This window comes from Bactrocera neohumeralis, chromosome 6, assembly GCF_024586455.1.
Source record: "Bactrocera neohumeralis isolate Rockhampton chromosome 6, APGP_CSIRO_Bneo_wtdbg2-racon-allhic-juicebox.fasta_v2, whole genome shotgun sequence".
NCBI classification, from domain to species: Eukaryota; Metazoa; Arthropoda; class Insecta; order Diptera; family Tephritidae; genus Bactrocera; species Bactrocera neohumeralis.
The window spans coordinates 30,232,888-30,377,066 of NC_065923.1; the positions used below are offsets into that span (position 1 = coordinate 30,232,888).

General features: G+C 35.7%; 1 protein-coding gene across 4 annotated transcripts; it reads left to right on the top strand.

Annotated features, from left to right (window-relative positions):
- The first annotated feature begins 4,915 nt into the window (after positions 1-4,915).
- On the top strand, positions 4,916-87,352 carry LOC126761201 (proton-coupled amino acid transporter-like protein CG1139). 4 transcript variants are annotated; one of them, XM_050477179.1, is made up of 6 exons: positions 4,916-5,272; positions 76,808-76,890; positions 77,218-77,361; positions 83,949-84,761; positions 84,825-84,984; positions 86,073-87,352. In XM_050477179.1, the coding sequence occupies exons 1-6, from the start codon at positions 5,210-5,212 to the stop codon at positions 86,352-86,354; spliced, it is 1,545 nt and encodes a 514-aa protein (XP_050333136.1). In that variant the 5' UTR covers positions 4,916-5,209; the 3' UTR covers positions 86,355-87,352. The 4 variants fall into 4 exon arrangements, with proteins under 4 accessions (XP_050333136.1, XP_050333139.1, XP_050333137.1 ...); XM_050477182.1 differs by lacking the exon at positions 4,916-5,272 and adding an exon at positions 21,568-21,774; XM_050477180.1 differs by lacking the exon at positions 4,916-5,272 and adding an exon at positions 45,880-46,645.
- The last annotated feature ends 56,827 nt before the right edge of the window (positions 87,353-144,179 follow it).

The following is a 144,179-nucleotide window of genomic DNA, read 5'->3' on the forward strand; positions in this document are numbered from 1 at the left end:
AGATTCAATTCAGTGATAAAAACGCACACACATACACACATGCTGTATATGTGTAGATCGTTTGTATTGTGCGTCGCTGCTCTTCACATTTAATTCAATTTAGTAAAATTGCAAAAACACTTTTTTCTAAACAATTTAGTTCACATTTTCGTTTCGGAAACTGGCACAAATTCCGCATAATGCACTCACATGTACGTGTGTGTATGTGCCGGTGTGTGCGTGCAACTCATTTAGGATGTGGGTGACCATAACAAATTTATTTGTGCGTAGAACGAGTTATTCCAGTGTTATCGCTCTAATTCAAGGGCTCCACTTCCGGATGTTGATCTACATGTGGAGATGGTCTGATAGTTGGTTGTTATTGTAAACTAGCATGTATGGTATACATATGTATATGTATATGTAATATACATACATATGTAAGTGCGTAAGTAAGTGCTGGTTGTGAACTTTGACATAGTCAATCTGGTCTTTTAATTGACCTTGAATTTGTCTAGAATATTAACGTTTCTCTTATAATCTATTTTTTTATTTTTAATTCATTAAGAAAACATTGTTTCCCTTAAAGCCAGATTATAATAGTTTTGTTCACCTAACGTCATCACGTAAAAATGATTGAGATAGATATAGGGTTATATATATATATACTAGGTGATCCGGCCACGCATTGCATATAGTGAAAATTCTATTTACGAATAATGGCGAAAAAGTTTTTGTCGGTATAAGAATCCAAGGGATTGAGATTTAATTTTCAATATGTTCAATGAAATAAATTTCAATGGAAAAAGTTAAGAATTTAAAGCTGCTTTCTCAATGTCTGATTCCAGTTAATAGAGTTGTCCGCTTAAAAGGGCGTCCATTTAAGAGAGCTTTCACTAAATTCTTTAGGTATGAATTGTTTTAACTATCCTATCTTCTAAGTTGGTTCGAACTGGACACAGTGAGCTAAATTTTACTAAAATCGGTTCAGTAGTTTAGGAGTCCATCGCGGACAAACAACGTGACACGTACTTTTTATATATAAAGATATATATAAATGATCAGGATGACGAGAAAAGCTGAAATCCGGGTGACTGTCTGTCTGTCCGTCCGTCCGTCCATCCGTGCAAGTTGTAAAAACAAACTCGAGTTTTAAAATGGGCGTAATCGGACCACTGTCATGCTCATAAACCGCCATTAACCGGAAACGTGTAAAGCGCCATAACCAACTGGTTTAAGATATAGAACATTTATTTGGCACAGAGGATCGCAGTAGCAAGGGTTACCTGTGGTCTAAAAACTTTGAAAAAGTGGGCGTGGCCCCGCGCAATAAATCAATAACGAAATACGCCAAAGACATAAAATTTTCCCTCGAAATGGTATGAGGGTTTCAAGGGAGTTGGTGTGAAAATTGGACGATGGGCGTGGCACGCCTCATTTTTTGGTGAAATCACATATCTCACATCCGACCAACCGATTTCGACTAAATGTTGTACGTATCATTATGTCATTGTGCGAAAATGGGCGAAATCGGACTTCAACCAAGTCTACTTCCCATACACCACAGTTTTAAATTCCACTTGATTTTGCATTTCCCAGTACACAAATCAAGAAGTAATTAATATAATGGAATACACTTTTGTACTAATAAATCCCTTAAAGCGTGCAACCTTATGACCATAAATTGTCCAAATCCAAACAAACTGTGCAAATGCTCCTAAATACCGGAAAGGTGGACTCCAGATTCTATTGTCGACTTTTGATAAAAAATATCGATAAATGTATGAGACACACGATTGAAGTTCAGAGAGAATATTTTCTTGCCAATGGTATCTCTGTGTATAAAAAATGGGTTGAAACGGGTCAGTACTTCCTTGAGCCCCCATATTCCTAATATAAAGATTTTGGAATTTCCGGGTGACTTTATACCTCATGTATCGGCCAATATTTGAGTTATCTCAATTAAAATTACAAAACTCATATAACTTATATCAGGATCTTCAAATATCTGGCTGACTTTACTCCACGTGATTGGTGATTGTATGTGAGGTACCTTAATGAAACTCAGAGAATATTTCTTTAGTATGTGGCATGATAATAGTTAAAATCAGGTTGATACTACTCCAACTCCCATATACTATATATACAAATTTTCGGTGACTCTTTCGAACATTTCGACTGGTAACTGACGAATGACACCCGCGATGTTTTACTCCAAGGTCTGAATCGACACTTTACTTTAGACATTACATCTCCCCACAGGACAAAGTCTAACGGCGAGATATCATCTATAATGGTCGCTAATCGACCGGCTCAAAACGTGAAATTTTCTGCTCACCGAAGTGCTATCTCAAAAAATCCATTTATTGATGCGATATGTGGAAACCGATGATTCCCACAAACCACACCAAACCGTTGTTTTTAATGAATGCTAGGTCTCAAGAAGTGTCGTGGTGTTGCGAATAGTACGCTCAGTAGGTCGATTATGTTGACCGTAAGTGGAGCGTAGCGCGTGAAACATATTCCTTACAGAACGTGAATGTAATGTAAACGTTGTTCAGGCGTAAGTCTTCTCATGATGAAATGCCAAATAGTATTGAACAAAAAAACCATGATAGCTTGATTCAAGTTTTGCAGGAAATTTACTGCTCTATAAAAATGGTCTCATATGATTTTTCGATTAAGTTAAGCGTTTACGAGATATTCATCGTCAAACATCAGTGCATATTAAGGTGGATCAAAAAAAAATTTTTTTTTTTTCGTTTGGTACTCTGAAAAATAGGTTCCTAGACACCTCTAAGAAAGCCTATAAGTTTCATCATTCATAATAATTTTTTTTCATTGAGTTATAAAATTCATAAGAAATAAAAACAATAAACTTTAACTGTTAATATCTTTTACACGTTTGGGTTTACGAAAAAATCATTACAGACCTTTTTTGTAGAGCATTCAATTTCCTACAAAGTCTAAGGAACAAGATATTTTTTCAAGTAGTTGGAAGCGAGATATAAATTTTTCTATCTGATAATAAGAAAAACAAAGAAAATTGTATGTAGGAGGATTTTCCCGTTACAATTAAAAACTCATGTTTGGAGAGACTTTCTAAGAGGTGTCTAGGAACCTATTTTTCCGAGTATAGAACGAAAAAAAAAATTTTTTTTTTGAATCACCCTAAGCTTGATACTACTCACCCTTGAGCTGTCAGAAAACACTATTAAAAAAGTACCTCTTTTGGATCATCCGTTCTATTCTCTCTATTCGTTGTTGGTATATGGAAATTTTTGAGATAAAGGCTATCAGTTGTTAGCTAAGCTGCCTGCATTTGACTGATAGACGCTATCAAGTTGCAGGTGCGTTTAAAAAAAGTGTTAGTTCAATGAGCTGCCTCCAAATCGCTGAGCATCGTAATAAAAATCGCTTATCTTAGAAATTGTATCACGCTTAGAAAAAGGGTCTGGGAGAAGTATTGCATTTTTTTTCAAACCGGATCTTTTACTTTACAATATTTATTTATATATAAATAAAAATAAATAAATAATACTTTACAATATAAAAATCAAGTACCATTGAAGATATGGGAATAAATTTAAGTTAGTGTTTCTGATGTAGTTTCATATTAACTAAAAATGGAAATTGTATTATATGTCTTCGAGAGTCCAGATAACGAATATGAGAAGCTTTTCCAAGTCTTTAATTCTTTTGAACTTACCTTGCACAGGGTCTACATATTAAGTTTGCCATGAAGTTCTTAAATTTCGTATGAATGATCAGCGTGGCGAGCTGAGCAGATTCAGCCATTTCCATTTCCATATATGCGAACTAGTTCCTAAGCTTCTGATATATGGATCGGAAATTTTTTAGTGTTTTCCTATAAAGCTACTAATTTGTCGAAACCGAAAGGTCTTCAGATCAGATAACTATAGCATACAGCAGCCATACAAGCCGAACGATCTGAATCAAGTTCTTGGAACGAAGTTATCGTACTTGTGATGGGTGGTGAAACTTTGGTTCAGCTGAAGTTGAGGGTTCTTCTTGTTTCTATGATTCTTTGTGAAATTATCAATGAAGGCGTACGTAAAAGTGATGGTGACGCCTGCAGAAGAAAGCAGAAAAGTTTGTTGTTTGCTACGTTATCTTACGACATCAAATCTTGAACACTTTTTCGACATTATCGCCGTAAAAGCAGCTGCTATCGCGCCGAAACGATTTAACAGATACAAATACACACTCAAGCGCTAATCTAAACAGCTGCTGAATCTTATCAGATTCTGTGCACTCATGTGCATATTATGAAATTTGCTTATCATCAACGAAAAATACCTACACGCAATTGTGTTACCTGGAAGTCACAATTTTTCACTCCAACACACACACACACTCATTTACACACTCAGTTTTGAGTGAAGTACTAACACCTGAATGGCGAGTACTCGCTCTATATGATGATCGTTCGTAACATTGCGATTAAATTAAATGAGCTGAGAAACGCGGTGATAAGCGCAAATTAACTCCCAAGCCGCAAAAGCTTAATTGCCGCAATTACGGTTACATTTCAACGACCACTTAGCCAAGCACGAGCGTGTACTTGTCGACATGTGAGTGAAGTTGCAGTTGTGAGGCGACACTGGCAGCAGCAGCGCGCCTCTCAGCACAGGTGCTCAGGCCCAAGTGAAGTGAGTGACTGAGTGGGCCAGTGAGTGAGCGTTTGAGTGAGTGTTAATGCTTTGTTGTTGGCTTAAAGTTTTTGCTAACTGCTTTAGTTTACACGCGCTGACTTTATTGTTTTATAATTTTTCGTAATTATTATTTTGTGTGCTTGTTGTTCTTTTTTCGGTTGTTTTTTTTGTGTGTGCTCTGTTTCTTAGGAGTTTGAGTGGAATGCGCAGTGGGAAGGCGTGCTTGCAAAATCGGCTAGAAATTAAATTTATTCTACATTTGCAGTGCAAACAATAAGCAACACAAAATACTGCATAACTGCCAAGCGGTTACGACAAAAAGCAGTAACAGAAACAAAGAAAAAACAAAACGTTAGAACTGCAATAAAAACGACTGTGGACAAAAAAGAAACACGTTTGAGAATTGTTTCAAAAAGCCGCGCGGTTTCTAAATTCGCATTTGTTTATAAAAATTGTGCTAATTGCATTTGTTGCGCATTTTTTGTTGTTGTGTTTTTTTGTTTTGCATGAAATTTCAATTCGCGAGTTGAATAAACTTTTTGGTGACTTCCAAGATGACTGTGGTCGCAGCGAAGCCGCAAAATGGCTCAACTAATGGCAGTGCAGGTGCGGGGAATGTAAGTCAGACATTTTATATATTGTGTATAGAATATTTACTTTCAACTAAAAAGCTATATATGGAAAGAAAAGTAATGAAAAAAAGTAATATAAAAAAAATATGTTAATAATTTTAAAAACAAATCGATACAAATTTTAAATATTTAAATAAATACATAAAAATATATAATAAATAAAAAAAATTAAAAAAACAAACAAAAAGTAAAATAAAATAATAATAAAATTCAAAAAAAAAAACAATTATACATACATATGTATTTGACACCGCTCGGGCTTGTAGCTGCCTAAAACAAAACAACTAATAAAATAAAATGATAGAAAAAATTAAAAAAAATAATGAAAAAATTAAAACAAACAAATAAGTCAGAAATTATATATATGTATTATTTGTAGAATATTAATCTTCTACTACAGAATTGTATACATAAACAAAAATAAGAAAATAAAAAAATATAAAAAATTGATATTATAAAATTTAAAAATTTTCAAAAAAAATTTTAATATTAAAATAAAAATAAATTAAAACAAATAAAATAATGTTAAAATTCGAAAAAAATTAATACATGCATATAAAGCATTCAAACTTCCAGCTACAAAACTGTAGCAAAATAATTATTAACATAAAAAATAATAATTAATTAATAACAAAAAATAATAATTAAAATAAAAAAAATATATAATAAAAAAATTTAAAACGAATAATAATAAGCAACAATACAAAAAAAAAAGAAAAACTAAATAATCAAAAAATTTCGAAAAGTAAATATCGAATAATAATAAGCGTTTGCTTTTCTAATAAAGCGTTTAACCACCACCAAAGATATAAGACTGTGGTTAAAATAAAAAAATTTTACAAAAATTAAAAAACACACAATAAAAAATTTAATTAAAAAAAATTATAAAATTAAATAAAAAAGTAATAATAGAAATATTAAATATTAAACAAAAATTAAAAAAACAAAAAAAAAGTAATTAATGTTTCAATACAATTCGAAAAAAATATTATATACATATGTATTTAAAAATGTTCAGACTATCAGCTATAAAACTATAAGAAAATAATTAATTAATAAAAATATAATAAAAAAAATTAGTAAAAAAATAATAATAAATTAAAATTAAAAAAACAATAAAAAAATCAATAGCGAATAGTAAGCCATTATACAAAATATTTGTATATATATAAATAATACAAAAATTTAGAAAAGTGAATATTGAATAATAATAGGCATTTGCTTTTCCGATAAATTTAAAAGCGTTAAGCCACCCACAAAATTATAAGACCATAATTGTTAGAATAAAAAATGAATACAAAAATTAAAAAAAAAAAACAAAGTACAATAAAAAAATTAAATTAAAAAAATATATAAAAAAATTAAAAGGTTAATAGTAGAAATATTAAATAATAAAGTAAAAAAATTTAAAAATAATAACTTAAGTTCTATTAAAATTCGAAAAAAGTATATATGTATTTAAATACAATCCGAGCGTATCAGCTACAAAACTATAAAAAAAAACAATTATTAAATAATAAAAAAAATAAAAAATAATAATAAGCAATAATACAAAAAGATAATAATAATACAACTAAAATAAAACAATCCATAAAAAATAATAAAACAAAATAAATAAAATAATAATAATAAAAATATAATAATAATAAAAATAATCAGTTGCTTTTCTCATAAATTAAAAAGCACTCGGAATGCAACCGCTAATAATGAACACGTAATGTACATATATTTATATGAGCACATACATACATGTGTAATAGCTATGTATGTAAATATGTATATTTGGCACAGCTGACTGGAACAGATGTCAAATTTCCGATTTAGGCGTTGTGTGCATTGTTTTGACAGGCGAACGTTGGCCGCAGCGCTTTTGTATGGAATCGTTTACCTAAATGCATACATACACATACAAACACACACATTTATATATAAATATGTGTATATATGCATATTATATCGGGAAAAAGTGCATTAATTATTCCAATTAAGAGCTATTTAAATGCCAAGGCATTGATTTCAGTTGGAAATTACAGACGCGAGTTCATAAAAACAAAAAAAATATATTTAGAAAATAATAATTATTATTCTTATTACATAACAACAAAAACAATAGAACTAGCGTGTTCTACTGAACTTTCTTTCCATTTTTTGAGTGCACTGTGTTATATATGTATATACATTGGAATGTACATACATATGTACCCTCAGGCAATTGCTTTACAGTTTTGTGTCGATCATATGTTTCGCCAGAGAGAATTTTGAGCGTAAACTTTGTACTCAAAAGGATTACAGTACTTTTTTGCAACAAGATCTGTGTGTTTTTGTGGTTTTATGTTAAGAAAAGTCTATATGAATACCATGAATTTGTCGATCTTAGAGGTAGAGCTTAGCATGCCTGGAGATTATCGCGTTTCAATTTAGTAGGGGTTGAGGTTTCGATTTCGCAAAGAAATTTTTCGGTTCCCACTCATTAGAGATACTACAACTTCAGCTACTAAACTTTAGTTCTCATTATTTTATATTATTTAGGGCTGATTTCAGTCATACATACCTTTTTATAAAGATTTATTCTTGCGTGTAGAACAACGCTATTGAGGAGGAAAAAAATCTCAAACTTATCTCTGCGTAAATTACTTGGAGATAATTCTATTAATAATGTATTAATTATAATAAGTGTCTACTATATTAAATAGTAATTTAGTTACACAATCATTATCGTCAAAACCCTCAAATCCGGTTGTTAAATGTTTATATAACCTCTAAAATCGCGTCAGTAATAAGCTTTTTGCCTGCTTACATTATTCTTAACGTCAATTTTGAAAGCCACTCAGTCGAAAGATGAGAAAGTGTTTTATTGGTCCAATTATGTATGTCTAGTGTTTCTTGTTATCTGCGATAAGATCTCATATATTAGTGCTCTCTGTAGTTTTCCTCCATATCTGATATATAGCTGATGGTATGTCAAACATTTGCATAGAGAATTTAATTTATGCATTTATGAGCTGCTTAAGAAGCGAAGATTGCGTGATTTAATAAAGAGATGGGCATGCTTTTCAAATTAAAGTGCTTCAATAAAACATTTCTGACGTTTAAAAAATCGTAAATTGTCTAAAAATATATTTTTTGTGTTTTGCTCGGATTATTTATTTTTTTTTGTTTCGAAAAATAAGCCAATGCACGAGTTTATCAGCCACGAATCAAGTGTAAATGTTGTCAGGGGAGTGACGAGGGATTCAACCTGGTATAAGATTAATTTTCTACCTTTCCTGGATTGGTCTAACTGCTAACGTCACATGTATGCTTCAGGTTTTTTGATTTTTTTAAATTAATAAAGTCGCCTCTATTTGAAGAACAGATATATAGCTTGATTTAATAAAAATGTGCACTTGTTTCGAAATTTAGTGTTAAGCCATTTAATATTTTTTGGAATATTTGCAGTTTATGATCAAATTTGACCCGGACTGAAAAAAGGTTTCCATAATTTAATAGAAATCTTTATTATCGCCTTCGAGATAAATATTTTTAAAGTCATGCCAACGCCTATCCCAATTTTCCATAGATGGTAGTATGTTAAATCTCGGCTGGGATGGCCTTCAGTGTCTTTAGTGAATGACTTTTAATGACTTTAATGGACTCAAAACTGATTTTTCAGATTCGAAAACAGAAAAATATTACCTGGGTATATAATCTATTGTTGTTGTTGTAACGGAAGAAATCTGCCAAGTTGACAGTCCTTGGCCGGATAAAAATCCGGGACCGTTCTAGTTACCTATACCCGACTGTTTGAGGAATGGAGTGGCTAATTTAGCGAATACGGTGGTTCAGCGAGGACTCTCTGTTCGTGTTTAACCAAAAAGTTAGCCACAATCATGCTAGAATGTGAAAGCACGATATTGTATTGAAAAGTCCATGAGTTTTCTGTCCGCAAACCAGGTTGTTTTCGACGAATTGCTTTATAGACGCCTCAAAACAATCAAGTAGTATCCTTAATGACCATTTGACTGTAAATATTACCGATCCAAGCAGGGTAAGATTGCAGAAATAACAGCCCTTGGTGGAATAAAATCCGAGTCTATAACGGTGATGTAGAACCGGCTGTCGTGCGAATTGCCCAGCCTTGAGAATGTAGAGCCACCGTTGCACAACTTTCTTCTCGATACAACTTTCTTCTAGATACTATAGCAGATTTAACTCCTAATTATTCAAAACTGACCCTGACAGACTAAATATATAACCAGGGTGCGATGAGTCCCGACATAGCTCTGACCACCTGTTTGTATGTCCAGCGAACCCTCATCTAGCGCTCTACTGTGGTCCGACCCCGTCCAAAGAGCACGTTTCCTGGGACTTCCCGAGAGGGGACTACATAACCGCCTTTTTCAACAACAGCAACAAGCGTTTCACCTTGTGGAACCAATTAATGGCGGGCCATTCTACGGTAATCAAAGAAAACTATAAGCATCACTTTGCTTTTTGAACGACTTTGACGTGATTTTTTCGATATTAGCTAATTTCTGGAGCACCTATTCTTAGATTGCTGAACTGTTTCGACTATGATAGTGATAAATCCACGGGTCGTCACCAGTAATTATTTTGATGGACTTATCTTTTTTACTCGACGTCGTTTTGGTACTGTCTACTTTTATACCCAAAACATTAACCAAAATTTTTTCAGCCGATCTATGAGAGATGTGACTTTCAAATACTATTTCTCTAACTGTTTCGATATTTATTGCATTAAAAGCGGTGAACCAATTGACATATGGGGATCAAAGTTCACACGAATATAAAAAAAAGTATTACCCAGCTAGAAAAGGGGACTTTATCGTTTCATGGAGCAGTCCGGGCCAAATTTGGTTATTCATACATAACCAACTCATCAGCCAATAGAGCTTAGGTATTTTATCAGAACTGTGTCGCGCCTTAAGAATGGAACATACCCTTCTAGGTAAAAATATAATTTCTTCATTTCTAAAAGTTAAATTCCGAATCAGTTATATACCAAGTGCCTACGGAGTGAAAAATAGTTTAAACTCTAAATGAAAGCTATTAAAAACTCGCGTCCTCAAAAGTATCGAAGTTTCCTCTTATCTTTAAAAACTCGTTTGACCAATTTTTTGTACTTATAAGCAAACGAAAACCGCTTGCCTCACTGCCAAGACATGACCCGCATTCCACCAAACCCATCTTCGCTTAGATCTTTCTATTTCTCTGCGCATTCTTCACGCTTTAATTGATGCAAAACTGTTTAGCTTTAATTGTGTTTGTCTCTCTGTTAACATAAATGCAGTTAACCGCCACTTTGGTTCACACCAAACACGATTGACCTTTGAATTATTGCTGTGCATATTCATTCAGCGCTCCGAACGTTGGAAGATAAATCAGATTTGGCAAAACAGGTTTACAATTTTGGCCTCGTGCTGGTGCTTTATTTGATAGCGTTCAAACATAATACTTAGTATGCGAGTAACTTAAAATTATTGAAAGAACTGCGATAATGTATGTGGGAAAAAATCGTGCTATAATGCCCTGTAGGAAATTGTACTGGCAATGAGTACTATGCAATTACGAGAGACTGTTTAGTCGCAAGCGCACAGGAGAGCGAGTTTATGGACTTATGTGACGTTATATTAAGCACAGCGGAATAGCTATTAGGGAGATGTAAAAAAATATTTTATCGAATCAGATTCCGAAAAACCAAACCAAATATTTGTAATACCTTGCAAGTTATGAATTCATCGTACAAAAATATAAAATATCTTCATTAACTATCAACGAAAAATCTGTAAATATAATGCTGATTACCGCTATTCCAAAAAGTGCTCAACGCAACGTCTCTTTTCATGCCTTATAGCCTTGACAGACGGCAGCGTTAATCCGGATTAACTGCGCACTTAATCAGATCCAAATTTGTAGGCGACAGACGGCAGCTATGCGAGTTTGAAACTCTCATAAACAGCTCATTGTCCTTTTTATAATATTTTCAATGAAAATTGATAGAAGATAAACATTATAGTTGTTAGCCGACCAATTTTTACCAAACCATTTTTTATTACAAAAACATGTCAACACATTATTTTTAAAACTGCATCATAACATATAAGTTTTATTGATATTATATTAAGAATTTGATAAACAGCTGTCAGGGTTGCTTGTATTTCATTCACAATAGATGAAAATTGGCCATGTTGCCAATGAAAATCTCACAAACTCCCTAAAATTTTGAGAGTTATTTTTGGATTCAGCAACGGAGTTAGCTGTGGTAACTCCTGAATTAATCCCGAAAAATGCAATTAATCTGGTTTAACGCTGCCGTCTGTCAATGCTATTACGCTCTTGAGTCTATGTGATTTTCCACCTTAAGCACTACACTTTTACTTATTTTTTAATAATCTAAATTGCTTTAACATCACATTAATTCAGAAACAAGTGCGGCTCACCTTAACAACAAATATATTTTTAAAAGTCTGAATTAAGTAATGATAATGTCCACTGGACATTATCTTGACATGTGTTTCACGATAACATTACGCCAATTCGGTTTCTGAAGCTCTTCAATTATACCAGAAATAAGTATTTGTCATAAATTTGATTATCTTCACACTAAAGAATATGCTAACAAAATGAAAAATATATTTTTATAACTGGAAATAAAATCGCATAACAAATTACAGCAGCTTGGAATTCCGTAGATGTTTGTGAGCCTGTATAATTACAGTCCTGTATTTGCTCTAGATAATGAGCTCCAAAGAAATATTACAGAACTTTATATATGAAGTTATGTACATATATGACACATTATGACTCGATCTAGGTCTTAATATTTATTTAATGAATAAATTATGGTTAAATAATCAAACTCTAAAATATGAACAGGAACAGAATAGGCACAAATGAAAAATAACGTAACATCACTTTTCATAAGTTTACAGGTCAAGGAGAAACGTTATCATAAAAACCACACATATTAAAAAAACAAAAAAAATTTGGTTATAAAATGGTTCTATTTTGATTATTTTTTATAATGATAGGGAGCTGAGAGGCTCAATTTTTGTCTACTTTTTGCAGCAATTGGGGCCATATGTCAACAAGAGCGCAAAGAATATTTTCTTCCAAGGCAAGTTCACATAACCCCATAAAAATAGTTGAACTGTGTTGAAACGTACGATTTGGAAGGCAACAAAGACAGACCGAAAAAGCGAGATAATGTGCTCAACAAAAGATTCCTTCAATAAATTGATTATTTGTATGACATGTAGCGCCGTCTTGTTGGAAAAAAATGGTCGTCCACAACAACATTCTCCAACTCAAGCACGAAAAAGTTATAAACATATCTATAGCGTTTCTATTGTAACGACAAAAAACATTCCTGAACTAACTTCAAGGAATGTTGCCGAGTTAACAGTCCGGGTCCGTACCGGACTTAGATCCGACTGTCGTGGGAACCTGCTCTTTAGTGTTCTTCATTGACTGTAAAATTATGGTCGGCTTCATTTTTGAAGAAATATCGACCAAAGATTCCCTCTGCTCATATAACACACCTAACAGTGAATTTTTCCAGGATGTAACTTGGTCTTAACAATGGGTTGTCGATTATCGTCACTCCAAATGTGAAAGGTTTGTTTATTACACAGATTCAACAAAAATTGAGCTTCAGCGCTGAACTAAATTTTCTTGTGAAAATCAAAAGCTGGTCATCTCGTTTTTGGGCCTATTTACCGAACGAGAGACACGCTTGAGGGTCGTTCTATTTCAGTTCTTGCACGATTTGCATTTTCCAAGCCCGCAAAGCAAAATCCTTCCGCAAAATCCTTCTGAAAAAGCCTTCCGCAAAACCTTCCATTAAGACTTAATGATTAAGTGGATGAGCACAGCTTTAATTTTTGCGAGCGCTGTTTGATGGATTCATTTGGGTCCTTTTCGATACTCTGCTCCACGGTAGCAATAGCGTCTTTGGTGCGACAGTTCTAAGGCGTATTATCCAATATAATAAACGAGGTGCTAAACCGAGTAATGGCTGTCCGCATTACCGATTCTGCTAGATTCTGTCGACCGAATATTGGACACACGCGCGAGAACATTTTTCTTGTAGTAAATATGCACCATTTGTGAACGTTGTCCCGCAGTAAGCCTGTTTACATATTATGAAATGGTGAAGCACACTGAGTATATATAAATAAAGTAACAGTTGTCAAAAAGCTCCACTCTGAAAAAGTAATGCTACACGTCTAAAAACAGTCGTTATTATTATAGTTTATTTGATCGTGAAATATTTTAATTTTGAGCAAAATTAGTTAACTATGTTTTTTTTTTAAGAAGATGGTCTGCGGTCGAACCAATACCAGAAGGTCTTGTTTATAACAAAATTTAAGCATATGCTTGGCATATATTATGACCAAATAGCAACCGGAAATTGTATTTAAATTCCCCGGGTAAATTATATTCCCGGGTAAATGATATTTGCTTAGTTGGTAGGACTGTCCTCAATTACTACGCCAAATATGAGTGCGATCAGTCGACCAGTTTGTTTACAGCAGCTGCTGAAGTCGGTACACCCCAGTAGTGTGTTTTTACAATGGATATCGAGCAAAGAATTTGTCTCAAATTTTGTATTTTTAACCAAATTTGCAGTGCGGAATCTTTGCGAATGTCGGAAAAGGCTTACTGTGATTTAAAAACGCAAGACTATGAGTGGTACAATGCCTTCAAAGACGGTCGAAAGACTGTTGAAGAGATGCCTCTTTCTGGACGACATTTCTCGCGAGTCTGTTCGAATGATTTTGGTGGATATTTTGGGCATAAAACGCGTTCTTGCTCGACTCGTCTCCATAAGGCTGAATTTTTTTCAAAAAGAATACGACAGTGACTGAATTTAAAGCCAAAAACGCAATGAATACAATCGATCAACCATTGTATTCACCAGATTTGGCTCCGTGTGATGTTTTCTTGTTCCCAAAACTGAAATTACCGCTCCGTGGAATCCGTTTTCAGTCAATCGAAGAGATAAAATAAAATTCGCTTAAGGAGCTGGAGGCCAACTCAAAAAGTGCTTATGAAAAGTGTTTCGAGGACTGGAAAATCATTGGCATATTATATCTGGTCGGGATTACTTTGAAGGCGGCAAATTAAATATTGATGAATAATTAAGTATTTACCGTTTTATTTACAATTTGGGAGACTTTTTTGTCATAATGTATTTGGCTTCATTGTTGATGAATTCCATGCTTTTTTGATTACATAACTGTAATTCGGAATATTTCCTAAATTAATTAACAATGATTCAAAAATTTCTCAGTTGTCGAAGAACGCCTGAAAGAGAGAGCAATAAGCCAACACGATATTGAGACAAAAAGAAACCGTTCAGTCGGCTCTGTAGGAATTATTTCCTTGACCTAATTGTTAATTACATATTTCTTACTACTTTCAGCTGACTTCCTACTTCGGTGAGAACAGTGTGTTATAAGCTCAGTGCTCATTAATCACTGAGGATTTTGATAGTTTTTCGTAAATACTATATATCTTAAACTTGTGCTTATTCCACAAAGTGAATGTATATGAACTATAACCTTCATATTGAATATTGAGAAACCAAAACAAAATAAGCTAATATCTATAAAGAACAAAATCTGGTATTACAATATCTATGCCGATATTTGTTAGAGAACATCATGTCAAAAATAACTGTAATCCCAACAATTGCAAGTGATGTTATTTTCTGCTAAAGTTAATGCCTTTGACTCAAGCGTCTTCCAAGCGGCACTTTTACCTAATCACAGCAATCAAGCGTTAACAAACGTAAAGCAAATATAATAAATATGTAATACATTTGTGTATAGTTAAGCGTCAATTAGTGTATAATTTAATTTCATTTTCTATCGACAGCTGATTATCAAACATGGAGACCTAAACTACAATTAGCACAAACATACATAGAAACAGGCACATATCAGATTTTGAGTATTTGCTTAACAGTATCGTAAACTTTACCTTGACGTACAAAATTAAACAACAACACTAAATATATGTAACTATTTCCGTGCGTTTATGCCTAGCAGCCCATAAGCGTTTGGCGTAAACTTCTCATTTGGGCTTGTGAGCAAACAAAAAAATCATAAATGACTTTGTTTTAGTTCGTATCGGCAATGATTAGTTCAATAAACACAATCAATAAAGTTGAAATTTGCTTTTCTGATTGTGGATATTCCGTGCTGGCAAATTACGCGCAAGCACGCGGTGAGCTTTCAAGTATTTGTCGGTAATAAATCTTTTTGATCGGAATTGCTTGAATGAAGCTTATATTTTATTGGCTCTAAAATGCAACTGATAAGTCACGTGAGTTTCACAGAATTGTATGCTGAGTCGATTTAGCCATGTTCGTTTCTCTGTCCATCCGTATATACGCGAACTAGTCCCGAACTAGTCAGTGTTTGAGATATTGATCTGAAGTTTTGCACACGTCTTTTTCTGGGCTCTAGGGCGGCTGCGGAAGCGTTAAGATGCAGGCATTTGTTAGGTAGCTGTTCACAAGAAAGACGGTGTCAGCCGGGGCTTTGTCGTGTTGCAACTTCCAATCGGCTGCGATGTCTTGTCGGACCCGATGGCTCATTCTTCCCTTTTTTGTGCGAGGAGATGCCGGCCCTCCAAAAAGGCCTGGTACCACCGAAACACACCACTTCGTGCTAAAGAAACGGCTGGGTAAGCTTGCTTGATCATATAAAAAGTCTCTGTCGCCGGTTTACAGAGTTTCTGCTCTAACGAACGCTGCACTTTCGGCTTGCACCACTTACAGACTCTCCAGGTGCTCGGAGACAACTGACGTTAGCTAGGAAGGCCCTTTGCCGAATCGGTCGGTGCGCGCACGCTCCGAAGTACAGTCGCGGTGAAAGAAAAGCAGTCCTATTACTTTCCGGGCCAACCATGGTATGTCAATGTTGTCGTATATCTCATACAGCTCATCGTTCCATCGAATGCGGTATTCGCCTTGACCAACGAGCAAAGGATCATAAATCTTTCGCGGAAACTTTCTCTCGAAAACTCGTAACGTCGACTCATCAGATGTTGTCATCGTTCATGCCTCCATATTGCACTATGTAGCAGGAAGGGAATAATGAGTGACTTACAGAGTTTGGTTTTTATTCGTCGAGAGAGTTCTTTACTTATAAATTGTCTACTCAGTCCGAAGTAGCACCTATTGCCAAAAATTATTCTGCATTGGATTTCGAGGCTAACATTGTTGTTGCTGTTAACTCAGGTTCCAAGATAGACGAAATTATCTACTACTTCGAAGTTATGACTGACTGCCAACAATGACGTGGGAGCCTAGTCGCGAGTGCGATGACTGTTTGTTTGATGACATGAGATATTTCGTCTTGCCCTCATTAACTATCATTACCATTTGCTTCGTTTCCTTATCCTTTCTGGAGAAAGCAGCATTAACGACGCGGTTGTTGAAGCCAATTATATCAAAATTATCGGCTACAGCTACACACTCTTATAGAAGACGATACCTGATACCTTCTCTATTTAGTTCTGCAGCTCGAATTATTTTCTCCAAGAGTAGTTTAAAGAAGTCACACGAAAGAGAGTCGCTTTGTCTGAAATCTCGTTTGGTATCAAACGTTTTGGAGAGGTCCTTTCCCGATCCTGACGAAGCTTTTGGTATTGCTCAACGTCAGTTTACACAGCCGTATTAGTCTTGCGTGGATATCAAATTCAGACATCGCGGCATAAAGACAGCTGCTTTTCATGCTGTCAAAAGCAGCTTCCCGGGCCTTTTCCAAGATTTAACGCATGGTGAATATCTAGTAAGTTGTTGATTTTCAGTTCTTGACGGTGGGCTTATTTACTATGACAAATATGAGCGCGATCTGTCAATCAGTTTGTTTACAGCTCATCGTAGAGAATTCATTGATTTTACATGACGTTAATGCACCATCGCATCGAGCCACGATTGTGACCGAATTTAAAGCCAAAAACGCAATAAATACCATCGATCAACCACCGTATTCACCAGATTTGGCCCCGTGTGATTTTTTCTTATTCCCGAAACTGAAATTACCTCTCCGTATAACCCGTTTTCAGTCGATCGAAGATATATTTTGCGTTTTATTTACATTTTCCGGGTACTTTTTTGTCACAGTATAAAGCATAAGTATCAAAGTGGGCGCCACAAATGAGTGATCAAATATTTATTAATTATGTGTAGAGAATGTATATTTATTATTTTACTCAGGTCCAATTATATAGCATAGGGCCTATAAGCGATGGGACATATTATCACCAATTAAATACGCACAATTTAATAATTTTATAGATAATTTAAATGTAAATTGACGTAGCAGCACGTTGTAAATAAGTAATTTTGTTCAAGAACAAATAATGAAAAAGTAAAAATATTGTATTAAAAATAGTTGAAACGCTGTCGTTCGCTATTCATAAATGACGTATTTATGAATGGACTTTTGTTTGCTTTGCCTATCGCGCTCGTTGAAAACAACTGCGTGAAAAATTATTGGCATGAGTTTGCAACTTTCTACGGAAATATTTAACTAAATTTTTTTATTGAAATACGTGTGCCCTCAACCACTTCACTTACAGAGCATTCGTGTGTGAAGAGGTTGGAAAGCTAATTAGCCACTCTACACCTAATTAAGTATAGAAGAGCCTTTACTGGTTATACGCGTGTGCTATGAACCTAAAGGAGCTGCAAAAGCAAAGTAGATGCAATTGTAGATATTGATTGTAGACAATTCTTAATTGAAGAAATTAATTAGTTTTAGAGCCAGCTCTTATAGATAACAATAGATGTACTAGGCTGATGGGAGAGGGACACAAAACTGCGTAATTTTTTAAGAACTTTGGCTATTTAAATAATAAGTCAATTGAAAAGTCCCCGGTCTACAATAACGAAACATATTTTTTTTGAGAAAATTCGATTTTTTCTTATTCAACATATTTGGATGATAGCGACTCTCCAACTTTTTGATATCATTTTTGTAATACGATTGGTCCTTTGCTTAAAAAAAGGTCTCAGTTTGGGCGATCACCTCTTCATTCGACGTAAATTTCTGCCCAGTGAGCATTTTCATGAGTTCTGAGTACAGGAAATAGACGCTGTGGGCCAGATTCAGAGAATACCGTGGATGCGGAAGCAATTCGAATCCCAATTTATGGAGTTTTTCCAAAAAGCAAAGTTCATATGATTCTTCTAAGTTTCCCATTACACATTTCATAACATTATTGGGAGTTTTAGAGGTTTGGGCAGTGGAATGAAATTGCATATAAATAAACATAGTATATACAAATAATAACTTGAAACTAGCTTAAAACAAGAAAAAACGTTAACTTCGGCTGCACCGAAGCTGATATACCCTTCACAGGTGCATTTCTTTTAGCAACTATGTGTTCAGTTTATATGGCAGCTATATGCTATAGTAAGCCGATCTGAACAATTTCTTCGGAAATTACATAGTTGCCTTAGAAAATAATCTGTATCAAATTTCGTGAATATATCTTGTCAAAAACTTGATTCCGATTCAGTTTGTATGGCAGAATCTGAACAATTTTTTTCGGAGATTACATAGTTGCCTTAGAAAATAATCTGTATCAAATTTCGTGAATATATCTTGTCAAATACAAAAGTTTTCCATACAAGAACTTGATTCCGATCGATCAGTTTGTATGGCAGCTGAAATGAGTTCCGACAAATGAGCAGCTTCTTGAATGACGTTTGCAATAATATATTATATATACAAACTTTGTGATAAATTTAATAGACTAGTTTAAAAAACTTGTATGTCTAAGAAACTGTGTAGTGAGAAATGAGTACAAGTAATTACGTTCTTGACCGCTATGACTCACTAATGATCCATAATAATAATTTGCTGTAATTACTCGATATTGATCACTTTAAATAATTTGTTTGTTATGAAGATTTTGTCTCTTTTTAGCACTATTTCATTAAGACGCTGTATTGGGTATTAGGTGCATTAATGAGTCATAGCAAATCTTAATGCGATCATTCCTAAGTAAAAACGAAAAGTGCAAGCGTATACAAATTTTAATAGATTCCAATATTTTAAGTGAGTTCCTACTATCTTGTGAAATTAATATCGTCGTTACTCACTAAATTGAGAACACCCCTTGTAAGCGAGCTTTATTCACAACCTTACAATTGTGTAGAGTCCTCGTGGCATTCGTTTTATCAAGTCAATGGTTTTTCAATCTCAGTAAGACACTACAAAATTTTAATAAAATAAAAACGGTTGGGGATATCAGTGATATCTATGAAAAGTACATTCGATGCCATTATGTATGGTACGCGATTTCTCTTGCATGGCCACCACGATCACGCTTGCAAAAGTCCAGATGCTAAACACAATTTTCGACGGTTTTCAAGCATAAATCGGCCGATACTGCTGCTATTTCACGTTCGATATTCGTACGAAGTTCATCAATCTTCGCTGGCTTGTTGGCATAGACCATAGACTTGACGTAGCCTGCCAGGAAATAGTTTAACGGCGTCACGAATGTATTGTCCAAGTCCATGTCATCCAACTTGGGCCAAAAATATGCGGTTATCATTGAGCTGTAGCTATTCCCATTCACAGTAACGTGCCGGTCTTGACCATCACGAAAGAAGTACGGCCTAATGACGCCGGCGGCCCATAAAGCGCACCAAACCGTATTTTTTTCGGGGTGCAATGATGACTCATGGAGTAGGTGTGCATTGCTGTCCGACGAATAACGCAAATTTTGTTTATAGACGAAGTCGGTGAAAATACGGATCACTTTCAAGTTGTTGCTCAGCACAATTCACGAACCTACGACGATTTTGGTGGTCAAGCGGCTTCAGCTCTTGCGTCAATTTGATCTTGTAAGGATGTAGGCCAAGATTTTTCCGCAAAATTTGCCCCAACGACGTCACAGATATGCCCAGCGCTTGAGAACGACCTGTGAGAGATTGATTTGGGTCTTCCTCAATTGATGCTCTAGCGACAGCAATATTCTCGACACTACGGGCACTACTTCTTTGTCTCATGGCGCGAGAACATAATGTGTTGGGCCTGTGGATTCAAATTTTTCTACTAGATGCTCAATTGTTGATCTGACAGGACGATTATGACGATCATAAATTGGACGTAGCTTTTCTAAAGTTGAGGCCACTGACTCGAAATTGACTGACAAATTTCGGTAGTAAAATTTAATACTTTCAACTCGTTGTTGTATCGTATATCTTTCAATGATAAAATGGCAAATCTTACTGAAGAGAAATGTCAAAAGACTGGCGTCGTTTGCTGTCCCTATCGGTCTACTTTTGTAGCGTTTTTATTGAAAAGCCCTTTATAAAATTCTGCCAATTCTGTGGAGCGATACACATGACTCGGATTCAAGAGCAATAATTCAGCCCTTATATTTCTGAATAAAATTACACTCGTGGCCACGCAAACCTTACCACTATATTTTCTTAAATTTTTTTTCGGACTTTTTCGTTCGTTCTGTATTTTCGTCAATTTTGTTTTTTTTTTGTTTTTAGTAAGCATAAGTAAACTAAATTATATTACTTTTTTTCATTTTGTAAAGCTCACTATCTTTCAATTGATTTATCTATAGCTGAATGTGTTTTGTTTTTAATTTTTAATATTTTTGATTAATAACATGTCATTAACTTATTTCTAAATAAAAAATTTCTATACCGCAAAAAGTACCGCTATAAAATGTAGTCAAATATGCACAATAATTGAAAATTTTGAGTGGTAAGGTTTGCGTGGCCACGAGTGTATTTAAATCAGCATTTAATAATATATTTATTTCTAAACGTACATATTTGCAAATTAATGTTTCTTATATTTTTTTAAACAATCCGATCAATCAATTGCTATGTATATACATATTATGTATGAGAGTACTTGACCCAGTGGGTCTCATATACATACATATTACTTATTATACTATGTACAACAAGTAATCGAAAGTATTTACCCTTAAATTATGCTTTTGATTTGGAGCTATGTAACGGTAAAAATATGATTTATTCCTTAAATAATAGATGACCCCTTCGAAACTTAAACCCGCACTCGATAATTTTATAATTTTTATTGAATTAACTTAACTTGTTTAGTGGCTGCATAGTCGCCACTCTTGCATTTCAGCAGAAACGCAAATTTCATTTCATACAAATCTCTGCACAAATAATTTAAATAAATTGGCTCGTCCGTGAAAATTCGAAAACGCTGAAAGTGCGATTACAATAAGTGTTCTTGTCAAGTGGCGCACCTCCGGTGAAATCAGTCGCGTACGTCAGGCCGCCGCCGAAGGTACCTGGAAGTGTTGTCACATTGCAAAATTTCGCAATATTTACAAAGCCGCTTGAAGTGTTTACGGAACTTAAACACCGAAATTAAAAATAATACTTTTTTCGAATTGTTTTCGAAATTTCATTAATTAGTTAGGTGGAAACATAAACAATGGAGGCAGCCGAAGGAGAGGTGAGTGACATTTATTTGTGTTTGCAAATGCAAAGTTTGACTGCGCATTTTAACAAAAAAAAACTAAATAATAACAATATTAACAAAAGCCAACCGGTTTGCAGCGCTTAAAAAGAATGACACCTGCAGAAAGTGGCATTTGTTGTGGGAATCGTGCGCCGCATTCACGCAAAACAAACACAAAAATGCATAAAGAAGAAATGTGTAAATAATAATATTTTTTTCAATATTTATTGGCAATTGTGCGACTCATTAAGCCCGCCTTCTTATTTACCTTCGCACTTAACCGATTTGATGAAAAATTCGGCAGTAAACTAGGGGTGTCCATTTCGAAAACGATTAAACTTAATGAGGTCTATGATCCTGACTTCAAACATATTTTGTGAGCTCAATATTGAATCGGAAGTTGTTATTGCATACCATTGGAAGCATTAAAAATCCCAATAAAAACCAAAACAAAAAAAAAAAAAAAGAAATCAAAAATATCAACGACAACAAAAGGTTTTTGTTAAGTTTTTTTTTTGAACTTTTTGTAAATAAATCTCGACATTTTTTAAGTAACCAAAAACAATCAAGAAAACGAAAGCTTTATTCATCAACCTTCTCTCTTATACATACGTTAAAAATATTAAGCCAATAAAAATACACATAAGTAAATTCACGGAAATTATTTTTAATGATATTAACCTCAATTTTCATCTATTTTTTTGAATTCTACTTACATAGATCTCATATCCTGAAGACATATGTATATATGTAGGTTCTTAGCTGCTGCATAAATCAAATAGGTATTTAGCTTCAATTTTTGAACGTAGCTTCTTCTTTGATATTCTCTATTCAAAAAAAAAAAAACGATGGATTTTTGAGAAACATCTTATCTGTTCAAACAAACGCACAATTTTAAATTTAACTGATCTCATATCCCGAAGATATAGATAGATCGATAGATGCTGTATAAATAATATAGATATCCAGATTTAAATTTTGATCCGTAGTTTCTTCTCTGACTTTAACCCTTAGGCTATTATCCAATGGAAAATTCCATCAGCTTAAAGCGTTTTCCCAAGAACTAATGCATTATTGAGTTACGTTTTTTCGTTTTTGATGAAAATTCGGTACTTTCAATTTGTCAATCGAGTATATACTTAAGTAAATCAAGGAAACCCTTTTCTCTATTTTAAATTGTTTTTGGCAACTATCACCTCATATACTTGTATGGCAGTCATGATCAAAATAGACATAGGACGATACTTGTATATACATATTTCATAAAGGTTTCACATTCTAAAAAACAGTTAGTCTGATGAGCTCGTGTGCCACACATAAGTAGTCCAGTATCCATACCCATGCCGTTAAGTACATATGTATGTAGTTCATGAGGGATGCCGACGTTCGATATGAGTTTCAATATGTTCTGCGGTCTTACTATCGACACCGCTACCAGGATTTCATACCGTGTGGCTCCCAAGCGTTTGAAGCGTTGTTTGGCTACTGCAGGACTAGTGCACAAGCCAATGACATTTTCTGCGCTCAACTTGAGCTATCAGCCCCATTTCGCCACCATAATGTGACCACTAATGTAATGAAATATCCAGTAATGTTCCTACAATCACTTCTATCAACAGTTCGCAGAAACTTTGTATTTTTTGGATCTACCGCTTGCACATGAGCTTTACAGTTTTGCATCCTGATAGATCATTCCATCGAACTTTAACCTGCCTTGCCATGCTCTTGTTCAGAACTTCGTAAAGACGATGTATTGATTTACCAATACCGTTATTCGATGACAGCTGTACACCAACCTTGGCAATGTCGTCCACTATTTCATTGTCATCGATGACTTTGTGACTTGGCACCCAGCAGAAGTGAAGTAATTTGATCGTGGCGCCACTTTTCACTTCTGCCCTGCTTCACGTGAAACTTCTGGTCGTATCTCCGATACGAGGTTACCGCCTTGGTTGCTGCTTGGTGGTTCTGCAGTTGCCTCCAGATGCATTAATGGCTAGCTCCGCGGCTTCTCCATTGGTGCATGAACTTATATTATTTATATTTATTATATTTGCTATATTCGTACTATACTAACGTCTATACGTTACTCATATAGTATAGCTTTACCTTCTTTAGTAATACCACGATGGCTGGTTTTCGACAAAAAGACTCCCAGCTTTTAAGAAGTAAGAAAAATTCAAAAGTTCAGTTTAGTTCATGATAAAGTAGGGTGTGATGAGGTATTACATGATAGAGGGTAGCGGATTGCGTTGGCGATCCTTTGGCTGGATAAAAATCAGGCCCGTTTCGATTAGGTAGACCCACCTTTCGAGGAATGGAATGGTCTAAGCCAATCGGAAAACCATTACAACTAAACGTAGGCTCACCATTCGCTATTGCTTGGTGTGCAGGGTATAAGTAATTGCCTGAAGTATGCACAGAATGAGTTTAGCTCTTCCTCTTTACATTATTTTCTTAATTTGACCAAATGTTTGTGTTTCTTCCTTATTATTGCCATTTTTTGGTACTTGTTTGAGTGTAAGTTTAACCGGATTTTCATGCGTCTATTGACTTTTAATGCTATTTATGATGTCTAATCTGACTCATGACAATGACTTTCATAAACATGTTTGAATGTATGTCTGCTATTGCGGGTGAGTAAACAACTTCAAACAACATTAAGAACATTTGTAATAAACAGCAATAAAAAGTCGATGCTATTGACAGCATAATAAATAGTTTACAGTTATAGTTAATGGCAAGAAAATAAAATTGAATTATACAAAATTAAATACAAAATGGAAATAAAGCATTTTTCTTAAGTAATTGTGCATTGCTTTGCATATTTGAGTTGGCGTTGAAATGTTTTTATATGCAAAATGCAAACTGCTTTGGAGATTTCTTGGAATGTTTGACACTTCTCTACAGTTCCGCATTTATAATTGAGGCGTCAGTGTAAAAAAGATGAAATTAATCAAATTGATTGTTACTTGGATTAAGTGGAAGTGATGTTAGTATGCAGAGTCACTGATTTATTGAAACGTAGGACGAGAAAAAAGCATGTAAAATTATGCAGAAAAGGCTCAACAGGGCTCTGCTTATAATTTTATATTGCTTCATTTACATTTTTGTAATGCATATGAGTGTATATACAATATTATATACAAGTATGAATAACATTTACAGCTCAGCTAACGTTTTGATCGTGGATTCCTGAAAGGTTAACTTGATTACAAAAATATACTGCATATCGGTAGCAATATAAGCGGAAATCAGACTCAAATCTTCCCTCCTGACAGTGTTGGTAGTCGAATACACTTTATGTAAAAGTTTCGAATAATTTCCATTAGCTTACTCAACTCATATTTTATTCCATTAAGCTTGAAAGCTCTCGCATTCGTGCCGACGAAATAGGATTCCTTGAGTTGATTTTAGAAGATTCTAGTCAGTTGAAATCCCTAAAACGAATATAAATGCATACATTGTACAAAGGAAGGGGGTTTCGGGTTTAAGGTTTTCATGGTAAAAAATTACTTTTTTTTGCGAATTTATTTGATAAATATGGATTGAGTAATTTTGTTCCGACCTTTTGTACATTATTGAGCATGCTCTTGACAATTTAGGGTATTTTTTTGTCACTTTTTTAGTTTGTAAATTTTAGACGCGTTTTTCTCAAAACTACTTTTTCAAAGTCCATGTTCACTGTCATTTCAGAACTGCTTGACCGATTCATTTCAAACTTTCTACACATTTTTTACATATAAAATACTTCCCTCTATCTTTTATAACTAAAAATAATATCGATTTAATTTTAGTGGCGCCACCTACTTATTTATCAGGCCGGGTCCAGCTCGAATCGAATATTTCTTAAGTACGCGGATATTTCCTTAGATTATTGTTTTTAAAGTATTAGTCAACACCAGAGTCCTCAAAAATGGCGTAATCTTCAAAATTTAATCTGGGAGTAAGGAAAAACTCGTGTAACTCGGCTATAATCGCGTAAGCGGTGTCTACGCCAATAAAGAAGAAGAAGGAACAAGCAATATAACTTCGGTCTTGGAGGCTTTACTAAAAAGAATTTAAGTGTAAAAGAAAAAAATCTTGTTATTTTGATACAAAATGGCGACAACTGGGTCAATATTCTAGCAACTTCTGTTGTTTGAGTGAAAATAAAGGTTATGTTTAGCTGGTAGACCAGTTCTAGTCCTTTGCGGTTCAAGATGAAGTTCAGTTACCAAGTCCAAGAAGAGTAGTCAACCTTTAGGATGCCTGCGCTTGACGCGAATTTGAACAGACACTGCGGCTTCACTATGGATACCTTCTCCAGTGTATCATACCGTGGAGACCCCAGTTGCACAAAGTGTAGTTTTGCCAATGCAGGTCAAGTGCACAAGTGATGCTTCATTGTTTCTCTTCTGCCTTGCTCTAGACATTTCCTGCAGTCTAAAGAAATGGTTTTAAACTTCAAAGAACTTGCTGGAAAAGTGCATATTTCAAGGTTCCCTACTTTTTTAAAGAAAAAACAATAAAAACAAGTGCGATCGTCTCCGATTACCAAGTCGATTTTTTGCTAATCCAAGACGGGCCCGATTCCTTAAGCGATATTTTTCTATATTTTAACAGTTGTTGTGTTATTCGTTGAGATGACGAAATAAACGAATCAGACCGATCCAATCTTTTTGAGTTTTGAGTTAATTGGCTAATTAAAGCTTTAAAATGAACGGTATGATTGGTAAGCATCTTCGCAGTTCCGTAAATTTACCTGTTTTTTGTCTTGTTGCTGCCATATTTATCACATTCATTTATTAAAGTAGTAAGGTATGCTTAATTCCTACCAATTTACTTATCTGTTCTACAATAATTATTTGCATTCCTAAGTAATTTTCGCTAATTTACAGCTAAATTGTGGACTAAAAATAAACGCGCCACATTTGCAACATCTCAAACCGCTTGTGACCTTATAAGTCCATTGAAAGAAATTTGTAGTTTTTTCTAATTTCTAATGTCACATTTCTTTCCATATCTTCCGTCCCGCAACTGTGACATTGTATGCATTTCTCTCGACCTTGACGACTTAATAACAATGTAACGCCCACATAACTCGTACTTTCACGAAGCCACTTAAGCACGTACTGCAATTGATGTCTAAATGCGCACAGCGTGCTGCGACTAAATGTTGCATATCCCTGCTTTTCTTCTAAGCACAACAACAACAATTGTGCTATATTCGTTGTAGAATTCTATGTGCGACTATTTAAAGCGCAGGCATTTGTAAGTGCCAGTGCGGGGGTGGGTGGTGGACGGAAGCTGGGTGGGCGCTGACGTCGCTGGTTGCACTTGAAACTCCCACTCAAACAAGTTGAGACACACACTCATACATATATTTATTTGAATCAATGCAAATGTCACGCATAAATAATGGAAAATATACAGACATGTCGGAAAGTATGTGTCGCCAGACAAGTAGGCGGGGATTAACACGATTTTGGGCGTGCTGTGCGCTGAATTTAAATTAATGGAAGAAAAATAATAAAAATTCATACGTGAAAGTCTTGCCAATTCCAGCAATTACTCACGTTCCGTATTTTTATTTGCCACTGTTATATGTTTTTTGTTTTTATTGTAAGTTTTTTTACTACTTTTTCGACGGAGCAACTGGAAAAATACCCTTTAACCGCCAAATGAAATGATATCACTAACGAAATGTTTAAGCATTGTAAGTGTATCCTTGCGCATGCGCATGTGCGATTATCTATAAATTATTGAAAGCGGTCATACGTACATATGTATGTATGCGTGCAACTGTGTGTAGTTATGAATTTCAATGAGTTCGTAGTAAGTTAATGTATTTTTATTTATGTTTGCATTTATTTTTTTTGCATTAATCGTTTAGCGTGAATTATTTAAAAATCATTTCACGTTCGATTTTATGGCTGTTATTGTGGTGAGGTAATTCCCTAGCGTGTCTGTGACGTATGCGGTACAAGTTCAAATCGGAATCAATCTACTTTGTTTGCTATTTTCTCCTCTTCTGCAATTCGAGCTTTGCGGTTTGTGGTTTCCCATAGAAATTTGGCGGCAAAAGGTTCTGAGAATGAATTTCTTCTTCTTCTTCTTTATTGGCGTAGACACTGTTAACGTGTTTATAGCCGAGTTTGCAACAGCGCGCCAGTCGCTCTTCCTTATTGCGGTTTGGCGCTAATTGGAGATTCCAAGAATAGCCAGTTCCTTCTTCACTAGGTCTTTCCAACGGAGGAAGACTTTCATCCTTAATCTTCCGCAGAACCTTTCTCTTGAAAACTCGCAACGTCGACTCATCAGTTGTTGACATCGTCCATGCCTCTGCACCATATTGCAGGTCGGGAATAAGGAGTGACTTATAGAGTTTTGTTTTTGTTCGTCTAGAGAGGACTTTTTTTCTCAATTGCCTACTCAGTCCGAAGTAGCACTTTTTCGCAAGAGTTATTCTGCGTTGGATTTCGAGCTGATATTATTGTTGCTGTTAGTACTGGTTCCTAGATAGGCGAAGTTATCTACGACTTCGAATTATGAATGTCAACAGTGATATGGGAGCCAAGTCGCGAGTGCGAAGACTGTTTGTTTGATGATAGGAAATATTTCGTTCACTACCAGACCTATTTTCTTCGCTTCCTTCCACAGAACTAACGGCGCGGTTGTTAAGGCCAAATATATCGATGTTATCGGCGTACGCCAGCAGTTGTATACTCTTATAGAAGATGGTACCTTCTCTATTTAGTTCTGCAGCTCGAACTATTTTCTCCAAGAGCAGATTGAAGAGATGTTCTTCCCAATCCCGACGGAGCTTTTGGTATTGCTCAACGTCAGTTTACACAGCCGTATTAGTCTTGCGGAGATATTAAGCACCCTTTTGAAATCGACGAAGAGGTGGTGTGTGTCGATTCTCTTTTCATGTGTCTAATGCCCATCGCTAATGTGTCTTTTTTGTTCTCATAGTAAATTCCATCAGGGCATAATTTATATATATATATATATATATATATATATATATATATGTATCTTTGTACTTTAATATATCGTTATTCAGATATATAAAATAAATATATAAGAATGTTCTTGCATATTAGCCAATTTGTGGTAAAGAAATAAGAAATGTGGTTTTGTTTCGTACAGTTACGATGCAATTAAAAATCGTTGCATACTTTTAGGCGCGTGAGTTGCTGAATACATATTTACCTATATTGGGTAGTGTGGTGAATTTCATTCAAACTTTTGCTTACATCTGATTAGGAAGTGGAAGTATGAGAAAGGGGAAATGTACCAATTTTATCAACTTGAATGTGATATTGTGGTTTTATGATCTAGTTTTACAACTTCCGGCGCCACCTGAACCATATGTATTTTAGGTGTTCTTTGTGCACATATCTATGCGGAGATGAAAAATTAGCAAATTGTTTAATAAAATATACAATATACATATTGCATCGCAGAGAAAAATTGATTGACATTTTCAGTCTGAATTTTTTTTTCAAAATTTGCTCCAAAGGGTCATAAACTGAGACTTTTCACCAGACTTAAATAAGTGTTTTTGATGGAAGAAAATTGATCACTGAAGAGTATCATCATATGTATCTACATATCATATCATCATATGTCGATGAATAATCTTGCACATTCGTATTATTTGGGGCCAGTGGCCTAAGGATTTTTCTAGTCTAGTTGGTTTTGGGATCCCATAGTGTATCTAGAGTTGGTATTGAAATTTACATAAAAATACATGTAAAATCCATCAGCTCATATACATAATGTACATATGTATGTATGTAAATCCATTGGATTTCAGGTTGAGAGATCATTTGGAATTCTAAATGGACCGTAATATTGGATGGAAAGATAATTGAGGAGAAATAAAGTAAAGATACCTTCTGTGCTTGAACTTATAAATTAGAAAAACGCTTAGCAGCTAATAAAAATTTGCACAGACGTTTAATCTCCATTTCCGCCAGTTGGTGGGATGTCTAAAGGTAAGCGCTCCCAAGTGTTTAAGTTATGGCCTTCCAAACGCAGGACAGTCAAGAAGGAAGTGTTGAGTTGTTTCTACCTCATCTTCTTCCATACAGCTTGACTGTCCCTCTCCTCTAACGGCTTCTTTCAACCCACAACTGCCTCGCCAGTATATGGGCAGAGAAAGAGTCGCCAGAGCTCGGTTTAGTGACTCTATGATCCTATTAATCCGGTATGAAGTCAAAGTGTATGAGGGTTCTCGAGTGTTCAGACACGTGTTCTTTTAGGAACCCAGATTCTCTGAGTCTGATAGCAATTTTCACAGCCATACACCTTCTGACGATGTCTACAGACACTATGTGCTAGATGACGTCCGTGGTTGGATTGGACCTTAGTGCATCACAAATGCTGATGAGTGCGGCTCGTTGAACGCTCTCGAATTTCTTTGCTAGTGTGGTCTTTTCCAGAAGCCTCCTCCACATAAAAATTATGGCGTCGTAGAGCCAGAGCTCCTCTACAACAGTATAATGCGATTGATGGCTTTTTTGCTCTCTCTTCGATATTCGTCTTCCATAAAAGCTTCCTATCCAGGATGAGCTCTAGATATTTCACTGCATCCGCCGGTTGCAGACGGATGTCTTCCATTTGCGGCAGCAGTGCCCCCGGGATCTTGTATCTTTTAGTAAATAAAACCATTTCGATTTTATTGGGGTTGATAGCGACCCCACTTTCCGACTGCCCAATTCGTTACGCTTGCCTCAACTCGCACACGGTACTCACGAACTTTCCTTTGACCATAAGTGCTACATCGCCTACATAAGAAATCACTTGGCAGCCACGATTCGCAAGTGTTTTAAGTCGGTCGTTAATGACCAAGATCCATACAAGTGAAGAGAGAACTCTACCTTGTGGGGTTCCACTACTCACATTTCGTCGAGCACGTTCGTTGCTCCATTCCGTTTCAATCACTCTGTCGCAAAGAAGACTGAAAGTGAGGCTCAAATACCTCTTTGATTCAACCTCAAGACCATCCAGAGCAGTTACGACTGCTTCCGCCGGGACGTTATTGGAAGCTTTCAATATCAAGGAAAGTCCCAACAGCGAATTCCTTAACTCTAATGGCTGTTTTCAGAGTCGGCGAAGAATTTTTTCTGAAACGGCTATGCCGATAAATAAATTCACATGGCCTTCTCAGATATACTTGTGAAGTAATGATCGAATGTATAATATTTTTGCTAATACAGTAAAAGCTCTATTAAGAGAACGTCTCCATTAACTATTATTAAATAAAATGCCGCTTAAAAAATAATTCACCAAAACACGTGTTTTCTCTGACTTCCAAGTGTATATAAGCCCTTAACGTGGCTGTATTAAGTCAGTTGAAGATCGTTTGAATGCTGTTCAAGGATGCTAGAATCTCACTGAATATCATAAACCAATCTGGCTAAATCACTTCTCACACGATATTTATCGCTTTCTGGACCTTATATCCATCGCTGAGCGAAAAGCCAAGAGATCCAGCATATTTGCCGCATATTTGGACGTACTCAATAACTTATTGCGCGAACTATCCTTCAGTATAAAGTGAGTGTTCTTCGCTTTCACTCAAACCTTGTCAATATTCTCACTCATACAAACATATGTACAGATACATACATATGTATGTACCTTTCGCTGAATTAATTTAAATTCACAGAAAATCTAAACAATTCTAGTTTTAATCAAGCACTCTCGCTATAAATCATTCAGAACATCATTACAAACGCGTGTGTAAATGCGTCTAATAAACATAGCATAGAAATTGCTGTGTATGTATTTTGATGTGTAATGTATTTATGTAATGTTCGTGAATCAAAAAACAACAACAAACTGCAAGCGAACGCCTTTTACTCCATAAAAATACTATGCTATTGACATTGAACCTGTGCTCTTGGCAATTATGAACTGAATGTAAACGATTTGACGGTACACAGAAATCTATGAATGATGGTTATATGTGCCGCTTCAAGAATTAGTCACTTTGCTAAAGAAAAATGCACCGTTACGGCACTGATTACGAGTGATGGCTGCGTATTTGTATTTGCGGTTCATTCGAAAGAGAGTTTTTAGATCGCGCTTCGAAGCTAATGACGTAGATTATCACCATTTTGAGGTACTGTAACTTGTGTATAGTGGAAAAATATTATATACATAGTATGTATTTATACAAATATAATATACATATTTTATAAAAATACATATATTCATAAATAATTAGTTGAAATGAATTAATCATTAATAGGGAAGCATTCATAGTAAATTCATTCAAGTTTTATGCACGCGGGTGTTATTCTTATTAATTGATAAAGCCCACGAGCTTGGGAAATTCCCTTTAAATACAGATTAGTACATACTTGTATGTATACTACATACTCTGAAAGTCGTATTATTTGTATGAACTGCATTCTCGTATAATTTTTTATGACGAAATGATATACTATATAAACGTTTTTATACTCTCGCAACAAAGTTGCTAAGGAGAGTTTTATAGTTTTGTTCACATAACGGTTGTTTGTAAGTCCTAAACTAAAAGAGTCAGATATAGGGTTATATATACCAAAGTGATCAGGGTGACGCGTAGAGTTGAAATCCGGATGTCTGTTTGTCCGTCCGTCCGTCTGTCCGTCCGTGCAAGCTGTAACTTGAACAAAAATTGAGATATCATGATGAAACTTGGTACACGTATTTCTTGGCTCCATAAGAAGGTTAAGTTCGAAGATGGGCAAAATCGGCCCACTGCCACGCCCACAAAATGGCGGAAACCGAAAACCTATAAAGTGTTATAACTAAGCCATAAATAAAGATATTAAAGTGAAATTTGGCACAATAGATCGCATTAGGGAGGGGCTTATTTGGACGTAATTTTTTTGGAAAAGTAGGCGTGGCCCCGCCCCTACTAAGTTTTTTGTACATATCTCGGAAACTACTATAGCTACATATGTCAACCAAACTCTATAGAGTCGTTTCCTTCAGGCATTTCCATATACAGTTCAAAAATGGAAGAAATCGGATAATAACCACGCCCACCTCCCATACAAAGGTTAAGTTGAAAATCACTAAAAGTGCGTTAACCGACAAACAAAAAACGTCAGAAACACTAAATTTTACGGAAGAAATGGCAGAAGGAAGCTGCACCCAGGCTTTTTTTAAAAATTGAAAATGGGTCGCCCACTTATGGACCAAAAACCATATCTCAGGAACTACTGATTTCAATGAAATTCGGTATATAATATTTTCTTAACACCCTGATGACATGAAATCGGTTTACAACCACGCCTTCTTCCAATATAACGCTATTTTGAATTCCATCTGATGCCTTCTCTGTATAATATATACGAGTATATTAGGAACCAATGATGATAGCGGAATAAAACTTTACACAAATACGATATTTGAAAAATATGTAAATGACGGACAATGAAATCTCGATTATCACTTTATCATGCGAGAGTATAAAATGTTCGGTGACACCCGAACTTAGCCCTTCCTTACTGGTTTAAGTTTTATTTAAGTTTTATTACCAGATGCTTTTTCGAGAGAAATTATGCAGTCATATAAACATATAGTATATGATATTATACATCGGTACATCTGTGTACTTATAATATGAAACATACTTATGAAAAGCTCGGTTTTCTGTACATATACATATGTATGTAAGTATGGAAATATGTACATACTTATGTATATGTTGTCAGAGTATGGTTAGTGAGGTCCGAAATATTATTTCTGTCTCGAAAGTGTGTTATAGATGTAGATGGCTAATACAGCTATGACCTGGTATATGTACCTTGTTATGAAAATAAAAATTTTCACAGTAGAAAGAAACCCGTTTTCAGTCGATCGAAGAGATAAAATGAAATTCGCTGAAGGAGCTGATGGCCACCCCCAAAAAGTGTTTATGAAACGTGTTTTGAGGATTGGAAAAATCCTTGACATAAGTGTATTACTCGTATTTCTGGTGAAGATTACTTTGAAGGCGATAAAAGAAGGATTGTTGAATAATTAAATATTTTGCGTTTTATTTAAAATTTCCGGGACCTTGTCCCAGTATAAATAAATGTCACAATGTAACAGGTGGCGCAAAAATTACCTTCCGATGTTTTTTGGAAAATGAAAAACTTTTTTAAAAAATGAAAAACTTTGATTCTGCTTGTGGATTATTTTTATTTGGTCTTTTAAATTTTTTTACATCAAGTCGAGAATATGATATCATGTAAATGGCCACCGCCACAGTTGACTGTCATTTGAGCCCTTTTTATGGTATTTTCCATCACTTTGGCCAGAACTTCCGGCGATAGGTCCTCACATTCTTGACGGATATTGTCTTTAAGAGCTGCAAGAGTCTGAGGCTTGTTGACATAAGCCCGCGACTTCAAAAAGCCCCACAAAAAGAAGTCTGGAGCGGTCAAATCAGGCGATCTTGCTGGCCAGTGCAAATCGCCAAAACGGGAGATTAGGTGCCCGGGAAATGCATCCTTCAGCATATCGGTTGTGGCACGCAGTGTAGCGTACCATTGTTTATTTACGTATATTTCGCATGTGTTTACTACACAAATGTCAAAACAGAACTGACATTAAAGGTCAATTGCAAAATTTATAGCATCTTCTGATCATCTTCTGACTTTGACGCCACCCTTTATAAATAAATGATGCGGATGATGAGACGAGTTGAAATCGTAATGAAATTAGATATATGTGTTCCTTGCAGAAAAAGTGAAGACAAGTTCGTAGATGGGCGTAATCGAACACTGCCACACAAAGCGCCATTAACCGAAAACCTAAATAAAGCGCCATAACTAACACATCAAACAAGATAAAGAACTTTAATTTGGTACAGAAAATCGCAGTGGCAAGGGGAACCTGTGAACTAAAAATTTTGAAAAAGTGGGAAAAAGTGGAAAAAAGTTTAATATACCTATCTCCTAAACCACTAAACCCACAACCACCATATATCATAGGAACTCTCGTCGACAGTGTAAAAATGGACAATAACCGTGCCTACTCCCACATAACAGTACTGTTACAAACTACTAAAAGCGCGATAAGTCAATACCTAAATACGCCAGAGGCATACAATTTTACCCCCGAGATGGTATGTGACGAAAGGAGCCGGGGGTGGGCGTAGCACCGTCCTCTTTTAGGTGAAATTACATATCTGAAAATGAGCGAAATCGGTCTATTACCATATAACACAATACTAAATTTCTTTGATGGAGCATGTTTTCTTAATAGCGGTGAGTCTTTGTGCTTAGTATGAATAAAATCGGATGAAAATTTAAACTAGTTGCACAAGTTTCAAGAGTATGAAATGTTCGGTTATGCTCCAACTTAGCCCTTCCTTACTTTTTATTGGTCTGAAGTTGGTATCTGATTGCATTATCCAGAAGTAAGGTCTAGCGACGCTACCATATCCTTCTTATTCATTAGTTTTACTGCACTAAAGGTGTAAGGACATTTTCTTCCTATTATTTATTTACCGATGTCTAATATCTATTTATTTAAATCAATTTTGAACTATAGCCATCGAAGAAGAAGGATCATCCCTTACAGCATCTAAGCACTTTGGATTTCACTGTGCGGTTTTTCTTACAAAACTAAGAGTAAAATAACGGACCGATATTACATCCTGAAGTATGATCTGAACTACGTAACGGTAATCCGATTGGCATCTCTCATGACCAAAACTGGTCTATGCGTAGCTCACGAGCCTACCAGACTAACCTAACTTATAATATACATATATGTATGTATGTATGTATCTATATTTGACACATAGAATTCTATTAAACACCAAGCGGACTTTCTGGGGAATATCTTATAAGTTTTGAGATTCCACTGAGCGCCTGAAAGGGATGGTTTTTTTATCGAAGCGTTTGCCGTATTTTTCAGTTAAAATATTTGGGTTTCGAAGTCACAAGTAACTATTTGCTGTGCTCTCTCGAAAGAGTTGGTAGTGAACGAAGGCAAGACGAAATATCTCCTGTCATCAAAAAACTAACTAGGCGTAGATAATTTCGCCTATCTTGGAACCACCATTAACACCAATAACAACGTCAGCCTCGAAACTCAACGCAGAATAATTCTTAGTAACACGGACTGAGTAGGCGATTGAAAAGTAAAGTCCTCTCTCTAGGAACAAAGCCCAATTCTACAAGTCACTCATCATCTCCGTCTTTATATATGGTGCAGAGGTAAGGACGATGATATCATCTGATAAGTCGACGTTACGAGTTTTCGAGAGAAACGTTCTGAGGAAGATTTATGCTCCTTTGGGTATTGGCAACGGCGAATATCGCAGTCGATGGATATAAGTATACGACGACATTGGCATAGTTCAGCGAATTTAGAGACAGCGACTCCGAGAGTATTCGACGCAGTACCCACTGGGGAACCATATGAAGAGGAATACGTTCACTCCGTTGGAAAGACCAGGTAAAGAAGACCCTGGCTACACTTGGAATCTCCAATTGGCGCCAAACAGCGATAAAAAGGAAGAACGACTTAATAACGCGTAAGCGGTGTCTCCGCCAATAAAGAAGAAGAATATTGCTAAGCGCGACTAATAAATTTGGGGAGTTGGTGTGTTAGGATTGTCAAAATGGGTTATATGAAAAAATATTTTTTTTTCAGGCAAGAATATCCAACATCCAATCGTTGGTTTCGGGAAAAGGCTCCGAGTAAAAACTCAAGATCAAATAGAACTAGGCTACGACTCGCCGCCTCGACTTTACAATAATTCGCAAATAATCTATTTCCATTATCGAAAATTCTTCCCCGCCCAAAACAACTTGGCAACTCTATTACAGTTTTTGTTCCAACTTCTGTAGTTCAAATTACGGCGCACATTAATTAAAAAGCATTAAAAAAGCATGCAAAAAATGAAAAGAAATTGCAAACGATGCATAAATTGATTTAGACTTCGTCAGCAGCAACAACAATGACAACAGCGAAGTAGCAAAATATTTATTTTGCGCATCAAAATTGGCAGTTTGGCGCGCTGGAAATTACCCAATGACCGATGGGTGTTCTCTCGGCTTTTTCATACGAACAGCTCGTTTACTCTTTTCGCGCGACATTCGCACACGCGTCATACGCATTCCGGACGGAGTTCATCTGCTACACTGCCACCATACATACATACATACATATGCACGTAATTGGCTCGTAGGTATGCTTGTGGGTTCGTATTTCCTGCCGATGATGATGTTGATCAATTTATAGTAATCAAGCAATAAATTTAGAATATTTAAAAACGCCATCTCGTCATCAACGCAGCATTTTTTTAAAAAGTTAACAAGTCACAGCGTCATGCAGACATACATAAGTATGTACATACATACATATGTATGTATGAATGTATACTCATCTTTATGGTGTCATAACGGCATGATGATTGCGCGAATTGAGAGAAATGCGAAATGTCAGTGCTTGACATGTGCAATTGAAAGTTAACGAAAATTTTATTTATATAACTCTGCTCGCTCTGCTATTTAAACATATAGACATACCGACATAAAATACGTTTTAGTGACTTTTTCGGAACTTCGAAATATATTTTGTCATTGATCAGTTATTAAGCAAATTTATCACGTGCTGGAATGTGCTACGGAGGTGTTGGTATTTCTGTAAATAATGCCGTATTTTCACGTACTAATTATTTTGCACTCGATAGCATGTGTTCAGATATTCTCTAATACAAATAGAAATACTTTCCAGTCATAGTCATGTTTTTTGTCTGATAAAATTAGTCGCATTTTTACCATATCCGTTGTGGTTTTTGTTACGAGCGTTGTTGTAAATAAATATTTTAAGTACTCGGAAATATTTCTAGTACTATTTTAATTGTTTTTTAAGTTATTGGCATAATTTTGTAATAAAAATAGTTTTAGAATAAAGAACCAAGCGTTGTCGGCTCATAATTTTAGCCTTTTTTTACGAACATCTTCTTGCAAACGACGCATAACACTCAAATAGTATTCATTGTTGACAGTTTGTCCGGTCGGAAGGAATTCGGAGTACACCACACCTTGATACTCGAAGAAGACAGTCAACATAAACTTTAATTTTGACCTGTTTTGACTTGTTTTTTCGGCTTCGGCTCACCTTTGCCACGATGTTCGGCCGATTGATTGTCCGTTTCTGGGTCCTAAGCATATATCCAAGACTCACTGTCAGTAATAATATGTTTCATTACATCCTGGAAGTCGGAAATCATTGTTTCATAGCATTTTACGCGAGGCTATTTTTCGAAAAAATTAGTGATTTTGCAACCAATCGTGCTTTCACTTTTTTTAGGCCCACATTATCTTTCAAAATGGTTTTCACTGTTCCGTCCGATATTCCCACAATGCCAGTAAGATCTTTGCCTGTTCCTCTTCGATTCTCAAGCAGCAATTTCTCAATTTTATTGACGTGTTGATCATCAGTTGATGTTGATGACCGTCCTGAGCGTGGTTCGTCGTCAAGGTGTTCTCACTCTCTCTCTCTTCTATTTGAATAATTTTTACCAATCAACAACACTTGCATGCGGCCAAACAATTATTACCGAAGGCCTTTTCCGACATTCAGAACTTTTCGGCAGCAAAAATTTGATTTCGCACACAAAATTTAATAGATCTTAAGAACTTTACAAATCAACAAAGAGCTTTAAGCGTATTTGCCAAATATACTGAGACGGCTAATGAGAGTTTCAGTAGGCCAAAGATAAGACTAACTAACTACGACTTTTTTAGTCTCAGTCTTGCAAAGGTTGAACAGTGAAAAGTGTACAAATGTTCCCACCTCACTTTCTTCCATACAACTTTGACAACTAATATTCGACAAGTTTTTAACCTTACCGTATGAATGCCTATTGGACAATGCCCAGTAAAACTTCATTAAAAAAAGGAACTTTGCTAAGAGCAAGTAGTTCAGTAGATCTCATATATTCTACACTAAGGAAAAGGAACCTCGCAATCGCGCAAGAGCAGTCGACTAAGCGCACACGAGTTTATTGATCCAGTGCTAGAACGCAAGATGCCAATGGAGGTCCAACTCTGTTCCAATCTCATGTGAGCTCTGATTAGCTCGCCGCCTTTGCAGTTGCCAGCCATTCCGCTTTGAGCAGAGACCCAAATAAGTCTGATGATGCGATGAAGTAGCGTTATGCTGTTTCTAGTGAGTACAAACAGCAATCTTCACGCTAGTGTTGCCTCTCTGCTGTTGAAGTAAATGCACAGCTTCCTGAAAGAGGCTTCACTTCGTAGCAGTACGTCTACCGCCACTCTAATAGGAGTCACTACTGCTTAGCTTAAAGTTAACATTGACGGAGAGTTCCTTCCAGAAAACTCCCTCAACAAAAACTTTTTTCTTAGCGACTTTTCTCTACTCACATATGTATATCTCATCTGTATGTGAGCAGAGAAAGTCTTCCCCACCTTTTCGTTATAGCTGCTCTACAGCAATATAAGCAACCGATATTTCGCTTCGACGAAAGCTTTCTATCAAGGATAAGCAGTGAGTATCAGGGTTTTGTGACAACAGCTATTTTTACAGACTAGAAAATTATGTCACTTTAATGAGTTATCTACATTTACTCTTAGATCGATTCAACACCTTCTTTGTGGTAGGATTTTCATTACTGTCTTTTATAAGAGAGTAGCGCCCAAATATTTTGAAAATCATAGCGTTCTTAAGCAATAGCTTTACTTTCCAGCGAATCGAACAAACTATATCCCGGCGATTATTTATGAAAGTCGTACGATTTGCACATTTCTGTGGTGCCAATTTTTCATCCTAACTCTCCTAAAGTTTAGACAGTATGACGTCAACAATAAATAAACTTCAAAGCTTCCTTACAATAAGGGGAATCTGATACTTCAACGCTACGCACTATTTCTTTAAAAAATCTCTAAAGCGTTGCATATTTTTCAGCTCTTCTCTGAGAGCGCTACCCTCTTCTTCATCACGTGATGTATGTTCGGATTTCTATTTCCTACTCAAATGCGCTGATATTTATATAACAACAAATATGCTAAGAAAAGAAATCACAATTCCTTCGATGGGTCGGTCGCCGATTACACATACCAATGAAGTAGTGGAAAATTTTGTGAATGAGAGTTTTGTACTTCATTTTTTGTATTTGTCTTCCATTCCATTTAAGCAATTAACGTATATGTGTATGATTTTGTGTATTCAAGCATTAAATTAGGAGTACATGTTTACACATATACCCTGTACGAAATTATGAGCATAATTACGCTCTTGATGAGTTTGATGAGATTTGAAGCGCTTTCGAAATGCTTAAAATGGAATAATTTTACAATTTTAGTTCGAAAAAATTTGTAAAACTTAGTTTTGTGTTCAATAAAACACCACTTTTTGGTGAAAAATGCGCCTGATACCAAGAAATAGCTTGATGACTTTCAGAACTTGTACCTAAGATGTTATACGCTGTGGAAATCCAATCCAGTTACGCTTGAAAATATCAAAAAACTATTTTTTTATGATCTTGAATACCTTGATCGAGATGACTTTGGATTTATCAAGGAACGTTTTAGACATATTGTTCATGAAAGTTTGGTTGAGAAAAAGATCTGCGCAAAGGGACTGCCGCGAAAACTCAGGTTTGAACGATTCACGGGATCATGAAACCATGTCATAATTGCATAAAAAGAGCTTACAGTTCAACCTTATTTTTCGGATCTGACTCCAGTTCGGCTATAATCGCGTAAGCGGTGTCTACGCCAATAAAGAAGACTTTTTCCCCTTATACGCCTGCAGTGTTGTCGGTAGTATGTAATTGAAAGAATATTTAAAGGAATTACCAGGAAATTATGATTGTTTCTACGATTTCGAGGGAATTATGGTAGCTACTGCGTTCGATAAAAGATCGTAAAACATCTGAACGCATCTCATAGGCAAGAAAAAGGGAATTAAGGCCTTCTCCGAGTATGTAACCTGACCAAAAATTCGTCTGACAATGATATGCGGTCGGTAAAAATCAAAAATGGACAAAATTGCGGGATTTTTTTAAGAAAAATTGTAATTTTATACCAAAATTTTGTTCCAAACTTGATTTTTATCTCACCAAAAAACTGGTAGGTTATCGTATGTAGAACTTTATACAGAACATGCAGAGATCTATCGATTTGTTTTTGATTTCGTACAATTCACCCCCCTTAAAATATACGCCAAACCTTTCATTCATCATACATATTTATTTTTCCTACAGTGTTCTTTCTATTTAAAAATTAGACACCAGTCTTAGTCATTATTGATATATTCAGTTTACACAAAAGTCTCCAAAAGTAAGTAGCTGTCTGTTATTCATATCTGAAACACAAATCACTTAATACTAGCAATGTGCAGGTCTGTAATCCCTACGCTATGAGTATGTGTCGCATATTAGCAAAGTTACTAATTAAGTTAGAATGCCAGTAAATATAAGTACAATAGGTTGCAAATATTTTGCAAGTCAGCTGCCCTTTGACGTATTTACGATCATTTATTGACTGGAGTCGAACAAGACTTTACAAGCCTTGTATTTACAATACTTACATAATGTAGGTATATCTATTCTATTCTATATGTAATGTATATCTATATACATACATATCTACATATGTATGTATGCAAACCTATCTATGTAATAGAATTCTTAAGAAGTTTTATATGACAATTCTATAATTTACTATCTATTTTTCTTCTTAATAGATTCATATGTACATACATGTATGTACGTATGTATATATTGGTATATATGTATGTTTATGCACATGACTTAGTATATACTATGTATGTATGTATGCATGTATGTTTGTATTTTTGCACATATATATGTACATACATACATATACATATATCCAAATTAAGTACCGCTATTTTTTATTGATAAGATATTGCCTGTTATTCATTCCGATAACAAGCAGGTAGGTAACAGGTAGGCATTGTGCTCCTATAAAAGTAGTATATCATCATTACAGTTATTATTATTATTATTATTATGACTTTATTTTAAGTAGTAAAATTTAATTAAAGCAATTTAGTGCACAAAAACGTAATATGATGAAATAAAAATTATTTTAAAATAATAATTTTAATGGTTGTTTGTAATTGGTGGGTGCTAAAGTAATATTACCTAAATTTTTAATTACTTTCACGTACCATTATATACTTATGGATACATACATATAAGTATAAATACATGTGTATATATACTTACATACATATCCACAAAACACGGTAACTTCTCTTTAATATTTTTTAAGAAATCTTAACTATTTTGGTTGCTCACTTGCCTTGCCGTCCTTAACATCAGCACATCCTTTGTCTGTGTTTTCAAGTAACTGGATGTACCGGTTTATATGTACATACTTACTTACTTCCAAACGTATTTATTGTTCGAAAAAAATTGAAGAAAAAATATTTAAAAGACAAAGGATATTTTTTTATACAATTAAAAGGTTTGTGTTGTTCAAGTTAGCCTTCAAACCTAGTATTTGTAATGTTGTTGTTCTGCTATAAGTGTTTTGTCCTAAAAATTCCTCTTCCAGCATGTTCTCTGTATACACATATAGTATATGTAAGTATGCATATAAGCACCAATATATATAGGGTAGTCGAAAAAGTCTTTTCGTATTTCTAATAAAACTTCAACTAATTTTTTTGTATTTATAATGAAATTTAATGAACCAAATATGTACCATTTTGTCGACCATGTTTTGCCATTTTTCTGCTAGAGACATTATGCCATCGGTGTAAAACTTTTCTGGTTTCTCGGCGAAAAACTGTGACAAGTAATTTTCACAGGCTGCTCTTGAAGCCAACTTTACTTCATTAAGGGAGCTCTGCATTGACCGAAACAAATGGCAGTCCGATGGTGCAAGGTCAGGGCTATGGTCTTCCCAGCCAAGCTGTCCCAGTTTTTGCCGAGTCATCAAAGATGTGTGTGGTCTAGCGTTGTCCTGATGGAAGACGAAGCCCTTTCTGTTGATCAGTTCTGGCCGTTTTTTTTCGATTGCTTGCTTCAATCTCATCAGTTGTTGACAGTAAAATGTAGACACAATCTTTCGACCAGGCTGGAACAGCACATAGTGGATGAATCTTTTTCAATCTCACCAAACACCCAACATAACATTTAGTGGCTTTGTGACCTTTTGTTGAGCTTTACCACGCTTAGACCATGATCTCTTTCGCACATTACTGTCGTATTTGATCAACTTTTCGTCTCCTGTTACCATTGGCTTCAGAAATGGTTCAATTTCATTTCGTTTCAGCAAAAAATCGTAGATGTTAATTCGGTCTCTGTTAATTTTATGCGTTGAGTCCAATTTTCGATGAATCGTTCGAGACTTTCGACTGGTAACTGGCGAATGACACGTGTGATGTTTCCCTACAAGACCTGAATCGAAACGGAAATGTTCGCATAAACTTTAGACTTCTACACATCCTCACAGGAAAAAGTCTAACGGTGTGATATCACACGATCTTGGTGACCAATCGACCGGCCCAAAACGTGAAATTATCTGCTCACCGAAGGGTTCGCTCAATAAATCCATGACGATAATGCTTTATTTTCTTCACTGCATGCTGGACGTGTTCTATTCGGTAGAATATTACCCCATACTGAATGATGGATTTCAAGATGGGTGATGGTGTTGCGAATAGTACGCTCAATAGGCCGTTTATCTTGACCATAAGCTGAGCGAAGCACGCGAAACCCACTCTTTACAGAACGTGAATTTTTGTAATAAAGTTGAACGTTGTTTAGGTGTAAGTCTTTCCATGATGAAAAGCCAAACAATACTGAACAAAAATAAGATGACAACTTGACACGACTCATGCGTGTTCTGTCAAAAAAGGGCTATTGAAAAAAGTACATCTACTTGGATCACCCGGTAGAATAAATTCTAAAATAATTCACAGAAAGACCTTGTGAGTAAAAATATTAACATACATACATATAAATAATGCCTTGCGGTTAATTGTTTATTAATGATGATTGTGGTTCTCGGTAGGCTTTTTCATCTGATGATGACGATGACGTGTCCTATTCATTATTATTCTTCTGAAGAACAAAAAATCAAATTTTTAAATTTGAGAATTGAATTGCATGTGCAAAGTACCACCGTGCAATAAAACCTTGGAAAGTTCAAAATTGAAATCTTGATAAGAAGTAGGAAAACTAATATATTTCAGTAAACATTTCTTAATATGTTATAACATTTTTTTCCTTTGGGAATTTCGGAATGTGCTAAAATAGATTAATATCAGTAAAATTATGGCCTAAATTCTACGCATGCCTACATATGCGTCTTCGATTCGCAACTTCATTGCTCGCTATGTTTGAGCGAATGCGTAAAAAAATAACAAATGATAAAAAATTTAACTATTTTTATACAAAAAGTTGTAAGTTTATTTCCTTATAACTGTCTTCCACACTAGTTCTACTAAATTATGCCAGTTTATATGAGATTTATACCAGTTACTGTTCGATTCACTACTTTTCTGCGCGCTAAGTATTTGCTCGTCTCTCTTTCTTACCGATATACATACACACTAGGTGAAAGTAAGAAAAATTGAATTTTTTATAAGCGATTTATACCAGTTACCGTTCGATTCACTACTTTTGTGCGAGTTTATGTATTAGCTCCTTTCTCTTTTCAGTCAATATAGGTGAAAACAAAAATAAATTAGATCAGTTGACTTCCAAAGTTCTACTAGATTATGCCAGCTTATTTGATTTATACCAGTTACGATCCCATTTGCTAAATTTTGGAATTGGAAAGCTATATCTAATGATTTCATTGATTAGTGATGTGATTTTTAAAAAACTAATTCTTTATAAGCTACTAAATATAGCTTTCCAATTCCGAAATTTAGCAAATGGGATCGTAACTGGTATAAATCAAATAAACTGGCATAATGTAGAAGAACTAGTTAGCAGAATACTAATCTTTTGAAGACCAGTTTTAAAACAAGTGCTAATAGACTAGTCGTAAATTAGTATAATGTATAATATCTGATTAGTTTCCTCTTGCCCTGCAGGGTGTATATTATCACTACGCTTCTATAATTATTAAAATTAATGTATACCTTTCATTTATTTTCGTCGCACAAGTGAGAGCTATTATTAGAGTTCTAATTGCAACAAAAAAAAAAACAAAGGAAAAAACATTTGCATAGATTGCACAGAAACACTCGCTTCTAAACTCACTCTCACTTTACGAGCAATAAACTACTGTTTTTCAAATGCTTTTTACGCGCTTAGAAGTAGCGACAGACAAATCAACAAACACGAGTATGTGTGGATGTTTGGATGTGTGTATGTATGCATGCATATTTCTATGTAGGGATGTGTGTTTGCACACTCAGAGAGACAAAAGTGATTGCATTCACTATACAACTTCCAAACAACCACTGCTATGCACATAAATACTTAGGTATTATTGTTATATAAAGGGGCAACAACAAAAACATGTCTATACTACAACAAACACGCACACACATACACTTGAATGAAATTGAAAACGCAGAGAGGACCTCAAACTGACTGCAGCAGGACGAACGTACACGCACACATGATGGACGAACTGACTTACCGACCGACCAACCGATCGCTGCACGAAAACCGACAGCCAGAACGTGTTTCCGACAGTGAAAACGTGTTTCCGACAGTCAGAACGTGAATCCGAAAAGCAGCCGAAGCGTCAAACAGTCGTTATTGCTGTTCCGCCGAAACAAGGGAAGCAGCCGACAAACAAAGCAGGCACACAAACACACCAACGCACGCGTTCTATATGAAAATAAAACAAATGAATGACACACACATGCACATACAAGCGCACACATGCACAAACATGTACATACATATGCTTAGTTGGGGGAAAGGGCAAACACAAGCAAACGAACAAACCGTCAGAACGTTGAACCGACTAACGTAGCACACAGCAAACGGCGAAACGGAGCTCTAGCGGCGATGTTGGTGCTTGTCTGTGTTGGTTGTAAGTGACTGCATTTCGTTGTCGATGGTGGCGCTATAGTCTGTATTGCCGCGGCGCTGGCTCTGAACTCCGATTGCCGCGGCGGGTTGTGTTCGCTCATCGAAATGGCAATGTTGGCATTCTTGCTTTGAATGTCAAACAGTGCGGTTGTCTCTTTTCGGTACTCGTAAATTTACACCAGCAAAGCCAGACATACATAAATTAGAATTCCTACTTTCAATAAGCATAAATACCCAAAATTTATTTAAAGTAATCTCAAACGTAACGGCAAATTGATATTTTTTCGAAATATCAAAACTAAAATATACAAAATTCACTAAAAAAAAAATTAAATTTTTTTCGAGCAATTTTGTAGCTTAGTACTTAAAAACGCATTACCGTTGCGTTATTGCTATCTAATTTACTTGTAATTAAAAGTTATTTAAAACGGAATTTTGTAGTTAAACAAAGACTGTTCGAATCGTATAACGATAGCATACTTAGTAAGCGCGCTTAGCATAGTTAGTTTGGAAGTTTCTGGAACACAGTTTGAGAAGCATTTGAAAAAGTTGTAAAGTCGTGCGGTCGTGTGTTTTTGAAACCGTGCTTTTATGTACTTAAGTCAACACGCACAAACGGAGTTACGACACACATACACACACTTAAGGCTCGTGATTATACGAAAGCAAGAGAGTATAATAAATAGCAAAAAAGCAGAAACGAAGCCGCTTCACCACTAGTGCAACAAAAACAACAGCCCAAGGTCATTGCAGAATCTCGAGACGTAAGATTTTCGGATATAATTTAAGTTTCACGGGATCGTGTAACGAGAAGTCGAGATCATGAGTTTCCACAAGAGTGACTCACGCACGCCGCTGGCGCCCACGTCATATACCGTAAGTACTTAGCAATAGTTAACGCGATATCAGCCGTCATATATAGCATATGAGTATATATTTATTTACATTTATATATAAATATATATAATATACTTATAATTCGCAATTGCTGCCTGGAATAATGCACCCGCTGCTGTTTAGCTAAAAGTACCCGGTTCGAAGCGATTTGTTGCGCTTTTTTCAGCATATCGAATTGTCGTTAGTTGTCGGCAGACCAGACTCTTCGTAGTATTGTATGCACTAATGTGTCTAGCGGCATATTGTCTTATGACAATTTCTATGGGTCGGGAAGTAGTGTCGAAATAGGCCCAAAGCAGTTCATTAATTTGAATTCTACTGTTTTCAAGTTTAAATTCTAGTTTGAGCGTTTTCTAATGCCTCACACAGGTTGGGGAGTTGCGTAACCAGAAGTCACTGCCTAGCGCATGAGAGGAGTTGAGGAGTGTGGTGTGCAATTCTATTAATGAAGTTGATTGTAGTGTAGTTGGAATTGTTGTAAATATACAATGTTGTTGTAAATATGCAATGTTGTTGTAAATATACAATGTTTTTGTAAAAATGTGTTCAATTTGCTTTTGATGCATATATTTTGAGTTCAATGGTATTCATTTGTATGAAATTGATTTTGAAAACTGTAATTGAGTGATAGAATGAGGAAGGGAGAGAGGGAGAATGTTGTGAAATTGCGTTGCTTTTAAGGTATTTAATTAATTTAACAGAAAGTTAGGTGTAAATGATGCAACTTTTTATGCAAAGGTTGTCAAAAAAAAATTATTAAAAAAATATTAATATTTTTTCTGAAAATAAATGTTTAATAATTAATTTTTTTTCAACTCTAAAATTATAATATTTACATTTTTCTAATGACAAAACTGCAATTATTGTTTTTAATTGATAAAACAACTAAGAAATGTTTTAAAATTAAAAATGTTTTAAAAAACAATAAACTTTTTTTAACAAATAACTTGCACTATTTTTTTTTTCTCAAGTATTTTAAAAAATATATTTGTTTTGTAAATTAAATACTTAATTCGTTCTTTTTTTTCAAAAAAGTGAAATTTAATTAAAATATTAGAAAATTAATACAATAAAAAATAAAAAAATCCAAGAATAAAAATAAAATTTTATAAACTAAAATTATAATTTTAAATAATTGAAAAATTAATACAAAAACAATAATAATCAATTCAATCAATTAATAAAAAAAATCAACAAACTAAAAAATAAGGTTTTTAAAACTAAAATTAAAATTAAAAAAACAAATATTATTTACTTCAAAAACTGCAACTCAAAACATTAACAATATTTTTACTTTTTAATAATTTAAAATGGAAAAACACAATCTATTAAATAAAATGTAAAAAATAATAATAAATATATATCAAAAATAAAAAAATGTAATACATATGAACAAAAAATATGTTTTTCTATTTTTTATTGTTATTATATTATTATTTTATTATATATATTTTTTAATTTAATTTTTGCTTAATATGCTTAAAAGTAATTTTATTAAACTAAATTGAACAAATCATGTCATAAAAATATAGAAAAACACGAAATAAATTAGCCATTTTTTTGTAAATTGCGTTAAATTTTAGTATGAACTGAAAATAAAATTAATTAATTTTTATTTATTTATATATATTTTATAGTATTAAAATTTATTTTTTTAATTATGTACATCCATATAAATTTTAGTAAAATAAAGTTTTTTAGAAAAACAAAAAAATATTATGAAATATTATTATTTCTTAAAAACTAAAATTTTAAAGAATAATATGAACAAAAGTATTTTTTTGATTACGAAACTTGATTTTACTAAAATTTATGTATATACTAAAATAACTAAAAATCATCAATTTATTTATGATAAATAAAGCACGTTAGTAAGTCAGCATTTAATCTACAAAATTTAATTTTCATAATTAATATTAATTATTTATACGTTTTTTTATTAAAAAATATTTATATTTATAATTTATTTATTTATTTTTTTATTAAAAAAAAAATTATAAAAAATTTGACTAAAAGTCAAGTTGTCAAAAACAAATTTTCTAATTCGAAACTTGATTTTATAAATATTTATGTGTATTGAATTAGTATTTTTAAGAAAATATTTTTTTAATTTTTAACAAATATTATTTTTACAAATATTTTTAACAAATAAAAAAATCAGTAAAAAATAAAATAAAATAAATTAATCTATTAAAAAAATTATAATTTTTTAAATTAAAGAATATTTTAAACAATTTTTTAAAAACTTGTTAATATAAAAAATTAAAAAAAAAAAATAAACAAAAATTTTTTTTAATTAATTACTTTCTTTAAATTATAAATAATTTATTTTTTAAATATTAAATAATGCTTTGCTTTTAATATATTTTAATATTTATAATTTATAAAAAATTACGTGGCTTCATGTAATTAATATAATATTTATCTTTTTAAATTTATTTTTTTTTTCAATTTCAAAAACATTAAATTTTATTTACTTATGTATTATAAATATTTTTACAAAAATTTTGTTTAGCAATTACAATTGTAACTGCTTCGAGCAAATTTCTGAATACTTAATTTAACTAAATCGTAAAATTAGCAACAAATGCGTCATGCTTTATTACCGCTGAGTAACTTAAATTGACAGCATTTATCATTTCCGACTCTTCGTTTCTTTATTTACACTTTATTGTTGTTGTTGCTTTGCTTTTTCACCATCTTATCGCTACTTTCGACGCTTCCGTTTGCATATCAATCTACCGATAGAGTATTGTTTATCTCTAAACATCTATAAATATGTGATTAAATGTGAATATAATACATTTGTTTGCATGTGTGTGTGCTTATTATTAGCCGGGCCTATAATTGGCAAGGTTTGATTGCATGCAGTTTCGTAATAAAAGTAATCACACTTATATGTATATGAGTATATAAGCCGTTACGTTACCGGCGTTGCCGTAGTGATATGCGCGTAATTAATAAACGAATTGGCCATAAAACTACGTTTACACGTAAATATATATATATTTATCTATGTATATGCACATACATACATATGTATGTTTTCAGTGAATGTATTGCGTTTGCTTAGAAAAGCCACCCCTAGCATGCGCTAGCTATTTCGGCTACTAGCACGCCACTAACTCCAGCCAAAAGGCTGTGCATCAAACCCAGCGAACAAAATGCTGCGCCTCCCACCACCCACTTTGCTGCATACATTTGTAAGTGTTGCATGCAATATGCCATCCGTTGCATGTCTTTAGACATATTTACTTCTAGCTTTGCTTATGTGTGTGTTCGTGTTCTATTCATGAGCTGTGTGCAGTAGGGATTTTCGTGGCTACCCACTCAACCATTTGCCCAGCAATTCCTTGTCAACCACCCCCAAAAGCTAATGTCACTCAACTTTGTGGCAACACACGCAACACCAAATGCCGACGGCAGCGACGGCGCCTGCAGATCCACTACGGCCGAGTGTAGCTCTGGCAGTCACCGTGGGTTGAACGAGTACTTTTCGCCCACTCAGCATTTATTTGGCTGATTGCAGATTTATGTGCATTAAAGGCGCTGATTTTTTGTTGATTTGAAAATCTTTTGCTAAATTGAGGAAAATTGCAATTATATTTAATAGAAAATTATATGGATTGGTTATAGGAGCTTATAAAAATGTTGTGTTCTGAAAAATTATCAAAAGATAATGAGCTCAAATGCTGATCTTTGCTTGCTTGGTTAGTTAAAAAGGGAATTTCATGAACGCCGAACCGTGAGCTATCGTATTTAGGCCATTCTTAGGCCCAAAGTGCTCCCGGGAGTTAACCGAATTAAGCCTTATCCAGCAACTCTGTGGATTTGGTACCAAACCTGCTGCTTGTCCACCCTAGCTGCCTAATGTCTCTAAAGTTGGATCATTGGCAGCCGTGAAATATATCACGTCTCATCCGACTAAAAGCTGGGCACTCTTTGAAGATGCGGAAGAGTCTGGGATAGCTTAGAGGAATTGTGTTTCCTGCTGTCGCCTATCGGGCCAACTCATCTGCCTTTTCATTTCCTTCTGTTCCTATATGACTGGGTATGCAGATGTTATTGACTAAGTTATCTGTTAAAAGTCTAGTTATTGTCTGCTTACATAACCCAAAGCCATGCGACTTAGAATTAGACTACGGATAGCCTTAATTGCCGCTTGGCTATCCACTAAAATGTTTATGGATTAGACGGTTAGAGCTGAAACCTACTTGGCGTCTTTTCTTATGCCCACAATTTCGGTCTGAAAGTATGAATTGTAGTCATTTAGTTTGAAGCTGCCATTTGTGTATGCCTTACTATGTAAAAAGCCCGCTCCTGTTCTTGAAACACCCTTTGATCCATTTTTTCACAAAACCTCAATCACAGAACCTTTGGTCTGATCTTCTCTACTGGAGTATGTGAATGATGTGCTTAATTCTTCGTGGGTTTCCTTTTCTCGGTCACATTGCCACCTTAGACGGAGTTCATTAACATGGTGGGGTTTGGTACAATGTTCGTAGTGACGTCTAGTCTGGTTACAATGGTCTAAAATTATGCGCTGGCTGGCCGAAAGTGTTGCTCTTACCTTACTTATGTATATTCAATATACATTTACATATGTATGTTGAGAATAACCAGATCCAGATCCTTTTTGATCTTTGCTCCTTTTATACGAATTTTTAACTTATTTCAGGACTCTAATACGATTTATATCTCTCCTCGGTATTTTTTACAACAACAAAAAAATATCAATTTGGATATTTTTTCAAGTGTTTTACGTGCAATTTAGGATTTTTTCGGGTAATATTTTATTATAAGGCAGCTTATAGGATCTTTAGGCAAACTAAATAAACCTTACTTAGATACAAATAGTACATATGTATATCTACTTCCTAGAGGGTATACTTAAGTAAGTTTATGAGAATGAGATTTTTCTAATATTACATCAAAAACATTATAATGCTCTAAAAATAAAACACTGCAATGCCGATTGCCAAATAATTGCAGGAATTTTTAACCCTTACTATTTAATCGGATTACTTATAGAAATTAATATGTATGAACATATTGTACATATGTATGTTTGTAGATATGTATATAGTATATCAAAATATACTTGTGGCTAAACCGTGTTATGTTTCTCTGACAATAAATTTTTTTTAGGTTAGGTTAGGTTAATCTGGTAGGCCAATGAGCCATTATTTTTTTAAATAACAAGAAGATTTTTAAAATAAAATATAAATTGAAAACTCTAAAATTAATAAAAAATATTAAAAAATCTAAAATTTTGATCAGTTAACTTGATGGTACATACATACAGATGTATATATGTATTTGCTTTCAAAAATTTTTTGTAAAGTTTAGCTTTCATAAATATTTTTTAAAATACCTTTCTACAAATGAATTATTTATTTCACCACTATATATACATATATCCGCATATATCCACGATTTTTTCACATTTTTTCGAATTTTTTCCACTACTACGCTATATTTATTATTTATCTGATATATTTTTTGTCGACTCTTTTTTCGACGCTCACGTTACAGCGTTGATATCGGGGTAAAGCACGTTTTATGCCCGCTTAGACCGCTGAATAGCACACAGTGTGTACCTTAACAGCACTGTGTGTGTGTATGTGTGCGGCACGACATAAAAAAATTCTTCTTGCTTGAAAAAACAGTGGAATTTTCCACTGTGCGCACTCTGCATTCAGTCCGGCGGTTCGTCGCAACACACACCAGTTTCGTTTTGCATTTATGCTATGCAAGACTTCGACATTATTTATTGCTTTGTCTTTCGCCGCCAGCAAATCACAGCAGCGAGAAAGTGACAGAAGAGTATGTGAGCTGCGAGCCGTTCATGAGTGAGGCATGCTACATTCGTCATCGGGTAGTTATGTAGTCACATACTCGCTTGTATACTTTGGCCAACGCATAAACATTCTTCAATTCGATATCTCGTAACACTATATGCCGACTATAAACCAACCATACAACAACAAGTATAAAAATAATTAAACATTAGCCACTGTCGTTTGGCTATCTAATACCCAGTAGACGATGTTGAGCCTCAGTTCTTATTGCTTCTTGTTCTATTTGTAGTTCTTACTGTATGTATATACATATTTACAACAACACAAACATATGTATATAATTTGGCTTTGGGCTACGACTTGACTACCTACCTCGCACTTGGTCAGCATTTTCGAACTGCCAAAGTGCAAAGTAAAGCAAGTAGTCGGTATAGTCTGTATAGTGTATTGTATATCTGTCGGTGTATGTATAGTATATATACAGAAATACCGAATAACACCCATACAAACGCAGAATAACATATACTTTTAACACACGAGTACTTGGTAGAACGATAAAGTGTAACACGATTGTTTGCTTGGTTGCATGGTCGGGTGTTAGGTCGGTCAGTCGGTTATTTGGTCGTTTCAGCGGTCGCTTGGTCGTTTGGTCGCTCGGTTGTTTGGTTGCTTAGTCGCTTCGACTGTAGGTCGTTTCGATTGTTTTGCTGTCTGCTGAGTTGGTCGACTTTAGCGTGCACATTACAGTGCCGCACAGTTGGTTTGTTTGCTCATTTACTCACTACAAATTTTTTCTGTTTCGTTTTTTGTACTTTTAACTCATTTTGCACTACATACATAGTACATACACACACTCATATAGATATGTGTATTTGCATATTTTCTGCCGCGCGTTCTTTTCATTTGCTATTATACTCGTAAAAAATTGCAGGAATTAGTCGAAATTATTTCACCTTTGCATTGTTCGTTTTATACGTATGTATATACATACATACAAACATATGTACGTATGTATGTGCATTTGCCACCAAGTATGGTAGCGCTTGCAGTTTTTGTTCGTTTGCCTTATACGCACATGCTAAAAATGGGCGTTTTGCTTAGTTATAGCTTATTGCATTTTATAATATTCATATTTTTAATATGCAATTGTTTCCGCTATTCGTTGACACGCAAATAATGCACTAATTTTTCTAAAAGTTAAATAAATAGTGGTGCATAACTAGTCACTATTGGTCCAATGCTAAAATTTGAAAATTACCCTTATTTTCGAACGTGCACAATTAGTGAATTATTTGTAAAAATGTACAAATGCAAGTGGTCCGGTAACTAGTTACAAATGGACCAGTGTTTGAATTCGATACTATTACCTCTATTTGCTGAGATGGAAATATTGCATTATTTTGTTTAAAAGTTGAATGGTAAGTGGTTCGTGAACTAGTTACTATTGGTCTAGTGCTGTTATCTATAAATTTTTATCTTTTGCTCTACCATAAATCTACCTACATCTAAATTTTTGATATTTTTAATTTTTCAAAAATTACTATAATATTTAAATTCTAATAAAATTTTTTAAAATTAAAATCTTATTAATTTATCATAAAAACAAACTTTAAAAATAAACGTTTTAGCATTTATTATCTGTAATAAATACTTTCCGCAATATTTAAAATATTTTACTGTTAATTGGCAACTCTGTTGATACAATTTTACAAAGTTAAGATTTTACAAACAAAATTTTGCTAAAATGGTGCAGATTTTTTTGCAAGAATTTAAAAGTAGTGCATTATTTTGTGAGAGTAGATGGCAACTCTGTTCACTATTATGCTCTAAATAAATTAATTTTAATAAAAAATATTGGGTTAAACGTTTATTTCCTTTATATACATATGCATATGATCAAATGTTTATTAAAATATAAGTTATTAATTTTAGTTTGGATTTATATAAAACTTATGTATATGAAATAAAAAAAAAAATTACATTTCTTCCGTTTAAAAACAAATTTAATAAACGCTGGCAACCTTGGATATTTAAATATTTTTTTTTACAGTAGCGAATATTTGTTCTTATTAGCATTTAATATCTCTGATTCGTTCCATTTTACAATAATAAGTAACTTTTTCTGATAATTGGCAACTCTGCTCATAAAATTGAACAAAAAAGTTCTTACATATAACATTTTGTTTGAAATCCTGCATTGTTTTTTAAAGATTTTAGAAGTAGTAAATTTTTTTTGAGATTAAGTGGCAACTCTGTTCATTACTATACTTTAAATCAAATATTTTTTTAACAAAAATTGTTAGTTTCCTTCATTTATATTAGCCGAGGCTTATAAAAATATCGGAGTTATTGCTCTTAGGACTGAATTATACCAAAAAAATCTATAAACATTTAATTGTTCCGTTATACTTGTACACAGGTCAAATTTACCCACAATTTTCTTATTTCAAAACATACATATGCATTAAGATTGTAATATATGTATTTTCTTAGAGCCGTCACACGATCTTCTTTAATTTAGACAAAAATAGTAAATGTGTGTTCTATATAAGTACATATAAACATTTCTTCTATATATACCAAATATAATGTAATATAAACCTATAAACTTTTTCTAATAACTTAAAAATGTGGAAACTCTAAGCTAACTACTATGAATATGGACATGTGCATTTTTCGAATGGCAAGTGTAAATATAGAAAGTCATTAACTCGGGTTTTATGAAGCTATGAAATCATTTTAAGCGATAATTTTTGAAATAATATTTAAATATGGGTATATGTATATATAGTATTTATGCATGTATGTATATGTATGCACTATATGAAACTGTTAGTTTAAATGTAAGAAAAGTTTTCACTGAACTTGCGATATGTAAATTTGCACACATTGTAAGCAGTTTATATGTATGTATGTATGTAGCCTAGGTGTGCTCAAAGGTTAATGCAAACACTGTGCTGCGCAAACTGCGAATTAGTCTGTGATATGCCTATGTACACAAATACTTGCTTATGTAATACATATGTATGTATGATAGGCGTGTGAGTACTCCACGCATCGCATTTTCCTGCTAAAATACTGTTTGCACACCCTATATGAGGTAAACAAAAGGGTTATCGGGAAAGATAATATTAAGTAAGATTTAAAAATAACGGTTAGTATTTGTATGTGTGTGGGTATAATATTTAGGTATATTTTTATATAATATTTTTGTTGGCAGTCTCGTAAAAAAATCGTTTATTGAACAAATAGTGGAAAATAAGTAACATACATATAAAAATAATAATAATAATAATAATTACAATAAAAAAATGTAATAAAAAAATAATAAAATCATAAAATATACTTGTATAATAATATTAAAAAAATAATGTTAATTAAATAATAATGATAATACTAATCACAATATTTAATATGTAATAATATTACCGATTTGTAATAATAAAAATAAAATATGAATAATGCAAATAATAACAATAACAAAAATTATAAAAATAAAAATGAGTTAATGAAGATACATATATGATATTCCGAAATAAATTTAAAAATAGCATTTTTTTAATATTAAAAATGCCTTAATTAATATGCTAAAAAATAAAAAAAAAATAATAATGATAAAAAAAGTGAAACACTAACGAAAATAATTGAATAATTAAAAAAAAGCAACAAAAATATTTTTAAAAATTTTGCGAAAAAATATTAATTCGCAATTTTTTCTTTTATTTTGAGCTCTTGCTGAATGGAATTAAAAATCATTATTTTGCAGATAAAGGGTGTCCCAAAATTAACGCAAATTTTAAATTTGTCGCCATTTCAATTAATCTTCACAGTTGTCGTACTTAATACACTATTCGACTATATTTTGTATGGAATTTTGGAACTGCGGTCGCCAAGTTTTCATATTTTTGAAATAGTGTTCAATAATGAATACACGTTGTTCTATCGTGTAATGCGCCATTTTTTATAAGCCTAAACTGTCAGCTAGCGATTTTTTTTGAGGGTTTACAGTACTTCACTACATGCAGAAACGACTGCAATTTTAAATCTTGCGTTAGTTTTGGAACACCCTTTATTTATTAGTAACGCATAATTTTATTTTTTTATTCATATTTTTTTTCTTAATTTATATTTTTTAAATGTTTTTTTTTAATGGGTCTTGTGGCTCATGATTTAATTTTTTATTCACAATTTTTTATATATGTACATATATAATTTTTTAAATGTTTTTATGCATCTATGACATTATTGTTTTTCCTTATTCATAACTGTTTTTTCATAATACATAAGTTTTTATGTAATTTATATTTTTTTGAATATTTTTTTAGGGTCATGTGACTCATATTTTTTTCATAATTCATAATTTTTTACATAATTCACATTTTGTTATTTTTTTTTATTTAACGTTAGTAGTCATATATTTTATCTATATATAACTAATATTTGTTTGGTTTGGACTGTAATAAAAAGCTTCGGTAGTTACCCCAAAGTCAAGTTCTTAACAGAATAGTTGTATTTTTTTATGAAAACATGTGAAAACAGTTAAAACGGCATTTTTTATTATTGAGAATTTGAGATAAGTGCATAATAAAATTAATAGGAAAAGTCACAGGCCACATGGGATATTTAATTTTTTCTGGAATTGCTCGTGCGTCAAGCTTCACACTGTATTAACTGGAATTATATGTTAAACATTTTGTTAATTAATTTTCTAAAGATATTTTTTTCTTATTAAATATTAGATTATTATTTTTAATGATTTTTTTTAATTTTTGAATATTTAAAATTTTTTTATTTTTAATTAACAATTTTTTTAATGAATTAATAATTTTTCTAAATTTAATTAATTTTTTATTCATAATATATATTGATTTTAAAAATTCTGTTAAATTAAATTCTAATTAAAATTTTTTCTTATTAAATGTTAGATTTTTATTTTTAATGATTTTATTTTAATTTTTGAATATTTAAAATTTTTTTATTTATTAATTTTTTATTTTTTAATTAACTAATTTAATTTTTATTAATTTAATTAACTAATTTTTTATATATTGATTTTTTATTCATAATAATATATTTTGATTTTAACAATTTTGTTAATTAAGATGCTAATTAATTTTTTTCCTATTAAATATTCGATTATTATTTTTATTGATTTTATTTTAATTTTTGAATATAAAATTTATTTAGTGTATATATTTTTTTATTTATTAATTTAATTAATGAATTTTTTTAAATTATTATAATTTTTTATTTATCATATTTGCGCTATTTGAATTTTTTGTAATGCACAAAACCGCTTCATTTCTTCATTGTCGAGCGTGAAGACTAAATTTTGCCAAAAATTTTAAAATTTAACATTGCTATCGCTATAGTATATAATTACATAACGAAATCAATTATCAATGTCCCGTGTCTTTGTAAAATAATACACATACATATCTACATATGTATATATATAATATATTGTATATTGCATACAAATACTCCAATCCACAATAATTCTGTTGATAACATGCTCCAATTTATGCGAATTCCCTATAAATAAATAAATATGTAAATATATATGTTGTATGCAGTTAAGTAGGTAGAGGAATCAATAACACATTTAAATTGTCATCGTTGCTAAATAAAAAGGTGCTCAATTTCCAGCACTGATATGTGAACTCATTTCACCTATAAATAATAGATATGTACATATGTAGTCGCCAGCATAGACGATAATAATTGGCTATGTGAATACCCTGCGTCGAGTTTTATCCATACAAGCTAGTAGCATTTTTCACTACAATACGTCATATGGAGAGTTTGAGCAGAAATTAACCAGTTTTATACTTGTGTGAAACAGTTACACAGCGATCTCGATCAACTATTATTTATTATCTGGAATAATTTAATTTGGGAAAAAATTTTAATTTTTCTTGTAGCTAAGCTTGGTTCAAAACCAAATTTCCAAAACAATATATATATAGATTATTGTCGTAGCTAAGCTAGGTTCAGAACCAAATTTCCAAAAAAATGCGAATATGTGTAGTAAGTCTAAATATTCTCTGACTAATTAAATTTCAGTCAGGTAGTTCTATGTCTGGAGTGTCAATTTGAAGTCAGAGGATATTGAAAAAATGCCATTGATTACTTTTTTTACTTGACTTTGAATGCTTTTCTAACAAAGTAATGGCTTTGAGTGCTCTCAAAACTGTCATAAGAACGAAAAAGACTTGTCACAAGCCTATAAAGGGCTGTCAAATATAAAAAATATAAGCAAGTAAAGTGGAGTTGTTACGAGCCCAATAATTATATTTTTTAATCTATTTTAGTTAATCTCTGGCATTTATCGATGTTAAGTACTTATTGAGAGACCCTCCCATTAAACGCTTTTCTCGTTTTCTATGAAAAGGAACATTTTCGAAAACTATTGCCAATTGCCAATACTTTCTACTGGGTGGTTGCAGAGCATCCCTAAACGGGTACTTATGGTATACGTATCAGATTACATCCATTCTAAATTTATGGTTATTTAAACTTCTCTCTATCGGCATTCGCACTTTTTTGAATGATATTCTGTTTCATTTCCTTCATCATCAAAATATGATGAAGCCTTAAAAACAACTATTGTATTCATGCTTGTTGCCATGAGCTAAAAATCAGGTTAGACGTTTGAAGTACTCTATAATCCATACAATTCGGTAGCCATAGTACTCAGCCTAAAGTAGCACTTATAAACAAAAACAATGTACTCAATAATTATGTCTAGGCACTTAAAATCGACTCAAAGTATTTTCCCATGAATTCATAGACTTCATATTAATGCAAATTGCATCATCTTGTTTTTAAGCCCTTAAAAATATTTAATAGAAAATACATTTGTAAGTAGATAGCAAACAATAGTAATTTGTTTACAAAATATTATAATAGAATGTAAAAACATTGTAATCTAGTCCAGACAGGCTTTTGGAATGGAAATTTTTACTAAACAGTTGAGTTTTATATTTTTATACCTTGAAGAGGGTATATTAAGTTTCCACGAAGTCTGTAACAACCAGAGGGAAACGTCGGAGACCTTACAAAATATAATAAATAATCTGTCTGACGAGTTGAGTCGATTTAGTCATATCGTTTTAAAACTTTGCATACGTCATTTTTTCCCTAAAAAGCTGCTTATCGGAATCGCTGATATCAGAATGTTATAGAATATATACGACCACATTTAAGGGGTTAAATGGGTTTCCTCGGGTAAGAAACAGCCTTTTTTAAACAATTTTCTTCTCATATAAAAAACGAAATATTTTTTTAGAATTTTTTATTGTTACAAACATACACTATTAACAAAGAAATTCTGAAAATTTTCTAAAACAATATTTTAAAGACGAAAAGCGACGCCATTTCCGGGGACCCCTCGAAAGAAAGATGCGCCCGCGTTGGCAGAATAACTCCTTACAGGATCATCTTAAGTGAAAAATACTGGTTTTAGTTAAAACCTTAACTTAGAACTTGAATGAACGAGAAAAAAACTAAAAATTGGATTTTGGCAGACATTTTTACAAACAATGAAAATTTCTCGACATTTTTTTTCAAATATGTGGTTGTAATCGAAAAAAAAATCTTCATCCAGGCTCTTAAGATTTGTATCTTAAAGACCTGTGTAAAATTTCACGAAGATCGGTTGAGTAGTTCTCGAGAAATCTTGCCAACCGACTTCAAAGACATAGTTTCGAGAAAAAGACGGCGCACTTAGCCTAGCGAGCCTCGAGCGCACAAGTTCTAAAGGCTGTATCTCCGAAACTATTACTCGAATCAACTTGAAAATTTAGGACAATATTCCAGAGGGTTTGTATAATTTACGATAAAAAATTCGATTTTTGGAACCCGTAACATGGGTTCCCCTTCAGCTCTTGTATAGAAAATCTTTTTACTTGAGCAAATATTTCATGAACATATCACATGTATATTACCAAGTCGGACTACTATCAATCAAAATAAAGTTGCATTTTTTACCAATTTTTTTTTGTTTTTTTTTTCAAAATATTTGAAAAAATATTATTTTAATAAATTTTGAATAAATAAATATTTTGAATTTGTAATAATTACTTAATAGGTGGCATCACTACCTCAAAGTAAATACTTCACAGTTATTGTAGAACTTAAAGACATAAATTAAGAACTACCTACAAGGTCTTTCCAGGAACCATTGATTCATTGCGATTTTTTATATCATTACATGTACATATGTACATTATATGTACATATATATTTTTCACGTGCCAGGCGACTCTCTTCACGAGTGCAACTCCACTCAAATGACCATGCAAATAAATACATAACCACATAAGTAAGCACGACAGTAAAACATATGGAGCTTAAGTACTGGTGTACGAAAGTAAACAAACTATGTACTATGTATTTATATATATGAATAAAAACATATGTATATACTTGTTTACGTACCCCTTAGTTTGTGTGCTCAGCTTTCGATTTTCCTGTTTATTTTTGTTACACATATTATGCATTTTGCCCCACTGTAGGACAATTGCAGCGATGCACCGTTATATGCACTGCCAATTGATGGTCGTTATCTAGCGGCGTCACATCGCACGGCGGCAATCAGTGCAATATCGCGTGGTAACCTACATTCGCCCACGCACTGACACACATATTTATAAACCTATGTAACCTCATATATTCTTATATAAATATATGTATGTATACCTGATGAGCTATAAAAGTCAATATGTACATACATACAAGTATGTATGTATATTCATGGGTACGCCTTTAAAGTGCCTGTTATAATTTATAATAAAAAGGCGTCGAAATTGGATTGGCGCAGATTTCGCTTCCGTTATGTGTTTTTTGCGTGTGGCACGAGGTTCAGGCTCGTATATCTGCTCGTGCATCAACCTATCAATTTGCAGAGTGCACTTTGCATACGTCAATATGCAGCTGACACGCTTATTACTAATGATGTCTTGTTTGTAGTACTAGCTTACGTACATACTTAAAGGGATTTCATCATATTTTAAAGTGTTATAGCACAACCGGCGTTTATACTTATATACATACATATGCATATTTTTGCCGTTAATGTAATTTTAAATAATTTTTCAGACTTTTTTTAAATTTTTATATCTACTTACATATATCTATAGTATATTTAGTACTACGCGAAGTCTTTGAGCTTGAGCAGACCGGTACTATGCTTCTCTTCGGGATAACCAAACAGTTATTTTTGAAACCTAATTGGGCTTAAAAGCGATCCAGCATTCAGAATAGTCCATATGAAGATCTCTCAATCTCTTTCAATACTTAATATTTTAAAAATTAAGGAATATCATCTGTTGACTTTGCAGGAACTAAAACCTTACTTTCGGTTTTTGACTCTATCATATAAAAGAATGACACTTTAAGGGGTTGGAATAATTAGTGAATTCTTCGAGTATAAGTACATGATGGCCTAAGCTATCTCTAAAGTGACTAATTGATATTGCCGAGAAAATTGATAACATATTTTCGCGAACTTGGTTCTTAAAAGTTCGATTATGGAATCGTTTGTTAGCTGTGGAAATTGAAGATCTTCTAAACATGTTTAATGCCGCTGTAATACTCACTAAGCCAATGTGATTGATATCACTTAAAAATAATGCTATATAAAAAAATATAAAAATTGAATCCCGATCTTTTTCGGGATTGTTACTATTTAATCCCGAAATTTCGGTATCCCGAAAAAATGTTTAGAAACTAAATACCATGTTTTACAAAATAAAACCTGAAATTTCGGGATCCCGAAAAATGTTTGGTTACTAAAAACATGTTTTTTAAATTAAAATCTGAAACTTCGGTATCCCGAAAAAAAGCTTGAATACTAAATAATATGATTTATAATTTAATTTCCGAATGTTCGGGATCCTGAAAAAGTTTTTAGGAACTACCATAAATATCTTGCTTTATAAATTAAATCTCGATTGGGATCCCGAAAACTTTTTTAGTTAAACCCTATTATTTTAAAATACATACATACATGCTATACAGACATAAATACATTTCAATGACATTTACATAACTTAGCGCTAAATAATGAATACACTTAATAAGATTGCATTTCCCGAACAAATAGTACTAATTGAGTCATAAGAGCCAATATTTATACAAATGATTCCCTCATGAATCGAATAAATAAACAAATTTATAGAAACGATAGCTCACCCAGGGAAACAGCTTGTCAACATACTAAAATGATTATAAACTGACTTTTATTTTTATATAATCCATATACATACAAGTGTATATATGTATATGCATGTATCTATTTTTTAAGAATTTAACTTAAATTAGCCTTTGATAATTACAGCAAACAATTACTAAACCTCATAGAAAAGCTGATGAGCGAAAAGTATGATAAGACGAAGATAAATAAATAATTAAAATAAAAAAAAATGCAACCTTGAATAATGTAGAATTTTCAGAGTTGATTGTAATATAAAAAAATATACATTTTTATTTTAATTTTTTTTTTTTTTATTTTTGTAAATGAGTACTTACATTGTTAATTCCTCTGCCAGTCAGCTTAGATAATTTATGAATGCCTTCTATTAGCAACCAGAAAATTTCAGTTTGAGTTCAATAAGGTTCTTTTGATTAATAATGCGCTAGACATATGACTAAAGTATACTTTAAGCCAATAAGCTATAGTCTGTCTGTTGATTTGCTGTTAAGTGTGACATTTTTGGTCTTGAGAAAGTCATTTAAGGTTAAATGGACATAAAGTTGACGACGAAAGCATTTTTTTTTATAAAATATTGAAAAGAAAATTCTAAAAAATGATGAAATCGTAAAATCATAAATTTTTACACTTGTTTAAAAAAAATGTTGTTGTATTACATGCAAAAAACAGTTTACGCAATTACAATTCCCGGCGCTATGTTTTCGGTTCGTTTTAACTTATAATTTTATGCGACTACATGAAACCCCTAGTTCTCTAACAGTGGCTGAAAACTTCTTATACTAAAGAAGATCCCGAAAAATCTCATTTACAAGACTTTTCTAGATACAAAATATTAGCAAATTCAATGCAAAAATGCTTTGACAAAAAGAGTTCTTAATTTAGTAGTTCTAAAGTTAGAACATATTGATTAGGAACTGGAAAAATATAGAAAAAGTCTGAATATTTAGTATGTTTTTAAAATATTACATAAATATATATAAAATATAGTTTTTGTACCGACAGACGTACTGTTCAACATAAATAAAGCAGAATTAATTAAATAACATTTTGGAAGAGGTTTTTAAGATTTTATTATGCTTAATTGGCAAGAATAATTACAAAATGTTTGTGATGATTCTTTGCGACCTCGTCGTCTTCAGTCGTCTTTTCTCTAATTTCTATTTCTCAGTTTTTTCCAGATTTTATTATTCCCAATTAGCAAGAAAAATAAAAAAATATCTTGACGATGATTCTATAAAGTGGTAAATAAGAGAGGACGACTCTCTATCGTCTTCGATTTTCGCCATTTCTCTACTTTTCACAGTTTTCTTAAGACATTCTATTTTTCGTTGAAAAATCTGTCTATAGAAGAATAAAGAAGTAATCCAAGTTGAAATTAAAAGAAAAGAATACATATTGGTTGTCGATATTATGAATAATTTTATTTGCTCCTTCTTTTCAACCATTTAGTAGATTAGTAATTATGATATTATGCCATCTTTTCAAATTATACCAGTTCAATGTTTTATTCGCTTCACTATTAGTTATATACTTGAAGATTTTCGTATAATTGCTGCCAACAATTCTCAAATCAACCACAGCTGAGATCTTGTCTCTTTATCTACAAAACTTTAAGGGAATTTCAACCAAGTTTTTGCCATTCCGTAACAAAAACCGGCATAATAATAACATAACCACAATTACTATAGATAAGATTTGATCTGGAGACCACCCATTATGTTATTAACTCAATTAGTTACCATTTGAGTTATGAAAAGATTTCAGGCAGCTTTTTAAGACATATTTTCCACTCAAATTTCGTGGACAACAAAAAACAAGAAACATATTGGTTTTACACAAGAGACCCTATATAAAATAGTAAACACATAATAGTGTATAGTTTAGAATAAATGCAGCTAACAAACTGTTTTCGAACCGTAGTACACTGAAAACAACAGTGCAGTAATGAATAGGTTGAAATTACATTCTTGTTTTTTATTGTCCCTCGTTCGCATTTGCCGAGTCCATTGTGAGAACAGTTTAATTGCAATTAATCTATTGTCTAGTCAAAACCTGTTGCAACCAGCTGTATCATCATATGACTACCTCATCCTCACTTATGTAAGCGCCTTCCGGCATGCCACCGCGCTCACTCTCTCTTACACCTTTCTAACCTACAACTCTCTATCGTTCAAACTAACGGACTTCAAATCTAATTAATTCGTATCGTGTTTCTTGAGTCAACAAATACACAATACACCTTTCAATTCCATGTACTGTTTTCAACACTTTTTTTCACCTTTTCGCATATGTATATAAAGTTACATGTAAATATGTACATACCTATTTGGGAGCTGGTGTAGGTAGTCAGCGCTGAACTTTTGTTTATTTAGCTGAAAAGTGTGCAGTTCATTAGTTTCTTAAGTTTTGCATTTTAATGCGAATTTTGTCGGCGTTTTTTTCTTCTGTTCTTTTTTTTGCAATTTTTTTCCCATATTTTTGCTTTTGCTGTAAGGTGAGCAGCTCGTGATAAAGTTTAGTTGCGACGTAAGTAGTTTCGGCAGCGCAATTACTCTTTTCCTTACCTATTTTACATACTTATATGGGTATGTGTATGTGAAAGTGAATATATATACATATGTATATGTATGGTATATATATCTACATACATATGTATGTATACTAGTTTGCATTTCAATACATTGATGCGCATTTTTATGGACTTTTTGTAGCCGCACCATGTTTGGCTTTGGCAAGATGCACGATTAGTAGATCATTAAAATGCTGTAAAATTGATTTTAATAGCGGTATTTTCACATAAGGCATATAAAGTGTTCTCAATGAGTGTGCAAACTAACTTTCGTTTGTGGAAAATTTTTTGAAAAATGCTTGAAAGCGAAAGCATATTTAAATAAATAGTTTTTGTTTTAATGGACGAAAAGAAATTTTGGTGGAACCTTTTGAGATTATTTTAAATATTAAAGAAAAAGAAACAGTTTAAGTATAAAAATAAGAAATGTAAATATAAGAAAATATGTAATAGGTATATTAAAATTTATAAGAAAAAAAATTTACATAAGTAGTAAAGTAATTAAACGAATATTAATTAAGTATATTGTATAAAATTTAAAATCCAAAATTAAAGAATACTACGATTTTTCTACGAATAGCGGTTTGCTTTCACCCGGTTTTGAGCCTCTTTTTCGCTCATACAAACTTCACGTGATCCCCACTCTGAGGCTATTTACCAAAAATATCCGAAACATTATGTGGAAAGTTTAAAGGGTTACATGGTTTTCGGATAAAAAACAGCATTTTTTCAACAATTTTTGTCTCATATAAAAATTAAAGATGTTATTCGAATTTTTTAAGTTTACAAACATACCCTATTAACAAACAAATTCTGAAATTTTTGGAAAAAAATATTTTAACTCGGCCATTGCGACGCCATTTCCGGCGACCCTTTGGAAAAAAGATGCGCCCGCGAAGGCAGGATGACTCCTTACGGGATCATCGAAAGTCAAAAAAGTAAATGTTTTAGTTAGGACCTTAACTTAGAAAATGGACGAAGAAAAAAACTGAAAAATGGACTTTTAGGAGGCATTTTTACAAAAAAAAGAAAACTTCTCGACTTTTTTTTTTTAATAATTGTAATCGAAAAAAATCCTTCGGCCAAGTCTTTAAGAATTGTAACTCAAAGACCTGTGTAAAATTTCACGAAGATCGGTTCTTAAGGCTGTATCTCCGAAACTAGTTATTACTTGAAAGTTTAGAATAATATTCTAGAGGTGTTTTAGAATTTAATAAGACAATAAAAAAGATCGATCTTTTGAAACCCGTAAAACCATGTAACCCCTTAATGGTTTAGTAAAAATCAAATGTGGAGATATCTAGAACTACCGTCCAAAAAGAGTCCTGTTTTAGTCAATTCAAAGCTCCCTTTGCGTTTGAAAAGCAATCTGCATGCTCTGATAAGCAATTATGCCGCTAAATATTCAGATAGTGCTACAGTCTGCCAATGGATGTGAATAAGAGAGCGAATCATCTATGCAAAATCAGATCGAACAGTTGCACTAAGATCTCAAGGTGATGGAAGTCACGTATCAAAGTTGATGAGTTCGTCTGATTATAGCAGATTACGGCTGATCCTTGAAAGAGATTGTCAACAGAAAATTTTTAAAGGAAATACTCATGAAAGGCACTCTGAATAAAGACTCCTTCACGTTAAGTTTTGTGATGAAATTATAGAGATTCAGTAGAAATAATATTATTTTGAGAATCAAAACTTAATAATCTAATTTTTTAATAACAACGCTTAGTTTTCTTACTTTTAAAAAATTCGGCGTTCTCTGCTTATTTTTATTTTTCTTTTTCTTTACGGCGTAGACAAAGTACACAACAGCCTACTTGGGTATATGTATTTTTTTATTATTTTTATTTTATTTTTAGTAAAGAATTGCCACTAAAAATATTGAAAATCTTACAAAAACTAATAAAAATTTTGTATTAAGGAGCTTTTTGTTAAACATCATCCACAGGCGAGTATACCGTTAGCATAATAATAATAGTGTTTCATTCAAGATTATATCTTTTTGAAAGCAATATTAACGATATGAGCATTTTGCGTACCTAAAAAAAATTGTAAAACCAATTTTTTATTAAAAAAAAAATTATTAACATTTCTCTTATTCTCAAAAAAGATTTGAAAATTTTCTAAAGTTATTTACTTAAATGCAAACATGCCATTATAGTGTGGGAAAACTGCTACGCTCGTGTTAATACGTAATATATGTATATGTATGTATATGACATTGCATATAGTGTAGATAGTATATAATATAATACCAGATCATCTTGTGAAACAGTTTTTATTGTTTTATTTCAACACGTAAAAATATATAAAACATGCATTCTTTATTGTTATTTGTTCTATGCCAAAATAAGAAGCCATACAAATAATAAAAAATGCATTCATAAGGTTCAGAAAAAAGTCACAACCGACGTCAACGCTAGATTTGTGAGTGCGCACGAGATGAACGCGCGGTAGCCCAGTAGGAAAGGCAAAGGCAAATGAGACAAATAATAACTTTTTGAAATGCGTAGTTTTGAAATTATGAAAAACGAAAATTATTTCGTTGATTGATGAAAAGTGCTTAAATAAAATTTATATAATTTTATAAAATATAAAAAAAATATTTAAGACAAAAAAAAATTATTTTCATAAAAACTCAATAAAATAAGACACAGTTATGTAATATAATACTTCTTACATAAATATTCATTTAAAATTTGTGTCTAAAAATATTGTTAGTCTAAAATTTTTTTTTTTTAAAATGTCTTATATTTCATATAAAATCGTTATCTAACGAAAAATTAAAAAAAAAAAATAAATTTTTTTTCGAAAAAAATTTCATCTTTTTTGAAATTTGTGACCAATATATTTTTTGGGACTCTCAATTAAATTTTTTTTGTTTTTGTAAATTTTAATATATTTAGAATCTTCTAAGTACATGAAAAAATCGCCTTATCGGAAATTCTGATATTTTATTAACACTATTACGGATCTTCCCACAACATTCAAATTATTTTTTTATCTTTTATATGTAATATTTCAGCTTTTATTATTGCTTGACAATATTTATTAATTTATTAATTATTTATATTTATAATTTACTATCCACGCTGAAATTTTCCTTTCTCTAACTCTACTTAAATGATTTCCTACATGGCCGCTTCATGCATTGTGATCAGCCGACTGCGCTATCGGCATGTGAATGTCATGGTCACGGTTGCTCATACGCCTCGCTGGGCGCACACGACGCTTCGTTCGTTCGTTTATTTTGCTCGTATCTTTCGCATGGCTTTGCTTTGCGTATTTGAATTGCAGGAATATAATGTAAATAAATATACAAAAACAACAAACGCTGAGTTGTATGCGATATCTATGAAAATTATCGAAACGAGCGGAGTAGCAAGAGCGCCGAATGGTATTGTGTAATGTTTACAGCGACTTGGTCATTACAACATTTAATCAATTAAATTGGCGCTTGGTGTTTATTTTTAAAATATCTGAGTTATATATTTCCAAATTTTAAAAATTTTCCTTTTTTGCAGCGCTTTGCGATTTAAATGAATTTCTTTCACTAAGCCAAATCTCATGCGCGCGCTCCCACTGACGCTACGTGGCGTGCGCTCTGACGCACTTGCTCGCTTTTGTTGCTCGTGCTGGCTGCTCGTTAACGTCATTGCCCGAGTAATGTACTGCGTTCATTTTGCATTACAATGACAAAAGTGGCAACCCGCTGACTGCTTAGTTGGCGTCATTTAGCCACTGTCAAATAGTTAAACCCGAAACTATGCTCAATTGAGTGGTTGACTTGTCTGTTGCTTGGTATTTACAGTAATAATAAATTATTCAAATGAATTTAAGTAATTTGCATGAAAATCAAGTTTAAAGACATTCGCTGCTCTAATCGCGGTTTCTTCGCGCGCCACTTGTGTTGCATGCGCTGAGCACGTTCGTTGTGGCGCAACATTGTGGCTAAACATTCAGTGATCACCACTCGCTCACTTATTGCAATTTATCTGCAATTTCTTTCGTTTTATTGCTTTTACATAATGCTTTGCATTTTTATTCTCTTCGTTAAGCTGCTGAGTAGGGGCTGACATGCTTTATGTTTTTTTCACTGGCAATAAAACGGGAATGTTGGCTCATTCCGCCAAGGCGTGGGGCACTTGTTTGTACTTACTTGTTATTATTGTTGTTGCATTTTATGTATTTTATATGGCATGTTAATTGACATTTTTATTATGTGGCTTGCTGCATGCCAAAGTGCAGTGTTGGGCGAGTGGTCGCTGCTGTATGCAGCTAGGAAATATTTGAAGGGAATTTGTAGAGGCTGCTTGGGCGGCTTGGACCAATGATGTGGAATGTATGCATAGAAAAGTGATGGGTATCGTAAATATAACTGTTTTATGATTATGATTTAAATATTACTTCAACTTTATAAAAATTTAACTGCTAGTCTTGCTGATAATTATAATTTAATGACTATTTCAATATTTATACTTCATAAGTGGCATAAGCTTTTAAAAAAAAACTTTTTGAAGTGAACTTTCAGAAATATTGTCAAAATATATAGATAATAATCATAATTCAATGATTATTTCAATATTTATGCTTCATATGTGGAAAAAGCTTTCAAAAAAGAAAAGATTTTGAAAATGAGCTTTCTTAAATATTATCAAAATATCTCGATAATACTATATGTACTTCATTACTTATGCATAAAAAGTAGGAAGAGCTTTCAAGTAAAAAAAATTTAAAATGAGCTTTCAGAAATACTATCAAAATATATCGATTAAAATCCTAATTTATCAATTACTTCATTATTTATGCAAAAAAAGTAGAAAGAGCTTTTAAGTAATAAAAGCTTTTTTTTGAGTTTTCGGAAATATTATCAAAATATCTTGATTATAATCAGCATTTATATACTACTTCAGTATTTATTCATAAAAAGTATAAAGAGCTTTCAATAAAAAGCTGTCCTTCAGATATATTACAAATATATATGTATGTATCTATAATAATCATAATTTCTACTACCTCAATATTTATGCATAAAAAGTAGAAAGAGCTTTCAGTAAAAAGCTTCTGAAAACGAGCTTAAGGAAATATTATCAAAATATCTTGATTATAATCAGCATTTATGTATATACTACTTCAGTATATATTCATAAAAAGTATAAAGAGCTTTCAGTATATTAAAATATATGTATATGTATCTATAATTCTCAATATTTATGCATAAAAAGTAGAACGAAAAAAGCTTACAGAAATACCATCGCGATTATATTTAAAAATTGACAATTAATTCAATATTTATGCATCAAAAGTAGGGTGAGCTTTTTGAAATTGTAATAAGATAGAATATGGAAAAGAAAAAATATAGAGCCATTTTAAAAATTCCCTGAGTTTTTATAATATATTTTGTTACTTTTCTTTTCTTCTCTTTATACTCTCTCTCTCTCTCTCTCTCAGACTTTTCTAAAGACAAAGCTTTCTGGTAGCTCCAAATCATTAAATTTTTATTCGTTTAAAAAGGGCAGTTTAAGTAAAAAATCTTTATTTTTAGTATAGGCAGGATCCAAATAGAAGATGGGTCTTCGTAAGGCTTCAAAAATCTTCCTACAGGTTCAGTTAATAAAGTTGCTATTATTTTCGGCAAAAAAGCGATTGTAAGTGGATGTTGGGTCTATGCTAAATAAAATATAATAGAAGACCAAACCTAGCGCTTTTCGTGTTCCCTTTCACCCCACAATTAGCTAGTCGCATTGTTTTCAACCCGCTTAGGTTAATGTACGTCATTAGTGCCATACAAATTCGGAACGTTTTTATTGCGATCACCAATTTGATGATCGCATTACTTTACCTATTGAAATGCCAAGATCGTTAAACCGCTGAGTGCCACCCGCGCACCTTTCACCGCCTCAGCGCTGAACCAACATTGTTCTCTCCCCTTTAAATGGTGATAAACATTTTGCTGCACACACGCTTACGAGCACTTTTGGGAATTCGTCTACCAAGTATTTAGTATGTCAATTGAGCGACTATGTAAAGCTGTATGTCAAGTGGCAGCACATTGTTGTGTTTTATGTGTTTTGATCGCTGTGATCGCGATCGCATTTTGCACGCCCGCGCGCAATTGACGAACCAGCCATGGGTGGCTGCTGTTGGCACTGCGACACTTTGACTGTCAGTGGGCGCGTCAGTCGACGCTTGGATGCTCAGTCAAATGCAAATTTTGTCTACGAAAATGCTGCGCCGCGCTCACAGATCAGCGCTATTCCACTGGCGCTGAAACAGTCGAGGACAGATTTTCCGGAAAGACGGTACTAGCATTGGTGGCCGCGCGCACCACAAAACGTACCGAAAGAAAACAAACCACAGAAAAATATATATAAATATATCGCGCGCCGCGCGATTTTCTCTAATTGAATTAATGCATAAATGCAATTTGTAAAATCTCTGTCAGCGCCGCAAAATTGCACTTGAAAAATTTGCGCGAAAATATAATAAAATACGACATATGTAATAATAAAATTTGGCGACACTGACTGTTTGTTGTTCGTATGCCAATTCTTGTTCAGTCACTTGCAGACACTGGACGCACAGCATCGCATTGCACAGTGTTGACTAGCTTTCACAATTTCGCCTAAAATTCGCGTTTTTTCTTTCGTGCGCGCGCGTTTATGTCGCACAGTTTTTCGCGCTCAGCGTCGGTGACCAACGTAAACATTCAAACTGAGCTCGTCCAAGCCACCGATAACGCGGCGAGCGCAGCACGAGCTGCAAACGTTCACGATAGCAGGCGCCGACGGCAATGGCGATGACGTCGGCAGCATTGCTGGCAGCAGCAGCTACGACATTGCGTTGCGCAGGCATAGCGGCACGCGGGGCTCCATTGGTGCGGGTGGTGGGCGCGACGGCGGTACGGCAAAGTCGCGTATACGTGAGACGCGTTTATCGCCGGCAGCGCTGAGCAGACGCGAACTGAAGATGGCCATGCGTAATGGTGTGGGTGGTGGTGGTCGGAAAGGTAGTACCGGTGGACCGCCGCCAGCGCCCTCGTCGGGACTGGGCACAGCCAGTATGCTGCGTGTGAGTTGAGTAAGCGAGTTAGTGCATGAAAGTGTGGTGTGTTTAAGGAAAGTGTGGGGGAAATGTGGTGAAAGGAATAAATATTTTGAGATATTTCGTTGTCTTGCTTAAAATATTTTGTGAATGAAAGTGGTGGGTTTAGCAAAGTGTGGGGAATACTTTTGATGTGTTTAAGAAAAGTGTCGGAAGGAAATACTTTTCTTAAACAAAACCATTTTCATTCATAAAGTATTTAGAGCAAAATGAAAGAAGTATGGAAAAGTAAAAAATATTTGTGGAGAATATTTCGTGTTAAAGTTTGCTTGGAGACTTTTCGCTGATGTTTAAAGTTGATAAAATAACTTTCGATTCATAGTCAAGAAATTACAAAGATTTGCTGAAGTTAATTTTATTAAAACTAAATAGAAATCGGAGTCTTCTATTTTGGAAAACGCCTTCGTCCATTGTTTATTGCAACCAGTGAGTTATTGTTATTATATGCTCGAAAAAGTTGATCACTTAATGTTATGATTCGAGTACTGACTTCGGGATTTCAATGTTAAATCAGTCAATTATTGTTGAACAAATATATTTGACGATTTTTTCCAAGTTTGAAAGAAAATTGGCTCATATTTACATATTTCATTGGTTAATTATGATTTTGGCTCAATAAAGGTTAGTTTAGACACGCGCGCCGAAATGTAGGCAACATTTTTTTCAATTAGTTGGAAGTGAGATTTGAATTTTTCTATTTGAGGAAAATGAAAAAATATAGATGATGAAAAGAGATGTCAAAGAACCTATTTTTCAGAGTACTAAGTGAAAAAAAGATTAGTTTTTTGACCCACCCTAATTTATAACACACTTTTTGGCTTATTATCGGCTTATTATTATAATAAAAAAAAAATGTGAAAGTAAAACTTTATATTGCCGACCTTTTGGCGTCACACATAAAAATTTAGAAGTATTTATTAATTATTTTTTTAACTAAATTTAATTAGACAAAAATTAAAAATATAAGTATGAGAAAGCTAACTCTAGTTAGTACAAAAAAATTGCGAAATTATTCAATTATTAATAACGACAACAAAAATGCATATGAGGTTTAATATTTTTTTTTACATTTAGTTTTGAATAATTTATTTAATTTTTAATTAATTATTAATTTTAATTAACTATTTTTTTTTCTTCCAGTAAAAATTTGTTTAAAATTTTTTTTCGCTAACACTCGATTTCAAACTACGCCCTTTTTAATATATACATATATAATAATTAAGAAGAATATTTACTGGCGTGAAAATGCTTTTGAAAACTACTTTGCTCTGCTTTATGCCCCATAAGTCAGTGAATTGACGGAATTCAGCGCCGCGACCCACTGAAGCGTGCGCCTTTTGAGTCTCGTGAAGTGAATTTATTACATTTTACTATTTTGATTTTCGATTTCCGCGATACGCTCGTGAATTCTATTTGCGTTTACCAACATATGCATATGTACATGCTTTAGTTGTATATAGTTTTGCGGTAATATGTACTTGTACATATATAAACAGCGTTGCCGATAAACATACAAACATATTGAGGTATTCGTATGTATGTATGTGTATATGTGTATTTATCTGGCATGTTTTGGCGTGAGAGAAATTGTGTAGTGAATGAACTTGATTAACAAAAGTTGCACGAAAAAATAAAGAAAACAATAAAATACAAATAATTACTACAAAAAAAATAAAAAAAAATTGTAAAAGCTGAAAAAAGTTAAAAAATTAAAAAAAAAAAATAAAAAAATTAAAAAAATTACAAAAATTAAATAATTAACAAAAATTAAAAAAAAATTAAAAATAAAAAAATTCAAAGAAAAAAATGATTTTAATTAATTTGCTTTTTAATTTTAATTTTTTAAACTTTTTTCAGAAAATCGAAATTTAATTTGTTTTTTTACTTTTAATTTTTTTAATTTTTTTATTTCAATTTTTTCTAATTTTTTTTAACATTTTTTTTTAATTTTTAAAATTTTTTCAGAAAGTGAAAAACACAAAAAAATACAAAAAACATTTTGTTATTGTCTGCCAAATTTTTATTTTTATATATGTTTTTAAACAATTTCTGTTTGCGTTTGCAATATTTCATCGCTTAATTTCAGCATTGCTTATTGATGCGGAGTCATTTAATGCGAATAGATGAGCGCAGCTGCTCAGTTCAATTTACTCATTCATTTATATGTATATATGTGTACATAGAAGAGTAAAATAAAAAAAATATTTATATACATATGTACATTGGTAAACACGAATTTTCGCCCCAAATTAACAAAATAGCCCGCCTGGCTTTTATTTGCTCCCGACTGTCAATTTATTAATGAAAAAATTGACAACAAAAAATATTTTTAGAATTGAAGGAACTTTTTTTCTAGATTTTTTATAGTAGTTGTGATCAACAATTGCGTTTCATTCACTTTTATATTTATTTTTGCACTAATTTGACCGAAAATCTATGAAATTTTTTTGTTATGACGCCACAGGTGTATGTGTCATTGGACTATTATTTACTAAGCTTTCTAGTCAACATCACATGCTGACGCATTTAGCAGATTTAACGCTTAGTTTTTGTTGTTATACAAACACTGAAGGCTTTGTTGACTGCAAACACAAATATTCATTGAACGAATTTACTTGTTTTTGGTCACATTTCACATTTTTGTTTTTTAATTCTAAGTAAATATAGGCGTGCATACTATATACATATATATATTGAATGTTTATATATATAAATATAAGTAAATATGTACATATTTCTGCGAACACCCAGCCACATGTGGGCGTTTGGCGTGTCTCCACTGTGTGGTTGACCGCCGTAAAATTTCCATTTTCGCTCATCTGTTTAAAAGATTTTCTTCGACATACTTTCATACGCAAACAAACAAACACACACATGCACATACTTTCGCATAGTATAGCGTAAACAAGAAATATTGTGATCTTTCAACAGCTTTCAACACATACATAAGTATATATAATAATATAAAAGTGTGTGTTTACATGCCTTCATACATTCGCATCCTAAGCAGTCAGGGTCGTTTGGATACGTATACGCACTGTGCACCGGCGGCGAGTTGTAACGGTTGCAGGTGCGAATGAGTGATTTTTACAGTTCGTAGCCGAAGTGTGTGCAATTCTAGTGAGTGAGCGTTGCATTCGCAATGCGCAACGCACTGAGAAGTTCTTTTTTTGTAAATAGTGTGAACTACACTGGTGGTCGGTTTTCATATTATTTTGCTTTTTCAAAGAAATTTAATTAAATTTTTATTTTTTTTTAACAAGGAAATTTTTTGTTGTTATAATAAAATTATTTGTTTTCAAAAAAATTTAATAAAATTTTTTTTTTAATTTTTGTTTTTGTTTTTTTGCCAAACTGATTTGACAAAATTTTTTTCTCTTTTCAACCTTTGCAAATTTTTATGCACAATATTATTTATTTTTGTATTGAAAATCTTATATAAAAAAAAGTGTTAGTAAAAGCAGAAGAAATTAATGCAGCTTTTAAAAAAATAAATAGTGATTTTTTAACAAATAATAATGATAAAAAAATAAATATTATAAAAATTATTTTAATATTTTTATGTATAAAACATTTTAAAAATATTTAGATCTAATAAATATTTTCAGAACATACCAAAAAGAAAAAAAAAAGAATAAAAACAAACAACAATTTCAATAAAAAAAAGTTTAAGAGTATTTTGCATATAAAAGAAAAAAATAAAAAAAAAATTAATTAATTAATTAAAATATATTTAAAACACAATATATAAAAAAATTAACATCTTATTTATAGAATATAATAAACAAATTAAATATGCATAAATATTAAAATCCAAAAAAGGAGATAAATTGTTCCCAATAAAATAAAATAAACATAAAGAAAATTAAAAATATTAAAAATAAGAAAAGGTAATAAAAAAAATAAATAGTAATAACAAAAAAAAATTAAAAAAAATTAAAGAATATAAAAATTTTCGCTGCAGTATGGATGATAAAATATGTTACTAGTTTATACCAATTTTTCATTATATGGTTTCTTAAAAAATACATTTAAAATTACATACCAATTTATAACCAAATTGAAGGGAATATTTATTCTTATTTTTTTTGTTGACAAACTTATTTTCAAGTCAGAATTATTTTATACAACAAAATATATCACATACGCAGCATATGCACATAACAAAAATTAAGAAATATATTATAAACGCACATAATATACCTAAGTACAATAAAAAGATGAACAAAAACGAGACACTTGACCCACACACGCGCAAAAAGAACGAAAACGATGTGCCGAATTTCGAAGATAAAAAAGAAATATACCGATATCTGTCACAAGTACATACAATAGATGAGTGTATGCGTGTGTGTGTGTGTGTGCATATGTATGTGATTAAAAATAAGACCGAAAATTGTACATTTGGCTCAAATTAACGATCTCTTTATGCTATTCAAATATCTTTGCAGAAAATCCCGACAGTATCGGCGAGCTATGACAACGAGACGCACACCGGTTCGAGGAGTAGCGCGATCAACTCGAGTCAACCAAAGTATGTTTTACTAAATCGTGTCATAATCGTGTCACGTCTATTTTAATAAATATTTTCACACAATTTTAATTGACTACTTGCAATTTGAGGCATTCGATAAAAAAAAATTGAACCAAAAAAAAAATTATAAAATTTTATAAACATATTAAAACCGTAAACATAAACGTAGTTGTAGTTTTGGTGCTGGTTATTTCTAAGTCTATACCTATTCTCTCGTGCAGTGCAATAGTTTATTTATTATAAATAATAAAAAAAAAAAAAAATGTATAAAAACGTAGACAATAATTCATCAACAACAATGTTTGAAATGTACACTTCTTCGGATAGATTCATACGTCCGGATATGGTTGATGTGCCGGCACAACAGGCCGCCGGATCCACGTTGCCATTGGTGTTGACGCGTAAAAAAGGCGATGAGGAGGATGTCAATTATAATCCGTTCGAGCACCGGAAAGTCGATCACCCGACCTCGTGAGTATTGTATATTAACTATATGTCTTTAACATTTTTTTTGGTGGGAGTTTTGGGCAAAAATGAAAAATTTTGGGTTACAAAATTTGAGAAAAACTGGTATAAATTATAAAAACTGGTATAATTAAGTAGAAATAGGTTATCAGTGGTTATTTTTGAGAGTGGCGAAAAAACAAGAAACTGGTATAAATTATAAAACTGGTATAATTAAGTAGAAATAGGTTAGCAGCTGTTATACCACTCGCAAAGTAGCCCTTTAACAGAGAACTGTTTTAAATAAATTAAACTGGTATAATACAGTAAACATAGAATGACTTGGGGTTATACCATTTGAAGAGCGGCGAATTGAACCGAAAACTTATGTAAATAATATAAATTGGTATAATACAGTAGACTTGAGGTTACGCCATTTGAGGAAGGACAAACCGCAGATAAAACTGGTATAAATAATATAAACTGGTATAATAAAGTAAACATAGAATTAATTGAAATTATACTATTTAGAAAAAGGAAAATCGAAGAGCAAACTGGTATAAATGAAGATGCTGGTATAATCCAGTATAGTCTAAAAATCTTATAAAGCGATGATTTCAGTAGAGATAGCTTAAAACAAAAGGTTTTATCAGACTGTGATATTCCACTACTTTCTTGTCTAGAAATTTAAAATATGTATAACATTGTAGAAGTAAATTTTTTGCATAAGTATGGAGAAAGTGGCGAATCGAAGATGGTTTAAGGCTTGTTTGTTGATCAGTTGAGGTATTGAATATATGAACGTGTTTTCATATATTTCATAACAATTAATTTCCTAGTTTTGCCCTTCGTGTTTTCAGCCTAAAATGTGAAGCACCTTCTAGTAATAGGAAAAGATATAAAAAAAATTAAAAGTAAATTTTCCAATAAAAATAATTGTTTTCCTCCGAACTTGGTCACAATAAAGTGAGTCACAAGAAATTTGCATACAAATTTGAATAATATCTATCTCGTGAGCTTTCTAATGCGAATATAAGAAAATATATATTGCTCATGGACAGGCAACAAATAATAATAATTTTAATGCATTTTAAATTTAACATAAAATTGCGGAAAAATAATAATTAATATTTTTTGCCACATAAAAGATCACTGAAACTTTCCATTGCGATCGATGATGATCGCATCGCAACACTTTTAATTGTATATTAATTTCTTATGCGTCATTAAAAGCGCAAAAAGTGTCAAGGTCACGCGCTGATGCCTCCTATTACTGCCACCTTGCAAATATATTATTATTTTTATTCTCACAAAAACAAAAATTTACATAGCTCCCAGTGTGACTATAATATGCGCTTTATGAACGATCGATTGATGGTTGGATGAGTACCAATATGCTTTGAATATATGTGTTTTGCCTTAGAACTGTCTAACTTAGGCGATTTGTTGTTGTTTAGTGTAATAATTATGTAAAAAATGCATCATCAAAAAATCGAAATTGAGTTTTTTAATTGCTTACGATTCACTACATCATATTACATATATGCAGCATTCAATTTTCAGCTTCCTCTGTCAGATATACATAAGCAATATATAACCATTATATAACCAAAACTCAAATTTTGTTTCAATATGAATGGTTTCTATTATATCGCTTTTACTTCGCCCATAAACATATTATGAGTTTACAAATCAAAAGTTTACGCTTATCAAAACTGATGTCTCCATATCCCAATCTTTTCCTTATTTTCGATGTGTTTCCAGAAGCGAAGTGATCTACAGATCCCCACCCAAAAACAAATAAGTGAGAATGAAAGGAATCTCTTCAGCTAACTAATTTGTATGTTATTCTAATTGACTTGGCTAGAATCATGATTGCTGTTGGTCTTGCTTTGATGGGAATTCGAATTCAGACCCTATTTTGTGGTTCTGTATTATTATAAGTGACTCATAGATGACACCATTGGTAGAGTAACAATCCTTTTGATGGTGTATCTTATATAAGATCTTACCATAAGATTTACTCTTCAACATATGGTAACTTTCATCCCATATGTCTATGTCTATACTAAATATTTCCAGAATACTTTTCGTTAGATACCCATATCTTCTTCATTATTGGTTATAGCCGAGTTTACACCATACCGTACCATAATCGAAGTCACAGTCGAAGATACCAGTTTGAGTATTTGGATCTATAACTCAAATACATCCATCCATCAGATTGTATAAGTTGTTTCATTCTTAAGGTTGGTTGGTTGAAAGAAATATCCAAAAAGAATCGGCCGTTCTTAAAACAGCATTGGACTAATTTCTGTCAAAGATTTTATACATATAATCTGAATCATATTATAGATCTGCATGGGATTATCTGATTCACTATCTATTCGACTCATTTTCTATAGGTCTATAAACCATATACAGAGTTAGCAATCGCATATAAAGTTTTCGAGTTCTTTCAAGTATTCTCAGAAACCATAAAATTAAATAGGCTCATTTTATGACTGGTTTTTAGAAAAGTAGAAACATGATATCGTTTGCTGGGTCAGTTTGAGAATTTCAAACTGATATTGAAACTAAGGGCTCATCCATATTGTATTGAAGCATCTTGTTTTGAGATTAGATCACAATCAAGATGAGATTTAGTGCCATAAATGCTAAAATTGTATTTTATATCTTATGGAGTTTATCAGTTTACTGAAATTTTTCGAAGGAGAGTGAGACGGAGTAGCCAACCCACATTGTAGTGATCTGGAAACAAGATGAGATAACATGTTTCTGAATTAGTAAAGGTTATTCAAAGTGTGAGAAAGCAGTTTGTTTGGCTACTTCTCACCGTGAAAAGAAGCAGTTTTTTTGTGTTCTTCTAACCGTGAGAAATAAGTTTATTGGGGTTTACATATAAATACTCTTAAATCAAGTTCTAAAAGTATCAACCTAAAAAAAGCTTTTGGAAAAATTACTAAATTCTGTGCAGAGAAAAGTGATGTTTTTGAAAAAGTTACTGATTACTAAATGACACACATGAAATTGACAATATCCGGTTTAGGAAATTGCTCCTTTGATATTGAAAGCAAAACTTTGACCTCAAGCATCAATAGAAACAAAATGGCGTACATAAAGTCAACAGCTGCCAAATTGGCTTTTTAATGATCTTCCATGGTCTTGAACTTCAAGTACGGCCATTGCCATCGAAACAGTGAAAATGCGCAAAAAACCTCGGCCAAAAACCCAACGAAATGTTTTGCAAAATTTTCGCAACAAAAGTCCATTGAGATCAGCAAACAATGTACGTGGCTGCCGGTAATTTTCCACTTCATCAAACTTTGATCTCGAAACCCACACAACAGCATGCGAGAGAGACCCGCACAAACATGTCCATTTATTATGCAGCTACAAAGGTATGCTGTAGATCGCGACACGACGTCAGCGGAAATTTTCACATGGCGTCGCCGAAACTTGGCACCACCACTTAGAAGTGTCCTTGGTATTGAAATAAGAATTGCGAAAATGTACGTGTAAGTGCAGCCGAAAATAAATAGATGCGAAGCAAATAGCTGAGCGAAGCAAAAAAATGCAAAAAAAAAAAAAATTATGATAAAGAAAGCGTCAAATGTATGCAGATAAATTACAAATGCAACACTGAAAAGAGAATTTTGTTGGCATAAATTTATGGTTATACATATATGTATGTATGTGTGTGTGTAATTTATCTATGAGGTTATGAGTCTCCGAGCTGCAGACGCTAATTGGATTTGTGGAAAATATGATTTTCCTCTGTATTTGCTTGCGAGCGTGTTAGTTGGCGCCAAGCCCAGCTAAACGATCACTCAACACTCACACTCTCACCGCGGCGAAGATCACTGGCTCGTAGCTTGCCCTTTGCACCCTTCTGCTACACTTTACACTTTACCGCAGCGCTTTTGACAATTAGCCGCCGATTTGTTGTGTGAAATTGTCAATTAAATCGATTTGTAATTTTCCATCACGAGCGGCTTGAGTGAGATTTAGTGAGCAAGCAATGTTCAGCAGCTATGTTTAGACTGCAATTTTATTTCGATTTCAATTACTTAAACTAATTAATGTTTTTCCCCACATTCCGATTGAATTTATCACTTAAAGAATACTTTATCACTTTAAGAATTTTTTTTTACCGACGAGTTTTTAAATAGATTTTATTTTTGTGATTTATTTGAGAAGAATGGTACTCGAAATGCATGCTCTTGTGCGCCTACAACATCAATTTATGTCAATTGTCGGTGATTAGTTTGTTTTGTTGGCGTCCTTTGCAATTTCTTGGCAATCTTTGCTATTTGTTGCAAGCATTGTTAACCTAAAATAAGAGCGAGAGGGTTAAGGGTGCTATTGTCTTCTATATTTGGTAAATTATTCGATTATTCTCTGTTTGTACAATAAAATATTTCCTGCAGACGTGACAGACGATCAGGCGGAAATTAATGGTCTGATCAGGTCTGCCTGCCTTTTTTTTTTGAAAATATACATACATATGTATATGGGAACATTCAAATCTTCTTCGAAATATGTCGTTGAAGGCATTGAGATCTATCTGAAATTTCAAGTAAAATGTATAATCTATTCGCTTAGTAACATTTTCTAGCGTTTATAGTTTGAAATTTCTTTTAAAAAATTTGGGTTTCGATACATAAGAGTTCCAGATTCTAATTAGTAACATATTTATAGGCATTCTCGGGAGGAATTTTCAAGCTGTATAGTTTAAGGACTGCTTATTTACCGTTTAACCCGTCAACGAACTTAAGATCTTTCTGATATTTCAAAATCAAAATACTTAAGACCGTTCTGATATTCAAATTGACCCTTCATTGGAGAGTGTTGTTGTTGTTGTAGCGGCAAAACCATTCTTGAAATAATTTCTTGAGGAATGGTGGATAAAAATCTAGGTACTTTTCGATTACTTAGACCCGACCTTCGTGGGCACGGTTCATTAGATAGTCTCATCATTTTGTGTAAAAGGTTAGCTATGTTTATTATTTTCCTTATTTTTTATTTTTTAGGAAATGTATATTAATAGTTGAAACACATTTGGAAAATACTTGAACTTCAAGCCATAAATGAACCCAATTCCAACTCCTACTTCTTTTTTATTGGCGTAGACACCGCTTACGCGGTTTTAGCCGAGTTTATAACAGCGCACCAGTAGTTTTTCCTTTTTGCTGTTTGGCGATTCCAAGTGTAGCCAGGTCATTCTCCACCTAGTCTTTCCAACGGAATAGAGATCTTCCTCTGCTTCCCTCTGCGGGTACTGCGCCGAATACTTTCAGAGTTAGAGTTTTTCATCCAATCGGTCGATATGGCCTAATCAGCTGTTGTGTCTTCTTCATTAGAGGTGCTTTTTTAAGTGGCGGGTTCCAAATCAAACCCACATTCCTAAGGAGGGATGAATCGCCTTCTCACTTTAGCTCATCTTTAACCGCATGTTTCTTGGCTACCCAGAGGATACTTGGTCTAAGACCGTAAGTCGTGAGCTGCTTAAGCCTTATGTAAAATAATCATTTCTGCCCACTTCCAATAGAATGGCAATCAGTGAACTTTCCTCACTTGCATGAACTTCTACACATGGCTCCATCCTCTTCCCGATTCCAACTAATCAACTAATAATACTATTTCTAAGCACCTTTGGGAGGAATATAAAATACTATACATACGAGTATGTAGGTATTGTAGAGCTTGTTAACCATTTACATCGCCGACCTTTATAAAACCGAAATAAGGTTTCTTGATAATGTGGACTCTCCAATTAGATGAACTCTTCGAATATTTGTTATCGGACATCTCTGCATTGTATTTTCCGCAGCCTTCTGAAGATAGTCCTTTATTGAATCTAAGTTTGGCGTTAAATTATTTGTTTTCGTATAACAGCGCCTGGAAGTTAAATATATTGGAAACTTCTACAGTTGCTGTGGATGATTAGAGAGATTCTTAATTGACGCTGTCCAACAGGCATTTATGCCATGAGGCTAAAAATTTTATCGGACACAAATTGTCAAATCTATATGGAAGAAGATGGCCGAAAGTGGCATTAGCCGTCTCACATAATGTGTGATATGTGTAAATCATCATCGATTTATGAGGGTCTTATGTTCACTTAGGAGTTTTAGAAAGCACAACGGAACGGTGCTCTAAGCTTTCCATGTAAAATACCTGTTAAGATCGACTTCTTAACCTATCCTAACATGGCGATCGAATTTAGGTACAGTAAAGATGTGTAACCCTATGGAAATTTCTTTAGAAGTAGTAGGGAGAAATATATAATATTTGAAAAGTGCAACAAGTAACAGTTAGTCAGATTGAAGACGAACTCTTGTGCAGAGACGGGACTTCAAAACTTATTATAGGAAAGAGATGAGCATTGAAAAAAAGAGCGAAATGATACAATATAGATGTAGGCTTATTGTGAAAAAAAGTATTTAAAACTCAAAGCGATCATTTTACTAAAAGTGGATTATGGGTTAAGTTACAAACCTGGCACTCTCCTGGCCATCGAACTTATTACCTCAAATAAATGTATATAAACCTAAAATAAAATACGAGAATCCTTTATTTCCACTAATATTTGACTTTTCTTTCTCTTCCAGCGATATGGAGACCTTCGTGCATCTGCTGAAGGGTTCACTCGGCTCCGGCATACTTGCCATGCCGATGGCCTTCATGAACGCTGGTCTGTGGTTGGGCTTAATCGCCACCTTTGCGGTGGGCACACTTTGCACCTACTGTGTGCATATACTCGTCAAATGCGCGCACATTCTCTGTCGGCGGCGTAAAATACCGATGATGGGTTTCGCCGATGTGGCCGAACAAGCCTTCCTCGACGGACCGCCCGGTTTGAATCGCTGGTCTCGTTTCATCCGTTTCATGGTAAATGTCTTCCTTGTCATCGATTTGATTGGCTGCTGTTGCATTTATCTGGTGTTCGTCGGCACAAATGTCAAGGCGGTGCTGGATGAATATATGGACGAACCATTGAATATCCGCGTATGGATTGTGATCGTTACCTGCCCATTGTTGGTAATGTGCCTGGTGCGCAATCTGAAGTATCTCACACCCTTCTCGATGATCGCCAATATTTTGATGTTTGTTGGCATTGTGATTACATTCTACTATGTATTCGATGATTTGCCTGCACCATCGGAACGCGAGGGCATTGTGAATGTCGTGCAGTGGCCACTCTTCTTCGGCACTGTCATCTTCGCGTTGGAAGGTATTGGTGTAGTTATGTCGTTGGAGAACGACATGAAGAACCCTACACATTTCATTGGTTGCCCATCGGTGTTGAATTTCGGTATGGGTGTTGTGATTTCGCTGTACACTTTGGTCGGATTCTTTGGTTACTTGAAGTATGGCTCGAAGACCCAAGGCAGCATTACGTTGAATTTGCCGGCAGAAGACAAGTAAGTTATTGTGTGTTGTTGTTTTTGTTGTATTATTCTAATTGACGTGCTTTTGGTTCACAGATTGGCTCAGTCTGTCAAGCTCATGATTGCCATTGCGATCTTCTTCACATTTACGCTGCAGTTCTATGTGCCGGTGAGCATCATTTGGAAGGGCATTTCGCACAAGATCTCCGAGGAGCGCAAAAATATTAGCGAATACGCGCTGCGTATTGCTTTGGTGGTGAGTATTTGATTTTTACTTTATGGTATAAATACATGGTGTATGGATGAGACAAAAAGCTCGGATGAGCCAAAAAGCTTTTAGATTATTAAAACTTTTAGTCTCAACCGAGCTTTTGCTAGAAGTAAGTAAGCCTGGTACATTTATAATCGGTAGGTAACCTGAAGCGGTATTCCTATTTATGTATCTCTGAAGTAGTACTTGAAAACCAAGATCTCCAAGGTAACGGTCTGGTCTAAGAGAGTCCATCTCTCATAGTATTCGATAAAAATTATGTCAGATTTTGAAAAGCTAATGACTAAAACTTATACCCATAGAACCCGACTAAAAGAAAGGAAGAAAGTTTCGAAAGCACTTTGGACGTTGGGTGGCTTGTAAATTTTAGGAAGATCTTTTTTTATATCAGAAATATACTCGGTGGTTCGAGACGCCGTTCCAATAGTTTTAGATTTTAACTCTACATAAGATCCACCGTGTGAAAATTTCCTTGATAATCCTATTCAAGCTTCTGAAGTTATATTGTTGTTTTAGCGACTTAAAAAATTCCACAAATGTATTTTATGAAGTGCTGGCAGTCTTCGGCCGTATAAAAATGTGGATCCGTTCCAATTATAAACGAGTAGACCCGATTGCTTTTGGGAATGCAACTGCGGCTAAGTTAGATTCTTTGATTCTATGAAAAGTGAGCTTAGGACCAAATGCTTGGTGATTTTCCAACGGAGTGGAGGTTTTCTCTTCCTCTGCTTTCCCCGGTGGATAGTAGGTCGAATACTCTCAGAGCTGGAGTGTTTTCATCCATTCTGACGACATGACCTAGCCAGCGTAGCCCCTCCCTCTTAATTCGCTGTACTAGCCAATGTCGCCGCATATCTCGTACAGCTCATCGTTCCATCGACTGCGGTATTCGTCGTTGCGAAAAGAACCATAAATTTTCCGGTGAACCTTACTCTGTTTTGATCTTTTCATTGGGGGCGTTTTTTAAGTGTCGGATTGCAAGCCCAACGCATAACCCTGGGGAGGGTTTTTGATCTCTTTGGCCTAAATATAATACCAAATATTTATTAACATATTTATTTCCTTTATTTCAGATCCTTTGCGGCGCCATTGCCGTTGCGTTACCCAATTTGGGTCCCTTCATCTCACTTATCGGTGCTGTGTGCCTGAGTACGCTCGGCATGATCATACCATCGGTCATCGAATTGGCTGTGTACCATGAGGATCCCGGCTATGGCCGCTTCAAGTGGCGCCTATGGAAGGATATCGGACTGATTATCTTCGGCATTGTGGGCTTCGTAACCGGCTTATACGTAAGCATACTCGAGTTCCATGCCGAATTCAGTGGTGGCCATATTGGTGAAAATGCCTCATAATTGAAGCATCCGTGAGTGACCTGCAGTATCACAAAGTAACAAAAACAAAAACACAAAAAAATATAAATTTAATTATGCAAGATAATAATAATCTAATATACATACATATATATATATACATAAATACATATGCATATAGCGTTAGTGATGTAGTTTAGTAGGAAGCGTAAAAAAAAAACAAAAAATGAAAAAAAATACAATAACAACAATAAATGCAGCTTTATGTCGATGCGCGCGCGTATTTTGCATATCGAACAGTAATTTTAACCAAACCAAACCAAAACAAATGAACAGTTAACACAATTCGTAGAACTAATTGTAATTAGTAAGCAAACACACACACACACACATACACATTTGTAGAGTAAAGCGTTAATTTTAACATTTATATATTCGCGAATAATGAGAAACAAAACAAAAATCTTAAAGAAATCACCGTTTTCTGAACAAATTACCGTTGAACTTTACATGCGGCATGTATCTGCGCTGCGCTACACAGTTGATTTAGTCATGTAAGATTTTTATTTAGTTTGTAAATGGAAAGCAAAAGCAAAAACAAAAACAATGTAATGTATGTATGTAAAATTTTGATTTCGTTTGCGCGCCACAAGCGTGTGGCAAGCGCAAAAGCGGCAAGCAAAGTAGTAGTAATATTGTAGTATTTTTTTTTGTTCCTTCGCCGGCTGCGTCCGCATGCGTCCAGCTGGCGAACTCCAATTGGTCTGTGAAGTTTTCTCTTTTGCAAAGAAACAAAGATTTTATTTTTAATGCAAGTTTATGCTAATTTATAATTTCTAATTTACTAAATATGCAAACAAAGTATTCACTCTATGTGGTTTACGTGGCTGTTGACGCAGATTGTTGAGCAAATGGTTTGCGCAAACTTTTAGCGAAAAAGTTAAAACATATACTATATATACATATAATTAAATGCTTTAATTTTAACGGTAAACAAGATATTTGTAAACAAATTGTGAATTTGCAGTGATTTAAAAGTAATTTTAAAATAATATTTTTTTTTGTTTAATTTTTTTATATTTTTAAATTATTATTTTTAAAATTTTAAATTTTTATGCTTTATATTATTTATTTTTAATTTTGTGTCAGTTTATTATTTAAATTTTTTTTTTATTAATATATGAAAAAATATAATTATTTTTTTATACATTTTTTTTATTTTTAAAAAGTAGTTTTAAATTAAAATTTTATATTTCAACTACAAAACTTTTTTTATTTCAGTTTATGTTTTTAATTTTTTTAATTTAATTTTAATTTTTTTAATTTTTTTTTAATTTTTCACAAACATTTCGAAATTAAGTTTTTAATTTCAGCTTCAAAACTTTTTTTTTATTTTGGTGGCCATATAAGTAATCAAATAGCAACATTGCAGTGTTTTAATAATAAGCTAATATTATTAATTTTTTTAAATTTTTATTAATTATTTTATTTTAATTTTTTTTCAATTAAAATCTTTTTGTAACATTTAATTTATTTTTTATTTAAGTAAATTCAATTTAATTTTTATTTCTAATTTAGCTTTGTTCTTATTTTGAACTTTAAAGTTTTTCTTTAAATATTAATTAATTAACTTTTTTTCATCCAATTTTAAATTGTTTTTGATGTAATTTTTTTTAAATTAAATTAAAAAAATTAAATTTTGAATTAATTAATTCTTTTTATATTAAATTTTAAATTGATTTATTTTTTTTTTTTATAAAATTTTATATTAAATTTTTTAATTAATTGAAATATTGAATTAAATTTTTTCAAATTTTAATTGACTTTTCAAATTTTTATTTAATTATTTCAAATTAATTATTATTTTTTGAATAAAATTTTAAAATTCATTTTTTTTAATTAATTGAAGTAAAATTAGATTAAATATTTCCAAATTTTAATTAGTTTTTCAAATTTTGATTTAATTATTTCAAATTTAAATTAAATTGTTTGTTAGAATTATTTTTGGGTTTAATTTGAACCTTAAAATTTTTCTTTAAATATCAAGAGAGGAAAAAATAAACATCAGAAAATAAAATATTTCTTTAATTTTATTTAAACATTAAAAATTATTGTTTCAAAAATTTGTGGTAAGTTTTAATTAACTTTACCCTTAAAATATTCTTAAATAAATATATAATTGTTTTTAATAATTTTTTTTTATGCTACCTCTAAAAACTGTAATTCAATTTTCAAAACTTTTTAAATTTAAATAATTTAATTTAAATTTTTCTTGTAATTTTATTATAATTTTAAATTGTGTAATATATTTCGTTGTTTTTCATTTTAAATTTTTTCCAACTTAAAAAGATTTTGCTCTTAATTACAATTATTTTTTTAATATTTAAATTTTGGTTTTTTTAATTTAAATTATTAATTTTTTAATTTTAATTTTTTTAAATTTAATTAAATTTTTTTTTAATTTTATTTCAAAAACTTTTGCTTTAAATCTCAATAAAGGAATTTATATATTTTGCCCACGTCACGTGACTCCGCTGAGCGCACGTGATTGCATGACAAATTTACTAACCAATTAAAGAAAAGAGAAGAACAAGAAGAAGCGTGTAACTACTACCAAATCTTATTTGTTGCAAATGTTCCTAACACTAACACAATTGTGTTGTTATTATTATTTTTATTTTTAAATAAGTAATTTAAAGTAATCATATGAAAATAATCACACACACACACTCATACAAATTTGGCTAAAAGCTAATCATCAACAAAAAATCATCAAAACACCAAAAAGACCCAAATTTCCAAAACTCATTAAAAAATGAAAACCAAAAACAAAAAAAAAAAAACATTTTGCGCCGCAATAATTTATTGGCAAGCGATTTCGTGCTCATTATTATACTTCGTATATACATAAGTATATATATAGTACATATACATAAATTGTATCATACACACTAACACATACGTACGTACAACGTCAAACAGTTTTTAGACAAAATTTTACAACAATAACAAAATAAAAATAAAAATATTAAACGCGAAATGCGCGTGATACGCTTTTTTGTATCACCTCGTCATTTCGCAAAGCTGTGCTATATATACATACATACATATTTTTTAAGAAGTAACGGTCAACAAACACACAATTCCACACAACGGAAATTGATTGCAAGCAATACGCGTAAATTAAATAAAATTATTTGCAAACGGTTTTTATTGCTAAAGTCAGCATACATACATATATACATATATAGATTTATTGTTTTGTTTCTTGCCCAAATAACATTTTTATCGAGCGATTTTATTTATATTTTATGAGATAAACATTATTGTAAAAAACAACAACAACTATCTATGTAAAATTATCTTTACTTATATTCGTTTTTATGTTCTGATTTTAATTTTGCAACAAATATAATTTTAAATAAATTAAGTTTAAGAAAAAACTTTAAATGTTGTGTTTTCTTTCGATATTCGTTTGTTCTTGCAAACATTTATGGCAATGCTGGGAGTAAGGAAAAAGGAACCGAAATGCTCTCTTTTGACCTTCATTACATTTAATAGGTTAGTTTTCAGAAACATTTCTTGAAAATTATTCGCTATTTTATAAACTGAATATATTTTTAAGACGAGTAACACCTTAAAGTATATTTTAAGCAAAATTAGAAGAAACCATTCTCTGCGGTCGCACCGAAGCTATAATACCCTTCACAGACGCATTTCTTTATGGCATAAAAGGATGTAAAAAGATCTTAATTCTGATTTTGATCGGTCAGTTACTATGCTAAGAGAAGAGAAGAAAGGGTTGGGTGCGAAATTTCAGATCGATATCCCAAAAACTGAGGGAACTAGTTTCCATATATGACGACAGAGCGAAACATGGGCACGAAAATCAACTTAGCTAGTCAAACTGATCATTTGTATACATGTACATATATACTTTTTTGAACCTCTGACGTTTCTTTCTGAGTGTTATGAACATAGTTGCAAACTTAATACATTCGGTTCAGGTAAAAAAAATTCAATCTTTTTACGAAACATGGTTTATAAAGCATACTTGAACAAATACATACATATGTGTATATAAATAAAGCAACAGTAGCAACATTGCAAGTTTGACGTTTGATACTTCTTATACAATTTTTGACAATTTGCAGATACATTTGTTTGCATTTTTGAACGCGTATAATACTAAAATAGAAATTTTGCTGAATCTAACACTAGATGAAATTTGTGAGCAAAGAAATGATAGATTTTCTTTAAATTTAAGAAAAAGAAGGGTATTGAAGTCAAAAAGAAAAATTTGTAGGTACAAATGTTTGTCTTTTAAAAGACAAAGTATTTATAGAACAAACTTTCGGAATTTTTAAGAAGCAGTTTAAAATTTTAAATTATATTGAAGCTTCGAGCATTAAAGCCACATCGAATGTAATACGCGCTTGCCCTATCTTACACAATTTTATCATAAATAAGGGAAGTTATTCTGAACATATTAACGATACAATAACACATGCCGATATGGAAACCAACAATGAAATAGAAGGAATTCAAGATGCCCCATTCGCCGTGTTGATTCAGATGATATCAATGGAATCGATAGAAGAAACTATTTTACCACTTTTCTGTTTTCATCAAAAAAAAATTTACTTTACCTCACTTTCCTTTATTTGAATAATTTTTTTTATTACTTTTTCTGATGAACTTCATTTTAATTTTTATTGTTTTCATTTACATTTTTAACTTCGGTCACAACTTTCTTCCACAATACATTTTTTTTCCTTCTACCCGATTTAAACTCGTCCTCCATATTCAACCGTACTTTCAGCAATAACTGTGTCTCCGCATTACTGAGATTTTCACTAAAAATTTAAAAATAATAATTTATACAATTATTATTAACATAATTTAACTAAATTTCAATACAAAAATTAAAACAGTTTTGCACTTACTTTTCGTCAGACATCGTAGTTAAATGCAGTAAACAATTTTTTGATAGAAATTATGAGTGACAGCTGATAGAAGTGTTGTCTTTTTGAACGCTTGATTATTGCAGTGCTGCATTTCTGAACGTTCTGTTTGTTATGCAATCGTCATGATGCGCGTTATGATGCATTTACGAACATAGCCTATGATTTCAGCTCTATCATGGACCATCGCGCCTAAAAGTATGCAATATTTTTATAATGTGGTATGGAAACATGCTTTATTTCCCAGTAGGAATATATTTAAGTGTTTCAGTTTAGTTATAGCTCATACTATTCTTCTTATTTAATTGTTCTTCCTTTTCACTGTTTGGCGCCAATTGGAGACTTCAAGTGTAACCAGGTTCTAGCCAGCGTAGCCACTGTCCCTTAATTCGCTGAATTATGTCAGTGTTGTCATATATCTCGTGCAGTACTTTACTTCTCAATCGCCTATTCAGTTTGAAGTAGCACCTGTTGGTAAAAGTTATTCTTCATTGGATTTGTATTCTTGTATTGTTTGAAGGTAGACGAAATTATCTACGACTTCGAAGTTATGACTGTCAACAGTAATGTGAGAGCGAAGTGGAGAATGCGACGACAGTTTGATGACAGGAGATATTTCGTCTTGGCCTCGTTCACTATTAAACCCATTTGCCTCGCTTCCTTTTTCAGTCTGGTGAAAGCAGACCTAGCGGCGTGGTTGTTATGGCCAATGATATTGATGTCATCTGCGTCCACCAGCAGTCGTACACTCTTATATAATATTGTACCTGATCGATTAAGCTTTGCAACTCGAATTATTTTCTCCAGCAGCAGGTTGAAGAAGTCGCACGATAAGTATCGAACGGCTCGGAGAGGTCCTTCCCGATCCTGACGGAGCTTTTGGTATTGCTCAACGTCAGTTTGTACAGTTGTTGATTTTCTAGACCTTAAGCTACACTGATAAGATCCAGTGTTAGTTTGTTGACGGCGGGCATCAGTCTTTTACATCCTACGCTCGATAAGGCCCTATTTGCAATACTAAGGAGACTTATTACACGGTAATTGGCGTAGATTATGGGGTTCCTCTTTTTGTGGATTGGAGCACACTTAGGTTCCAATCTTCGGGCACTCTTTGCCGCTTTGTTTTTTTCCTACTAATTCTTTACCGTTCAGCAGACTGGCAAGAGTATACTCCGGTATTGAAGTAATCCGTTGTCGCCGGATCTTTTCGTAGAATTTTTGAGCACTACCCCTGTTGGCGAGCTTCTCAAACTCTTGATATACACGCACTTCGGCCTCTTTCTTTATTTGTCTGCATATGTGCTTCTCTCTTCAATTCTCGGTATCCATCCCACCCCGCTCGTGTTGTGGTTAACCACAACATTGCGAGGTAGGCTGTTCGGTTATCCTTCACCGTTTAGCTGTAGGTCGTGATTGTAGTTTCTCGACGTCGTACCTTCCTTGTGTTTGTTGTTTAGCGGGCGGGTATATTCGCTACACAAAGATAGTGGTACGAGTCGATGCTAGGTCCTCGGTGCGTACCACGTCAAGAACCCGAGATACATGTCATCCATCTATCATAACTTGATCGATCTAGCTGTGAACTTTTCGATCCGGAGATAGCCAGGTAGCTTGATGTATTTTCTTATGCTGGAATCTAGTACTACAGACAATCATATTTCGGAGCCCTGCCAAGTTGATCACTCTCAACCCATTTGGAAAGGTTTCGCCATGGGGGCTGAATTTTAAAACTGTTGTACCAAAGATGCCATCTTGGACAATGCTCCGTGCAACATTAACACTCGCTTGTAAGAAAGTTGTTCAATAAAAAATGCGACACTCTAAACCATCTCGCACACCAAAGCGCTTATGTGGGAGCTTGCCCCAAAAGTGAAAACAAAAATGCCAACAAATTTGGCTAAACTCCATTGTTTGTGCAAATAAATGCAGAGACACGTGCGCCAAAATCACCTTTTATGATTTGCCCAAAATACTATGCAAAATTCAAATATCAAATCGAATCGAAACAATGCCAACGCCAATGTATGAAATTCAACGCCTGCGCCATGCGCATGCGCCACCGCGCGCACAAACACCAAACACTCGGAAGCTGGCGCGCAGGCAAGTGGAGTGCGCGACTACAAATTGCACAAAGCCATAGAAGGAAGTGAATGACCAGGGGCACCAAACCGCTGGAAGCGATCTAGTGTCGCATTGAGAGGAGCTGCAAGGCGCGCGCAACGTTGCAAGCTCGCAATTGAGGCGCAAGAGCAATTAATTGATTCGAAAATTATGCCGTTTTATTGCGCGCACGCACACTAACTTAATGCGCGATTTTGTATGTATGTATGTAAATGTATACAGTTATTACTTTTAAGGCGCTTCATAAATATCATTTGACTGCCGTGTGGCAACACCCACACCATTTTCGCGCAGACGACACTTGGCAACGCACCAACCACTGTCTTATCGTTGTTGTTGTGTTGATATAAATCATGCGCTTGGTAATTTATATAAAGCAACAGGATAGCATGCAACATTATTGACGTGACTGCAACAAAGTGGCGCGAATTACAAGTCGAAATCGCTTAATGCCACAGTGGCGCACAAAGCGCTTGCAACTCAATCGCTGCGCCGGCGCACTCTACCTTATGCGCCTCGAAAATAAACACATCACATGGCGCGTTGAGCCGCGGCCAATGAGATTAACTCATATTTGCAACGTTGCAACATCGCTATGATTTACTGCGCGCCGACTGCGCAACATTACATATTCAAATCGATGCAGCGCATCGCAAACCACCGCATCCAGTCCACCTTCGCAGTTTGCTTGGCGACAAATGGCAATGCGCAGACGCGCGCGCGGATGTGTGGGCACAAAGTAGCAGAATGGGAAGAAGAATTGCAAACAATGCCACGGAAATTGTAGCATATATTGGCAACATTTGCAAACACAAGCTGATTGTGGTGATGAAGATGCCTGCTGGATGCATGTCTGTATGTGCGGTTGTTGCTGTTGGTAGTTGTTGGTGGCAGCGCGCATGGTGTATGAATCGCGTCTAATGAAAAACGCCTGTGTACCGCAGTGCTCCTGCACTTGCGCATGTCTGCCAAGCAGCAGTGTGGAGGTAGTTGGTTGTTTGCCGGTGCGCCTTCACTGCGCCGCCTCACGTGGCGACGTTGTGGCAGCAGTTGCGCTTGCGTTTCAGTAGGAGTTTCGCCCGGCAGGATGCAATTGTCCGCCTAAAAGCCACTCATTGTGCGCTGCAATGCCGCAAAATATGCGGCAAGGTGGCTTGTGGGTTTGCGGCTGCGCGACACTGGAATCATTGATTTATAGGCTCGGCTACATATACTCGTAGACTATGTGAGAAGCTTCTACTTGTTATGTTAGTGAGGTCGCAAGCGCTCTGTTGGCGTCGCTTTGGGTACTTTGTTGCAAAATGCACATTTTGTGTTCGTAATTTCCACTATATCCGGATTACGTTATTGAATATTTCGCTAAGCGATGGTGGCTTAATATTTAATGGACGCTAACAATGATTGAAGAATTTTTTTCTAAACTATTGGAAATAATTTCACATCCATTTTAAGTCTCCATTTCCAAATGTGTCAAAAAAATCCTTGATCTATACATTAAAAGCTCACTTTCGGGTTTGCCCTTGAGTTTTAGAGAAACGGAAGAAGTGCTATATTAAAGGCTGATCCATTTCGAGGTTATCTATTTTTTTTACGAAAAAAACGGAAGCTTCAAATTTAATGTGGTGCTTATTATCCTTCGAAAGAACATTCTTTGGCATTTAGTTTTAAAGATCTCTTTGAAACGTTGGCCACCGCTTCGTCTTGGCTTAAGATTTGGCACCCTAATTGGTGATATTAAATAATCTCGTAATTATTTTCAACATTTCACCCTAAAATCAGTCAATACTGTCGTTTGTATATTTAATATTTTATACTAATGTGAGAAATTTTGATAATTTTGTTGGCGCTGTGTTGGTGAATGGTTACCATCTTATTGAAGAATACTTAATTTCGAAAATTGGAGTTTCACTGAATTATAGTTGCCACCTTATCCAATAAAACTTTATATTTTAGCTGAATTTTTACTAGATTTCGCTTAAAATAATTTGCTTCAACTTAAGCTTTAAACTAAAACTGAAAATTTTACTTAAGAGTTGCCACCCTATTCGCTGATAGTATACCATCTCGTATATTCTTAGGCCTAGAAATATAGAAATTCGTATATTTAACTTTGTATGATTATATTAAAATTTTTCATATGCTTCTTGGAGCTGTGTTGGAGAATGGTTGCCAGCTTTTTGAAAAATAAAGTTGCAAAATTTATTTAAATAAACATTACGTAACACTAAATTTTAACTTAAAAGTTTTAAGAAAACATAAAATTGCAATTATTTTTTTTAGTGTTGCCACCTTTATCTTACAAATATTGTATTTTTTCTTTTATCTACACTTTAAAGTAGAATAAAAAAAAATACTTTCGAAGACTATTAAGATGTTGGTATTTTTGGAAAAGTTGCCACTTAGTTGAAAAATTTCGGAAAAAGATAAAATAATATTTTTCTGCAATAATATATGTATGTATATGAATGAATGAGTTGTAAAATGCTTGAATTTAAAATCAAGTTGGTGTTTGGAAAAGGTTGCCACCCACTTGAAAGTTTTGAGTAAAAGCAAATAATATATATGTAAATAATAGAATACTAAAATTTTAAAAATTAATCAGTTAGAGTTGCCACCTTATCTTTTAAAACTTTTTCCAACCTTCTAAACTTCATATTAAAACAATTAGATAAAGATGTTGATATTTTTGGCGTAAGTATTTTTGAAAAAGGTTGCCACTTACATGAAAAATTTGGGTAAAACAAATAAAATATAAAATTTTTTCAATATTAATATAAAAATTAAAGGTTTGAAGTATATTTATATTTGAAAAATTAATCGTTTAGAGTTGCCACCTTATCCTAAAAAATTATATTTTACTTCTTGCCAGGCTTCGTATTGAAATAACATGTTACCTCTGACGAGCTTTTTGTATATTTTGCTGGCTAAGCCTGCAATCGCCAATATCCTCCACAACAACAAAGCTTTTACTCAAAAAGTCGCAAATAAATTAAGTAATAACGAACTCAATGTGAAATCTTCAAATGAAGTAACAAAAGCCGAACTGCTACACACAGTTATTTGCTTTGTGCAACAAATTGCTGCAAGTAAAACTAAGTTGGTTCATCTGTGCGCCCATTTGCTAGACATTGTCCAGCAGCCGGATGTGCTCAAGCGCCAGCTACCAGAGTAGCCACATATTTCTGCTCGTGCCGCGCCGAACACAGCACAGCGACAGAGGGCGGCACTCCAGCAGCGCCTTTCTTTGGCAAATTGGTAATAATTTTTCAGCTTAATCCATAAACATTGCACGCTACTTGTTGAGCCGCAGAGCCGTAGAGCCTCGGAACCGCACAATGTCGGCTGACGTTAAGATTCTAATAAGTAAACTGAAGTGCATTTATCTATCAGCGCAGCGGTGAGTGGCCATAAAGTTAAGATGCAATCGATGCCACAGCAACTTGCAACATGCAACATGCGACTGTGAGGACGCTGGCTGCGACCGCTGATGCGATGGCGACTGATGTGTTTCGCGTATTTTGTGGCTGCTGGCGTTGTTGTTGTTTCCTACTGAACATTTTTGTTGTTGTTGTTTTATTCTGAATCGTTGTTGTTGTTTGTTTCACTTTGTGTTGTTGTTTATTATACTTTTTTTTTGCTGTGTTTGCTTATTTAAGCTGCTCAGTTACCGTCAATCCCAGGTGATCCCAAGTGGAGTGCCTCCAAATGACTTGATTGCCATTTGGCGACCAATGCAAAAACACACGCACACATGTATGCGTAGCTCTTTTGTTGCAACATCGCATAATTTACAAACTACAAATTGCCGTTAAGTAAGTGAAATCAATAATCGAACAATCAGTAACCGCTGTGGACTGATATTTATGCGCGTGCAATCGGAATCTGGCTGCGAGTAGTCAGTCGAATAAATATATATTTATGTTTGTATGTATGTTATGTATGCACAGGCAAACAAAGAGCTGGATTTCATTTCAGCATTGAGCATAATGAGCATATATATATATGTATATATGTAATTTATATAAAATATTATGCAAATGCCCACCGATCCATGTGTAGGTATGTACGTAATGCGTGTTGGTGTTAAACATTTTCCAAGCGTTTAATTCACTTCGTTGATGGTTTGCCATAAAGCACTTTTCCTGCAAATGTGAGTAATTGATTCAGGAGAAGGTTAATCACACAGGTCAATGGGGTTACTTGCGAACGAACACGCAAAAATTAACACGATTTGGCTCGTACACGGTGAAAAATAATTTTTGAGCAGAAAAGTAATTTGTTAACTTATACGGCTCTTCAAAATAGGCAGTTCTTGTAAACATGAGGGTATAAACTCTCTTTGTACTACAATTTATATATATTATAAATTTAACGGGACATGCAGGGAGCTTCAACGATGTGGTTATTCTTCAAAAGAGGTACACATCAAGGAGGCATGGCAATCTTCACACCTCTGGACCTTAACAGTGAATAAAATGTTGTTAGATCTAGAGAAGGTGTGGCGGTTTCGGTTAGTGGTAATATCCCAAATAGCCTCGCTAACCTTTTGTAAACAATTTTTTACGACATATGTACATGGAAATCGAAGGACCGTATCGTGCGGACTAAACTTATATGATAGCAAGACAGAGCAGTATTGTGCACTAGGAAACACAGAACTCCAGAAGTTATGCCGACATTATTAAATGGTACCTGGCTAGTAATAGGAAGTAAGGCAAGCTAGCGAGGACTAATTTTAGACAGGAAGATTTCATGGAAACCAAACCTAGAAGCTAGGGTAAAGAAACTAGTCATATGTAGAGTTTTGCACCTGTAAAAGGATGATGCGGTTCAAATGGGGATTAACGCCTGGAGTGGCTCATTGGATCTACTCAGCAGTTGTAAAGCTGATTATGACATACGGTATGTTGACATGGTTATCAATAATGGAAAATAAATACTTGGTACGGCGGTTGGAAAGCTTACAAAGAGCAGCTGGTATTTTCATCAGTGAAGCTCTTAGGACAACGCCAAGGCTCCAAACGAAATTTTACACTTACTGCCAATGGACTTGTTTTGTAAGCAAGTGGCAGCAAGGTCTGCTATTAGACGGAGGGAATATTCCCTATTGTGTAGATTGCCTTTTATACTTCGTGATTAAGAACAAAAACAAATATTGATCATCGAAAATTGCTTTATATACCTTTGCATGCGTTCGAGCCCATCTGACTGAGGTATCTCGTCTTTTCAGTTGTTGAAAAACGTTGATCTACAAGGTCCGTTTCAAAGTAAACAGGACTTTTTCAATCTAGCCATCTATATGTAGACTGGTGCGTTAGAATCTGCTATCTTTATCGATTGTCCAGTGAGAATTTTATGACATTTCATTGATTGGAAGTGTAGTTATTGCGTTTTAAGTGTCAGTATGTTTGTGTTATCGGTGCGAAAATAAGCTTCGAACAAAGAGCTAACATTAAGTTTTGTTTTAAAATTGGTAAGACTTTTACCGAAACGTTTTAAGTGATGAAACAAGTTTATGGCGATGATTGCCTATCACGTAGCAGTGTGCACAAGTGGTTTCAACGTTTTCAAAGTGGTCGTGAAGATATAAATAACTATCAACATGTGGGCCAATCAAAATTTGTGATCACCGGAAATTCCATCGAAAGTGTGCGTGAATTAATCAAAAATCAGCCGAAATCATCATTGAAATTCATGGAAATGGAATTGAACATCTCCAAAACATCGATTTATCGTATTTTGATCAAACATTTGGGCTTACGAAAGGTGTGTGCACGGTTTGTTCCGCACAAATTGACTGACGACCAAAAATTGCTTAGAATCCAACATTCGAAGGACGACTATTTGACCAAAAATCACATTTTAACCATTAACCACTCTCCATATTCGCCTGATATGGCACCGTGCGACTTCTTCCCTTTCGAAAAAAAAAGGTTTGCAAATACTGGCGGCCAATACAAAAGCTGTATTGAGGCAGAAGGATAATACTTTGAATAAAATAAATTGATATTGCCGGAAAAATCATTTGTTCTGTTTTTTTAAGTCCTGTTTACTTTGAAAGGCACCTTGAATTAGTTCATTTTTTTCGTACCGAATTAAAAGGAAGTCAAATCGATGTTTTGAGTGCTTAAAAAAGAAGTTGTTTCAGTCGATAAGCTCGCGTTGTCGTGGTGAAGAGAGATCTGCCTTCGCTGGTTGATTTTCCTGATTTCTTGAAAGAATACTTGCACACAAATGGTTGTGTACCACGCAGAATTTACAGTTCTGCGTTGTTATAGTAGTATGTTTGCGTCATGTTCAACTTTCCCTAAAAAAAAAAAAAAACAAGTAAGGAAGGGCTAAGTTCGGGTGCAAACGAACATTTTATACTCTTGCAACTTGGAGGAATCAATGCCAGGGAAATACCTTAAAGTGTAAAATGTCAACTACAGGACCGGAATCCAAGCAATTTTATAGAGGTGGCCTGGTCTACGAAAAGGGAGCGAACGTGCGAAAACTAGTTTTCTGGGAAAAGCTGTTAAAAGTAATCGTCATTTTCTCGTTATCTCATTAATTGTTCTCCTTTTTTTGACACCTAAGCCCCCTTTTCGTAGACCAGGTCACATATATACATACCTCCTATACTGACAGACACATAAGATTTGTTAGAAGTATATGGAAGTTGGAGTAGTTTCGAACAGTTTTTATTTATTTTTCCCAATACCACTATTAACATGCCACCGACTAAAATACTAATTATGTATATAGAGTAAAGTCAGCCGGATGTTCGAAAATCCTGATATTGGTTATATGGGGAGTAAGTCAAGCTTTCGTTCAAATTTATCTATTTTAAGCACACTGTTAAGAGTAAGTGTTTTACTCTCTTATTTTCATTGGGATAACTTCAATATTGGCCGATATATGCGGCATAAAGTCTCCCCGAAGTTCGAAAATCCTTATATTAGGTATATGGGGGCTAAGGGAAGTATTGGCCCGATTCAACTAATTTTTTGACATACAGACATACCATTATAACATAAGCATTATCCCTTAATTTCATTTATATATATCACTCATTGATCAACATTTTCTACCAAAAGTCAACTATAGGTACTAGGGTCTAAATATTCGGTACCTAGGGGTTTGAACTGTTTTTATAGGAATTAAAAAATTTTTGGTCATAAGTTGGCATATATTAAAGACATTTTTCGCGCAAATTTTTATCCTTATATTAATAGCTTCCTGATTTGTGTACTGGTAACTGAACGAATCAAGTGGAATTTAAAATTGTGCTATATGGGAAGTAGGCGTGGTTATTGTCCGATTTCGTCCACAGTGTGGCATAATAATGTAAGAAAAATACCACTTACTAAATTTTGTCGAAATCGGTTACTCGGGTCCCGAGATATGGGGTTTCACCAAAAAGTGGGCGGTGCCAAGCCCAACGTCCAATTTTCATACCCATAAAGCTCTCTAATTACCTTTAATAATCATTTTCACATCAGAAGTTCTTATAAGATTTGTACTCAGCAAATTTGGTTTTAGCTTTAGTGGTTTAGAAGATATTGTTAAAGGGCGTGGCCACGCCCACTTTTTCAAACAATTTTACCCATAGGTGTCCTTGTTAGTGCGATGCTCTGTGCCAAATTACATATTCATATCCTAATTTAGTGCTTAGTTATGGCACTCTTTATGTTTTCGGCTTATGGCGATTTGAGGGCTTGGCAGTGGTCCAATTACGCACATCCACGAACTCAGATTTGTTTTTGTACTAAAGAAGTTTCATCAAAATATCTCAATTTTTACTCAAGTTACAGCTTGCACGGACGAACGGACAGATCGACAGACAGACATTCAAGCGGATTTCAACTTTTATCGTCATCCTGATCATTTATATATATAATTCTATATCTATCTCGCTTAGTTTTAGGTAATATGTACAACAGTTAGGTGAACATAACCATAATACTCTGTAGCAACTGGTTGCAAGAGTATAAAAACGGGCAACCAATTGCTTGGAAGTGCTTCATGCGCTAACAGCTTTTGTTACACAGTCAAATGTTTATGCAATATTGTAATCACCATATAAGAATTTAATTCCATTCATCGATGCACTGTTGCTGAGATAATCTAAGTCGAATGGTGTAAGGATAAACACTGATGGGTTCAAACAAGTTGATCAAGTGGAAAGTGGTGTCTTTTCAGCAAAATTTGATACCAAAATCGCCTTCCATATACCAGATCACGGCGGTGTCTACCCAATGGAGATCCCAGCAATCTAAGAAATACTTCTTGTTCTGACAAGGAGTGTGGTCACAACAAGCAAAATTTTTGTATGTACAGATAGTCAAGGTGGTTTCAAATTAATAAAGTCTTTTAGGGTTTCGTCAAAATTGTGTAAAAATGTTTTGTTCTCTTAGTGGATTTAACATTCTATTTCACAATAAACATGCAATGGTTTCTAGGACATAGTGATAATCCTAATAAATGCGAAGTTGATGATGATTATATCACCCTATAATTAGACTACGAAAAGGAGGGAATTTAACTATGTATATCCAACTGGCTACTTGGAGAATGTAATCGACAGATACGCTGGAAATATAGCTGAGTCTAGGTGGAGTCAATCAACAAACACAGAATAAGAGGATACTATAAAACACCTTCTATGCGAAGGCAAAGCTTTGTATAGAAAAATAATCGAAAGTATCGGTCAGGTGTTTCTTAACTGTATTTTGGAAGATGCACAGATAAAATTTTGTATACAGATGAACTTCATCCGAAGCACGAGGGGGATCAGAGAGATGATAATAGAGTGAGTGAATTTTAGTGCCGGTGGCTTCACAAAGCTGCTTCTAAAGTTCTACGGTGCAATGTCAGACAATAAATTTATCTACCTACCTACGTAGGCTAACTCCTAGGTTGAGGTTCATTAACATATGCAATGACAATACAGCATATTTTTGAACGCGATGCCTTTGATAATCTCTCAACAAAAAAGTCACTCGATGATATCAAAGAAATATATATAATCCATTCGGTTGAGAAAGTATACCATATTAATATGTGAGGTTCAACAAGCTAATTAATATATAGTTTATAGACTCTCTGTATACCTTCAATAAACAAGTCACATATAAATTCTAAGAGGGTTTTGGGGCAAAAATGTGTAAAAATTTATATAATTTTCTCTCAGTACATAATTTCGGCTCCAGTGGAAATAAGACATACGAAATTTACCTGATATATCAGAGTTAATCGAAATTATTATTATTCATGAAATTTTATTGCACAATTTGCAGACTGGCTGACTGAGTGGCTAACAACTTCATATGCCAACACACACAGGTGCGTGAAAATCTATAATAACTTAAAAAGAATGAACTTATGTGGCATTACGAGGAGTTATTGATAAACAAGCTTGTCTTGTATTTTAAGCAACTTTGCAAGCATACCGTGGCTTTGACGATTGAGTGGACGTAGTTACAGTACGGGTATATTCTATTGACTATAGAAAAAAATTGTGTATTCAATATAATTTTGTTTTTTGATGATCACATTGCTCTTTATCATGTTAAGGAGTTTCAATATTTGTTTATTCTCGAAAAGTTATTAACCGTAGAAACTGCTCTATTGTTGACAAATGTCTTATCGTCAATTGATCTGAGACCATGACGTTGTTCGTTGTGTTTGTTCTCGCTTAAACTCAGATCACAAACTATTTCATTATTTAATTAGGTTACCAGAGAGTAGAATGAAATTTCTTTACGTTTTTAAAATCATTATTGAAAGATCATTCTCTACAATTTCAAAATCCTTGATTAACAACAGAGGTCAGGAATGTCGTGCTTAGATCGTCTTTTAAAGTCCCACTATGAAAGTATTTAGGAGTTACATGGGTATCCTCCGGTAAAAAACAGCTGTTTTTCAAAAATATTCTGAGGTGCTGTAGAATTTTTTGAAACCTGTGAACCCATGTAACACCTTAATAACTTTAAAAACTCAGGAGCAGTGATTACAGCGTATTAATAAATATACAAATAATCCCTCACGGATACATAAGTTTATAAGAATATTCGACGCAGAAAAACTTATCACGGCCATAACCATCACCAAAGCAATTTTCAGAGATGTTTTGGCAAAATTTAGCAATCTTGTAGACTTGTCTTATAAAACCATGGTAATTCAAGGACAGCCTTTAGAACCGTCTAAAAAAATTGACTTTAATATAGATCTCTGTAAGTCAAGACAATATTTTAAATACTCGACTGTCTTATGGAGCTTATCTATGGAGAGGTTTTGCTTTAATATTTATCCAGCTCAGCCTTGCCTTGTTTTGCAAAAAGCAATGCTTTATTAAGGGGTTAGGGGTAGTCAGAGGCACGAAAAAATGAGAGTTTTCAGTCTTTTTTTTTGCTATTAAATCATGTTATTTTACAAAAGTAGTAATATGGCATTATTATAGGATGTGTTGACGTGAAGTCACGAAAATTTCAAAAAAAAAAAAATAATTTCCAAAGTTATAGTTGTTTGTGTTGACCTTGTTCCAAAAAAAGGTACTTGCGGTGACAAGCATAAGTCCTTGGAGATTCATCTAAAATCAATCGGACAAAAAAATTAGTTTTATAAATAGATAAACTCGGGCCTGATCGAAGGATTTTTTTATTTTCAAAATTAACAAAATGGCGGCCTCAGGAAATTTTTTTCTAAAGTTTTGCGAAAAAATCAACAGTTAATTGGTCTTAAAACATCGAAATTTTCGAAAAAATAAAAATCCTTCGATCAGGCCCGAGTTCATTATGTAATCTAAAAGCTGCATAAATTTCATTAAAATCTACTGAATGGTTTTCGAGTTACAGTTGTCATCGGTTCAAAAAACATAGTTTTGAGAAAAACGCGTTTAAAGTTTCACACTAGCGCTGGGAAGTGCCCGAGCTCTCTTTGATATTTGTGGAATAACTCAAAAACTAATTATCGGATCAACGTGAAATTTTCAGGGAATATTTTTAAGATATTACACTTAACGAAAATACAAAAAAAATTAATTTTTTGAAAATTCTAACTACCCCTAACCCCTTAATAGACTACATTCCTTTTTATTCATGTTATTTAAGCTAACACAAGTTGCTTCACTCAAAATGAAATATCTCATGAACTAATAGCACGAAAACTGTCAAATTTGTACAAGTTTTGTTTAAATGTTAGGGTTGACTAAAAATTATATAGATTTAATAGCAGTAGTGCCATCTATGTGTTAGTCTAGGAATTCTTTAACGCACCTCAGGCATCAGTCTCCACGATTTCTTTCCAACGAGCGTTTGATGTCGTCAGAGAGAAGGAGAAAGGCCATTCGGAGAATAAGGTAAAAAGAGGAACGATTCGAAGCTCCATTCAGGAAATTTTGCAATCATTTTCATTTATTTGTCAGCCGATGTTAATTATAAGTTTTTTTTACGATTTCAACATTCCGTTTCCGAGATTGTCGATGAAAACTATTATATGCGCAGTTTAAGGCATGAATGACTAGCTGACTGTAGTTTATAAGCCGAAATATTTATTAACGTCATGCTCACACGTTCTTTCAATATCTCTAGAGTTCAAGTGATATCGATTAAGCTGATTTATGACCTTTAAATGCAATTTTGTGAATTTTTTCGGGTAGGTTTCGTTTAAATCAAGGTTTACAATTTCATAAGCAACAGACAGACTTACTCCGGAACAATTTTGGTAAATTTATTGCCAAAGTACGCGCTACACATCGCACGCTGCGTCAAATATTCGTAATAATTCGAGCAAACATGGATTAGTGTCGTACCATCCTCAGACACGTACAGCATTCGCCGAAGACGCCATTGCTGCTGTATAACAGAATATCCCAGAAAAGCCGAATCAGTCCATTCGCAATCCTGCGTAAGAATTGGGCTTGTGCACAAATTTTATTACTTAAGAAACTGTTGATTTATTCCTGAATATCTATTTTGAAAGTAATCACTCTCAGATATATCACATTGTTAACCGTACGACACTTTGGCAAGAACTCATCATGTACGACGCCCCTAAAATCGAGGAGAACTACTGGCAAAACCTGACATTCGGCCCAACTTAGGTTGGTCGCTTTCTGGTCTAATTGAGTCATCCCGTGTAACAATTGGGCTATTTTCCATCCACTTTATAGAAGATTGTGCGGACGACTTTTGCTTTGCGGAGATGGTCACAGATCCTGATTTTCGCACGCACATTTTGTTCTCCAACTAAGCCCGCTTTGACTAAATGATGATAATCCATAAGCCATTGTGGGCTCTTTGAGTCGTGAAGATTCCCTTTGAACAATATTTATAAAAAATGAAGTCGACCAAATTGTTAATGGGGAACGATATAACGCCTTATTAACGATTTTTTGGTGAATGTTTATGTGAACGATCTTTGGTTCCAACAAGGCGGCGCTACATGCCATAGAACCAATGAAACAATCAATTTATTCAAGGAAACTACTGGTGAGCGAATTATCTCGCGTCGTGGGCCTGGGGAGTGAACAATTTTTGCAAGATGTGTTATGTGAAGTCGCTTTTCTAAGCCCGTGAGGATTGACGCCTTGGAAGTGAATATTCGGTGCGTTTTTGCTTAAGTACGTGCCCAATTAATGCAAAAGGTGGTCGAAAATTTAACTAAGAGTGGTGAGCCCTCTTCCCCAATCGATAACGATGGAACAGACATTCCATTGCCCGACCAAGAAAAAGTCTGAAGAACAGCAAAGTGGCGGCGACCGATGCATTGCCGGCTGAGCTATTCAAATACGGCGGCGAAGAACTGATAGGGAGCATGCATCAGCTTCTTTGTAGAATATGGTTAGACGAAAGCTTGCACGACGATTGAAAACTAAGTTTGCGTCCACTATCATTGGATAAGCATCCTCAACATCACTTCTAAGCGTACTGTCTGTCAACTATCTGATAAACCTTATTGGTGTCGCTTAAGATCTGGAAAAATCGACTATCCAACAGATCGACACACGCCAACTCTTCATCGATTTTAAAGACGCCTTCGACATCATGAACTCTGAGCTACACCCAATATAAAATAAGGTTTCATCCGTTCCATATCGTGCGACCTCTTTAATCTGATGGAGAAAATAAAAAATCTTCTAGTATCCGCGCCGTGAGTTCTAACTCCGCTCCGTTCTCCAGGTTGGATAAGAAAGCCGTGGAAGCAGAGGAAGACCTTCAAAGGTGGATGGGCCTGGCTAAACTTTGAATTTCCAATTGGCGCCAAACAGCGAAAAGGAAGAACAACTGGCGCGCTGTTGTAAACTCGGCTATTGCCCATAAGCGGTGTCTGCGCCAATAAAGAAGAAGAAAAAGAAGATATAAAGCTTCATAGAAAATAGCATGGATCAATCAAATTGGCCTCGTAGAAGTGCAGATAGTTGAGAGAATAAAAAATTATATCAATAACGTATCGTAGGAATATCGCAACTTTGACTTTTGTTTTATAATATTCCAAGCATTGTTGTTGCAATATGTGCCAATAAGTAAATATTTTCACCAAAAACGCATTTCAGCTACACAAGAACCTCACACACATATAAACAAGTACATACATATTTATTTATGCGGATGATTCCGTTCGCGCATTCGCCAATTATTTGCTGCTCGCCCATTTCATTTGTGTATTTGCCACGCAATCGTCAATGAAAAATTATTCACACGCTGTGCGCAGCCACCAAAACCACCAAACGGTGCGTCGCGTCGGTGAAGCGCAAAATTCAGCAGCATTGTTGCTGGCCACCTAGCAGCGCCGCGTTATGCTGCGGCGCAGCTCGTGCGCCCGTTGCGCAAGCAATTTTTTAACTCCACTCCGCTTATGAGCTTTTATGCGAGTGTGCATATGACTCGCTATTACGTCACACGCGGTGATTATGGCGATTTTTCGTTAGCGTTGCCTCTCCCCACTTCCCTCTTCTTCAATCACTAACAGTCCATCTTATTTCCTTACAAAATTCTTGTACAGAAATCGGTGCGCGCTTATCTCAGGTGTGCCTACAAATCCACGCTTAACTGTACTGTGTGCCGCACCGCGTTCCAGCGTCTCCATTCGCCGTTCTCCAATCAAGCTTAGTGCTCATGCGCGTACCGCTTGCGCAATTGCTTCTGACATTATGGGCAACATTCTGTAGATTGCGTGCGTGTGTGTGTGTGTTCATACGCATTCTTACGTATTAATGCGTTTATATGCATGTGTGTTGTTGTTGCACATGTGTACAGTCTTTATTTGCCGTGGGTGTAATTTTCCCACGGTTCACTGCTTGCCCAATGGCTGGAGCAATCTTTTCGCAAGTGTCTTTTTATCCACCAACACTTGAGTGGGCGATTACGCGGCTCGCAATTTGGAGGCATGCAACACCTGAGCAAATATGAGCAAATCAATAAACCAAACAACAACAACAACATGTAATAAAAATGAAAAATAAGCAAAGACTGGCCCATTCGTGCCTCCAATGCCCATAATGTTGCGCATTTTATCGATAACTATTGATATTGCTAAACACATACACACATACATTTGTATACTTGTGTGTTGGTATGTCGGTTGATAGCCCTTTTGCAGGCGCGCAATGCGATCGTGAGAAAGTAAATTTTGTCAGCGAATTTTTCACTGCCATTAATGTCAACAGCGATCATTTTGTGGATTTTCGTTGGCGAGTTTGTCAAACCGCAAGCACACACACACATACACACACATAAAAATATATCTATAGCAAATATGTGGGCCAGTGGCACTGTCACCAGCGTCAGCAACAATGAAATGCCTGTTTCAGTGCAAATATGTACAGAACTACACACACACACACACACATACATATTTAGTTACAAATGTATAGCGGTTTGTTTGCTTGTGTGCAAGTTTATTGGTAAGCAGTGTAAATATTATTCTCATTCGCTGATAAGCAACTTGCAATCGCTCAACATTCACGCACTAATCCCTGCGGCTACTTTGCGTACTCACTCACACACATACACAAACACAAATTATGTACATATGTATGTATGTACCCACACCAGCTAGCAGCGACTATTTGACATTAATAAATAAATAAAATAAAATAATTCTTCAACTTGACCGCTAAATGTCTGCAGACGATAGCAAACAGTTTGACATAAAAATATTTGCTTGTTTTTGTTGTAATGCATTCATTATGTGTCAAGTCAAACAAGTGGACACTTTCTGTTAGAACTGTAAACACAAGTAACGGGTGGTGCAAATGCAAGTTTTATTTCAAATAAAAATATGTTTCACTCGAGAGTCGGTTTAGAGGAATACAAAGCCCTTAAGCACCTTAAAGAAGTTTTGAGCGCGAGTTGAGCAGCAGATAGATATTAAAGCACTACGTCGATGCATGATATCCAGCTTCAGAAATTTTCTTGATAATATTAACTATACAAGAAGAAGACTCATCTAGTGGAACAGCAAAGAACCTACTCAAATCTAAGAGTGCAGCCAACTTTGTGGTTCATATTAATTTGGCCATACATTGAAATAAGTATGATACCAAATTTATATGTGCAAATAATTCAAAAAGCTGTAAATATTACTATTACTAGAGGACCTGTCCACGCTTCACTGTGGCTGATACATAGATAATACTACTACTACCATCTATATGATTTCTATTGGTTGGATTATAACTATAAGTTAATATGACATAGCATTTTTGTGAAGCAATTTGTGTTAGTTTACAAAAAAATGGATCATAAAGCATTTCTTTTTGGGGGAAAATACTGTTGAATTTGGGCTCAGGAAAATCCACCGTTGAAAAGATATTTGCTAAGCTGGAAACAGACGAATTGTGCACCGAGGACAATGATGCTCTAAAGATGCGAAAACTATGTGCAAACTGGGTGCCTCGCAAGTTCATAATCCAACAAAAACAACGAATAACTGATTCTGAGCAGTCTTTAAGTGCTCTCTAATCGGAATAAAGCCGAAATTTTTCGTCAGTGATAGAAATATGGCTCCATCATTTCCCACTGGAGTCCAATTGACAGTCATTCTAGTGGACTGCACATGAGGAACCGGTTCTCAGGCGTGAAAAAACGTGGCAGGAAAGGTTATGACATCAGTCTTTTGGGATGCGCGTGGTATAATACATACTCAACGACTGATTACTGAGCCAGTTATAATCCTTTGCAGTGCGTATTTGGTTGCAGTTCTTTTCTACTATTCCAAATACTTAGCAATTGTATTATTTTTGAAGAAGAATCTGTTTAAAATTGCACGCATATATTCAAATGATTTCTACAAACATGAGTTCTGAACAAATGCTTATTATTTGAAATATAATTTTTGTATTTATGAGTTGTATTAAATTTTGACATAAAGAGATAAAAAGTATCCTATGTCCTTACCCTGGTTCTAAGCTACCTCCCCACCAATTTTCAGCCAAATCGGTTCAGCCGTTCTTGAGTTATAAATGGTGTAACTAACACAACTTTCTTTTACATATATATATACATAGATATCTGAAAATATTAGCTAGAAGAAAACTATTAACATTATAAATATTGCATTTTATTGTTATAATTACAAGCTTTGCACAGAAAAAATAAATTTCTAGAGAGTGATAGGGCACCCTGCTGCAATTTGTTACGTGAAGATCGAAGAAGTGAGGTTCACAGAACTCATTTGACGCTTTTTACTGATGATTCGCTATATTTCAACGGTTTACATAAACATAAAAATAGTTTTACTAGTTCTTTCTAGCTATGCTGTTTGATATATATTGAGACAAAAGAGCACCCGATATTTCAAACAAAATGTATTTTGCTATGTTGGCAGAATCGTCCTTAGATACTATGCCAAATATGAGCGCGATCTGTCAACCAGTTTGTTTTGCGGAATCGTTGCGAATGATGGAAAAGACTAACGGTAATTCAAAAACATAAGACTACGTGTGGTACAAAGCCTTCAAAGACGGTCGAGAGATCGTTGAAGATCATACCGGACGATCTTCGTCCTCTTCAACTGATGGAAATATTAAAAAAAGTGAAGGATGTGGTGCTTGGAAATCGTCATGCAAGTGTCCGAGAGATGACAAGAGTGCTCTACATCTCTCGCAAGTCCGTTCGAATGATTTTGGTGGATAGTACATTGCGTATGAAATGCGTTCTTGCTCGACTCGTCCCGATAAAGCTGATTTTTTTTCAAAAAGAGTACCGTAAACAGGTTACTTTGGAAATGTTTGATCGTGTGAATTCTGATCTCACATTCATGGATAGCATTATAACTATCGATAAGACATGAGTGTATGAGTTTGACATGCAAACAAGTCAACAATCATCGGTATGAAACCCGTTTTCAGTCGATGGAAGAGATAAAATTCGCTGAAGAAGCTGAAGGCCATCCCAAAAAGTGCTTATAAAAATTGTGAGAAAAGGACGTGTGCTACATTTAGGTTTCTTCAAATTTTGCGGAACTAGTTTAAGGACAGACGAATAAGCCAAACAGATGGACATGGCTAAATCGACTCAGTTCGGCACGCTCATCGTTTATACAATTTATATTGTATATACACTTTGCGTTGACTTTTGGGTCTTACAAACATCGAGGCAAACTTAGTACAACATGTTGAGGGTATAACTATTTTATTTGAGATAACCCTGCAGGGCCTCCTTAGTACTGATATCGGGAAGAAAGATAACTGCATAAGATAGTACTTAGATTTGAGATGATATGTGCTCAAGATGTTTCGTGTTATATGAGATCCACCTTCATGTGATGATGTGTGATGGAAACCTAACATAAAATAACGTTAAATTTGTTGAAAATGATGGTTCGCATAAATTGTAGTAGAATTTTTGCCATTTACACGACATCAAGCGCTACATTGACCGAAGTAGGTATTGGTGCTGTGAAGTCCTCTTTTCTTAACCCAAAAATTGAATAAACTTATATTTTAGCGTGAAAAAATCGATTAATTTATTATATTTAGCCAAAGTTCTCTTTTTCATAAATATTACGATATTTTCTACTGAAAAAATAGGAATACTAAAAAGCAGAGGACATTTCTATTCATTTTAAGAGTTCATTTATCAGAGTATAAAGTGAAAAAAAAAATAAAAATTTTTTGACCTACTCTAACATTGCAATTAAAGGTTAAGATCCAATTTAAACGAATTACATTTTTAAGTGTCATTAACCGAATGAATCCGGAAGGAAGCAGCTGAAGATAGAGAACAATTAATTGATTTGAAGAGGATATATATTTGAACATTTAGCATTTACGGCATATTTTACTGTTTTACTATCAAAAGTGCAAAAGAGAAGATGTGTTGACTTAACATCAATGCCAAAATTGGTTTGCAAAATTTCATTCCGGCAATTTCAATCTTAAGGATGTACCAGGTCTAGTAAAGCCTCTTGAAACCAATGCGGATAAAATAAAGTCCTTGGTCGATGCATATCGTCAAAAAACAATTTGAAAGATTGCTAAAAGATTTAACCTGTCCAACGCGATCGTTGACAAACACATGAAACGTCCAGGATTAATTTCGAAGTTTGACATATGAGTTCCTCATGTTCTTACAGAACAAAATTTGCTCCGTCGCATAAACGACTGTATTTTGCTTATCAAACGTCAAAGAAGTGTTCCACTTTTGAAGCGCATTGTTACTGGCACGAAAAGTGGGATTTTTGAAAAATGTGAAGCGCAAAAGATCATTGTCTAAAAAGGATGAAACAGCTTAAGCCAGCTTCAAAGGTCGATATTCGCCAAGAAACACAAATAACCGATTGTGTTTGGTGGGGTTTCAAAGGGATCGTTTGTTTTGAGCTTTTGACCGACAAATACCACAGTTAATTCCAAAATGTATTCTAATCAGTTGGACAAATTGAGTGATTAACTCAAATGGAAGAGGCCAGAATTGATCAATGGAAAAGGTTTCAGCCCGGCGAGGATAAAGCGAAACCTCAAAAAGCCATACATTCGGTTTGGAAAGTTATTTTTATTTATTTTAAAGCACAATATGTGTGAAAATAATCATAAATTCAAGACGAATTCACTTTTGCCAGATATGACCACCTTTTGCCTTAACTATGCGGTCAAAAAACGAATCGCAGGCTGCCCGAATGTGACTTGCGGGTATTTTGGGCCACTCACGGATAATGGCTTTCTTCAGCATCTCGAGACTGGTGTATTTTTTACATCGGACCTTGCTCTCCAAAATGGCCCAGAGAGAATAAACCATTGGATTCGCATCTGGTGAATTCGAGAGCCATTGTGTGGTCGTAATGAAGTTCGGAACGTTGTTTTTCAGCCATTCTTGGTTCACTCGCGCTTTGTGCGACGGTGCTGAGTCTTGTTGAAACGTCCATGTAGTTTGATGACTTGCCAAAAGCTTTCACTGCTTGAAAGGGATGTGCAACAGCACTACTATATTTTTCAGACTTGGCACCCTCCGACTATTATTTGTTCCGGTCTCAGCAACATTTTTTGGATGGCAGTGCCGCAAGTCAAATCTGAATGTCAAAAACCACTTGGACCACTGTGGATATTATCGTCACCGTATCAAGCAAGAAGTTTTAGAAAATTGGGTTAATAGAGCGAGCTAAATCGAAGCCCAATGATTACAATGCATTAAAAACATTCGTTAATAACTAATTTATGCCAACCTTTGCAAAAGTTCGCACATATGTGCAGCCCTGCTACTTTTCTTATGACAACAAACGTTCCAATGAATTAATCAACATTAAAACATCAATATTACAAAAAAAAGTCTCGAAACCTTTCTCCTCTTAAATAAGCGCCTACTGTGGATCCATGTATCCCGCGCTGCGCTTCACTGATCTTTTATGTTAATTATATGCGGTGATTTCTGTGTTGCATGTAAAATTTATTGGAGATACAAATCGAACAAGTGTTCAATGGATGACCGCTGCATACAGAGCTACCGACATCTGAGCAGCGAGAGGCCTACCGAGTTAGAAAGCACAAAGTTCCTTGAAGCGGAAAAGTTGCGAATTGCAAATTGCGATTGGGTGAGTGCCTGTGTGTGTGTGTTGGTATGAATTAAATTTGCTTTTCATTGAAGCCTTTCGCAGCGTTGCATTATCATACATTTATATTCGTGCAACGCGACAGCGTACAAATTGCGGCGCAGCTAACTGTCACCTGCTTAGAAAGTACGACGACACATGTGGCGCTACTGTTAGTGCGCAACGCTTACCGTTTACCGTTCACCACTGACTGCTGACTGCTGACTGCTGACCGCTGTCAATGTCATCTTCGCGCAGTTGTTGTTTTTGTGGTTCGTTGCATTTCACTGCTGAATGTTCGCTGTCACAGCCAGGCGTTACAACACGAAAGCTGCAGAGCAACAGCGCGCGCGTTGAAGAACAAAAACAATAACAACATTGTAATAGCAATAAAAGCCGCTGACAAATCGCAGTTGGATAAGTGATCACCAGCAAAATTGCAAATTATTGAAAAATGACAAATGCGCATTGCCGTAAATCTTTCAATTTAATTCGATTCAAATAATGTGTGTTGCACGCTCACGGTGCGTCACTCAAGCGCCGCTATTGGAGCGCGCGCGCGCGCAGCTCATCCGCGCATCATTGTGAATTCCTGTCACATTCGTGTAATTGCTGCCGTACATTTCTATATTGACACAGATACGAGAGCCACATTGCGCATGCAACATTGACCGCAGTGTGGCATTGACAACAACTTGCCACCAGCATCAGCAGTGGTGGTTGTTCGCGCAGCGTCGGCGGTGGCGACAGACGTTACCAATGATATCGATTTTAATTAATATTAATGAAATTTGTCGGCAAGAGATTGCAACGCCTTATAAGCCGTAGCGTGGCGCCCGAGTGATGCTTACATTTGTTTGCAAGTACAGAAGCAACGCGGCGTATGTGTGTGTGACTCATGTGGGTATCTGTGCACAACCAGATAAGCGATACCAGCAAACTTGCGTACATTTGTTCAGCTATCTCGTACAAGCATGTGCTTAAGACCTAGCGAGCCACTGAGTCAATCAGTCACTTTGTCAGTTGGCCGTGCGGCATTAATGTTGGTTACTGCAACCTTAGAAGGTAAACGGTGTTGGTGTTGTTTGACTTGGTAATTTCTAGGCGATGTGACTGCCGTTGGGGAAGGAAGTTGTTGTCTTGCACTGTCTAGACCTTAAATAGTAGTTTCACGTAGTTCGAAGAGTTCAAACTGAGATGTTTCATGGAATCAACCTTTAGTACGACTGAGAGGTGCCTTTATCTCAGGAGACCTCTGTAACGAGCAATAATCGACTTCCCGATTCATTGAGTATATGTTAGCTATTTGAATGAGATTTATTTAGATAGATTGTTCTCAGTATATATATATATATATATATATCTATACATGTATGTATATCTAATTATAATGTCAAAAACTGTCGTTTTAAGAACCAGAACCCATACGAAGACATCAAACTCTGAAACAGTAATAATGCAATATGTAAATTCAGATGAAACATGTGAAAAATATGTAATGATTTTCCAGTCCTCGAACTTTTTCGTAAGCACTTTTTGAGATGGCCTTCAGCTCCGAATTTTGTTTTATCTCTTCGATCGATTGAAAACGGCTTCCACGGAGCGGCAAATTTAGTTTGGGGAACAAGAAAAGGTCAGCTGCTTTCGACAGCACAAAAAGGAATTTGGTATACCCGCAAAACTAATAAGGCTTTGTAAACTGACGTTGAATAACACCAAAAGCTCTGTCAGGAACGGTGAAGGAGTTCTCCGAGCTGTTCGATACCAAACGAGGTTTCAGACAAGGCGACTCCCTATCTTGCGACTTCTTAAATCTGCTGCTGGAGCAAATAATTCGAGCTGCAGAACTTAATCGAGCAGGTACATATCTTTTATAAGAGCAAAGCATTTTTTCCAATACAGGGTTTACAACCTGCAGTGAACGAGGGCAAGCGTATGCCGATGATAATTCCACAAACTTAATATCATAAGCCACCAATAATGTCAGCCTGGAAATCCAACGCAGGATAACTCTTGCCAACAGGTGCTACGAACAAAAACCAAACTCTATAAGTCACTCATAATTCCCGTCCTACTATATGGGGCAGAGGCTTGGACGCTGACAACAACTGATGAGTCGACTTTGCGAGTTATCGAGAATTAGGTTTTCGAGAATTAGGTTCTGCTAAAGATTTATGGTCCTTTGCGCGTTGGCCACGGCGAATATCGCATTCGATGGAACGATGAGCTGTATGAGATATATGACGACATTGACGTAGTTCAGCGAATTAAAAGACAGCGGCTACGCTGGCTAGATCATGTTGTCCGGATGGACGGAAACACTCCAGCTCTGAAAGTATTCGACGCAGTACCCGCCGGGGGAAGCAGAGGAAAGAGGAAGGCCTCCACTCCGTCGGAAGGACCAGATGGAGAAGGACCTGGCTTCGCTTGGAATATCCAATTGGCGCCACGTAGCGGAAAGAAGGAACGACTGGCGCGCTGTTGTTAACTCGGCTATAATCGCGTAAGCGGCGTCATCGCCATTTAGAAGAAGAAGAAGAATAAATTAAAACGGTCATATTCTTTTGACCAGGTGTGGTTTGGCGTCAAAAAAAAACTGAAATCGGTCCCGATCTGGGGCATATACCTATTTATTACAATTTTTAGTTCTTCATTCAAAACAATATTCACTACTAAGTACTAAGTCAACATATCAGCTTGGTGTAATTTTTTTTTTGAAATTGATGAAATTGGTTCTCCCAACTTCCACATAACCAATAAACGCATTTTCATCTTTCAGGATTTCTGATTATAATCGATTCACAATTTAAAAACAATTAAGGTGTTGAAGACGTCATAGAATTCTTAATATTAAAATGCTTTCCAGCAGCATGCTTAAACTCAACTCAGCCACCTTAAAACAACACCTCAGCGTTGCTGCTCTGCTCCTCGCTTACAATCGCGTCAAATTCAACGCGAACGGTCGTGCGAACTTACAATATCCTTTACAAGGTCATCTTATCGAATTTTACACCTGACAATTTGCTCAACTCTAAAAGCCAACAGCACAGCAACATGCCAACAACATATCTGCGATCTCTGGTATGCTGACGACAGGCGACACAATGAAATTTGAGCATACCAACCTGACAACGCGGCTAAGTGCAGGCGTACCGCGACGCGCCGCAAGATCGTGGGCGCTGGCGTGCGAGTACGCGCCAAACTGACAGAAGCGAGAACGGACGCAAGGCCAACACCAACACTTGGCGATTGCTTATCTAAAGTGAAAATTTATTCATTGTCGTTCGCGGCGTCGTCGTCGTCGTCGTGGTTGGAGACGTAGACGTAGATGCTGCAGACGGTGTAGACGGCGCGGCAGTGTGGCGTACTAATGCTAACCTTGTTGTCAAACATGTTGTTTTTGTTGCTTTTTTTATTGTAGCTGTGGTTGTTGTAATTGTTGTTGTTATTATTATTGTAGTTGTTGCTATTGCCGGTGCATGCTGCATACGAGATAGATGTTGCACGTAGTTATTGTTGTTTTTGTAGTGCTGCATGTTATGGTTGTTGTGCTGTTGTTTTTTTTCTATACTGCTGCATGTTGTTGTTGCGACTGCATCTCGCCCGGTGCTGCTGTGTTGTGGCACTTTGTTGTGCTTGCAACATTCTCGTCAAGGCATGCGGCAGCTGAATATCTGCAACACGAAAGAGGGTGTGTGCTTAACAACAACAACAAAACAAAAGTGTGTTGCAAAGCACGAAAAAGAAGAAGAGAAGGAAGAAGACGCGTTAAAAATTGCTGCGTCGACTATGTGGCGCAACACCATCCTAGGCGTGCGTTCTATTACTTGCACCTAATTAAGATCTGCAAACATTATGTCGTAAATTAAGTGGCGGGTGAAAGGTTAGACCAGCCCAAATCGCAGAAAAGCCAAAAACAAAAACAAAAATGTACAAAAAAATCGGAAAAAGCGCGCATGCAACAAAAACGTTGAACTGGTAAGCGCGCAAGCATTTGTGGCAAGTGCATAGTGTGCGCGCACATAGTGCCACAAAGGCGCGCGCTCACGCCTGCCGCATTCTCAGCAGCGGCGAGTGTCGAAAAACAATTGTTGGCGGCGCGCATGTTGCAACATTGCCGCATTGTAGCTAGACGGTGATGGTGGCAGTTGGCGGCGCACACGCTAACATGTGTGAGCAATTTGTGTGCAACTGCAACACATTGTTGCCGCCATGTATGGGCAGAGCGCTTAATTTGTTGCAGCAGTTGCGTGGAGCTTTCGTGCGCGAAGTAGGTGTGAAATGCACATTATGCCAGCGATGTGGCACACATACTCACACGCACAAATGTATGTGGCACTGCGTCGCTGCTGCTGCAACATACTGGCAATATGTTCTAGAATTTACCGCATCGTGTCCCATTAGCAGCGGTAATTCCCCTCATTAGATGGAGCCGTCGATGGAGCTACTCAACAGTGGCCTAGAATGGCAGCTCGAACGCATCGAGCTCACTGCGATGGCTGCTGGTAGTGTTGGTGTTGCTGTTGGCCGGTGGCAGCGCTGCCTGTGCGTCGCACCCAACACCATTTTGATGGGTTCACCGCCTCACTTAACGATGCCCTGGAATTTATGCTGATATGGTTATGGTAATGGATGTGCGAATGGCTGGCCGGCTGGCTTGCAGTTTAGGCAGTCGGACGGCTGGACGGCTGTGGGGCTGCATGCGCGCCTTAACAGTTGCATGCTGATGGGCTGTCGTTGGCTCGTAGATGGGTTGGGTGGCGCGCTACTGACAATGGAGTTGGTGTTGCGTGTGCATTTTGGACTTACAGCAAAAGCTTCCCTTCACCACGTTCCGGTCTCCCGTTCGACGCTTGGCCTCAGCCTGCCTTTTCCTACTTGCCACACTCACTCGGTGCGTAATTCACGCTTCATATGTGCCGGCAGTGTTGCTGTCTCATTATATTGCCGCTTGTATTGTATATTGTTTGCTACTTAGGTATAATGGTCCCGGCTGGTTTGTAGTGGTGTTGCAGCCAGCGGCCTTTCGGTTCGTTGGGCTCAGCAGGCCATTGATGGACTGCAGATGGACAGTTCGGATTGCGTAATTTATTGTTTGCCTACGCTTGATGAAGTGGTGTCGGTGTGCGCTATTGACATGGTCAACAACAGCAACAAAAACAAAAGCATTAACAAATACAACAACAATGAACAAAAGCAACAACAACAATGAGAAAAGGACAACAACAAACAATAGCAAATTAAGCCCACTGGTGGCAGCAGTAATTTGAGCAACGCCTTCCCGGAATCACTTACAGTCAACAGCAGCAACGAAATACGCGCAACTCGACGGCAGCGGCAAATAAATTGAAATGTGGATTTAAAGCGGCCGCAGCAAGGGCCTCAAGAGCACATAGTGGGTGGCGGCGAAGCGACCCAGCAAGCGGTTAGCCACACGCGCTTAGGCGAAACAGTTCAGCCAGTCAGACAGGCAACTAAAATAAATTTAAACCAACAACACATACACACCAACATATGTGTACCCATACACGTACACACATAGAGGAAATGTTGCCCTAACATGTGCGTTTATGTCTCTGGTCCGTCAATCCTCTTTTGGGGAGTTCAGAGATTGATGGTTGGAGTTTTTGCTTACATAAATCGCAGCAAATGCCACAAATGCCACGCGGCTCGGCCTGCTTGCAACATTACATTTGGCAACGCATCATTGTAAATTCACTTACACACACATATACCTATTTATAAACGCGTTTGCTCGCTTGCTGTGGGCGCTATGCGCTGTTGTGGGAATTGTTATACGCTTCTGCATGTCGAAGACTACGGACAGCAGCAACTGTTTGCCACACCATACTGGCACATGTTGCAAGCAAGTATTGTGGCTTTAAATGGTAAATTATCGTTTAATTAGCTACGCAATCTACATATAGTTAGAAGGTGGTGGCGGGAATGAACGGACGACAGTGTGAATGGGGCCAGCAGGAAAGAGAACTTTGCAAATTGGTGGAACCTGATTTGTTGAGCGGGCATCATTTTTGAAGTAAATGAAGCTGAGATAAATCGTAGTATGAAACCAAACTTTTGCTGTCTTGATGGTGCTCTTTAAAGTGAGAGAATCTATAGCTGAACCTGGACAATTTTTCTCGAATACTTCAAATATAAATTCGAACTTTCTTATACCAATATTTTGACACAGATATGAAGAAAGGAACAAACAGTTTTTTACTCTGAATGCACCCGCATTGATCATTGTTGGAGTATTCAGTCGAATGGGGCTCCCCTCTTAATCTTATCTTTATCGACTTCCAAGTTGCATTTGATACCCTTCATCGTCGTGCAATCTGTAACGCTTTAGTTTGTAGAGGGTCCCCAAACTATTAAATGAAAAAAAATAATAAGAGCGTAGACTCTGTTTCGTTGCCTTTAGACTGAAAAAGGAACAAATTGAATACAAATAGAGTGGGCGGAGAGCCAAAGAAAGACACCACCAAACGAATAAAGAAGGCCAAGCAAGCGAACCAAAATTATAATATTCAACTCCAATATTAAGTTTCCACTTTTATATGGCTGCGAAACATGGAATCAAAAGTGTTACTAACCTCCAAAAGTGGAAAGTTTTCACAATCCAATGCTTTGTCAATATTTGCTGCATTTTCTGGCCTATCACCGTCTCCTTCAAAGACTTACCATATGTTTACGCACAAACCAAAAAAAAAATGAGACTGATATGTTTTGAGGTGAGATCAAGACACAATAACCTGGAACGCTATCGAAATGAATCCACAAGGCAGCTGACTGGATGATCTATAGTCCAACGATTTGGAGACAAATCATTGGAGGCAATCTAATCGAAATAATAATGTGGATGAGTCTCATTGTAGTCCTTTGGTTGCCCGTGAAGTCATAATTTAAAAATATATATTTCTGATTGAATTTAATCTTTCAAACCTAATTATTTTTAAAACATCAACTAATCGATAATAATGTTTACAGAGGAATAAAAATATCACCGTTCATCTTCTTCCTATAACCGGTAAATACTCGAAAGAAATAAAACGTAAAACTCATACCGCCAATGAGACTATGGTAAATAAGATGTTCAAGCGATACCTGATTTTAAGGTTGATTTCCGTACTTCAGCTGAAATAGTAGCCGTATATCTCAAGGAGGAAAATACTTAACAATTACACCAGATATGAGCAAACAGGAAATCTCTTCTAGACAAAGGACTCATCCAGACCAGACTTTAAGGTCGGATAAGAGAACTTAACTTTCAAAATCATATTTTACGAATGTGCAGTACTTTAATAAAATCTGCTCCAGAGAGTCTTTTCATTTATAAATTGTTTTGATAATGCTTTGATAACTTTTATGTCTCACTGTGACAAAAAATAATAAAACTTTGTTCTTGTTCCCTTGATCCCAATACACATGTGCCAAAGTTTGTTCTAATTCTCGAAACAGTTGTTAAAGTCAATTTCCGGAATAGCCTTCAATATGCGTAGCGATTTATGGTTAATGACTTAACTTGATCATAAATGGTTTCTCCGGAGCGGTCGTTTTAGTTTGCTGAATAGCCAGAGCTCTCAGGGAGCTATATCAGGAGAACTCTGTAGTTGCGGCACGATATTGGTAGAAAATTTGGCGAAAAACTCCCGAAAAAACAATGCAGTGAGCGACGGTGCATTATCGTGATGCAAAAACCAAGAGTGGTCGGCCCATAATTCCGGACTCATTTTACGAATAACTTCACGCATACAGCGTATAAGACTCAAATAGTATTCCTTTGTTGACACCTCGGCCAGTTGGAAGGAATTCGGAGAGAACCACAGCTACTTGTAGTTAATTGAAGAAAACTGTCAACACCGTCTTGATTTTTGACATGCTTTAACGTGGTTTTTCGGCTTCGACTCATCTCTACTACGATATTTGGCCGATTGATCGTCTGTTTCCGTGTCATAAGCATAAATCCAAGACTCATCGTCAGTAATAATATGTCTAATAATATCTTGGTAGTCGGAAAGCATTGTTTCGCAGACGTTAACGCGTTTTACTGTGAAAATTGAGTTAATATTGCAGTTCCACTTTTCCTAGGTCCAAATGATCTTTCAAAATGGTTTTCACTGATCCTTCTGATATTGCAATGATGTCAGTAAGATCTCTGACTGTTAAATGTCGAATCTCAAAAATCAATTCCAAGGTAATACCTAATCACCTAATAACGATATTCCAAGTTATTCCTCTTTAAAAGATTAGAACGCTTTTGAGAATTTAGTTGGTTAACTTAACAATCAATAAAAACGGAATGGGAAACTGTGCAGCCAAGTTGATACTGAAGAGCAGTAGAATATCGGAAACAGGTAACTTGCATCGGATCTAAAGCCTCCAAAAAAACTTATATATTTGTCTGTTGTCTCACGTGAGTAAACTAGGTCTGTCTCATCTATGTTGCCTTGAGATAAATGAGATATTAGAAAAACTTTGTTAAAAACTGGATCGACAAAGGCTAGACCATATTTGGTTAGGTACAGTTGATGTTTTGACAACTTTTGAAAGCAATTAGCATCTGAGTTCTCTGTAGTAGGAAGATCTTAATCACAGAACTACTAAAGACCTTTTAGAGGTAAATTTTACATGGTCCATTGGCACCGAACTTATATAAGATAAGAATAGTGAAGGTCTTCGTAAACAAGTCTGATTGATAATTGACAATGAGAAAGTAAAAAATTTGTAGAGATATGACAGGAAATGTATAGAGATAGAAGATTTTACCGGAGGCCTCGAGTAACTCATTTACAAGTCAGGCTCATCGGACAGACATAAAGTAAAAGATATAGTATTTCAACTCTTCGAAGATATGTCGAGATCTATCTACTTCGCAGTGCATTATCTCAAGCAGTTTCTTTACAACATTACATAACATCACCTTTCATTGCACATTTTAGAAAATGTGCCTCCAAATTTCCTAATAGCCATTTGTTAACACGACGATCCAATTAAGCACCTTTGTGCCTTTTCGTAAATATTTAGTCAAGTACTCGTGTCAGCTGCCTGTTGCACATGCGACAAAACATTTGTAATTTATTGCGTAAAACACGACAATCTAACGACAATGACAAGCGGCAGTCGAATAAGAATTAGAGACAACCGACGGCGAAGGCCGTGCTTTCTAATGCAACGCTGCAGTTGATGACGCTCAAGATTTCTGCGAATTCTACTTGCACAAAGATCCTCAGCAGACATGGCGACAAAGTCTTACCACGCGCTGTGGCACACGAGCTGGAAGCAAGTTGCACGCACCTAGCGGTATGTGGTTGTCAGGGCGTACCAAGAGACTGACGACACGTGCTCCCCGCGCGTGCCAACCGCAGCAATAGCAATACCGTAGACGATGCACCGGTTGTTCGACGCTACGTTGGAGTTCATGTGTTGGAGCTCGAGCCAAGATGCGTTAAGACGAGTCGGCATATTGCACCGCAATAGCTCATTGTCTCTGCGGGTTCAAGAGGTTAAACGTTTGTGGTACTGTCTTGCTGGCGGAGCCGTGCGCTACGGTGACTCGTTACAGCGCGCTGTCTCAATCGTCGTCGCTCATCGAACGCGACGCGCAATAAAAACAAATCAAATTGCCAATGAATAGGCAGGCGGCAGCAAGCGGACAGCAATGGTTAGCAGCTCGACGCCTCGCTAACGAATTGCGGTTGCCACTTCGACTGCTATTCATTACAGCTGTGATTGCTGGCGATTGCTGTTGTTGCCGCAGCAGCCAACAGCGTTTGTGGCATGTATCAATTGGTGGCTGCTGCTGCGCGCTTTGACATCCTGCTGCGCCGTAGCAATGAGTTTTTATACGCTCTTTGCGCACTTTATTTATTTGCTCTTCAGTGTTTTTGACTCTGTGCGTCATGCAAAATGCTGCATGTGCCACAAGTTGCATGTACTACACTTCTTCTGTGGCTGACGTGTTGTTTTCGGTTAGCGGGTTTGTCTAGTGTTGTGGCTCGTGTATCCTGCCTTATGTGGCGTTGGTGGTCACTCAAGTCAGTTGGACATTCGGCCAAACACAATTATGGTCGTGGATGATTGATGAAGCTTTCAGATTCGCCATGACGAGCAATTGGACAATTATTTACGTTTATTAGAATGCGTTGCCAACGAATTGAATTGAAAGTGTGCGTAGTCCTGCTTTGCTATTTCCGTCCGTGGAGCGGGCAGGTGTGGTGCGGTTTGGTGTGTTTCTAGAAATATCTTCGGAACGTGGGAGCTGGAAGTTTTTGGAAGGTATGTGATTGCATTTGATGTGGTGGTAAATTGTTTGCGCATATGAGAGGTTAATAAAAAATTCGCAAGAGCATAAATTCCTATATTCATATACAGCTGTTGACATTTAATTAGAAACGACAACTATTTTGAAGTAAATCATGTTTTCTTTCCAAAAAAAATCACGTATATTTATTGTATTTTTAACTTATTTTATTGAAACTTATGTTAAACTTAAACTCTAATAGTAAAAATTTCGTTTAAAATTCGTTTTTGTTTTGAAGATTTTAACAAAAATATGTGAAATCCACGATTTGAGTGCGAGAACTAATTAGAAACGAAAATATTTCAGCAACAAAAAATAAATAAAACATTCATATTTGGGATATTTTTGGTGCATATGGCTCTTTTAACATCACGCAGAGATGTTCAAGTCTGGGCTGAACGATGGCAACTTCAAAACATTAATGGAATATTCATCAAAATACTTTTGTGCCAACTTCGCCGTATGATTTGGATCGTTATCTTGTTGGAATTTCCATATAACAGGCAAATTTTCCTCCGCTCATGACATAATGACATTTTTCAGGATGTCGACATATTTCCCCTTGTTTAAAATTCTATCAATCTCATGGAGTGTACCAACACAACACCAACTAAAACAGCATCACACCATGAAAGATCCTCCACCATACTTCACTTCGCGTGAAAGATAGCGGGGATCAAATTTTTGCTTGATTCGACGGCTAACATACCTTCGACCATCAAGACCTTTTCGACTAATTTTACTAATTTACATCGCTCCAAACGACATAACTCCATTGATTTGTTGTCCACAACCAATTAGAATTGGCAAAGTCTACGCGCCGTTTTCTATGAATTTTAGTCAGAAGTGGTTTCCTGCGTGTTGCCCAGCCTTAAAGTCCAGATACGACCAAACACAGGGAAATTGTTTTCTTGGATATTTGGACATTATATTCGTCTTGAATTTCAAGTAGTACGTCAGTGGTACTTTTTTTATTTGTGTTTCCTCGGGAGATAGTAGTAATTCTGCGGTATATTTCTGTTGAAGTTTTTCGGGTTTTTTCTTTCCGTGCAATATTGAAAATAGCGTTTCTAATTAGCTGTCAACAGCTGTATATGTTAGTATATGTTACTAAGAAATTTTCGCTTTAATTTATGGACTGCGAATTAAACTTTTTATATCTCACAGTATTTTTCTTTTCACAGTTAAGATCTTCTGCAGTAGGACTTTAAATATAAGTTTCTATATTATGAAACACACCAACTCCATTATATTATTAATAAAAGTTAACACTTACATAGTAACTTTAAACAGAGGTAATTACTCGCACTAAAAAGTTTAACACTTTGATGTTGGAAAAGATTACACATCTTTTAAGAATATAGTAACACAAACAATGAATATAAATGTTGTGGACAAAACATTTTATCATTCTGTAAGAGCTTATAAAAAAGGAGTATGGAACAGCTATATGAAGTATTACGCAAGTGAGGAAAGTTCTCTGATTGCTATTCACTTTATGGCTAGAAAACGATTCTATTACTATATTTTTCTTTTCACAGTCAAACAGTTCAAATTATAAGTTTCTATCTTAGACCAAGTATCCTCATGGGTAGCTAAAGGTAACATCCGTTTGAAAAGTTTGCGAACTAAAGATGTTGAAGGAGATTACCTCTTTTAAGACCATGGGTTTGAGACCCGCCACGTAAAAAGCGCCCCCAATGAAAATCAAACAACAGCCTCGGAAGAGAAACCCCTATTTTAAAGGCGACCATGGCAAAAGCATTAGGGACAACAATTTAAGGGCATACACCTGGAATGTCCGGTTCTTTAATTGGGAAGGTGCCGCCACCTAGTCGATGACCTCGTAAAAATATAGGTTGACATCACCGCCGTCCAAGAAAAGCGAGTAATGGGACAATAACTGAGACGAGTAGGTCTTTGTAGCATTTACTGCGTTAAATGGTTATCTGTAGTACAACATTCCAGGAAGGAAAAATTCATCAAGCTACCTGGCTGTCTCCGGATCGAGAAGCCCCCAATCAGATCGATCATGTTGTGCGTCTCCAGGGTTTTGGACGTGCGTGCACTCCGAGGTCTTAACATTGACTTGAACCACTATCTTGTTGTAGCCAAGATACGCACCCGCCCCTGTGTAGTTAGTGTGCTATAAGAGAATATTTATCTTCTAATATTTTTTGGAAGTGAGATCGAACTCTGGTTCTGTGTAGTGAACAACTCTGACAACTGCACCATTTTGATTTTTAACTGGCCTAGGACACTTTAATCCTTGACGTAATCAAGATGACGTATATGAAGATATGATGAGCAAATTCGAATACTGTGAGTCTCAAAATTGCAGATTAATGGTGGCCAACTGGTATAAATTGTAATTTAGAGCTAACGAAAAGAAAATCGTAATTCCGTATGCCAATTATGAAATTTATATATACGCATAATAGGTTCAGAACCTCATACCACTGGCATTGTTATCTCAAATAAGTTATTATTCAATCATTACTTGAGCTTATGACACTAATGAATTCATTCGGTCCCTCTATAAAAGAATAATGTATATTTATTTTTCATCTTGGTCTCATTTAATATTGACTCTGTGATCCTGACCAAAACATTTGCTGTAGATCTCTGAAATAGGAACATGATATAGCTCACACCTTCTGAATCCGTGAAATTGATAGTCAATATACGGAGACTACTGTTTCGACTCTTCGTTGATCTCTGGTCGAGTGAAACCATGCTTTGTCGACGGTCATGGAACAGCAAGAACTTGTTAGGATTGAGCTTATGCCGCGACAAACAGTGATGTTTATTGTTCGCCCGATTGCACTTATTGTTCGGAGTGACGAAATGCGGCACACATCGTTTCGACTGCTATGTTATGTGCAATATTTCGTGCCGAATATGAACCCCACTTGTCTACTCTTTCAACTGTCTCGCACACCTGCAATTGTTGGTCTGCCAATATGTTAAGTTACGGTAAAATGTTTATTCTAACAGGGCCCTCACTTGGAAAGCTTAGAAAGTCGGTCCGTTGTGCTAACCTAACCTAAGTGCTACTAAACCCTTTGAATCGTTCATAAAACCCTTACAAGCCGACAATGTGCTTTGTACTTATCACATTTCTTGAGGCGGCTAACGTCAATTTCGGTTAAATCACCTGATTCACCGAAAGTATGACTATCTAACTGTTTCATTTTTGGTCCTACGATAGCTGTACAATACAGCCTTACTGCATGAATGTCTATTGGACAATGTCCAGAAATATTTCCTAAAAATGCGATAAGATGAACTTTGCTAAAGGCAAGGGTTCAGTAAATCCCCAGGGTTTTATTCTAGGCTAGAAGAATCTCGCAGTCGCACAGAAACCGGTCTTCGACCAACGCTTGCGACACACGAGTTCTATAAGTTCAGTGCTAGAACGTAAGATGACGACGGAGTTGCTTCTCGTTTTCTACTCGATGAGAACGGGCAGGGGTATTGCTTTTAATAACTCATTAGCTTTGTAGTTTCCAGCGAATCCGCTATGACGTCTGCTAATAGGAAATCGTGAACTGTTATCCTCCACAGCGTTGTTGACGCACGTGGAATCCGTTTTTATATCCTCAACAAAGTATGTCAAGTTTGCCACGATGTTTGTAACACCCAAAAGGAAACGAAGGGAAACGAAAGTTAATCTGGAAGGCCAATAAGACCCTCATAGACCAGTTTGATTCTTTGCGATACTAGATGTACATAGTTCACTTGCCAAGTTCAAGATGAGTAGTCATAGTTAAGGATGCCTGCGCTTGACGCGAATTTTAACAGACTCTGCTGCTCTGTGCCTCACTATCGATGGGGACCCCTGATGCTTGCGGCGTAGTTTTGCCATGCGGGCCAAGTGCACAAGAGATGCTCCAATATTTCCTGGTGGCCTGTTCTAGACAATTCCTACAGTCTTCTCGATCTGGCAACCCCATCTAGCAGGCGTATGTCACCACCAGACAGTGACCAGTTAGCATACCCCTAGAGAAATATAAATGATCAGCGTATCAAATTGGAATATTTAGCCATGTCCATCTTTCCGTCCGTTCGTTGGGCCGTCTTTCAGTAAAGCAGCACGCGGACTAGGCCCTCAGTTTTTAGATATCGATCTGAAATTTTTTCGTATGTCTTTTCCTTTTCAAGAAGCTGATCATTTTTCGGAATCGCTGCTATACAAACTGATCAAACTCAAGTTCTTATATGGAACAATTTTTATTTGATCTTTTAGTTTTTAAAGAAGTTTACTTTTTCAATTATTCACTGGCAAATTTTCAATATTTTGTAGCTCAGTGAAATGTAAATGACGCTTAATCTCCTGTGGTCGAGAAGTAAAAATATGTTTGCCTGTGTAATTACGCGGATATCTTCGTATTGCAATCGTATTGATTAGATGCGAACTTTATCTCCACCAATTCAGGGCTGTGCACTTGTAAAAGCATCTGTAAAACGCAGTCCAGACGAATACGCATGCAACATACATGCTACGCGTGGACTCGACGGCCGGAAGAGGAGGTGGATGTGATTTTTTCTTCATACACTTTTTCATAACTTTTTTTCAAGCATCTTTTTTCAGCAGTTTAAAAGTTCTCTTCTTTGCGCATTTGCTTGCAACTCCTACTACGGCCAGTGGCCGCATCGTAAATCAAATGTTGAAGAGCAACCGTGCAACATCTCCCGCACAGCAGCACATTGCATATGCAGTACAAACACGCATACAAACACCGACCGCTTTGCTGAATATAATTGCGGCAACGCAAGCTCTTGTGGCAAATCAAGCCAATCGGCCGGTAGTTGGCGGTGTGGCAGTTGCAGCGGTAGGAGGCGCGCTCCTGTGTTATAACGTGGCCAGCAGCAATAAGTTAATATGCCGTCGTCGTCATCGACGGCGCATCTGCGCGATCTGCGTGCACATGAGGGTGGCAGTGGCGGTAGCCATGTGGAGGCCGTTGCGCCGCAACATCACTTGATGACGTTGCAAAAAAGTGGGAGGATGCAGTGAAGTTTGCGATTTTTTCTGCTTTGCTGCGCTCACGTACGCTGCGCTTTTGCGTCCCGCAGACATTATCGACCACTTTAAGGGCGCGCAAACGAACGCAACGCAAGGCTGAGGCGCAAAGCAAGAGCGCAAGGGAAGCGCGCGGCTGCAACGCACTGCAGCTGGATGGAATGGCGTTGCAAAAAAAAAGAAATTTGAAATTATAAAAAATGTTCGGTAAGTGGGCGGGTTCGGCTGCACAAAAAAAACGACGAGTAAAATGCGGAGTATAAGAGATGCGGCGTAAGTGCAGTCGCCGCAGGCTAAATTGGCTGCGATTAAGGACAACCATACGGCGGTGATAGCCGATGAACAGACATTGAGGAGCGCGGTGCGCGCAGCTCACGTAGGCCGTCGTGTATTGCTCAATGAATTACGAAACGGAGTCGTAAAAGTTTAATTCAGCATTTTGTTTACATTTTTTGTATATATATTATTATTATCGTTGTTGTTGTTGTTGCTTTTGTCTTGCATTATTTCGTTAAGTGGCTGCTGCTGTGCAGCAAATAATTTACTCTCGACCAGCAGTTGGCGCTGGCTGGGGCGCGCGCGCCATGGCAGCCGGTATCCTTGGTGGCGGACAGCTTCTGCCACAGCAGCTAATTGCATTTCGGCGGGCGTTGGCGGTTGCCAGTTGGATCCGCGCGCATGGCCATCTCAGATGCATTCGTTGCGATAGCGCTGCAAAAATGAAGTTAATAATCGGTTGCGCGCAAGAACATAACCTCAACTCATATGAAGAAGATTCGGTAATAATAATAATATTCGGTGGTGTTGTTATTAGTTAAGGCCTGCCGTGGTGCAATACCCGTGCGGCACAGGCTCAACTTGAGGCGTGTACTAATTTTCTATTTCCGCCGCGTTGCGTTGTTTCATTGGAAAGAATGCGCCGCGGCAGCGCAGCAGATCTGGAGCTGCGCTGCGACAATGCGCGCGTTCAACCGATAATTATTCACCAAAATATAATAATTTACTAGTCGAATCGCGCGCGTTTTCTGCTCCACCAGCAAGCAATTATTAGCAAACAATTTACAAATCAAGCGCGGCTATTCAAGAACTCGCGCTCAAATGTTAGCCAAAGCGACTTAATCGCTTTGACCCGCTGGCTAGGCGTTTTTATGCAAATAACCGCGCAAACAGAGACAAAGGCAACAACAATAGTACACACTAAATACAAAAACACACGCACGCACCCACAGTTATGTGCAAGTATTTGTTTGCGTGTGTGTGTACGTGTGTGTGCGCGCAGTAATGAAGAGTGCCCATTGCCCGGTGGCAATTTGAATTCCGAAAATCTCTTAAATTGATATTTAGCCGCAAAACTTTCTTGGAAATTAAAACGGCCAACAACAGCCCAGGCCACAACAATAATGACAACAACAACAAAAGCACCTCAGCAAGTGCTGTTGACTAAGCGCTGAGTAAAGCGAACCCTTTAGCCGCTCATAACAACATTTTAATAATAGCAGCCGCGCGCAGATAGCCAGATCAGCCTCTCAACTGTCCGTCCGCACGGCCAATGCCACAAATGCCACAAAGATTGTGTGGGCGTTTAAGTTTAAAAATTATCTTGCACGGCACATGCTAGTCTGCGTAATCGTACCCTTTCGTGCGGTCTCTGATTTGCAGTCAGTAGTCTGCTTGCTTTGCCCTACAGCTAGAAAGCCAAATGGTGCTCCGCTGCGCTTCAGCCGCTTCGGTTGTCTGCTCGCCGAGCACTTCACTGACACGTCATTGCCTACACCTACCCATTATTCAAACGCATATAGTTTCATCCTTTAAAAATGTATATAACATATACATATAAATATACAGTTATACATATATTCGTATACGTAAGGGTGTTTATATACGTATCATTATATGGGGATTAGGGCGATACATTTTATTCGTTCTTAAGTTAGCTCGTCTATGAATGGAATGAAACTCCGATATTTGAAAAAGTTCTGGGCATCAAACGAAATAGCTCTTGTCTAAGAATCGGGGTTCAAAGCGGATAGTTATCAATGGATAAGTAATAACCTCTTTGGAATTTGTCTTACGCCTACTCGAAGGGGTTTAAAACATAAGATCTTTTATATTTTTTTCTCTTTTTATTAAAAAAGTTCGTCTACAACCTGTGGTTAAGTAATGCCCAACCTCACTATCATTGTCGAGTTACCTCTGGATAAGACTAGTTTGGGTACCAGACCATACCGGTATCGCTGGAAACTACAGCGCTAAAGACCTGGGAAAGAAGAGCACTTCAGCCTGGCTGTCATTGTAGTGACCACGGTTAGGAGCATCGTTCTCTTTCGGCGAATTACTATCGTGAGAGAACCAGCTTGCCTTTTACTCTAGGTTAATATATGAGTTATACCTGGACATTGGTGTTTCCGTGTTAAGGTTAAATATCTTAGCGGATGCCAGTTGCAGAATCTGCTGGGAGGAAGACGAAGTTGAAACATCTTTTTTTAATGAATCACATCCAGCTGAACTGGCGATTGTAAGAGGTTTATATGAATTACAGTAGGTGTGAAGTGAATCCTCTTTCTAATTGAAAGTAAGTGTCACATAACCCTCATATCTGAACAATAAGTCCAAGAAAGTTTCAATATATAATAGGATGAATATTACGTGGATTGCTGGTGGTCCGAAATGCTCCATACCGGAACCGCGTATGAAGGGGTTACTGTTGCCTTTCTCAGGCCTCAGTCTTCCAATGTGGTACAAATAGCTATAGCCATCTTCGAAGTCAATATGGAAAGGAGGAGATATCAAATAGTTGTATACTTCTTCCTCAAGAGAAAGTAGGCGAAATCCGTATTCTCTTTCTGAGAAAATATTGCCAAGCTATAGGCAATATTGTTCCTATACGGAACAAACCGCTTTTTCATAACCTGAAACCCCCTCCGAGCCGTTCGATATGAATTTTCAGACAAGGCGACTCTCTACCGTGCGTATTCCTCAACTGTACTGTTGGAGAAAATAATTCGAGCTGCAAAGCTGAATAGAGAAGCTACAATTTTTCACAGGAGCCCACAACTGGACAAGGAAGCAAAGCAAATTGGTCTAGCAGTGAATACGGCGAATATCGCATACGATGGAACGATGAGCTGTATGAGTTATACGACAACGGTGCAACGAATTAAGAGACAGCGGCTACGCTGGCTAGGTTATGTTGTCCGAATGGTTAAAAACATTTAAGCTCTGAGAGTATTCGAACCAGTATCCACCGCTGGAAGCAGAGAAAGAGGATGGACTCCACTCTGTTGGATAGACCAAGTGGATAAAGACCTGGCTACAGTTGGTGTCTCCAATTGGCGCTAAACAGCGAAATGGAAGAACGACCTATAAATGGCAGGAAATATGCGAGCGCGTGTGAAATCGATGGAGAAGTGATGCAGCGAGCTTTTACATGGCTGGATCAAAATTTTGAAGTGGGTTTTTAATCGAAAGTTCTATCTTCACCAGAACACTTTTAAGTGGGGCTGGCCACTATCAAGGAAGTGGTAGATATGATGCTCCGAAGTGCAGTTCTTTCAGAGAGAGGTTTAATACTCGCCTTGAGTTCGCTGATAGTGCGATCAAGACTTGCCAAAAAGTGTTTAACTACTTTATTAGAAACATCAAGCTACTTTGCTATTCGACGGGTTTGGGTACCGGATTAGTGCGGAATCCTTAGAAACTAAAAACGCCATGAGTTTGCTAAATAGGGCATTTTATCCCAATTTCATCAGATTGTCAACGAGTCGGTACGCTATCCTCTTGTTCTCTAGTGTTAGACCTATGGACTTCCAGCGAAGTCAATAACTAAAACTATGGGCTTCTCCTGGCCCTGGTGGAAACCAAGAGGTCCTCTGAACCACTTGCTCTTAACAAGATTCATCTCGCTGGCATGGTATTCGTTCTGAATAGGCACCATCCAATTGGCTTACTTCGGGTAAGGTTACGTTCTTGTTGGACGCAAATTCTTAAAGCTAAAGCTAAATTGAAGATATTTAATCATCTAGACATTTTCTTCTCCACTTTTTGGTTTTAGACACACTTTCGGCGAACTTGGCGAACTGGTATTGATATTCGCTGCCTTAACAAATTTGTGGTCGGCTCAAAGCGCTTCGTCGATCTATAAAGATCTCATAATTCATATCTAGAAGTTTCGGACATCACAGAGGACCAACGTTCACAGCTGTCCAAGTGGCATTCTGGCTTACCTTTGGTGCGAGGACGAGCCCTATGTTCTAACCTAACCTAGCTTTAGCTGCCGGATATGGACACATCATTTACCGTTTTTCTGGCTCTATATATGATAAACAGCACGTAACACGACCTAAAGTCACTATTAGAGCTTTATGTTTTGATATTGACTGAAGATTTCAAATACTTAACTTCAGAACCCTAATATCTGAATATTTGATAGCATATACCTATAGCCTTCATTAGTTGTAGTTATGCATTTAATAAAACAGCATTCTTTTGTTTTTCGCTCACTCAGCCAGCTTTTTGAATTTTGTTTTTTTTTTTTGCTTACTTAAATTATTCATCTTGGCCGCTGGGCTTTGCGGACGCATCGGCCAGACAATGATCTCAAATGTGGGAGCATGCCGTTGCTGCTCTTCGTTTGTTCACAATTGATCTACAAGTATGTGTAGTAGCGAGGAGGAGTACGCGGATAAAAGCTACAATTGTGGGTGTTAAGAAAGAAGATCCTTTTTAAAAATAGTTGTAATAAAATATAATAACATTTGTGAATGCAGAAAACTATTTTAATAACTCTCATATATTTTTTCTGAATCAAGCAAGTGTTACTAAGGATTTTATGTAGGAAAAAGAAAATATTTGATTGTTAACATGTCGAAAGGAAGGCTTTGAAGATTACTGTCCACTTTTATCTAAGCAAAGTGAATTTCTTGAGTATGTGGCGCTCGGTGTATCAAGGCATTTAATACTCTGAGGCTATAAGTCAATATAAAATTATTCTAAAAATTCTTAATTTTTTAATTTTTTCCTATCAGATAACATAGAACCTTGAACTGAAGGTTTGTCTCTATTAAATAATCAGTCATTTGAAGTTAGTGTAAAGTAGATCACGCATCCTGGCGTCAAGCTGTCATGTTCGTCATGAAATTAAAGCTCGTGATCTCGGCGATATTTGGTTTCAGCAAGACCGCGCCACTTCCCACACATCGCATCAATTAATGGATCTATGAACAAATAATTTAACGTTTTGGCCCGGTGGATTGCCCACGAAGATCGCGTGATATCACGGCCTTAGACTTTTTCCTGTAAGAACATGTGAAGCCAAAAGTCTATGCGGACAAATCCGCTGCGATTCAGGCCTTGGAGCGAAACATCACGCGTCATTAGCCAGTTACCAGTCAAAATGCTTGAACCAGTAATCGAAAATTGAATTCAACGTGTGGATCGTCTGAGACGTAGCCACGGCCAACATTTAAATCTTCAAAAAATAAATGCCCAATAATGTTCTTTCGATTAATAATAATTATTCCCCGAAGTTTCATTGTTTTTCCTTTAAAAAGTAGGGAATCTTGAAATGGATCACCCTTTATAGCTATTCAAACTTCAACTAAAGAATTATAAATAATTTATCTCTTTTTGAATAAAGGAAGACTTATACAGCCAAACACTATGGCCTTGTCTATATATCGCCGGATACTCTCACCATAATATTAAAATGCGATATGAGAACGAAATTCGATATACTTACATATGAGTAAATACATTTTTTGAAATTTCTGTATGTATATTTTAACAGGCGAATTTTCGACACCATTTTTATGGTACAATTTGTCCTTTGCTTCAAAATAGGCCTCGGTTTCGGAGATCACAACTTCATTCGACGAAAATTTTTACTCGGCTAGCATTCTTTTGAGATCTGAGACACAAAATAGTCGATAAGGTGCCAGATCTGGGTAATACGGTGAATGCGGAAGCAATTTGAAGCCCAATTCATGGCTTATTGTCATCGCTGTCATCGACTTGTGATTCGGTACATTGTCTTGGCTCGCGCTGAACGCATTTTGCACAGAACTTTCTCATACCCAATTATTCGCGAATGATATGATGTACACGTCCAATTGATATTTCGTGCTATCTCGGACGACTTCATTTTATGGCCATCTTAAATTATTTTGTGAACGTTTTTGAAGTTTTCTTCGGTAACAGCCTCATTAAAACGTTCACTGCCTTCATCGTACTCGGTGCCAGAGCCAAGACTTAGAAGTATGCCCATATTTTTTTCTACGACGGGAACGATAAAATGGTATGCAACTTCTGCATAGTTCTGCGCGTTCATCTTCCCATCAATATAAAGTAAAGAACCTCGGATATAAAAAGAAGAGCTTTGACTTTCAGGATGCTTCACTTTATGTCACTTATCATTCTTTGCTTCATAAAATTGCTTTCATCTGACCATATTACCGCTTTCCACTGCTCCAAAGACCAGTTACGGTGCATTTTCGCCCCTTCGGAACGAGCAAGCTTCATTTTCTTCGTTAAAAGCGGTTTAGCCTCGTTTTCGCGCATTCAAACCATACTCCTTCAACCTCCTCCATACTGTTCTCGTACTTATTGTCACATTGTATTGCTCCTCTAAGTCCCGTCTTATCTCTTTAGAGTTTTCAAAGATGACTATATTATATTTTTCAAATGTATACCAAAAAGGTTTAAAAATCTTATGGTTTAATTCAGGAAATTATCTATTCGGATCCTCTTTATCTTATCATTCTTCTTCATAATTGGAGACACCGCTTACGCGATTATAGCCGAGTTAACAACAGCGCGCCAGTCGTTTCTCTTTTCGCTGCGTGGCGCCAATTGATATTCCAAGCGAAGCCAGGTCCTTCTCCACTCTTCCTCTTCCTCTGCTTCCCGCGGCGGGTACTGCGTCGAATACTTTCAGAGCTGGAGTGTTTTCATTCATCCGGACAACATGACCTAGCCAGCGTAGCCGCCGTCTTTTAATTCGCTGAACTATGTCAATGTCGTCATATATCTCGAACAGCTCATCGTTCCATCGGATGCGATATTCGCCGTGGCCAATGCGCAAAGGACCATAAATCTTTCGCAGAACTTTTCTCTCGAAAACTCGCAACGTCGACTCATCCGTTGTTGACATCGTCCAAGACTCTGCACCATACAGCAGGACGGGAATTATAAGTGACTTATAGAGTTTGGTTTTTGTTTGTCGAGAGAGGACTTTGCTTCTCAATTGCCTACTCAGTCCAAAGTAGCACCTGTTGGTAAGAGTTATCCTGCGTTGGATTTCTAGGCTGACATTGTTGGTGGTGTTTACGCTGGTTCCAAGATAGACGAAATTATCTACGACTTCAAAGTTATGACTGTCAACAGTGACGTGATTGCCAAGTCGTGAATGCGACGACTGTTTGTTTGATGACAGGAGATATTTCGTCTTGCCCTCGTACACTACCAGACACATTTGTATCTGTTCTTTGCTCAACTTGGAGAAAGCAGAACTAACGGCGCGGGTGTTGAGGCCGATGATATCAATATCATCGGCATACGCCAGTAGCTGTACACTCTTATAGAAGATGGTACCTTCTCTATTTAGTTCTGCGGCTCGAACTATTTTCTCCAAAAGCAGGTTGAAAAAGTCGCACAATAGGGAATCGCCTTGTCTGAAACCTCGTTTGGTATCGAACGGCTCGGAGAGGTCCTTCCCGATCCTGACGGAGCTTTGGGTGTTACTCAACGTCAGTTTACAAAGCCGTATTAGTTTTGCGGGTTACCAAATTCAGACATCGCGGCATAAAGGCAGTTTCTTTTCGCACTGCCAAGCCAGCTTTGAAATCGACGAGCACGTGCTGTGTGTCGATCCTCCTTTCACGGGTCTTTTCCAAGATTTGGCGCATGGTGAATATCTGGTCGNTTGTNGATTTTCCNGGNCTGAAGCCACACTGATAAGGTTTGTTGACGGTGGGCTTTAATCTTTTCGCTCGAATATGCGATGTTGAGGAGGCTAATTCCACGGTAGTTGGCGCAGATTGTGGGTCTCCTTTTTTAATTGGGCATACAATCGTTGGGCACGCTTTCGATTTACAAAGAAGCTGATGCATCACCTTATCAGTTCTTCGCCGCCGTGTTTGAATAGCTCGGCCGGCAATCCGTCGGCCCCTGCCGCTTTGTTGTTCTTCAGGCGGGCAATTGCTATTCGAACTTCTTCATGGTCGGGTAATGGAACGTCTGCTCCATCGTCATCGATTGGGGAATCGGGTTCTCCTTCTCCTGGTGTTGTGCGTTCACTCCATTCAGCAGGCTGGAGAAGTAATAATTTAAAATGCTCTGGGCATCAGTGGCTAGATCACCTTTGGGGGTTCTACAAGAGTATGCTCCGGTCTTGAAACCTTCTGTAAGCCGCCGCATTTTTTCGTAGAATTTTCGAGCATTACCCCTGTCGGCCAGCTTATCAACCTCCTCATACTCACGCATTTCGGCCTCTTTCTTCTTCTGTCTGCAAATGCGTCTCGCTTCCCTTTTCAACTCTCGGTATCTATCCCATCCCGCATGTGTAGTGGTCGATCGTAACGTTGCGAGGTAGGCAGCCTGTTTTCTCTCCGCTGCGACACGGCACTCCTCGTCGTACCAGCTGTTCTTTCGCTCTTTCCGAAAACCAATGGTTTCGGTTGCAGCTATACGTAAGGAATTTGAAATGCCGTCCCACAGTTCCCCTACACCGAGTTGTTGACTAGTGCTCTCAGGGAGCAGGAGTGCAAGCTGAGTAGAAAATCGTTCGGCAGTCTGTTGTGATTGCAGCTTTTCGACGTCGAACCTTCCTTGTGTTTGTTGGCGTGCGTTTTTTGCTGCACAGAGGCGAGTGCGAATCTTAGCTGCAACAAGATAGTGGTAGTCGATGTTAGGAGACGTGTCTTCCATCTATCACAACATGATCGATCTGGTTGGTAGTTTTTCGATCCGGAGACAGCCAGGTAGCTTGATGAATCTTCTTATGCTGGAATCTAGTACTACAGATAACCATATTTCGGGCCCCGGCACAATCAGCCTCAACCCATTTGGGGACGTCGTGGCGGCTGAATAGTCCGATATGCCAAATATACCTTCTTTGCCCACCCTGGCGTTAAAGTCGCCGACCACGGTTTTGACATCGTGACTGGGGCAGCTTTCATAGGTGCGCTCCAAGCGCTCATGGAAGGCATCTTTGGTCACATCGTCCTTCTCTTCCGTCGGGGCTTGGGCGCAAATCAGCGATATGTTGAAGAACCTCGCTTTGATGCGGATTGTGGCTTGACGTTCATTCACCGGAAATATCTTCGACGGAGTCTCTCTCCCACCACGAATCCATAAAATTGCGCTCCTATGGAAATGTCACAAGGACCTACTCGTCCCTGTCCTTGTCCCGTCCATCGCATTTCTTAGACGGCGGTGATGTCAGCCTTTATTTTTTCGAGGACATCAACCAGTTGGGCAGCAAAATTAAGGGTCCGGACATTCCATGCATGCCCTCAAATCGTAGTCCTTATTCCGTTTTCCATGGTCGTCATCAAAAGGGGGGTCTCTCATCCGAGGCTGTTTTAACGTTTTCATTGGTGTTGTTTTTTTACGTGGCGGGTCCCAAGCCTAGCGCACTTGTAGGGAATGTTTTTCTCACTTTAGCTCGCCTTCGAACGGATGTTCTTAAAGATACTTGGTCAAAGACCGGAAGTAGTGAGCTATTGAGCCATGTGTAAAAGAATCGTTTCTGGCCACTCCCAAGTGAATGGCGATAAAGAACTATTCGTGAACTTCTACACATGACTAATCATTAGGTATATTAATATTTTGGATCCTTATTGCGGAAATATCTCACGATTCCGTTGAACTTATTCCGTCCATATCTGTTTAGATTGAACTAGGTTTAATCCTTGTTCTTTGATGTATTCAGTGTTTTTTGGCGAATACTTTTTGACCTAAAGATGTCTTCAGTTTAAGTTCGGTATTGCCAAGGCCTTGGGTTAATAACTTACAGTATATTCATATTACATAATTACTCAACACAGTTAGAAAACTGCTTAGGCAATGCCACACGCAGAACTTAGCGGGAGCAACCACTTTCAAGAATATTTAGCGCAAATGCTATACGTCGAAGTTCCATTCTAGTGGAGCTTGATTATGAAAGCACTCAAAAACAGAATTAGTTAGTTCCCCCAAAGTATTTTACAGTTATAAGTTATTTGCAATAAATTGTCATCAGCTTGTCGTGCGAACTTAACAACTTTCCATTTAAAAAGCAATTTCTCGCAAAACTTCCTTCCAGCTGCATTGTGGCAGTCACAATAAGGACCCGTTTGTAACACAAACACACACACACACAAACACATTTATGCAAATGCATATTTATGCCAAAGCATTTGAATTTGTTGATTTGAGTTCGCTGTTGACCGATTTGACCTCATTTTGTGCGACAACTGCGACGCTTGCCACCACAATGCAACAACAACACATCAATAACAACATTAAGCATAAACCAGGCAACTATTTGTTGTATGTAGGAGTAAATTCCGCAATAAATGCAAACAACAGCAACGCACTTTGTGCCGCCCTCCGCCGCGCCGCGCTGCTCATTCATATTCACTTGCGTAGAACATTTTCAATTTCATTTCACATTTCACCTCGCGCTGCGCTGCGCCACGCTGCAAGGAATATTTTATGCAAATTGCGCATTATAAAAATCGAATGCAGCAAAATGTTGACATCAAAGGTGACAAAATGTTTGTACGCGCGCCGCTGCGACGGCCGTGCGACCAATAACCCCACGCACCCGCAATAGCCGCGCGCCGCAGCCGCGCCCTCGAGCGCAAGCACTTTACAATGAGGCTATGAATTTGCATATGCATTTGCGCGTGTAGCTGTGTGCGTGCGCGCGGCAGTGACTTGCTCATCATGGCTGCCAATAGAGCGTGCGATTGGCATTTAAAAGTCCACTTTCAATAGCCGAGGGCGGTGTAGGTTCAACGCTGCTCTTTAGTGCCTGCCAGGGACGCACATCTATACAGCTACTTACATATATACAAATTCACATATACATTTATATAAATATGCATTTCGATTTTATTTACATATGCATGTACGTAGCGGTATTTATACGCGGCTTCTATGCATAATCATTGCGGTGGCGGAAATGTTTCTGCTGCAATAATGTAAAATGCAATACACATAAATCCAGTGCGAATGTGAGGCTTGTTTTTTCGCTTTCTCAGTTCAAAGGCTTGCTAGGGGCAAACTCAATGCAAATAAAACAAATTATTTGGTTGAAGTTGTTTACTACTTCTCGTTGTTTATGCGACTTTTGAGGACACTGTACTTGTGGGCGGTTAAGGTTCAACGCATTGTTTTTAGAAAAAACGGCTATTTAATTAAGCCTTGCTTGAGCTCTCTATATACATATCTATACCCTGAACAGGGTGCATTAAGTTTTCTTGGGAGTTTGTATGATAACACCCAGAAGGAAATGTTAGAGGTCATATAAGTTACAGGACCTTTTTGGAGTGCCGGGAAGAGATCGCTGATGAATTAGCAAATCCAAAGTGAAAACGATGCTCATTGTCTTTTTTGACATCAAAGGCATCGTCCATCATAAAATTTTTCCTCCTGGACAAACCGTCAACGCCAAGTTTTACGTGGAAGTCCTCAAGAGACTCAAACGAAGGGTAAATCCGGTCTGACAAGACATCGCAGCCTATTGGAAGTTGCACTACGACAACGCCCCGGCTCACACTGCCTTTCTTATGAACAGCTACCTAACCAAGGCCGGCATTCCAACGCCGCCGCAGTCGCCCTACACCCCAGCCCCCGCAGACTTTTTTGTCTCCTTGCCTGAAAAGGCCGATGAAAGGGGATCCAAGCAGCATGCACCTCGGCTCTCAAGGCTATTCCGGAGAATGCCTTCCGTGACGACTTCAATGCTTAGAAATCGCGCTGGTAGCGCTACATCAACGCAGAAGGAGCGTATTTTGAAAGTTTTTAAAGAATTGTAACGATTACCATGTTTTTAAATCGACTCAGTCCTATTACTTTCTGGACAAACCCTGTAGGTAGGTAGCTTGGAGGGTAACCCTATCGGGCTCAATTAGCTCTAGATGTCATTTTGATACATTATCGAAAGATCTTTAAATCTTGCTTTCACGTTTCATCGGTGTGTTCAAACCAGTTGGGTCCATCAATGAAACTACTTATGTGTGTTATGCTATGACAGACATTCAAGGCTTGGTACCTGATGGATTCTAATAGTTCTATGTCGAGTTTGTAATAGATCTTGGCACTCACAGAGGAAGTACAGCAACATTTCCTTACTACCTTCGAGTTTGCAGCTGCAGCAAGATTTGTTATAGAGCATACCCATTTTCAACTCCTGTCCTCCAAATGGCCATTGCCCCATTATGATAGCTGTAAGTCTCTAAATACTATACCTGAACTTATGTAATAAGTGCTTAGTTCTATCTTGTTATACTTGGACGACATCTGTTGTTTGGCGGTTGGTTATTGATTTCCATCTGCTCTGTGTAATTTTTTCAAAGTGAGTGTAAAACTCTTTTTTCATCGGCTCGGTATTATTTCTGCCCCGGCATCTTTTAGAAAGATTCCTGACATTATCAAATCGTCTGCTTTTTTGATGCCGAAAATATTCCAATGGCCGGCAACCCAGATTATGGACAAGTGGAATTGACATGCGAGAGAACTTAAAACCTTTCTACACTTGTCGACTATGCTGGAATTAAACTTTGGCGAAGTCTAGCAATGCTGCCTGGTTATATGTGTATATGATTGTTTTCTGTATTCTCCCGTCGTTATTCAGTAGAGGCGGATAGAAAGACAGACATCAAGATCTCGGAACACATCTCTGTCTCTACTCCACAGTGCATTTTGAATCCGTCGGTATAGAATGATATAGTAGCCTCCTCCCTTACTAAACCTCTTCTCCACTCACGCCTACATGCTATTATCATCCGGAAGTTACTACTGAAAACCAAATTTGGGAGAATAAAATCTGATCTATTTAGATTTATTTCGAGATGGTTCAAGAAATCGTAGTGTTCTTAACTCTCCATGTTATAACAGCTTATAACAGCGAATCTATGGGATTTATGGCCAGTTAAAGCAGGTGCATATTAAGCGCATCAGTCAGACATGACTCCTGGTACCTCCTGCACAGACTACCGTTTGTATTCCATTTAATTTATTTGCAATATTATAGTCTTTACTTAATGCCGTCCCCACACCATTGCTTCATGTGTAAGAATTGGATTAATGATAGCTGTAAGCATCCGCACGATTGTATTCTGTTTTAGATCCCAGTTCCTGCTGATTATTCGTTGCACGTGTTATATATCATATAAGATTTTTTAGTACGTATATAGTTTGATTTTAACGTTATATACTTAAGTGTATGTATGTATATATAGTGTGATCCATTTAGAGGTTCCCTACTTTTTTAAAGAAATACAAAGAAACTTCAAATTTAATGAGGAACGTTCATTATCATTCGAAAAATTGTCTCTTTCAAATGTTGACCGCGGCTCCGTGTCAGATGATCCACCCGTTGAGTACAATTTTCGTATACTTGTTCGAATGACACGCGTGATGTTTTGCTCCAAGGCCTGAATCGAAGCGGGATTGTTCGCATAAACTTTAAATTTTATATATCTTCAGAGAAAAAAAATTTAGCCGCTTGATATTACAGGATCCTGATGACCAGTCGTGAAATTATCTGCTCAGAGAATTGGTCTCTTCCACTTCCCTGTTCAAACCAATGTCGCCGAGATCACGAGCTTCAATTTCAGGTATCAAATAGTCGTTTATCATGGTGTGATAACGTTCGCCATTGAAGATTACATTCTATTGAGCCAGAAATGGTCATCATTGCTTATCAAAATTTGGCTCGGAAATGTCGGATTTTCTTTAAACTTTTCAAAAGCCCGTGGAGCGAAGAGATATCGCTTGAAAGGTCGAGCAGCTTCAGTTCTTGCTCAAGCTGTATTTAAGATCTCCACGTAAAATGCGCCAAGTCGGTCCAACCGTCAGCCCGAGTTACTGCGAACGACGCCTACTAAGAGGGTCATATTCCATAAACAACTTTAATTTGTAAAAACTCTTAAATTTTTAAATTCTATATGAAAATCCAAATTATTTTGGGACTTTAAGTAATTTATTATGATACAACTGGCATAAACTGTCTAAAACCACGCTTGGTGGAGAAGCCAACTTAATGAAGGTTCAGCATGTTCTCTTGCATTAATTTCAGTACTCTCTTCAATAAAGTGTAGTTTTCACAATTAAATTTTTTAAAAAGCGAGCAGTGCGAAGTTAGCGAGCAATGTAATGGCGATTCGAACAAACTTGATATGTGTTATGATATGATTCCGTTCCTGAAACTTGGTTGCTGTTAGTTTTCGTCAAACAGTTAATAAATTTTTCCGATGAGACAGGCGCCTCCTTGGAAAACTTCACATTTAATTGTTTAGGTGAAATCACAAGCTCCAATTTCCTACTGGCTACTTTCCCAGATACCGGTACATACGAGTATATGTTAATACTACAACTATTTGCATTGACTTCGATGCGTCGCGATTGTTTGGAAATAGACTTTGCTGCGTGCAATCGCTATGCGGGAGGTCATCACGACGACGTTGTCATTTTATTTGCAAACCAATAACGCGGGCACATTTCTCCAGGCCACGCTGAACGTGGGGACGCCCGACAAAGCGCTGATTGTTTTTTCGCCTTTGCTGCGTATGCATTTGTAGCGCGGAATTAGCATAGAAATGGCTGCCAGTTAAATTTGCATTTTGCAAAACAAACTTCCGGCAAACGCCGACTTTGTAAAACGACATTAAGTAGCCGTAAGAATTGCAGATGGAGGCGCGCACAAGTAAGTAGGCACACATGCATATGCATATGTGAGAACAGCGAAAGGTGAACTTTTGCTAAAACTTAAAGCAAAAACGAAAGAGCCCTCCAAAATACTCAAAGAACGCGCAGTAGAGGTCCTAAAAGACGTGGCAGAAGTTAAAGTTCTAGCACAAGCAGTTACGCTAGAAATTAGAGATTTAGACGAGGCAACTACAGCCGAGGAAATATGTATGTCCATAAACGACAAATTTCCCGACGAAGAGAACGTAGAACGTAGTGCCATCAAAACTATGCGACGGCTTAAAGATGAAACGCAAATTGCCATTATTAGTGTCCCTTTGGCAACATCAAAAAAACTGCTAGGCGCAAACAAAATAAAAATAGGCTGGGTTAATTGTAGGGTCCGGGAAATTACAAGACCTATCCGATGCTTCAAATGCTTTGAGTTTGGCCATGTATCGCGTAGCTGTAAAAGCAGCAGAGATCTCACCGGCTCTTGCTATAGATGTGGAGAAAAGGGGCATGCCGCAAAAGGATGCAGTAAGGAGCCACTA

What these genes read in the sequence shown, in the direction of transcription:
- LOC126761201 (XM_050477178.1), top strand. Translation starts at nt 72,222, where the DNA reads ATGGCCATGCGTAATGGTGTGGGTGGTGGTGGTCGGAAAGGTAGTACC. An exon ending in ATCAACTCGAGTCAACCAAA is followed by an intron (nt 76,891 to 77,217) that starts GTATGTTTTACT and finishes TTCTTCGGATAG; the next exon opens with ATTCATACGTCCGGATATGG. An exon ending in CGCTGCGTATTGCTTTGGTG is followed by an intron (nt 84,985 to 86,072) that starts GTGAGTATTTGA and finishes CCTTTATTTCAG; the next exon opens with ATCCTTTGCGGCGCCATTGC.